Below are 144,179 nucleotides of genomic sequence, written 5' to 3' on the forward strand. Positions count from 1 at the left end.
GTAGCCTTCAAACCCGACCCGAACCCGAAAAAGTTTAAATTTTCAAGCCCGAACCCGTCGGGTTTGGGTACGGGTCGGTTTTCGGGGTTGAAAACCCGAGACCCGACCTTCTCTATTTCTGGACTAAAGTGCATCTGAGACGAGACTCGCGAAGACGGTCTTCTTTTTCTGTGATTGCTGAGTTTTTTTCTTATTCCACTTTGTGTTTATAACAATTATGCGCAAGCCGTTCAAACCTTCACATGAACCTCTCAGCAAAAAATGATTGAGTTTGCATCACATCGAATCATAAATAGCCGTTTGAGTGTAATTTCATGCCAGCAAACGTAGCAGACATTTGAAATAATTAATCTTTTGCTTAGATTTATCAGCAACTTTGGAAAAAACTGCTCCGCTGACTGAGGTTTTTAATAACAATTTACTTTGAACTACTTTGAATACTTTTCACTTTTTCAGCCATAAAAACGGTGGGCTGCATTTGACGTTTCGTGAGAGAGGAATCTGGGCTGCATATGACGTTGATATTTTTCCTCTTCGCGAGTCTCTCTCAGTAGTGCATGATGTAGATACAGCATGCAAGGTGTCAACTTTATAAAATGAACAGTCCTTAGTGAACATCTGAGAAAAAAAAACACTTGATAAACTTCTCAGAACTAGGGTAGGTGTACCAGTTATGGACATAGTGGTTCTTTATTTCGCCATGCGTGATTATTCAATTATTTTCTAATTTTTAATTATTTTGCGTGTTTAAGTAGTAGGATATAAATTATATTTTGGCGTTGAAACATTCAAAAAGTTTCAAAATATGAAAGTTTCCAAATTAAACCTACGGAATCTTAAAAGGCCCACGCCGAATAAATGAATGTTCATATTATCAAGCATACATGTAATGTATAGCATATTTCTAGCAACAGCACAGGCGTGGTTGCAATGTTGTTGTTTCACAGTCGTTACAACATGCGACTTGTTGCTTCTCTAACCAATCACGTGTTTAGATCTATCAAAGTTTATCGTTAGGTACCACTTGTTGGGTTGTTTTTGTTACTTCCCCCAATTACGAAATGTTGTTCAAAATGGTAACCATGGATACCGTTGCCACAAACATAGTAATTTGACAGAGTTTTAAACAAATGTTGAAAAATCGATAGCTCATCATTCGAAAGGAAGTTTTGTGAGACGGAATAGGAATTTGTGGCGAAAAATGCAGTTAAAATTCATGAAAACCGTAGTTGAAGCGCAAGTAAGCTATTTGAATTTATGTTCTGATAATGCTACAAAATAATGATCGTTTGATTTCGAACTAGGATTACCTGTACCGCGTGGCAGGGCTTGCTTGGTCGCCGAACAATCAAAAGCTAGCGGTGGCCACTGCCGATCGCATGATTTTGCTTTTCGACGAAAATGGCGATCGACGCGATAAGTTTTCCACTAAACCTGGTGATCCTAACGCTGGAAAAAGCTCGTATGTTATTCGAGGGATTGCATTCAGTCCGGATTCGAGTAGATTGGCTGTGGCACAGAGTGATAGTATCGTTTACGTTTACAAACTGGGCGAATCCTGGAATGAGAAGAAGGTCATTTGCAATAAATTTCCGCAGGGTTGCGCTGTTACCTGTATCACGTGGCTGTCAGGTGGAATGATCATTGCTGGGTTAGAGGACGGCAAGGTGCGATCTCTTCACTGTAAGAACAACAAATCTAAGACGCTCTATGGAGCGGAGAGCTTCGTGGTATCACTTGCTCCCAATGCTAGAGGCACTGGTCTGCTTTCTGGACATGATGACGGTTCAGTTATTAAATTCTACATTATTGAGGAGCCTGGAGAAACATCGGGAAGAATTCTACAGCATCCGGTAGCTCCAGTTTCGTTGGCCTGGCCTCAAAGTGGCATTCTGGTTGCAGGATGTGACAAAAAGATATGTTTCTATGATACCATTGGTAGATTGGCTCGAACTTTTGACTACACTAGAGATGATACGGAGCGCGAGTTCACGATAGCCGCTTCAAGTCCTAACGGGCAGGCTGTGGCGGTTGGAAGCTTCGACAGGATTCGTATTTTTACATGGAGTCCCCGACAGAATACTTGGACTGAATCGCTGTGCAAAAGTATTCCTAATTTGTACACGGTAACGGCAATTGCATGGAGGAAAGATGGTTCCCGCTTGACGGTGGGTTCACTATGCGGAGCTGTGTTGGCTTATGAATCAGTTTTGCGCCGAACGATCTGGCAGGACAAATTCGAGTTGACTTTCGTCGCTCCTAGCCAAGTTTTGTTGAAATCGCTTCATGAACCTTCGAATACCATGATCGTAGAATCTCAATTGGGTTTAGAGATCGACGATGTCCGTATCATGGGAAAGGATAATTATTTGGTTGGGCGTACTGAAGATTCACTGATTCTTTGTGATTTGATTCGTTCATTGACGAGCGAGATCCCTTGGATAGCAACCGGGCGACACGAGAGATTCTACTTCGAAAACCCTACGGTGGCGTTGATCTTTAATGCTGGTGAGCTTTCGTTGGTTGAATATGGAGAAAATTATATTCTTGGTTCTGTGCGTACAGAGTTCGTAAACCCTCATGTCATCTCAGTTCGACTAAATGAACGTGGAAATTCATCCAACAATAAGAAACTTGCATATTTGCTTGACATGAAGACGGTTTGTGTTGTGGACTTGATCTTACAGTCTACGATTACCCAAATTACACATGATTCTAAAATTGATTGGCTAGAACTGAGCGAAACTGGTCATAAATTGTTATTTAGAGACAAGAAAATGCGTCTTCTTTTGGTAGACATCATGAGCGGAAAGAAACAAACTCTTCTGGCGAAAGTTGCTTTTGTTCAATGGGTTCCTTCAAGTGACGTAGCCGTAGCACAAAGTGACTCCAATCTTGCGATATGGTACAACATTGACCTTCCAGAACATGTGACGATCCTTCCTGTCCGCGGGGATGTGTTCGACGTCATTCGAGAGGATGGAAAAACTGAAGTTCACACAAGAGAAGGGGCTTCCGAGCATGTCTACAATCTGGATGAAGGATTAGTTGAGTTTGGAACGGCCGTTAATGATAGTGATTTCGGTCGGGCTATCTTTTATTTGGAATCGTTGGGAGACAAACCTGCTGCCAAGGCAATGTGGCACAACTTGGCAAATATAGCACTTGCTCAGCAAAACTTACGGGTTGCCCAAAGGTGCTTCGCTGCCTTGGAAAACGCATCGAAGACGTTCTACATCGGGGAGATGATTAAGATTTCTGAAAAATATGAGGAAACAACTGGAAACCCAGGTATGAGTTGTCCGGAAGTAAGAGCTAGGATGGCCTTGCTTGGTGGAGATTTGAGGTAAGATGTGTAATTGCAATGAAAAACAATTATGGTTTTAATTCATAAAGGTATATTACAGATCGGCAGAACGTATCTACATCGAACAAGGTGACATTGAAGCGGCACTGGATATGTATAAGAAACTACGTAGATGGGATGATGCTATCAAATTAGCGGAACGCCGTGGGTATCATGGTTTAAATGAGCTAAAAGAGCAACAAATGGAATTTCTGCTGAATACGAGCCAAGAAGAGAAGGCAGGAGAAGTACTGGAAGAACGAGAAGAGAAAGATAAAGCAATGACGCTGTACATGAAGGCAAATAAGCCAGTGAAAGCAGCCAAGCTGGCTCTTAAAACGCCTCATCTTTTGTCCAATGAGAACATCGTGTCTAGAGTGTCTGCGTCATTGGTCAAGGCAGAGTTATACGAACTGGCAGCAGAACTTGCATACAGAACTGGACAACAAGCAAGTGCTATAGCTCTCTATAGAAAAGGAGGGGCCTATGCTCGTGCAATTGATCTCGCTCGCTTCACATCACCAGATGAAGTAACCAGCTTGGAAGAGGAATGGGGTGACTGGTTAGTTTCAAAACGACAGCTTGATGCTTCAATAAGCCATTACATAGAGGCAGGAAGCACGGTTAAAGCTCTGGAGGCAGCTGTTGGAGCCAAACAGTGGCGTAAAGCTGTCCAAATTGCAAAAGTTGTTGATGACCCGGAAGAAATACGAAAGTATGCCGTAGAGCTAGCTGAACATCTCTGCATGATTGGAGATGTGAAGACTGCTGAAGAACTGTTGATCAGAGCCGAGATGTACAAGGAAGCAATCAATCTTCTTAATAAACATGGTCAATGGGAAAAAGCTTTCGATATAGCAGAGAAGTATATCAACACCGACGATGTAAAAGATCTATTTATTGATTTGGCGAAAGGTTTGGAATCTGAAGGAAAATATCGCGATGCTGAGAAGGTCCTCTTGACTATCAACGAACCAGACATAGCAATAAACATGTACAAAGAACTGGAGTTATACGATTCCATGATTAGGTTGGTTGAAAGATACCATAAAAACTTATTGGAGCAAACTCATTCTTCGCTAGCTCGTCAGCTAGAAGGTAAGGGTCGATTCAAGAACGCTGAAGTGCACTTTCTGGCCGCTGGAGATTGGAAAGCAGCTGTTCACATGTACTGTAGTGCAAATAAGTGGGAAGAAGCTCATCGTGTAGCTAAACAGAAAGGTGGTGAAGGAGCTTCCAATCAGGTTGCTTTTATGTGGGCGAAATCGCTTCCGATTGAGGGAGCTGCACGTCTGCTTACCAAAATGAATCTCATAGATAATTCGATTTCCTACGCTTGTGAAGCTGGTCAGTTCGACTTCGCTTTGGATCTTTGTAAAGCTAGTGGAAAGCCAGCTGATGACGTGCATTACAAAATCGCCATGGCTCTAGAAGATGATGGAAAGTTTACAGAAGCAGAAGCGGAGTTTCTATTGGCTAACAAGCCCAAAGAAGCTATTATGATGCATACTCACGGCGGAGATTGGAAATCTGCACTTCGTGTAGCAGAAAAGTATCTTCCTGAAGCGGTCAAAGAAGTACTTCTCAGTCAGGCTGCCTCCGCTTTGGAATCGAGAAATTATCCGGAATTTGAAGCACTGATGATTAGAGCTGATAGGCCGGATTTGATTCTGGAACACTACAAAGAATACAACATGCTGAACGATGCACTGAGAATTGCTAAAGAATATATCCCATCTGCTTTAGCAGAAGTGCAAAAACTTTACAATAAAGCAAACCGTGGTAGTGCTTCTAACGATTCAAGATATCTACTTCAGAAGGCATCGGAGTATGCTAGGGCAGAGGAGTTCAAAAAAGCTACAGAATGTTTACTACAGATCAACGAAGGAAATGCCGATGATGCAACTGTAGGCAGAGCTATGCTACGTGCTGCAGAGATTTGTAATCAGTTCCTGGAAGGGCCTGATGCAGCAGAAATAGCGAGAGAGCTTGGTCCTCGGTTGATTGAAATCAATCAGATTGGACCTGCAGCGCAGTTGTATCTGGCTGCTGAGCTGCCTCGAGAAGCAGTCGACGTTTTCATCAAAACCGATAACTGGAACAAAGCTCGTCGGCTTGCGAAGGAAATAGATCCGCAGTTGGTGGCGTACGTTGAAGCTCAACAGAAGTCTAAGCTGAGAAATCAGGGCAACGTAGAACAATTGGCGGACATAGACATCATGGGAGCGTTAGATCTTCTTGCCGAGCAAGGACAATGGACGCGATGCATCGAAAAAGCCAAACAACACAGCGTTCCTGTTTTGCAAAAGTATTTGGCTCAGTACGCAGCTCAACTGATTCGTGATGGTGATTGCATCGCTGCACTCAATCTATATCTGGAGCATGGAGTTCCACCTGTTGCACAGAATTTCAACATCTATAACCGAATTGCTATGGAGTGCTTTGCATTACGTGAACCCGATGGCATCCAAATTTGGAAGAATCTACGCAATTTTCTTCTCAATTTGGTACAAGCTTTGCGTGGCTCAGACCAAGCAGAAGCAGATGTGGTCGACCGCTTTGAGCAGTTGCTGACGATATCGCACTATTATTGTACTCGAGCAGCATGTCGTCAAGCACCCGCTTTGCAGTCGATTGCTGTGAAAATCTCTGTAGCAATGCTTCGTCACACCGATATCATTCCATGCGACAAAGGATATTATGAGGCCGGAATGGATTTGCGTGGATTAGGACGTGAGTCTGAAGCTTTCGTAATTCTCAACCACTATCTGGACGTTTGTGAAGCGATCGAAGAAGGTTCTGGCAACCTGGTCGATCACTCTGACCTCTCGTGCACGGACTTTCCCAGTTCGGTCCCAATACCGGCTGAACTGCACTTGAAGAATGAGCTTAATTTACACGAGGAAATCCGTGAATGGGTTTTGGCTGTCAGTATGGACCAGAAGGTCGATCAGGTACTGCCGACCGATGATCGGAATCTGTTTGAGTCCAGTTTGGGAATTTCGGATCAGGCATGCTTGGTGAGCGGATATCCGGTAATGGGGCGCCAACCGGTCGTATTTCAACGAACTCATCGATTGGCCAACAGAGACGCCTGGAGTAAGCTGACAGTTGCAGCTAGAATGGCTCCTCAGACGGATATTCCCAATGTAATTGAGTTTATCGAAAAGTGGTGTGGCCCAGCTAACTTTCTATCGGGATAAAACAGAGTAAATTAGCATTGATCTTTGTTGCACTGTGACATTACAATTTTAGTCGTAATAAATGCACATATGACATCTTCAATTCTGTTTAGATTCTTTATGAGAAACTGCCCTATTTCCAAAACTTTAACTGAATATCACCCTTAATTGTCAATAGCAGTCTTCAGCACAAAACAACAATCAGCTGGCGATAGTTGTATTTTTCCTGGTATATGTATGTGCCAAGCATATTGTATCTGCTGCATATGTGTAACGTTTTCCGGCCCACAAAATGTGAACGACCAAAAGCATTCGAATCTTTCCTCAGTTGTCTTCTACCAGCTTTCCATTGTAGTCAGTTGTGTGGGTGGTGTTTTTTATGCTACTGCTCGGACAGGAAAATCAAAAGCGAGAAGCAAACAACAGTTCGTTTCCTCCACTCCGGTAGGGTAAAGGTCTTTCGAAACCGATACGATAATGTTCCATCTTTAGTTCTGCGTTACGCTTCTGAATTTATCCGATTTTGATCTTGTCAAGCATCCATGATCAAATTTTGAGTGATAATCAGGACCTAAGCTGTGTATAAGCTATTATATAATTATCTACCAAAATTCACTAAATAGGTTGGAAGACCATCAGGTCTGGTATTAAATGGTTCATGCTGTTGAATTGTTAGGTATGAAGAACAAATCTGGTTATTGGAGATGGTTTTAAACTGACGGAAATGTTAATCTAGAGAATGTAATGCTTATTTAGACAACTCTAGTATGAACCATTATTTGAATCGCTTCCATATGTTCTCGCCGGTCTGAGGAGACATTTATCAATTCAGCTTCGCCTTCAGGCCACTGGATATCCTAACATGAGGTGTCCAGGGGATGAGTGGAGTTGGGTGGTGACTGAGTCGGCTGCAACCCGCCGTCAGAAATTGTTGAGAAGAACAAAAAGGAAAAGTCGACGACAACAAAACATCGTGCTTGCTGCTGTAGCTTGCCAGGAAGGATATTTTAGTCTGGAGCAGGAGGCTGAAGCTCCGGAGATGCGGCGAAGCTTCAATGATGGGTGAAATGTACCTACATATCGTATTCAAGAGAGCGAGAGATGGAACGGCGCATGTCACCTGTTGCGAACGATGGCATGGAAGCTGTAAATCTGTGTCGAAATGGATGAACAGTTGGGGGAGATACCTAAGGTAAATGACCAAATTAAGTTCGCTCTTTGAATTGTTTTCGGAGAGTGAGTGGAGCAGACAGCGAGAGAATGTGTCTGGGATTTGATGAATTTCACTCGCAATCAGTACCTTACGGGAAACTCACAGTGTGAATAGCTTTATGATCAAATTATCAGTCATTAACAACATTACTATTAAACTTCCTTGGTTACTATGGAGGAGCGGAAGTAGATAATGAGAAATAAATGAGAAATGAGAGAGAATTCTTATCAATTCAAATTTGACATACATACATATTGACATGAATACATGCATGAATACTGCTCTATCCGCTCAGTAATGTACCTAGGAATCATAACGAAGATTGGTCTTGATAAATTTACTAAGGTGACTTGTTCTTAAATTGCGCGAGATTTGGCCGACATAACCCCCCAAGACGAAGAGAATAAAACGGCCTAAAATACGTAAGAGAAGACGGGGTAATATGCGTCCCTTGGGCAAAAAACTCAATTTCAATTGTGAATTTTGTCGAAAACGTTATTCTAATTGGGTTTACAGGGAAGTTGCATAAATAAGCTCACAATAGGTAGAAACCTGGGAGGGAGGCACAGATACTACACACGAAATATTAAACATTTTTTTTTTCAAACTGCAAGATAACTCCAACTTGCCGAAGATAATCAAAGCAGACTTGATGAAAATCGCTAATTTTCTCTTGTTGCGTTCATTCGATCTTTCCGGACAAATGTGGAAAAGAGCCATAGTTTTCTAATTACGCGAGGTAAAAATGGATAAATTATGGTAGTTATGATAGGCACATTCAACACAAAATAAATTGCACTCGCTCTGCGTGCGTGTGTACACACTGTGTAGTATACATGAGATGGATGGATGTGAGTTATGACAAGGGTCCGTGTGGTATGTGGGGATTTGAATTCTAAACTTGTAACCAACTGAGATATTGGGTCACCAAGTGGCTCGGTGGCTTAGTTGGTAAAGCGCTCGTCTAGCATACAAGAGTCCTGGGTTCGAATCCCAGCCAGGCACGTGAATATTTTTTCATAATTGGTTACTATCTGCTACTTTCTTAGGGTCGGAAGGACCCCTCTTAAAGCCTCGGACCACTGGTCAAGCCACGGTAATCGCACGAGGTGGGCAAACATGAGCCTCCTTAGAATAGATAGTTATTAGGGTCGATTTTCAAATGCATGAATCGCTGGAAGAGAAGCCATTACCAATGAGGACTTTCATCCCACTTACTCTTAATCACTCAGCAGGTATATTACAATGACCTCAATGGGGGAAACAAGCATGCATAAGATCAATATCTAAAGGATATTTCTATTGAATAGCATCTAGTCCATTTACAAATACATATTGAAGCTTTATTTGACTTGAATTGGGGGGTGGCGTATAGCATGGAATGATATAATGAAATATTTCAAGTACCGTAATCCGGGGTATCATTGATCAGCGGGGTAACATTGATCGGAATGACCCATCTCATAACAAGTTCGCATTATCATTTATTGATGGAAAATTTTCAAATCATGAATGGTGCTTCTCTTTCTTATATTCATCAGCTGATAAAAGTGAAGATTTTTGCGAAAATTGCGTTTACCTTATGCATACATTTGGCAACTTTTCGAAACAATGATTTCAATGGTTAAGGATGACACTACCAAACATTCGTGTCTCACATAAGTTCTGTAAATGATATGAGCAAGGAAAATGCGATTCTTACTAAAAACGGCATCGCCGAAAACGATTCCGTTGTCAAAACTTTTATAAGTATGTTAAATTAGGCAACATTACCGAATTACTGTTAAGAATGTAACTTTCCCTTAGGAAATTGCCTACTTTTAGGCGTATTCCGTGGTTCGAGATGTTTTTAATTTTGAAATAACTCAAAAAGTAAATGACTTGTAAGCATTTGGCCTTCATATTCGGCTTCAGGGGCCATGATTTTAGTATGTAACGACATTTTCAATATTACCGAAAGTTGTTTACATAGGTGATCAATGTTACCCCATATCAGCTAAATAAAAAAATCACTTAAAACATTTTTTTTAACATGCTTAAGCCATTCAAAAAACAAAATAAAGTATATAGTCACGAGCTATGGGCGGCAGTACTTGTTTTAAAAATATAAAATTTGCAACTATTGCATTTTCGAACCGAATATTTAAGAAATATTCAAAAAAATGATCAATGTTACCCCGGATTACGGTACCGTAATTTCGGGTGAAACTAATTACCTTTCACTGTTTTCCATGTCTGTTTTCTATGATGTTGCCAATTGCAAACAACTTAATGCAGGAAAACAAGTATGACGGGGAGCCTCATTGGTTTATATATTCAAATTTTCATACAGTTGTGATTTTAGTGCTGAAAATCGTTTCTAAAATAAAAAATCAAGGAATTCCATTTCGGGTGAAATTGATCACCTGTTTGACAATCATTGTTAGTTTTGACAATCATTGTTAGTTTTGAAAACAACTTAACTTATTTAATTTGGGCCTCATGAATCCAAATATGCTTGCCAAATTCTTACCAATGCAAAATTTATGAAAATAATAAACAATTAATTTTCAATAATACCACAAAAAACGCCTAAATGTAGGCAATTTCCGAAGGAATCTTCTGAAATCCATAAAAAATCAATTATTACAACAAAATGAACAAATTGGTACGAATTTTGATGATAAAATTCGTTTTGGGGATATATTTCCAGCATCCTTACCTTACAAATTTTCAAGTTTACACCATGTTCAAATCCTTGTTTAAAACTACAAGTTTATTGATGTCTGGCAATACCACACAAAACACGATTATGGAATTTTCTATTATTTTCATAGAAATAAACATTCCTTAACACAAAAAGCTTCACAACATGCAATTCGACAATAGTTAAGACGAACAAAGTTCATTTACATAGGTTGCATCGATTTCTGTGCTCTATTAGAGGGAAATAAAATCGTGTGACACAGTGATCAATTTCACCCTACTGATCAATTTCACCCAAATTTACGGTACTTGCGTTCAGTTTATTCATAAACCCTTCCAGCGCTATTGGGTTTTCGTTGCGGCCGAGGCGGTTCGGGAGCGGTTCTTTGGCGAGCACTTCACGGCGGCTCTTGAGTTATTGTAGATTGTGATTTTTTAATTAATTATTTAATTATTAATGTGTTGATAACGTTACATTTCTTTGAAGCCTCTCTTATCAGTCTTGCACAAATCGCGTTATTTTTGATCGACTTTGTTTTACAAAATTTGGTCTATGTCAGAAAGTGCGTATGATAAAATTCTGAAAAAATATATTTATCAGCGACGATATCATAATTGATCGGATTCTCTCTAATTCAAATTGAAATTTTAAACTTAAGCATGTAAATTTGTATAGGAACTAAAAATACAATTCCAGCCGTGGTCGGTTTGAAAATAGTTAAAATACTAATGCTTATATTTACGTAAAACATGAATGAATCAAAAATTAAGGTTGTCTATCCAAGAGAATAGGGATCAACCTTTCGTAGATCCGAAATGTATTTTTATTACTATTTAAAATGCCTGAAGAGCTATAACTTCGTGATGTTGTCTTATGTGGAGAGAAAAATACAAGATTTTTCGAATCTTATCATTTTTCAAGTGTTCTCTAACAAAGCCAAATAAAATTTCAAACAAAAACTTATATAAAGCATCTTTGATACAATGTACTTGAACTCATCACGGTGAAAGATTTTGCTAAAGAAACATATTTTACTAGTTATTTTTCAACAAAAACAAAATGTGAGGTCTGTACTCACCAGATAAGAAATGATATGCTAAAATCGAAATTTTCAATATAAACGATTATTAAATCACTACCGAAACATGTTGGACTTGCAAATCATCACACACTTTTCTTCACTCCTCCGGACCAATATTGTAAGAGAGCGTTTCTATTGTTCCCGTCCCTATTTATACCCTATTCCGTATCTCATATTCATGCATACCGCATCACAAAAGTTGGCAGTCACCGATGATGTTCATTGTTCGTTGTAGGTAGTTTTACTTTTTGTTATAACAGGCTGAGGGGTTGATGATTTTATAAAAATTTGAATTTAAATTTAATCCACCCAGATATTTTCAAAACGATTGCATGCAGTCACTTTGAGTCAGGTTTACTTTGACGTACATAAATTTCGTATCAATTTCTCTCTCCCAGGTTAAAGATGTATGTTGTACCTATATGGAAAATCTTACAAATTCATTTCCAATATTTATCTGGATCTTCCAGATTTTTTGTAAAATGAAGTCTCAAAAATCTAAAATATTCTAGACAAACGCTCACTAGTCCAATTGAACGACAAGGTGTTCAGCCAATTCGAAAGCATTCTCAATCAGTGTTGCCACATTTCGAATCTCATCTGTGTTTTAGGTTGGAAAAATCTTTTTTATCTTAAGTCATCCTCCAAAAATCTTGATAAAAATCTGCGATGCGCAAAATTCCATAATTTTAACTTTTTAAATCAAAAATAACATCTGCAAAAGTATTATGGCTGTTTTGGCATGTCAATCAATTTTAATTTGAACTTATTCTACTAACAGTAAGAAAAATAAGCATAATTGTTTATAAAATACTTAATAATTTGAAAAAAAATACACAAGGTAATTGCATTTCTTCTTTATATCTTCCACATTCGTGTTCCAAATGCGTGTAATATCCTAATATCTTAAAAATCTTTTTCATCTAAAATATCTGTGATCTGTGGTCACAGATATCTGTAGGCAAGAACAAGAAAAAATCTGTGTAATTACAGATAAATCTGTGTATGTGGCATCACTGTTCTCAATCGAGAGAACGTTTTTGACTGAAGGTTTGCGTTAAAGCGTAATTTATCGGACGCGGCGTACCGTGCTGATTCAAATTCTGGACAGCTTTAAATTCCGGATACTCAACTTTGCATGGGAAAAGTTTCATTTGAAATGTTTCAAAATTGAAAATTTACAATACTCAACTAGTTTTGACATTTTTCTAACGGCTGGTAGTGTTTAATTCGAGATTTTACTTTCCAAACTTTGCTTTTTACGAGCTGTCCGGAATTCGACTCAAAGCGCCCGGAATAAGAAAAAAAGTATGGTGGAGTCCAGAATAAGAATCATGGATAGGGCCCATATTAGACTGATGCAAGTTTTGAAGTTTCTGCTCCCATATGCTTAAACGATGTCAATTATGATAAAAATAATTTTCCCAAAATTTGAAGTGATTTGGAATAAATTTGGTAGTGCACACGCCATTTAAAGTTTATATGGAAATTGCTATGGATTACTACTTTTGTGTTTGGTCGCCTAACTGCTCGTAATAATAATCTATAGAAAAGTGAACATACTCTTCTCATGTGAATTCTTCCCAGCTATAACTTTGCCGAAGACCACATTTTGGTTAAACGTAAGGATAATTTGTTATCATTGATAACAAAGTCTAAATCATGCTGAGATGATCATTCAATCATCCAATCGAAAGAGAACTTACAAGTACTTGGAGTCCTCGAATGTTGGGTGCTTAGGACGATCTTTGGCGGTGTGCAGGAAAACGGTGTCTGACGGCGAAGGATGAACTAGGAGCTCGCCCAACTCTACGGTGAACCCAGTATCCAGAAGGTGGCCAAAGCTGGAAGGATACGATTGGCAGGGCATGTTGCAAGAATGCCGGACAGCAACCCTGCAAAGATGGTGTTCGCGTCGGATCCGGTTGGTACAAGAAGGCGTGGAGCGTAGCGAGCTAGGTGGGCGGATCAAGTGCGTATCGATTTGGAGAACCGAGGATGGAGAGATGCGGCCACGAACTGAGTACACCCGATTCTGTTTCTGCACGGATTTTTTTTCACGGCCGTGCAAAAAAAAAAGTTTCCATAATTTTTTTCCACCAAGACCTTATTTTTGCATGAAGCGTCAAGAAATGGTGTTACTTTTTTTACACGGTTTTTGAAATTATTAACTGAAAACTTATTTGCACGGTACGCATCCCCCGTGCAAAAACAGAATCGGGTGTATTGTGGCGTGAAATTGTTGATTCAGTGTTATCTGTTTAGATGCTAACTAAATAAATGGAACAGACACCTGGTGAGTTAGTTCTGAAATAAAAAAAATACCAAGTGGAAATCAGCAGTCCTGTGATCAACTTTGCAGAAGACAGTGTTCTTTCAAATCTCTTTATTTGCACTACAAGTACAGATTTATAGGACGCTGGGCGTTCGGGGTTTCTGTCCTATTTTTAGGATGCTGGGCGGATGTGGGTTAAGATCTTTCACAACTTTGTCAAATATACCAACAGATCTTTGATAGATCACTGGGCATCTGAATAATGCTAAAAATTTTATTACATTACATCTGCTTCTTCTTTTTTCTCGCGTAATGTCTTAACAGACCCTGCTTCTCTGCTTAGGGTTTATATGAGCACTTCCATAGTTATTAACTGAGAGCTTTCTTTGCCAAGTGACCATTTTTGCATGTGTATCGTTTGGCAAGTACGAGGATGCTCCTATGCCTAACAGTCGAGAAAATTTCAATCACGAAAAGATCACGATGGGGTTCGAACCAACGGCCCTCAGCTTGGTCTTGTTGAATAGCTGTGTGTTTACCGTTATGTAACACTACATAATAAAAAAAATTAAAATAACATTTAAATACACCTTTCGTTAGCACCCTCGACACTCCCGGGTTCCGGCGGTATCTCATCCCTACTGACACTCATGAAAACCTACCTTCCATACATTCGCACTTTCGATGTTACCCGCGCGAAGATGCTGTGGATACTCCTGGACCAAAAACCGTTTGCATTTCAGTTATCAGTCTAAGGTCGTGAGAGTCGGTCGAAAAGTAGCTTTTATCTAGTAGCAGATGCTGTCGGCCCGCATTCGACCCAATAGAGGAATACAGGTGTTGCTTCCATTTTAGTGGTAAAGCATTTCTGGTGTGATTAAGTGATTGGATGTAAGCATCCGTTCAATACGTGTCGTTGATCGCTGATAGGAAATCGGGAGCGGAAAATCAATTGATTCCGGGTTGGGCTGGGAAATACAAAGGGCAGCTGGCTCATCGAGATAACTCCTGGAAGGCAATGAAAGTGAAATTGTTATCAATGATGTTTGTTTTTATACATTTCCCAGGGGCAATCTTGAATGAAAAATTACCTGTTGAGTGATACAATCGGTCCAGTTCAAACAGGAAAGTGTTTTTCAAAAGCATCCTGAGTGGGCGAATCGCAAAAAGTGAAAATCGTTGAAGAGTGAAATTCGGAGGCCTAAGAGCCGACAACAATGAAGCAACAGTTTATTTTATGGCCCGGGAGCTCCATGAAGTGAGCAGTGCGAAGTGAAGAAGGGTGCAAAGTTCGTCGTCGTATGATGAGCCATGCTTCTCCATTGCTAGTAATAAGGGATAGTCTCGCAATTAGGAGAATAAAATAACATCTTTATTACACTGGTTACCTACCGAATGAGAATGGGAAAATGAGAAAAGAGCTTTCAGTAAGTGAAAGATAAAAGTGAACCACCATCTGACTGCTATGCGTTGACATGGCTGTTGGTGTGCCGAGAAGATAACTTGTGAGGCGTAGAAACCTAAGCTGAAAGCGAGGTGGTTTTGTTTTATTTCGGGGTTGATGCTTGATACATCTATCCACACAAAATCTTAGAAGAAGAGAGAACGGTGGTGCTGAGATCAAACAGCATATAGAGCACAAACGTGGGATGTACGAATGAAAATTAAAATGAGGTGTAATTACCGGCTGAGTCAGGAATAGATGTTCGGAATTGTCAAAAGGATTATCAACGGGGGAATGAGAAAACTATCATGTGTTCATAATTGAAATAAGAGGTAGGTAGCGGATTTAGCAGTATTTATTTAATTAATTTTTCAACAGAACAGAAAAGCAATATTTTATAATTACAGGTGATACGCAATATGATTGAGATAGGCAAAACATTTAGATTAAAAAAAATCAAATGCTCATATATTTTTGAAAAATTGATTACATTGTGCGGTGTGAAGTTGTAAAAATTGTAAACATCTAACAATTTACCGACAAACTAGATCCAATTGAAAACTGTATGCCAACGGAGGCATTAAGATAGGAAATCTTCCGAAATATGGTCAGTCATGTTTTCATTCTCAATCGTGTAATATCCATAACCATAGCCAGCTGGGCATTAAAGATAATGCTTTTGAGAAGTGAGTTGATTTCACCTGCTTATAAGAGAAAAAAATACGTTTTCAATTTACTTAACCTAACTTAACCTAAATATATAACGCATTAATCGTGATAATAGAAGATTGTAACGATTTTTGCCTGAAATTATTAATTATTTTATATGACATTTGTTCCAATGTTCCAACATTGGATATTCTATGTAACTCATTGGTGCTATACCAGGGAGGAAGCTTCAGAATCATTTTCAAAATTATATTTTGAATTCTCTGCAGAGCTTTCTTCCTGGTATTACAACAGCTAGTCCATATTGGTACAGCATACAACATGGCTGGCCTGAAAATTTGTTTGAATATCAACAGCTTGTTCTTAAGACAAAGTTTTGATTTTCTATTAATAAGGGGATAGAGACATTTTACATATTTATTACATTTGGCTTGAATGCCCTCAATGTGATTTTTGAAAGTTAAACTCTTATCTAGCATGAGCCCTAGATACTTAACTTCATCTGACCAATTTATTGGAACCCCTCTCATCGTGACAACATGCCTACTTGAAGGTTTCAAATAAAGAGCTTTTGGTTTATGTTGGAACATTATTAGTTGAGTTTTGGAAATCTTCCATTTTTGCGAGTATGAAGAAGAAATATCCAAACTTTTTTGCAATTGACTACAGATTAAACGCAGGCTTCGTCCTTTGGCGGAGAGGCCTGTGTCATCCGCAAACAAGGATTTTTGACATCCCTGAGGTAACTCAGGTAAGTCAGATGTGAAAATATTGTATAATATTGGTCCCAAAATGCTGACTTGAGGAACACCAGCTCTTACAGGAAGTCTTTCAGATCTGGAGTTCTGATAATTAACCTGAAGTGTACGATTTGACAGATAACTTTGAATTCATGCCAAACTTTGTCGAATGCTTTTTCTATGTCTAAAAGAGCAAGACCAGTAGAATAGCCTTCAGATTTGTAGGAACGGATCAAATTTGTTACACGTAAAAGTTGATGAGTGGTCGAATGTCCATGGTGAAATCCGAACTGTTCATTGACAAAAATTGAATTTTCGTTGATGTGGACAATAGAAATATTAGTAGTAGAACGCTAATGGCTTAGTTGTCACAAAACTGATTTCAATTTTTATCACCTTAAATTCTGGTTTTTCATTGTTTGTTCTATACCATAATGTTGTTTTGGTTCTTAAAATTAATCTGACACTTTGAGGCCCGGTACTCACGCTGTCAGTTCGTGGCAAACTAGATGTTGGTAATACGAACAGCAGCGACATTAGCATTCTTAGGTTAATGCTACTACTGGTCTACTATGTGGACCATCACTTTGTTCAAAATAATCTATTCAAAAAGTTTACTGATGGAGGAAAGCAAACTGATTGGACGATAGCTAGGAGCTTCTGCAGGATTTTTGTCTGGTTTTAATATTGGTACCAAAACCTTCCATTTGTCAGGAAAGTATGCTAATTTTAAACATTTGATATATCAACTTAGAAAGTAGAAGCATTAACCTTAGAATGCTAATGTCGCTACTGTTCGTGTTACCAACATCTTGTATGCCACGCGCTGACAGCCTGAGTACCGGGTCTCAAAGTGTCAAATAAATGTTCAAAACATAAAAAATCATCCTCTACTACATGGCACCGAATAAACAATGAAAAGCTACAGTTAATGGTAATTATAAATTCAATCAGTTTTGTGACAACAGCGCCATTAGCGTTCTACTTCTAATATTTCTATTACTAAGAATGATAAGCTACTTTCTGGAAGTTTCTTGATGAGGATGTAGAAAATTACATCATCGCCAGGAGCTTTCATATTTTTGATTTTTTTAATAATAGTTCTCACTTCTTCCAAATCAGTCACCCAGGAATTTTCGAAAATGTTCTATTGATTGAGAATATTTTCGAAGTCCTGAATAACTTGATTTTCAATTGAACTAGTAAGTCCTAAATTAAAAGTTGTGCGCGCTTTCAAACTGCATAGCAAGTTTTTTAGCTTTTTCGCAATTAATTACAGTTAACTCTCCCTTACTCGATATTCCGTATCTCGATATCGAGTTAGAGAACCATAGTAAAAGTTGGTTTTCATGGCTAACTCGATGGTCCCTTGGAACGCAGTTGCACTGCTTTTGTGTTCTGTAACTCGATACCTCCCTAACTCGATGGTCCCTTCAATATCGAGTAAGGGAGAGATGACTGTAGTTACTTATAAATGGTTTTTCTCTTTCAATGCCGCTTCTGAGGATTTTTCAAAATTTTAGATAATTTCCTAAAGGGCGTAGAGCCAGGGAGAGATTAAGAAATTTTGTTTTCAAAATTTTTGTTTCTTAATTGTGAAAAACGTTTCTTGATTTCTTTCTGCAAATCCTGCCATATAATTTTCTTAGCAGGATCGTGAGTGCGTTGAAATTGCCTTCCCTCACGTTTTTGAAATGGATCAAGAGTTCAACATCATCGTCTATAATAACGGATTCTAATTTTACTTCACATTTTGGAATTGCAATGCTCCTGGCTTCGACAATGCAATTCCATTGCAATGGAATTTGTTGAAATTTCAATATCAAGTTTTGTTTGTGAAGAAATGTTAACATCAAGATTGGAGCCAATATACGTTTCATATATATATTCCAGTCGGCTCGAAAATAATTAAAAGTGGAGCTGATAGGATTGAGAATCGCTTCATGGGATATTATAAATGTAACAGGGAAATTATCAGAATCAAAATCAGCATGAGTAACTAATCGGCTACAAAGATGACTTGAGTCGATTAAAACCAAATCAATCGTAGATGGATTTCTAGAAGAGGATAAACACGTAGGCGTATCAGGGTATTGAATTGAGAAATATCCTGAAGAGCACTCATCATATAAAATTCTGCCGTTGGTATAATTTTGTGAATTATTCCATGACCGATGTTTGGCATTAAAGTCACCAATGACAAAACATTTTGACTTATTGCGAGTCAATTTTCGCAAGTCAGTTTGGAGCAAATTAACTTGCTGTCCAGGCAGCTATGGAAGTATATTTACCAAGTTGTGTTTCAACTGAAACACCTAAAGTTTAAAATGACGAAAACAGTTGATGTTTTATACTAAGACAAGACAAGTCAGGTCAAAGTACAAAAACGAAACCAATTGCCTGTCAAAAAAGACCACTTCTCATTGTTCGTTTTGGATTGCAACAGGGCACTTTGTTGCTAGTCTGGCCGTGTTGCTAGTTCATAAATTAGAGTTTTGATCAATAGTTTCGAAATTTGTTATGAAATCATTCTGTTTCAAATTCATTTCTATTCCATGTTAAGTTTACCGCATGTGCTTCTACAATGCATAAATGAATTAAAAATACTTACTTCAAAGCAATATAATGGAAATGGTATAAATTTTCTCAAAAAGTAACGCCGTTTTATAAACCTGATTTTTTTAATAAGCTAGCATCCTCTATTGCACTGAATGAATGAAACGTGTAAGAAACAACCAAATCGTGAGCCTTGATATTTGAATTTATTCACAAGATTTGCTTTAAAAGGATTTTGGTTGCACTGGCTTTTGTATCGTCAAGGTCATCGACGGGGCAATCATAGTTGAGCTGTCGCGTCCTGTCCTAGGTTTTATACGCCTATGAATGATGATTGCAACTCCCCCACATGCCCCATCAAGTCGATCATTACGATAAACAAAAACGTAGGGTCTCTTTTGAGTTTAGAACCAGGTTTCAAATACGTTTCAGTAATAACTGCTATATGCACGTTATTAGCTGTAAGAAAATTAAACAGCTCGTCCTCTTTACCACTCAAGGGGCGATCATTCCAATTTAAAATATTTAAATTATTATTTGGATCCATTATAAAAACGTAACCCAATAACAATTTGATTAGTAAATTTTACACCAACTTGGACTGCTTTAGTCATAGTGGTGGTTTTGAACATTGCATCAATCATTAGATTCAATTGTTCAGTTAGAAAATTAAAATCAGAGGCAGACATATCACTTGAAGTGGCTACATTTGATGATTTTCCGTTAGAATTTTCGGTAGACGAAGAGGTGGAGTAGAAGTTTCCTGTGACGGTAGGGTTTTTCCATTTCATTTGAAACAATCAGAATGGGTACTTATAGTACGAACAGGGGAGGAGTTCAAATTACCTGCTACGATATCGGCAAAGGATTTTTCTTGGGTAGATACATTCGAAATTAAAATATTCGAACGCTACTAGTCGGATTAAAATTAGTTTGTGAATGAGCATGATTATAATCTTCCTGATGGGTATGATTCCTAATCAAGCGATCGTTATCTGAAAAATGAGCATTGTTCGATACTCTACCAGGCAAATTCCGGAAACGACCGTTATCGTAACGGATATTATCTTTCATATGCCTGGCACGAGCCTCAATGACTCTTTTGCGTGAAGGACAATTCCAAAAATTGGACTTATGATTAGCCCCACAATTAGAGCATATGAACTTGGTGGTATCTTCCTTCACTGGACAGACGTCCTTGGCGTGAGAAGAACCTCCGCAAATCATGCATTTAGCATCCATGCGACAATTTTTTGTACCATGACCCCACTTTTGACACCGACGGCACTGAGTGGGGTTCTGGTAATTTCCTCCAGGTTTCTGGAAATGTTCCCATGTCACACGGACATCAAACATAAGTCTTGCTTTTTCTAAAGCTTTAATATTATTTAGATCTTTTTTGTCAAAGTGAACTAAATAATATTCTTGAGAAAGCCCTTTCCGAACAATGCCAGATTAGGTTTTCTTTTTCAAAATGATTACTTGGACTGGGGAAAATCCAAGTAAATCATTTATTCCATTTTTGATCTCTTCAAGTGACTTATAGTCACTTGAGAGACCTTTCAAGACGACTTTGAACAAACGATTAGTTTTGTCGTCATAGGTAAAAAAATGTGATTCTTCTCTTCGAGATGTTTGAGAAGAAGTTCGCGATCTTTAAGAGTTTCTGGCAAAACGCGGCAGTCTCCTTTCTTTGCGATTTGGAAGGAAACCTTGATTCCCCTAATGTAGTTCAAGATCTCCTGCCTAAATCCCCCAAATTCGGAACAACTGACCACGATAGGCGGCACTCTTTGCTTCCTCACTTGAATCAAAGAGCCTGGGCTAGAGGCTGCTTCGATTTGGTGTTCGGAAAATTTGTCTAGAGCATCGAACTGATTGCTCATTTCGATACAATTATTCATTTCACCCTTGGAAGAAAGTTCGCATTCCGGGGAAACGTCCTTTCTTCCATTCTTGCCACGTTTAGTGACAGTTTTAAAACCCACTTTTTTGGAAGGAAGTTGTGAATTCAGAGATTTACCCTTCCTTTTGGTTGTTGTTGATACCATGTTAAGTTAATAAACGGAAGAAGACGTGACCTTCGAGAGGTTTTTTTTTCCAAAGACGGTGTCCAAGAAGGACTACCACCACTAGCTTTCGCCAACGGGTCCAACGAAAAATCGAAGGCACGGGTCCAAACAAGGATCGTAAAAAGACCAATAGTAGAAAAAATAGTACTGAAAAGTACTATTTCAGTAGTACTGAAAAGTACCGTTTTTCATTTTAGCACTGAAAAGTACTGTTTTATTGCATTAGGTAGTTTTTCAAAAACTTCCTAGAGCAGAAAGAATTCGCGTACGCACAGCACGAAGGTACGATGCGCACTCCAACTTAATAAGTTAGTTTGTCCATGTCTCTGTGATTATACGTCCAATTTAAACTTTCTGTGGCCCATTCGAAAGACAATGCGCTATTCTTACTTCTAGATGAGTTATAGTACTTCTAGAAACTTCAACTGATAACAGTTAAATGCGTTTCTCAAAATATCATTATGTTTTGTATTTTCATAAATTTGAAAATAGCTACAAGTAATGGTAATAAAAGCAATGCATACCGCAGGTGCTGCTGGTACATACAATTCAGTCACAAATGTATCATGCTTCAGTGGACCGGAAACGAACTAATTGAGATTCACACGCATGATGGAATCGCACTCAAAAACCATTAATATCGTCGGAAATGGATGGGTGGGCTTTTAATTGTACGGCAAGGTGTTACCGTTTTGCGCCATCCCAAACAAGCAACAATTTATGATAGCACTTCAGCAGATTGCGGCATTTTATGCCTGTGGGATTTTGCAATTGGACAAGAATTTTCCACTTCAAGCAAGATCATTTAAATATCAGAAACAAGCGATTCAGCCGGTTCCCGCTTGCCTGTCGTATTTTAATTGGCATCAACATGGTGGCATGTCCTGGGAATATGAAGCGAACGGAAGTTTCAGGGCTGGTAGCAGGTCTCTTTGTAGAGTTGGTCTCTATTTAAATGCAAGCTAAAGCTTCCATCTCCAAAGTCTCATTTCAAACCAAAATGGCCGTTAAAATCAATACTTTCCATCTCCTTGCTGGAATTATAATTCGAAATACCTAACCAGGGGTTTCTATTGGCATTACTTTGAAAGTTTTCCAAAATATTATTCAAGGATTTCCTCCAGATATTTTCCACCTATTCTTCTACTATTTTTTTCAGTAGTTAATCTAACAGAGCTTCCAAATGACCCTACAGGAGTTCCTCCAAAAACGACCAAAGCATTATTCCAGTTTTCAAAGATAATCGTTAATAGTTTTTCAAACAATCCTTATAAGTATTATACAAGGAGTTCACATGCTTCGTGAATTCATCTACGGTTTATCTTGGGAATCGTTCCATAATTCTTCGAAGAAATCTATTTATAACACTTTCAGGAATTCCTCAATAAATTGGACCAAAGATTTTTCAATGACAAACAGACGTTACACTGAAGAATTTTTCATCGAACATGCATTTAACGATCATTTACATATCATTCGATATGTTACAAATCACACTACCAAAGGCGCACGCATCCTTTTTCGAGTTTGACGTTTCACACTACCACCATCTGCAGTTCTTGTTGTATAATACAGTTTTTGCAATTTCTCATCGTAATAGGCTGTTTTCCATCACGCCAATCTGTCATGAAATGGCCTACTTTGCTGCACTGAATTATGCAGTATTGTAATAGTCATTACGCAACTGAAACCAGTGCTGATACCCTCATGTGGTCTTCTACGGTATTGTAAAAAATGTTGTACGTAACTCGTTGCAGAACTCGATTTTTACAGAACTTGTCGTAAATACTCGGCAAGCCTCGTAGGATAAATTTACGAATTTGCTGTAAAAATCATCATTCTGCAACTTGTTCCGTAAACTACTATTTTCGTGCAACATGCACACTAGATGATGATAGGCGAAGGTTTTTTAATGGAATTTGTTCTATGAGCTACGTCTGTTCGTCAGTGGATTTATCATTAAGTTTGTTCAGAATTTAATCTAGATTTTTTTTCCAAGATTTCCTCCATGAATTACCCCTTCAGTTCTTTCGAACAATTCTCTAATAAAATCTCCATGGATTTTTCAAAATTTCATTTGAGGTTTCACATCAGAAAAATACATACGACTGCAAATATTTTGAATATTTATACACAAGGTTTGTCAGAGTTTCTGTTCAATACGACAAAAATAAAAGTTGCGCGGATCATTTTTCGTGTTGTTTTGTTTACGTGTGAAGTGAACGGTCGTAACTTAAAACTCACGGTTTACAATATTAAAATGTTATATATTCCGAAAACTTACAGCTACTTGACGACGTCATTCCTATCCACCTCGAACATTTTTTTCGAAAAAATAATCTAGTGATCCAGATATTTTATGCTACGATAGAAATGACGTCATATGTTTACAATCAAATTTGATGTTTACACTGCCTTGTCTTGTTGATGCCGTGAAGGTAGCTTTTGTGTTGCAGCTCTTTCAATTGAGGTCGGTTGTCAAAAAATCTGGCAGTTGATTGAGGCTGTTTGAAATTTGTATTGTAAATAAATTGAACGTGTATAAATCTTCGAGCTGTTTCTACCCTATAAGTAGATGAAAAAACCGAATTTAGTGCTATACCATTTAATTCCACTAGAGTTTGTATCCTTTGTAAGCGTATTTCGACCTCAACTGTAAGGCCGTCTTCAGTGTCGTGTACTAGACTCGACTAGTCTGAACTCTTATCCAGAGTTGGAAAAATTTTTAAGATTCACACTATGGACCAATGCAAGAGTTCACTAATTTGACGTTTGAGCGGTGCCGAATTCACTAGTTTCCATGGTTACATAAATAACACGGCACCGCTAAAACTTCAAATAGTGAACTCGTGCATTGATCCATAGTAGCCAAGTAAAGCCAGTCACAGTCAGCGAAGCCAGTGAAATTCAAGCCTATCGCTGCTGTACTGCCCATATTTGCATGGTCGACGTAACCATCAGCACTATGTTCGTTGGGAAAATACGTTTTTGTGTCCCCAGCTGTATTCTTGAATATTTCCGCAATTTCGGTCGAATAATCAGTGCATTTGCTGAAGATTGAAATTGAAAAGACTGGAGGAGACTTTTTGAATAATTTCTTACTTTTGTAATCTGCAAACGCATACGTCGTTTTATGCGTCTAATCAGTGAGTTTGATGAACGATTATATGGATGAATTTGAACAATCTGCAAACCGGGTGTTTTTTTCGGATAAGTTGGTCTATGTGCTCATGTCAATCAGTGTTCCTCTTATAGTTCATATATTTCAGAACAAAAAATAAGCGCTGTTCGCATGCCAAACTAGTGTTTTATTATGTGAAGAATGCATATCTATGGAAAAATGCGTTTTGGTCATATTGGCGCTTACGACGTCTATGCAAATATGGGCAGTGCAGACAAACTGCCTTGAATGTAGCAAAACATCCGTTGCTAAGGGCAACCAAAAATTACTGTAGAAAAATGCTCTATTTCCCGCATGGACCGATTCACGAGTTCACTAATTTGACGTTTGAGCGGAGCCTAATTCACTCGTTACCATGGACACGTAAATAACACGGCACCGCTCAAACGTCAAATAGTAAACTCGTGCATCGGTCCATTTACAGCCTATAGTGACATCGCAGACAGACGTTCAAGTTAGACTCAGCCAGTTGTGTGAAAATATAGCCGCCACAAATCGCCAAGTGGCAATCAGCTAACAGATGGCGTTAGTGGCATATGCGTCCCGCCACCACCCCGATCACATTTTGTTGACAGCATGACATCCAACCGCTCCCACAACCGACGTGCTCAACGCTAAAAACTATGCACTTTTATTTGGCGCTGGGTGGGTGATGTTTCCTTTTGGATCTGATTTCTAATGTAAAAGTTAATTGAATCTATTGTTATTTTTACCACAAGTCGGCATTAAATTTACTCACAGATTCATGGTAGTATAATACCCTTGAATGTTTGTTACTCATGTAAAATAAATTGGCGTGAAAGCACGTGAAAGTATCACAATTGTGTGAATCATTTTTAAAGTGATTGTTTTGATATTTTTGTTCAGAGGGTGGTGGACTGAATGGTAAGCGAGAAGTTGAAGCCACGTGCTTTTACGAACTGTCACATTAATGTAGCAATTTGCTCCCTAGGTGACACCACGGTAGAATTTACACAGGAATTTTGAATATGTTTGTTCCTGCTTAAACGTCTGTCTGCGGTGACACTTTAGATTAAGAAAACTCATATACCGTTTTGACTGATATTCCGAACACTTAAGGCCAACAGTGACTTCAATGTATCTGATAGGCATAAATGAGATGAAATATGTGAAAATTTGAATTTCTTCGCAAAGTATAACTGTTATTTAGTTGTGGGGTGTGCCGATAAAAGTATACATTTAAACTTGTTTTGTATTGTTTGTATGTAAAAGTATTGAACAACATTTTGATTCAAATGCCTTGCACCGTTTTCATATTCCAAACAACTTGATTCAAATTCCGAGCAGAAGGAATAAATCGTATTAAAATGATTAACTTCGCAAATAAATTTTGTATGAGCTAGTTTTACTGATCATGAAATAGAGAATCACTCCCAAGGTATAAAATACATTTTAAGACGTTAAAACTGAATTGCAATTGACTGGCATTTCCTGGTAATTTTATGACATATTTCAGCAAAATATTTCAACCAAATCGCCATATAATACCGAGTGTTCGGAATAAGAGTCTGTTCGAAATTTGAGACAAAACGGTACCCAAAATAGGTTCACGCTTTTAAACTACTGTACATTCACAGATTCACGCTTTTAAACTACTGTACACTCTTAAAAATAAAGAAAATTAATGTGGACGTAATTCATGTTATGACTGAATGACACATGATGTAAGTGGTAGAACGACACAAAAACGTGTGCTTGAAGATGTATTGAACCAAAAATGTAATTTTACATGTGTAATGACACGAAAACGATGCCACTGTGAACGACATTCATCGAACCAGACACTTACGTATTACAAATTCGACACAAATTTACGTCATTTGGCTCGCTTCTTTTATGTGCATCCAAAAGACGTAGAATCGCATGATTTTTTGGGAGTTTGTAGTCAAGAAAGCCACGCGAGTTTCGCGTAGCCTACTACCAAAGACAAATTAAAGACCTCCATGTCCCTTGCAGTTGCACAAAATTGTATGGTTCATAAGGTAATCTAGAATGCCGTGAAAAGTGTACTGCGATCTGTCAAACTTGGGTACCTTTTGTACTACAGAGGGACCAAATGCAGTACTAGAAGTGGTACCCAATCTGAGCCCGAGTGTGACGGACCTGCTACTACTATTACCATTCCCTGCCCTGGTCATACAACAATATTGCCGTGGATTGCAAGTCAGTCCCATCTGCATTTTCGTCAAAATTGAGTTAAGTTCAGTTTTCAATATATCTTCTAAAACAGCTAGTCAAATTGTCCCATAATGGAAAGTAATCGCATACAGATTTTCGCATCGTAGAACACAAGACAGAATCGTGTTTTAATATATTGCTGTGTGCGTTTGAAATGCAAATATGAAATGCGGGAACACGAAATGCGGTAAGATTTTTCACAAGAAATACGATGTCAAAGATGGATTTTTCTTGCTAGGACGGCGGTGATTTATACAATCGTTGCTAGGTGTCCTTTGATTGTTTCGTGTTACCGCATTTGGAGGACATTCAGTCAGGATTTGCATCTCAATGCAAACAGCAATATTTCTCTGGGAAAGATATCGTAGTGAAAGGCAAATTGTGAAAGTTTCATAAAAATTTGAACATGTTCCAATTATCTGGAATTTTTTAAATATTCGTATGGAAAACTAGTTTGGTAACTTCACAGCCAAAGGGTAGATCACTCTTGTTCAATGCACATCAGATGTATTGCTGTGTGCGCTTGAAACAGGTCCGTCCCACTCGGGCTCAGATTAGGTACCACTTCTAGTACTGCCTTTGGTCCCTCGGTAGAGCAAAAGGGTTTATGGACAAAAGGTCGAAAGACAAAAGGTCGAAAGGACAAAAGGTCGAAAACGATTTGCATGGTGGAAAATTTTTCCTTCTTTGAAAAAAGATTTTCGACCTTTTGTCCCTACTTTTTTGTTCTTCGACCTTTTGTCCTTTCGACCTTTTGTCTTTCGACCTTTTGTCATAGATTCGGGCAAAAGGTACCCAAGTTTGACAGATCACAGTACACTTTGAACGGCATTCTAGATTACCTTATGAGCCATACAATTTTGGGCAACTGCAAGGGACATGGGGGTCTTTAATTTGTCTTTGTTTGCAATGCAAATATCAAATGCGGGAACACCAAATGCGGTAAGATTTTTCACAAGAAATGCGGTGTCAAAGATAGAATTTTCTTGCTAGGGTGGCGGTGATTTCTATAGTCGTTGCTAGGTGTCCTTCAATTGCTTTGTGTTACCGCATTTGGAGGACGTTTAGTCAAGATTTGCATCTCAAATGCAAACAGCAATACATTGAATTTCATCAAATGCATTTTTTGGACTTCTTCATCAACTTAGCCCTGACTACAATCGTATCGTGTTATAGAAACGCGTCATTGTCTGTTGTTAGAGTCTATCTCTATATTTCCCTAAGACATGTTTTCTAACTAATCAGAAACGTTATTTCTTTCAGCTTATTACGCGTTGCAAGAAAAATTTTGATACCTGGAAAATCCAGAGCTGATGATCTCTAAAATTTCCCACCAAAATTATCATAGTCACCGATGACTTTGGAGCTGATTATTGCGGTTTATTTTGTAGCCAATGTCACCGTGTATTCTATGAATTCGACGGATTTGGTTGAATCCATCGGTTTTCATATGAAATTTATCCTAAAATACTAAGCCATGCAAATGTCGCAGCTTCAGTAATCATGAATGAACTGCAGCACTACGCACTGCAGTTCATATGCTGTTAAATGCAGCTTAATCAAAATTTTAGTTGTGGTCTGTCTGCTGTAAGAAATGTCTAATTCCTGAATATAACTACCTACATGTGAAACACCTAAATGGACGCGTGGATAGAAACTCTGTTCATATAGGGAACCGTTGGGAATCGTTTTTAATAGGCATCAGTGACAATCCCACATAGTGCGGTTTCGAACTGAATTGATCTCGAACGTGGTTAATCCGAATAAATAGAGGTTCGTAATTTACGAGATCCAAGCATCTACGAACCATTCGTCTCCATCATAAGTTTGAATTTTGCAGAATTTTAGTCTAACAGCTTTCTACACTTCACCATCTGTTTTGCTATAGACTGTCAACGAGTCGGATCATGCTTAAAACTGCAATGCTTACTGTGGTTGATTTCCTCTGTGCGGGGATTGCTCGCTGCGCGTTATTTCCGCGAAGCAATCCAAATTTTTAAATTTCTCAAGCTTGTAAATTAACTAGAAAAGTTATATTTGATTCAATTGCAAAGCTAGCAAATATAAGAACGATCTACATTTGTGGTACCGTTTTGACTCATATTCCGAACACTTAAGGTCAACAGTGACTTCAAATGCATCTGATTGGCATAAATTGGCTTATATTTGTGTAAATTTTACTTTCTCCGCAAAGCCTAACTGTTAGCTGTTGGGTGTACCACTAATAATGTTGATTTAATTAATTTTAGTATTGTTTTAACGTAAAAGAATGGAACAACATTTTGATTCAAATGCCGAACACTGTGCTTATTCTGTCTCATATTCCGAACACCTTGATTCAAATTCCGAACAGCACGAATAAATCGTATTCAAATAAATAATTTCGCAGATAAATTTATCTGAGCTTGTTCTACTGGTCTCAAACTCGAGAATCATCACTACTCCTGCGGTAAAAAATATATTGAAAACTTTAAAATTGAATTGCAATTGACTGCCATTTTCTTATTATTTGGTGACATATTTCAGCGAAACATTTCAACCAAATCGCCATACAAAAACCGATTGTTCGGAATATGAGTCTGTTCGGAATTTGAGACAAAACGGTACATGCACAGCGGACAGGACGTTGATGGCCTGATAGAACCAAATAGTTATTCCCGTGCGGAAGTCACTAATGGAGCAGGTTGTAGGCAACAGTATTTACTGGTGGCGGACTGAATAAGCTCAACTCTGCTGACGACACATTTACTTCATCGGATGGATAGAACTTAGATAAAAAACAGCAAAATAATTATGTTATAAAACTTGTTTTATTTGCTTTAATGTTGGTTGTGGGCTTGTATGAAAAGATGAAAATTGACGTTGATCTAACTATATCACCTTTAAAGGGATATTTTCATCGAAGTCTTGCCTTGTACCCCCAACAATGATAACCTTTACTGCTGTTTGTAAACCACGGAACGGAGCTGATCCAAAACTCCAAAAGTATCCCAGACTCCAATCTTGTAAAAATTATCTATGTCCATGCTGGCTATGAACTGCTCTTAGGGCATATACCAATTCCACTCCATCCATTGTTGAGAAGCATTTAAAGCTGCTTCAAAAAACGAAACAACTATTCCCTGGATATTAATCTCCCTAGGTAGGGATAATTCGCAAAAACTTTATTTTTAATAATATACTTTGGGCCAACTTATGCGGATTATGCCAGGAAACAATTTTTTAACTTAGAAACGACGCCGTCATCGCTTTTGATACCGGGCATGCTTCTTCGTTGAGCTTCTCTACAGGCCACCTTTTTAATGAGACAGAATCCATACTCCAACCGGTGGCACGTCCAGTCGGTCGGTTTCCGAAGCTAAAATATATAAAAATGACTTTCCGGAGCAACGGTAATTATAATTGAGATATTCTAAGGAACTGAGACTGATGAGATCACAATGATACGGTGAAGCAGTGCATGATACTGTCATTCTTCCTCTCCAAAAATTTGCCAGTTTTAATATTTACGAAGAAATTTACAACTTTTTGCTCGTTACGTTTTGTAAAAGGAAGTTGGTTTTCTCAAGTTGGTCAAGAAAAAAATTCGAACTGACATTTTGAAAACAACAACAGAGAATAGTTGGAGCAAGGCATGAATTGCGCATTTTCAGAAATGTGCATTTAAATGATGGGATTGACTTGCGATTCACGGCAGAAAACTGCATACAACAATGCGAATAGTAATACCTGCAAGTCCCAGAAAATATTCATAGAAAAATGTCTGCTATAAAAAAATCTTATAAACACTCTTATCTTCTGATTCCTGTGGGGATTTGTTTTGTTTCCTCAATACCTGTTCTGTTGCTTCATTCAAGCCTAAGGTCTCTAAAGTTCCTATTTTAAAGGCTCTCAGTCGCTACCAGCCCTGAAGTGGTTAAACTTTTCCGTTTTCAACAAGCAGCATCTATTGGAATATTTATGAGCGATTGAGTGCTTTCTAGGTGCCCCATTTATCCACACAGATTGATACGGGTTAACGTTGCCAAACCAATCTAACACAACGTTTTGGTTCTACACTTTTTTTTCCACAGATTCAGCAACCATAGACTAGAGCTCCGCACTGTGGAGACAATATCCGTTTGGCTTTCATTTCCGGGGCCGGTTCGTTGGGGAAGTTTTCGCATGACACGCATCCGGTGGCGCCGGTACCATAGGATAGAGTACAGCAGTTCGGAATTGGCACGTGACTGGGTGGGCTATGCATGCCCGCGGAGGTTCACAATGGCAGAGTCGAAGAAAACCCTCCCTCGGGCCGTTGCGGCGTGCCCATCCTGCTTCCGGTGCGACTTGGAACGTGCAGGTCGTGCGAGGCAAGATGACGTCCCGATGCCTTTGGCACGCCTGTCGAGCTTTGGTCCTCGGCATCGTACTCATGCTGGTCGGCGGCGGAATGGCCACAGTCGGTAAGTTTTCATGCCACGTTGATGTATTTGGTTCATTAATCCTGTCTCGCTGGAACACTGAAGCTGGGTGAATGAATCATTAGAAACGGACGAAAACAAATGGGTGAAGGTGTCAATCAAGATAAATCGGGAAGCCTTTATATGAAAGGACCATTATATTGTTCAGTCATGACACAAAGAGCCAATCCCAAAGATGGAACAAATCAATAACTTTCACATCAGCTTTGAAAGGGTATTCCGTGAGAAGTAATTGGCAAACTTTGAAGGCCCTGAAACTGTCACCCACGAAAAAAAAAAATCACAAAATTGGCACCCACTTTTTGATGGATATAGTATTTAGACATCATCTCCAACAATTGTTGTCTTGAATTTTTAAAAATTTTATTCGATATTTGTTTCAATGTTCCAACAATGTTTCTACATTAGATATTCTATGTAACTCATTAGTACCATACAAGGGAGGAAGCTTCACAATAATTTACAAATATTTAATTTGAATCCTCTGCAGAGCTTTCTTCCTGGTATTACAACAGTTAGTTCATATTGGTTCAGCATGGCTGGCCTGAAAAATTGTTTGAATATCAAAAGTTTGTTCTTAAGACAAAGTTTAATAAATAAAGACATTTTAAATATTTGTTGCATTTGGCTTGAATGCCCTCAATGTGATTTTTGAAAGTAAAATTTTTATCTAGCATGGACCCCAGATACTTAACTTCATCTGACTAATTTATTGGAACCCCTCTCATCGTAACAACATGACTACTTGAAGGTTTCATATAAAGAGCTTTTGGTTTATGTGAGAATATTATCAGTTGAGTTTTGGAAGCATTAGTAGAAACCTTTCATTTCATGTATGAAGAAAAAATATCCAAACTCTTTTGCAATCTACTACAGATGACACGCAGGCTTCGTCTTTTGACGGAGAGGCCTATATCATCCGCAAACAAAGATTGTTGACATCCCTGAGGTAACTCAGGTAAGTCAGATGTGAAAATATTATATAATATTGATCCCAAAATACTATTATGAGGAACACCAGCTCTTACAGGAAGCCTTTCAGACCTGGAGTTCTGATAATTAACCTGAAGTGCACGATTTGACAGATAACTTCAAATTATTCTAACAATGTATGTTAAAAAAAAAAAAGTTTTTTTAAATTTTACAATCAAGCCTTCATGCCAAACACTGTCGAATGCTTTTTCTATGTCTAGAAGAGCAAGACCAGTAGAATAGCCTTCAGATTTGTTGGAACGAATCAAATTTGTTACACGTAAAAGTTGATGAGTGGTCGAATGTCCGAACTGTTCATTGGCAAAAATTGAATTTTCATTGATGACCATCATTCTGTTCAAAATAACCTTTTCAAAAAGTTTACTGATAGAGGAAACTTAACTGGTTGGACGATAAATAGCAAGTTTTAAATAAATGTAACTTTTTTTTCTAAAATACTTACAATGATTTGCTTCTTTACTGCATTGAAATTTATGTTTCACACAAATGAAAAATATTCTTTTGCTACAAATAAATATAACGATAATAGAGTTTTTTTTACTTAATAGTTATTTAGTGATAACTCAAACGACAGTTGACTACATAAAGATTTTTAAAGAAGCTAGAATCATCTATACTAGATGCCAGTAGACACGGTGACTCATCCACCAGTATTAGTCAGAACAGGGGAAAATTTCCGTGTGTTATGATTGCGCTGGAAGTTTAATATAAAAGGTTAATAAAATTGCAACAATTATTCATGTGTTGTTTGATTTGCTCTTCCTCAGGATATTATGCAAATAACTTCCCATCGCTTTCTGATGTCAAGAGCAATAGCACATCGACAATTCGTGTGAAGAACGAACATCGAGGACTACATTTAAACAACCTGTCTTACGTTGGGCCCATCGTCATGGGCGTCGGAGGTAAGTTCATTGCGATTAATTAATACAATTATATTCTCATTAAAGTCCAAATTCAAATCCAAGATATTTGAGTAAATAAGCATTTGCTTGACTCCTAGTTGACCCTTAACTGCAAAACAAACAAACTCTGAAGGGGAAAGTAAACAAAATTCGTTAACAGCGTAAGACTTTTTGGATTAAATTAAGCTATCGTTGCCTGATACTCCGTCTGTAGGTTGAGTACAACGGTGTCTTTAGCAACATCAGCAAGTGAGCTACTGCATCCCTAATTTAAACAGAAACTTTTACATCCAGTTAAACCATTAAACGAGCAACCCTTTATGTATTTATGCATCGCTCTCACGTGCGAACCATGTATGTTAGATAATATTCGAGAGAAAACTTTTAATACACAAAGCTTTCCTTTAAGCTTCAACTCCATCTTTTTTTGAATGTAAAATGTTCACTAGGGTGCGGCATATTTTTCAAAATCCCTCAAAACCAAAAAGTCATGAGCTTTTCTGAACTCAAATCACATAAAAAGAAGAACATAATAGTTTTAATCAAAAACATATTATTTAGAGGAGGCGCAAGCGACTTGAAGGTGAATTTTCCAGTTATTAAATATGACGTTTAATTAAGTCTTCATAACATGTTATTTTCTAGCCATTTTTTTTTAATATTTTAGCACCATTCTTTTCAAAATTAAATTTATAAAAATTTCGTAGAACATCAAATTTTTCTCGTATCTATAACAAGTCTTAGTTAAAAATGTTTTTTTCCGAAAAAAAATGTACTAAGGTACCGCGGGGCAAGTGGGAACGAAAACAAATTGTTCAATAAAATTTTCAAATGTCAATATTTTTCAAATCCAACAACACAATCACGTTTTGGCAACATGTTTGCTGGTGTGTGCATGAAACTAATCGAATAATTTCGAAATTGTGAAAACCTTGGAAGAAAGTTTTAGAATGAGCCAATGGACGCAGTTACATCGCTAAGCGGGGCAAGTGGGACACATCCAGTTTCATGCGTCAATCCACATCATAAAGTCAATCATTACATTAATAGGATTGATTAGTCATAGATTTTTGATTTTAAGTACATATTTGATGTACATAAGGGATCAACCATAAAATACGTTACGTTTTAGGAAGAAACCCTTTATTTAATAGTATGTCACCTCACATTTAATAATAACTGAAAATTCCTCAATAAAAGCGTAAAGAGGAATTAAACATGTTCAAAATATATCGTTAATAAGTTCTTTATTAAAATATAGCACATAAACAATCAATAATTGACGAAATTATAAATATGTTTTGTTATTATTTATATACATGGCAGAAAACCACCTTATGGGATGGAATTGTATTCCATCACTACTTAATTTGGTAGAAATAACAAATAAAGTTCAAATAACATAGAAAAGTAATCGTTCTCATGATGCATTTCAAATTTCAGCTGTGTGTTTGTTCAATTTTGAAGTCGTATTTCAAAAATAAAAAAAATAATTAAGAAAAAAAGAATAATAATACTTTTCTTCTCTCTCTTATGCAATTACGTAATTTGAGGTTGATCTTTTTTGATAAAAAAATATTTGTTTGAATGTTTTAGTGCTACTCTCTAGTAAAATGTATGAAACGTGTACGAAAAGTTTTGATTCTGGTTTTTGTTTTGATAGGTCCCACTTACCCCAGGTACAAATATATTTTGGGGTAAGATAGACCATCGAAAATTTCATATGAAATGAAAACAAAATACTGGTTTATCGTTCGCAGCTTGTAATAATACTAATAATTATAGCTTACTGATGGAAATTCGATTTAAAACACATTTATTTTTTGCGAGTCAGTGCAAGACGTCAAACGTGTCACAATTTGTCATGCAAGTTGAAAATGGCGCTGACCTGACAACTGTTACATGAACCACATGGTAATAAAAATAACAATATGTTTAGTACTATATACATTCCTTGTCAATGTATCTTCAACTTTCTAGAAGAATACCCTCATGAAAAACTTTTCCTAGTTGAGCTATGACGAAACGCCCCACTTACCCCGGATTCTCACTTGCCCCGAGGTACCTTAACTTTGCTATTCTACAAAAACTAAACAAAATATGGTTTTTCAAAAAAAAAAAAAAAAAAAAATACATATCTTCGAATTTTAAAAATTTTTTGTCGCAGGATATTTCATTTGTTCTATTTAATTGAAGTTAATAAAGCATTTTGCACGCTTAAAATTGAAAATTTTGATATTTTTCGTAAAAAAAATCAAGGTTTGGGTAGTTTTTGTGAAATACCTTAGTCAAACAATTTTTAATTCATGTGTTATAAAGTAAGTTAAAATCTTGATTATCAACAAAAGCATCTTAAACGATTTAGAATCGGTTGAGTATTTCAAGCGCGTGCTAGAATAGGGGCGTTAGTCGCATGATCGATTTCTCTTCATCGATCCTCTCTTTTTGAAATAATGTCACCTTTATGCAAGTTTGTCAATATTTTTTCCCCTCAGGACGCAAGATTGCATCGCTGCCAAGCGATCTGAAGTGTAAAAATGCTAACAAACTTGCATCTTGTCACCTTAATTCACAGAAGAGAGGATCGATGAAGAGAAATCGTCTTCTTATACTATTAATCGGACAATTGCTTCCGTAGAGCGTCCGTCTTGGAGATTGTAGCAAAACTTGTCGGGATCTTAATGGGTGATGTGGAGTGTAAAGGTTCATTTGTCCAAGCAATTCTGGGCTGTCAACCTCAGCGCAGAGAATTTTGGCGCCAAAAACAGCTTGGCCGATTCGTCGTCTCTTTTCCAAAGCTTCGATACCCAGTAAAGCACAGCGGTGTTCATACGGCGGTAGATGGAAAGGGTCCGACCAAGGCAAGCCGCGCAACGCACACCTGACGAATTTACGCAATACAGCTTCTATTCGAGATATCCAGATTGCTTCGTAAGGTGCTCATACAACAGAACCAAACTCGAGTATGGATAAAACCAATGAATAGGGTAACGGTCGTATTTTGGACCCCCTAAGGAAGTGATTTTAGTTTTTTGCTGTGCACTAACCAAGTTCAAGAACATGCCAACATGTAGAGAAAAAATTGCTCTACGAGATAAAGATCCCCATACGGTCATGTAGGATCCAAAAAACGTCGAAAATAATGGAATTGTGATGCACTGTTTTTCATTATTTTGGACACACCTTGTTTGACATTTTGGACCTTCAAAGTATATATTTTGGACCTCCGGTATTTATTATTGTTTGGCGACAAAGTCCACGACACTGGTTGTATAATATGCTTGCCCATAGTCTAATCAATCGATTGACAATAGAAAACCGAAGAAATTCTTCGCTTTTAGTTCAGAAATATGTAACAAGTTATTGTTTACATTTGGATCATTTCTGACGGCTTCAATTTCTGTTTGTAACGTGTTGTAACGGTTGCATGGATGCACCGATTAAATTAAAATAATTTCAGATAAAATCAACACATTTTTCATGTACAAACGTTTGATGCAAGTGCGGAATAGTCATATCTTTCCAAATGGTATGCAAATTGAGTTGGTCTTTCGATTTAATCTGGGAAATTACAAAATATATAGTGGTCCAAAATATATTGGTTACCCTAGTAGGAGGATCGCAGACACAGTGGGTCATAAAACTCATTGGCAATCTTGAAAATGAATCCAAGCTGGCGGTTGGCACGACCGATTATCGCCGAGAAGTACATTTTTTATGTCAGGCGGTTATTAAGAGCTATCCCTAAATCCTTGACTTGTTCCACTCGATTTAACGGTTCACTGTTGATCGTGTAGTTGTGTCGAATAGGGTTCTTTGATCGGCTGAAGGAGATTACTGAACATTTCGAAGCACTAACCATTAGAAAATTGAGTGCGCACCATTCGTAAAACAGATTCAGTTGCTCTTGTAGTTGTCGACAATCCTCAATACGACGAATGACAAGAAAGATTTTCAAATCGTCAGCGTTAAATAAGACACAGCAATTCGTCAGCGAAAGCGACGCGTCGTTGAAAAACAACACGAATAGCAGAGGTCCTAAGTTGCTCATTTGCGGTACACCACATTCTTAGCTTAGCTTAGCTTAGACTGACTACACATATCAATGGTTGCTATTCCGTGATTGACAGAGGTCAGTAAAAATGCACAAAGAATCAACTAGAAGATCGACTGGGATTGGCCATAATCTTCTTCAGTGTGCATAATTCAGTGCCTCTATTTATACATGGTCAATAACGGCGCCGGCCACGTCCTAGCAGTCAGGTAGGATTGGGGGAAGGAATGTTAGTGTGTAGCCTTTGTTATTTGGAGACCCTGTTTGCCTCTGCATCTCCACAAAGGTTACTGGGAGGGATGTTTGTTGATGGGGAGGATCGTTGGGTCACAGAATTCACTTTGATAAGCGATTAGACCACGATAAATAATTATTTGTGAGCTATAAATATGCTTATATGTAAATATAATATTTTCATTTGGTGTGAACAATATCTATGTAGAGAAAAATTATGCCGACACTTGAGGTGACGAACCTATCAAAGTTTGTTGAATAAAGTGAACCTTTCGCAAATCTACACTCGTAGTGTCGAACCATTCAAAGTTTTTTTTTTAATTACAAAACTAAAAGTAAAAGGAAAAAGGTGTTTTGAGAAAGAAAAAAATTGGACGTAAATAATATATGAATCAGAGTTTATGTCGACACTCACAGTGACGAACCTTTCATAGTTTGTTGAAAAATCATATTTACGTCTCACCGTTGTAACGATTAAAGGTGCAATCATACATATTTTATAGATTAGAAATAGTAGCATGAAACGAGCTCACCAATTGATCCGTCATCCTTGAGCAGCAACAATACACTTTCAGCTTCACTCGTTTGCTCGGCTATATAAAAACACACAGAGAAAATAGGCGCGCGACCCGAGAGGGAAAACAACTGACGACTGCTCGTGCTTTCTTGACGCACTGCCCAGGAGCAAGCGTCAAGGTCGAAAGATCAAAAAGAACTTATCGAACGCGGCACTTTTTCACTTTATTCGACCGATGCGCGACATGTTTGATCCTGCCCTCATCGCCGGCCCCCGCAGGAGCAAGCGTCAAGATCGAAGGATCAAACACAACTATGCGATCACGCCACTTTTTCACTTTCACTCGACCGATGCGCGACATGTTTGATCCTGCCCTCATCGCCGGCCCCCGCAGGAGCAAGCGTCAAGGTCGAAGGATCAAACACAACTCTCATTTGTGGTACACCACATTCTGGAGAGAAAGGTGTTGCGACAGCAAATCCAATCTTCACAATCATTTGACGACCAGTTAAATATGATTGCAACCATTCACAGATTCGTCACAGAGAATAGACATGGAGGCTCGAACAAAATTTCATCTGAACCATGTGTAAAGGTTCAAATCAACCATCAGCGCCGCCAACGCAGACAAGCCGACATACAAACTCGTTTCGACAACACGATGTCACTAGTAAACGTCAAAATGCATTAGCATACAAAGCAACGCTAGCGACAAGTGGCAATTTTTGATATCGACACTAGCGCCAAAGTGTAAAAAGCGGCAAATTTGTAGCGTTCTCAATCTGACGACAGCGCCACGTAACAGGAGCATAACGACACACTTTGAAATGACCAGTACAATGGTTTACACACGCTGACGAGAAAAGATGAACGTCTGTTCTCTGTGGATTCGTATCAATGCTCCTAGTTTGCTCAGCTTGGCCACCAAAATGTCATGATTTACCGTGTCAAACGCAGCTTTTATATCGGTGTACACTGTATATAATATCGACCTGAGCTCCTCCGTCCATTTTGGTAATGCAGAACGAGTTAGTCTGCACTGAGCGCTGAGGATAGAATCCATGTTGCGATGTGGAAATATAATGTTTGCATACCTCGATCATGACATTATGAACAACAAATTCAAAGCATTTAACCCGGCTGGAAGCGTTGTAATACCCCAATAGTTGTTTACATTAGTTTTACTTCCTTTTTTGAAAGACGGTAGGAAACTGTTGATTCATCGTTACGACTTTGTGACACAACAGACCAATCAACTTGTGAAAGCGCATTGTTGAGTGCATCGCAGTCAACTCTACTGAAATCGCGGTTGACATCAACCGAGTCTTCTGCAAAAGTAATGCATTCCGGTACTTTTATTGCTACGTCCAATACTGGATGGACAACATCAATGTTAACGATTGACTCTAGCGACTCATCAACTGAACTACAATTCATGATAATATCGTATGGTTTCGTATTATATTACGCTGCTTCAATCCATGGAAATCCAAGCCATCAAGGAGGACACGACTAGTGGGCGTTAAAGATGGGTGGTATGGGTCCGCAAAAACGTATTCGTTGTTTGCAGGGGTCCATACAATGCGTGGTTGATTAAAATCACCAAACAGTATGACTCCATCATTGATATTCATCACTTGATTAATTTCTAAGACAGCGTCTATGTGAAGTTGAATGCAATCGCATTCTACAGCTTGTTCAGGACGTACGTATGACACTCCTACGAAACCAGCGCCAAAGTTCGTTGTTATCTTAGCCCACAAGATTTTAACCGCTGTACTTGAGGCAGCTTAAACCATCGAAAAACCGAATTTGTTCGAAACAGCGATTAATACACCTCCACCACGTGTTCTATTACTGTTTGCCCGAGAACGATCGACTCTAAAAACACTGACATGACGACTATCGAATAGTTGACTAGAATATACGCTATCGTTCAACGTTTTCGTCAGCACGTAAACACCGTAGTTGAGACCCAACACAGCTACGGAGACATCGTCAATTTTCGTTTTTGGTCCACGCGTATTTTGGTAATAAAAACGAAGTCCATGTAAATCCCGAAATGAGGTAGTAGGTACTATCCAAATATCTCGTTGCACGTTGATTAGCACTGAAACACGGAAAAGCATCAGGCAAAGAATCGTTGATTGAACATGCATAGTTGCCTGTTTTTAGAGGCGGAACATTTAGAGAAAACTACTTTGAACTAAGTCTTGTTTTGATTTGATACCAATTTAAAAAACTTACAAACTTTTAATACATTTGAATTTAAAGATAATGATACTGAAAGATTAAAAATTTGTTGGAATATAACGAAGTTACGAAGACTTCACTGAACAGCCTATTTTATAACTTGAATATTCACCTTCAATTTGCTTGCGCAACGTCTAAATATTGGCACGGTAAATGGCTGGCATGGCGCACCATTGGTACCTCGTGTACCTGCAGTAATAAAATAGACCCCTTTGTGTGGTCAGCAAATCCTATCCCTACCTCCACTACGGGGTACGAGTAACCTTAGGGAAGATCGGGTAATCAACCTCGGTGGGAACTTTGGTCGTACGCCGACAAGGAAGGGGGTTTACTTTTGCTTTTGCTTCTGCAAACCTGGAGCGTCTGCAATCCATATTAGGAGCGGCTCACAACAGCGTGTGTTCCCCATATCAGGGTCGGCTGATCATCGTCCGAGTGCCAGAGAAGGACCCTTAGCTTAACTACGCACTATGACCCTCCGAAAATTTGGGGGGAATGGTCCTCCGGAAACCTAGGGGGTTGGTGTCAGGCCCTGCAAGCCAACTGTAAAAATACACCAACAGGAACGTCAACGAGAGAATACGGACCAGAACAATAGGCAAAGACCACAGCGTCGGAAATGGACTAGCGATTGGAAACTCGGTACGTGGAACTGCAAATCTCTCAACTTCATCGAAAGCACACGCATACTCTATTACGGTGCGAACGTTTAGAGGGTATCATACAATCTACCAGAGCTGCGACAACACACGTGACCTGGGAGCAGCTTTTACAGTGATGGGTGATATGTAAAGGCGCGTGATTGGGTGGTGGCCGATCAACGAAAGAATGGGCAAGTTGAGGATCAAAGGCCGGTTCTTTAACTTCAGCATCACAGACGTGCATAGTTCTCATTCCGGAAGCACTGATGATGAAAAGGACGCATTTTACGCGCAGCTCGAACTTGAGTACGACCGCTGCCCAAGCCACGACGTCAAGATAATTATTTGAACGCACAGATTGGCCAGGACGAGGAATTCAGACCTCGGTATGACCTAGAGCGGCTTAAGCAACCGGATGTCGCAGCGGCATACGCGCACCACCTCGAGGCTGCATTACCGGAAGAGGGTGAGCTGGATGAAGCCCCTCTTGAGGACTGCTCGAGAACAGTAAAAGCAGCCATCAACGATGCAGCTGAGAGCAACGTCGGGTACGTGGGACGGAGTCGACGGAACGATTGGTTCGACGAGGAATGTAGGCAGATTTTGGAGGAGAAGAACGCAGCACGGGCGGTCACGCTGCAGCAAGGGACCCAGCAGAACGTGGAGCGTTATAGACGGAAACGGCAACAGCAGACCCGCCTCTTTCGGGAGAAAAAACGCCGCCTGGAGGAGACGGAGTGCGAGGAGATGGAACAGCTGTGCCGGTCTCAAGAAACGCGTAAGTTCTATCAGAAGCTTAACGCATCCCGCAACGGCTTCATGCCGCGAGCCGAGATGTCCAGATGGGTTAGCGAGCGAGTTGGCTTGATCAGGTACAACAAGATCTGGAGAACGTAGGCCAAAATCGAAGTTGGACACAGCCAAGGACCGAGTAAATTGGAGTAGCATCGTTAACGAGGTTTTATCAAACTAATGTATGTAACACCAAGTAAATAAATACTAACCTCTTAATCTTAATATTTTTGGCTCATATTTTGTGGTTTGTCTTTTTATGTGATGCAGAAAAGTATACGATTTTTTCTGTTAACGAAGTTTCAAAAAGAAAGACGTACCTTAATATACAGTGACAAAATTTGATTGTTCTAAATAATGATACTTGAGTTTCAAATAGTTATTAGATTGATAATTGTGTATTTACACGCTTTAAAATGTGCCAGTTACTATGCACTTGAAACCACTCATCTCGAAAAACTTTCCATTTTCGTCTATCATGAGAAAGTTTTCATATTTCCGGTGGTTACATGACTGTGGCTCAAGATCCGAGTGCTAGCTATAATATCGTTTCTCCGAGCTGTGTATGTACTCTCAGTTCGGAGGGAGTGAATGACGTTATTTGGATTCCATGTTTGATTTGTATTCCTACGAGGATACGTGTCAACATTTTTTTTCCAATCAAATTCAAATTTGTTTTTGATTGCTTTTCCTCAACCATTGGAGGGTATGAGAAATGCTACTGAATTCTGATCATGCGAGAAACAACGCTCCCGTATTGTGATTACATATTCTTTTGTAGAAACACGATAATAGTAAATGAAAAAAATGCAATTTGTTTTTTCTAAAAACACTTCAGATAACTTTCCAATTATTGGCGTATTTTTCCTCTGTTGACAGGATTTATAGTAGTCGCATCCTGTGTGATGACGTTCGAGGCCCGCGATTCTGCTGCCAAAGTGGTTCCTGCGAGGTTCAAATTGAGTAGCAATAATCGCAACGCCAGCCGTAATACCGCTTCTCGACGTTCTACAAGTAAGTATCAATTGCCATCATCATTCTCATCGTTAGCAGTAGCAATCTGGAAAGCATCGTCACTTTCTAGTCAGTATGTAAAGAAATATCTATGAATCGATGTTACGAAAATCGTTTTTTTTTTTCAAATTAATAGATTTTATTAAATCGATGTTAGCACTTCTAATATTTTTACTTTTTATTTTTTAATAACAATGGTTCTAGTTTGAAATTCCTTTATTGTTATTCCTTCTTTTTCTTCTTAGCATTATGTCCTCACTGGGAAAGAGCCTGCTTCTCAGCTTAGTGTTCTTATGAACACTTCTATAGTTATTAAATGAGAGCTTTCTTTGCCAAGGTTGCCATTTCCGCATTCGTATAACGTGTGGCAGGTACGATGGTACTCTATGCCCAGGGAAGTCAAGGAAATTTCCATTACGAAAAGATCCTGGACCGACTGGGCATCGAACCCAGACACCTCCAGCAAGGCTTTGCTTTGTAGCCGCGGACTCTAACCACTCGGCTAAGAAAGGCCCCAAAAACTATCTCTCTATTATCCCGCATATTGAATTGGTATTAGCTGCCTAACAAAAGGAGTTAACTCACCGGATTAACACTATTCTTCTCTTAAAACTTGTGTCTACATCAGTTTTCCCCGGAGTTAAATGTTATCCATATGTAGCATCTGGCATTCCCAGAAAAGACAACAATTCCTATTCAACTGAGCTTCGCCACTCGCTCCAGACTGAACGACCCACCAAAGTGCACTCTGCAAGAGCAAACAGTGCTGAAAATTAATACATCCCTGGAGCTTTAGGCTGTTTTTTTTCATGCTTTGTGTTGAGCATAAGGGAAATTCGAATGAGAAATGACTTTCGACCGAGTTGAGCCTTCCATTTCGTTTTTCCAGTGCACGGCGTTTATTCCGAATAATAGTGAATAGAGTATCGCATCACAAGTGAATTTCAAAAAAGCGATGGTAAACCTATTATAATTTATAGCATTAGTAGGTAAGTAAAGTAAGGTGGGGCAAAAGTTCATCGTTAGTGTTATAATTAGTATTTTCAGAAAGAGGTTCCTGTTAAAAGTAACAAATGTCACACAGTGGACTTTCAACATAAAGGGCGAACACGAATTATTGCGACACCGAAAATGTCATGCCAATTTTCTTATAATGTTTAGAATCACACCAAAATTTTAGGGTAGTTTTATACATATGTTTATTTCAAAAATCAAAAGAAAAGTTAATCGGTGGAGCCTTGAGTGTAAAATTGAAGGCATTTTTGCTTGATGATCTCCATTTAAGTCTTTACAGTGTCATCCGGTGCCAGTTTCTCAGTTTTTTTTTTTCAATTTTCTTGACATGTCCTTCTCGTCTTTGACTGTCTTCCTGCTCTTCCGAAGTTCCCGCTTCCCTGTACTGCTCCACCGGGCGCAGCCCCGGACAGTTTGGCGGATTCGTGTCATTTGGAACAAAATGGACATAATTGGCCTCATACACATCAAGGACACTTTTAGAATAGTGGCATGATGCCAAATCTGGCCAAAATAGCGGAGCTTCTTCGTGCTGCTGCAAGAACGGCAAAAGGCGCTTATTGAGGCACTCAGATTTGTAGATCTCACCATTTACTGTGCCCTTTGTCACGAAAGGCTCACTCCTCAGTTCGCAAGAGCAGATGGCCTGCCAAATGAGATATTTGGAGACGAACTTTGACGTTTTCTTCTTCTTAAATTTGTCGTCCACATCGAACTTTCTCTTGCCGGTAAAAAACTTCAACCCCGTAATTTGCTTAAAATCGGATTTTATATACGTTTCGTCGTCCATCACACAGCAGTAATGTTTTGTCAGCATCTTCTCGTAAAGCTTCCGTGCCCGAGTTTTAGCCGTCGATTGTTGCCGCTCATCGCGGTTTAGGAAGTTTTGTACCTTGTATGTATGTAGTCCAGCTCTCTTCTTTGCATTCTGGACGTAGCTCTGTAGCATGCCGATCTTTTTAGCCAAATTACGGCTTGAGACGTTGGGATTTGTTTTAATCATTCACTTCACCTTTCCCTCCGTCTTTTTGTTGTCCGCTCTCGGTTTTCTTCCTGCTCCTTTGCCGTGGTCCAACGTCAACCGATCCTGGAACCGGTTCAACACTTTGGAGACGGTTGAATGGTGAATATTCGACTTGCGTTGGTTCACCTCCATATTCGTTGTATCGAAAAACAAGACTTTGAGTTTGACAGCATATAAACAATACATATCAATGAGAAAGTGTGCAAAATTTGGTTAATTTTTACCCAATGGTAGAAAAGTTATGCCCTGTTGAATGTGTCGCAATAATTTCGTGTTCGCCTATTGGTCGTTGAACAAACTTTTGACTCAATATTTCCTTCAGTCGATGCTTTTTTCAAATATCGACTCATGGAGGTTTGAGTGTAACATTTTATTTTCATTTTGTTGCTTGTTAAGGTGAATATAGAACGAAGCACCTCAAATTTTCAAGAGCACAAGACTTAAGAACCAAACAGCGCACCGCGTTAAAAATCTATCCCATTGGTCACCATCAGCAAGCAAGCAAGTTGATTGGTTTTCAAAGCGAACTGTTGTCGGATACTCTCGTCTTGTGCACTTGAAAATTCAAAGTTTGGCTTCGTTTTATAATCACCTTAAAAGAGCTCAACCGAAAATGATTTTTTTCACGACCAATTCCCCAAGATTAATCGATTTTCATGATATTTGGAGTAAAAAGTTCTTATTTGAAAAGCATGCGAACCATTAGTACATTTATTTTGAATTGAGATAGGAATCTTGAAAATAAATTTTTGCTCACCTTACTCTGTTTAAAAAAAATACGCTTTAACTTGCTTTCGAAAGTTTGTAAGCAACGCCGACATTCTCCGTGCCAAGTTTGCTCTCTATTATTAAGATATCGCAACCAATTGTATAACAAAGGGGGCCGGCCGTCCATTGACTACGTGGTCCAAAGTCCACGGCCCATACACATTTCAGTATATTCTTGCGGACAGAAGACCACGATGGGGTAGAGTGATGGGTGTGTTAGTCTAACAAAAAATGACCACGTGGCTTACGGACAGCCTCAAAGTAGAAACTTTCCCCACAGTCAACTTTTCCAAGTTACATTGCTTCCAACTATATGCAAGGTGATTGAGGTGGGAGACAGTGAACAGGTAACACTTTCTATGGTAAGAGATAGAAAGGTTGAATAGGACAATTTTCTAGAAGGAATTTCCTCCTTTAAATGAGAAACTTTTGCTGAATAAGTGCTTATCAACGAATTGGATGGACGACGATTTGATTTGCCCTGGAAGCGAGCTAGCTTAGGTTTGTCATTCTATTGGCTAGTTTAGTCGTTTAAGAAAACCCGATACCAATAACGAATTTCTGAAACGTTCATTGGCAAAGTTGAAGAACATATTCTGCCGGAAATAATTCCTGTAGCAGGAATTGATTGCGCACCACACCTTTGAATGTGTGCTAAAAATAAGATGGGATAATATTGGGAATTGAAAAATAATAGGATATGAATTTAACAATTCAATACTTCTCTTGCAATGTCTTAAAAATATTACATTGAACATTACTTTTATATTTCTGTTGAACATTACTTTTATAGTTCTGTTGAACATTACTTTTATATTTCTGTTGAAATTCTGTCATAATTTTATCAAAGAATAACTTTCCTGAGGATTTTTTAAAGAGTTTCTTAATTAAATGCGCCTAAGAATTCATTCAAACGTTAGTCGAGAGGTAATTCTGAGAAAGGTGTTATTTTAACGGTTCATATAGCGGTTCCTTCTTAGATTCTTTAACCCCTCTACCGGCACCAACCAAGAGCGTTACGTTGGCATGACAAATTTTAAACGTTTATAACTTTTTGCTGGCTTAACGAAATTCCTTGATTAGCACCTCAATCGAAAGACAAGACATCAAAGGTTCATGTCGTTTACTTACTGAATCCCACATACCTGTCCAAATAGTTTAATAACTGTTTTAAAAGAGAACGTTGATTTCAAGCAATAAATAGGGGTGCTAGAGAAAAGTTGACGTCATTTGCCTTCCAAAGCAGCACCATTTTGTTTCAACTCAAGAATAAAATAATCTCTTGAAACTTATTCGAGTTTTCAATGGTTAAAAATATGACTTACTATTGCACTGAATGGCAAGGCAAAAAGCGCAAGAGGCGGAGTCTGTTTGCAACATATTCAAGTTATATCGAAACTGCTTATTTGTTGCAAAATGCTTGAGAGAATAAAAAATGAAAACAAAAATATGAACGAGAATCAAACTTCCGACCTCAACATCACCAATCTTCTCCTCTACTCACTACTCCATCAGCTCTTCGAACAATTGCTTCGCCAATGCACTATAAAAGCAACCACAAAGCCCATTAATCAAAGCTTGTTGCTTATAACTTTATTGCATCCTTCGGAATACAAGTTCATTTCAGGCAAAATTAGACCACACCTGAAATAATCTAAACTTTTCGCAAAAACTTCCACGCAACACATGAGAAACGCCATTTAAACAAACAAATTGTTGCTAGACCATGGTTTCGTTGTAAGATGATACATAAGGTGCAACTCAACCACATTGCAACTGGATTGAAACAAATAAACTTCTAGCTGTCATACACGTTGTTTAGTGCAACTTTCTCGCAACTGGGATGAATCTTCTTGAGTTGTGGGTATGGGACGAAAATTGAATGCAAGTTGCGGATGCTTCAAATGAAAGTAATTTGAAACATTACATTAAAACCGGCATTTTTGGAGAAGTTTCAAGAGTTTGTTCGAAAAGTTGCTGAAAACATCTTGATAAACTTGACTTGATTGCTATTTGCAAAGGACGTTTGCAACAAATCATGTCGTTTCAAAAATGTTCAACGTCAAACAAGCAGTAAAATGCATATACATTGGAACGGAAATGAAATTTTATCAGCCTTGATATTGATATGCAACCGAACTAGAACTAGGTAAGTTACAGATGCTTTTATTGATACGCGATTGAAACCATTTTTGAAAAGCATCTCTTTGGAAGATGTTTCGTGTGCTACTTGGGTTTCACTCTCCGCTTGGATCGCATCTCAGCAGGCAACAGATCGGTTTGCTCTGACCGGGCGTGCTTCTCAGGCACAGGCATCCATAGCGAAGGACTCTCTCCGTTTGTCTTGCTTCGCTCAAACCAAACTGACCAGAGAAGTGTTTGATCCATTGAATCTGTTGCATGCTCCTTTGTGGGCGAGCGACGGAATTCGGATCGTGTCCGGATCGCATAGTAACCGCACTATCGGTATCGATCATCCGTGTTTATGTTCACGTATTCATTTCAAATTATATCTTTATCGTTTACCAAAACGGTATTGTAAGTTATAATAATGAGAGCACCAGTACTTACACATTGATGCTACTGATCCTGAGTAGCGTCTGTTGGTTCCCTGTGTAAGTACAGCTGTTCTGGCAATAACGGAGTAGCAACTGCGGGTCAATCATGCTCATGCTCATGCTCTTCGCTCAAATCAAACTGACCGTCGTCCGACCGAGAGAAGATGCCGTCCGAAGCCAAAGCCATGTCGCCGCCAAGATGAAGTAGAGGAAGCGGTCCCCAGAAGAATGAGATGGTTGTGGCTGCCATCTCAGCCCTAAACGAACGGAACGGGTCCTCCCTGCAGGTGATCGAGGAATACATTGGCGGAAACTACAACTGCGATGTCGGTTTGGCAAGAGTGAAGTGAAATCCCGGGAAACTGTGGCTGTGGCTGGCATCCAAGAAGGAGGAGGAGAAAAAGATGGCAGTTCCTAAGCAAATCCCCACCAAGTTTCAAAAACCGCCGCGATGAAGAAGACTTCGAAGAAGCCGCCACCGCAAACCTCATCGGGCGAGGAGGATTTCAATCAGTGCGCCGTCAAAATGTGCCCGTGTTACTCGAATTCAACAAGTCAATCGGCCTTTTTCAAAGCCAACAAATGTGTTCTAAAGTGTTATTTGTGCGATACACCCGATTCTGTTTTTGCACGGATTTTTTTACACGGCCGTGCAAAAAAAGTTTCCATACATTTTTTTCCACCAAAACCATATTTTTGCATGAAACGTCGAGAAACGGTATTATTTTTTTTGCACGGTTTTCGAAATTTTTAACTGAAAACTTTTTTTGCACGGTACGCATCCCCCGTGCAAAAACAGAATCGGGTGTATTTCCTAATGTGTACTTGCTATAATCTCTTAATTGATCGCGTTGAATTATACAATATCTGATTTATTGCGCATAATCAACAATACGGCAATTTGAGGATGTTTCCGAGTACGCCGCTGCAGTGCTGTCGGTATGCAATAACAGCATAATGCTCATCTTGTACATCCCTTGCCAAGACATCAATTTCATATAGGGTAAATTGGTACAATGCGCCCCAACCGGGCAATACGCCCCAACCGGGCAATACGCCCCAACCGGGCAATACGCCCCAATTCATTTTCAAGGGATTGAGGCTTCTTTAACACGTAAATATGATTACATATCTTAAATATCCGCAAAACAATGATGTTGCGCATATAAGATCTTAGGGAAATATTAATAACCAATAGAAAAACCAAAAATATCGAAAATCAGCTTTTTGGCGTAAAATTTTGGGTGCGATAGGCAAGCCTCGTTGTAAATGAAGCCCATTCTTTACTATTGTATTTATTACAAAAACTTTTACCGGAAGACGACTGCTAATGGACCCCTTTAAGCTTAGTAAGTGGTGGAATTCTCCTTCGAAACATTTCTACAATGCTACGGAACTTTTTCTACGGGAGGGGCATATTGCCCGGTTTGTTTTGAAACGTCAATATTTGGACCATTTACAGAAAACGTCTTTACTCTTTTTAGGAGCCACTTAGCAAGAGAAAGTTGCATGCAGAGCATGGCCAGCTAAGTAAATAAAACTTTGACACCAAAAACTATAGAAGTAATGCATTTGCCAATGCGATTGAGCAGTTTTTCCTTAGGGGGGTGGGGCGTATTATACCTGTTTACCCTAGCCCACGGCATAAAAATTAACAAATAAATATCAAGTTTGATTGTAAACATGTGACGTCACTCTTATCGTACCATATATCTTCCGGACCACTAGATCATTTTTTTCGCAAATTTGTTCGAGGTGGATAGGAATGACGTCGTCGTCTAGCTGTCAGTTTTTGAAATATATCACCTTCTTAATTTTATCCACCGTGCCCTAACCTATCTCCCAGATCAGAAAGCGAAGAATACGAAAAAAGGAGCATTACTATTCTAATGGTGGTAAGCTCCATCGAAGTTTATACGCCAATCGCGTATTATCCTCGATTTTACTATAGTAAAATCGAGGATAATACGCGATTGACGTATTAACTTCGATGGAGCTTACCATCATAAGAGTATAAAGCATACCTACTTCATTGAATTCGGATTCATTCCATTTTCGCTTTCGAGCTGGTACGAGCTCCGCCGAACCTGCTCAGCTACTTGTTACCTGTGCCACAGAGCTCTTGATCATCAAGCTGCTGCAAATCCAGCGTCCGGTTTGTGAAATCGCTCAAGATTTGTAGATTGACTCGCGCTTCCAGAATTGGCCCTGCAGGAATCGGTGCGCCAATGCAAGATTTGTACAAGATGACTGAAGAAAACCAGCCAAAGCTGCTCGTAGAAGCGTTCATCGTCTTCGCAATTCCTAATACACATTACTTGCCTACACACTAAGATTTTATTACCGAAGTCGGTAAAATTTTACTGGGTTTTTGAACAGCAGAGATAAGTCGGTAATAGTTTGTGAGTACCGAAAACTCAGCAAACTATGAAATATTGAGATGTCAAAAAACTACCGATAAAGTCAGTAACAATCTATCCAAAACGTTACTGTATTTTTCGGTAAAGTTATTTTTGTTTACTTTTATTACTGATTTTTTCAGTTTTTTTTTCAACAGCCCCTATCCCATTCGCATTTTCCCAAATTTGACCATATTTTTCTAAATTTCCACTATATTTCCATAATTCTCATATTCCGCCTCTGTCGACTGCTCGTGATTAGAATCTGGTGCCTTTGGTAACGCACCCACAAACTCAATTTTCACGACGCCTGGCATGTCGGAAGTTCGCTCAATTATGCAGCCTCCGACTAGTTGGATTGCCGCGAAGCTTAGAATGCGCAGTCATACAAGAAAAGATCTTTCCACCGGAATCGGAATGGCCTCTCGGAAGTATGTAATTGACGGCTTATAAAGATGTACCAACATGTTGGTGTTGCGTTATTTCTCAGGGAAGTTAATAAATCTGCACAATAACAGATGTGCTATCTTTTCAGCTTGTGTGATGCCGTGCGAGTTTATATGCGTTTCTGGTCCGTCGAAAGATTTTTGAATACTTACCGTGAGCAGCGATAGGGCTAGAATATTAATAAAATAGAATTTCCGTCTGTCCATTCCATGAAAATGATCAACAAGAGGCATTCTGTTGCAGAAACTTCTCACTAAAAGAATGTTTTCTCTTGACAGTTTGCCAATTTGGTTAGGTATTTGTTTTCGTTGCGTTTTAACGAAAACTCGGTAAAAAATATTTGATACTGGTAATTCAGTACCGTCAAACGGGGCTTCTTTTGACATTATTTTCACATTCTTCAACTTTAAGGATTTGTAGCTCGGTGAATAATGGATAGATTTCGATAATTCTTGCGCATATTTAAGTTGTATTTGTAAGTAATCAATGTGCAAAATATGAGGCAAATCCATCAATAAATAAAAAAGTTGCTTGAATAGCGAAAAAAATGTGTCCTTCAAGACAAAAAAGGGGCTACTTTGGACACTTTTAGAAATTAATACGTTTTGATAGTAAAATGATTTTTCATCATAAATTTCAAACTGATTCTATTGATTATCGTTCATTGTGATGTTTACGAATGTTTTTCAATGATATACATAATTTAGAAAATTGTAAAGCTTGAAAAAACTACACATACCTACACAATACTTTTCACAAAAACATGCTATTCATAATTTTTAGTTTGCATGATGATATGTCAACTTTATTTCCTTTTAAATGTCAGCTAATAAATAGCGACTAATGCTTGATTGTTCAAGTTGATGCAAACGAATTGTGTAACTACCAGGTAATGCGATGAATAATTAACTTTGTACAGAAATATTCGTTCTGATTCTTAATGTTATATGAACGATATGTAGAAGAATCTAATTTATTTCTGTAACTAAAAGTAATTTTTATTCCAAATACAATCCATGAAGTATAAGAATGATGATTCACAAGATCATAAACAATAAAAGTTTGCTTTTGTTAGATGCATTATGGCTCTTAATAGTTTTGAGATGGCGTAAGAGTAGTTTATTTTAGCAGTTGAAGGGTGCCATTGCTTTGTATAGCAGATTCATGTAAAATATGACTGAATGTTATTTTTTAAGGATTATGTTGTGAGTTTACTGTTTATACGAGTTGAAATATATATGTTTTACAATTATTTACTTTTCCTTATCCTTTGTTTATTTTTTATTGTGTTGTAAAATATAGAAACCTTTATAATTAATTATGAGTCGTAAAATTAAGACATTTGATCATTTATTTAACAAAAAACAACTTTCAACATAAATTTATTACAAGTTTCTTTGAATCATGACGATTTGATAGTTTTGTGATGTTCCCAACAACTTTCCACGATATGTGGAAAATTCATACAATGTTTACATAGCAAATGTTTTGTAGCTTGTGAATATTTGTTTGGACTTTTTTGATATATTTTCTTGTTTATCCTGTTATTGTTGATGTTGTTCCAAAAAATATTCACGCCTGATTGTTGAACATAAGTTGGTTAATAAAAGTGCTGAAGACACAAAATGGCTCAGATTAATATTTATGCTGGAAAAAAATCCAAAACGTGAGTGTCCAAAGTAGCCCCCGGAATCAAAAGTAGCCCCGTCTGACGGTACTTACATTTACTGACTTTTCACATTTTCTCAGTTATTTGTAATTTCACGGTGTTATCCGTGTTCAGTAAAAAATGTAATATATTACCGAAAATTCAGTATGTTTACCAAGAAATGCTGGAATCTCAGTATTTTTTGTGATTTACTGATCAAAACCGTAAAATAATTTACCGAACAGCGATATCGTTTTTAAGTGTGTATAATCTCTTAATTCTTGAAGTAGCATCATACAATATCTAATTTCTTATAAATAATTGACAGTTGCTAATAGGAGCCTTCCTTAGCCGAGTGGTTAAAGTCCGCGGTAAAGCAAAGCCATGCTTAAGGTGTCTTTTCGTAATTGGAATTTCCTTAACTTCCCTGGGCATAAAGTCTCATCGTACCTGGCACACAATGTACGACTGCGAAAATGGCAACTTTGGCAAAGAAAGCTCTCAGTTAATAACTGTGGAAGTGCTCATTGAACACTGAGCTGAGAAGCTGGCTCTGTCCCAGTGAGGACGTAATGGCTGGGACACCTCTTGGAACGGAGAGCTCCTCACTGTTCTTAAATTCACAAACCATTACATTTTGAATTATAACTTAAGGAAGGTTTCAATTTTGACAATTGACCTAAATTCAAGTTAAGCAAATCATTTTAATGAGAGTATGTGAAAAAATGAAGCAATTTGATGCAACCGTCTTTGAGTAATGAGCATTCATGTGTCTGGTACCACGCTGGCCAAATAAAGATCTTAAAAACTTCAAAACACATTATATCGTAATTTTCAGATATCTCCCAACATACTTAACCGATTTGTGTGATTTTTTACCTATATACGAATTTGTGCGTCTTTCCTAATGCTAATGTTAACACACTGGAGGATTAAAACTCCTGATCTTATCCTCTATAGATTCCTGAAAGGATACTTCAAAATACTTTGAAAACAAAATCCTGATGGAATTTTAAAACCAATTTCCGAGATTACTGTAATATCCTTTTTTAAAATGATTCAACAAATTCAAGAGTTAAAATTGACCTTTAAGGAACTGCTGTGAGATAATTATTAATTATATTATAAGATGTGATTTTTTTTTGCTCTATGCTTATGGAAGACTTTCTGCCAGGCCCCCTTGTAATTATTCCTGATGAATTTGCCCAGACGAAATCCTAGAAGCAAAGTAAGTAGAACTTATAAGAATATCTCTCGGAGTTATCTCTGGGCAAATGATTTGATGAGTTGTGATTGCATTGCATCGCATTTTTAGAAAAACGTTTAGGAGAGGAAATTTATAAAGGATTAAGAATTAAGAAGTAATTCAAAGCAAAATCCCAGAAGAATTACTGGGTGAAATAAATATAAACTATTTCTGACGGTTTCGATTTCAGTGTGTAACGTGTTGTAACGGTTACATGGATGAACCGATTAAAATAAAATATATTACATAAAATATATACATTTTCCATGCACAAACAATTGATGTAAATGTAAAACCGTCTTATCCAGGCATTGCAGAATTCACTCTCATTTGAACACGATCAAAGCAAGCGAGGAAAAACATCCCATCTGTTGCGGTCCATGATCGGCAATGCATCGCAAATTGTAATAAGTCTGATAAATAGGAGCAGTGAACGTGAGCTTCAAAGAGCGGGTGATGATAAAATCCATTTTTCTCGCTTGTTCACCGTTGGGGGGTAGGTGTTTCATCTTACTGGCACGATAAACAATCCCCGAACTTCCGACAGCAACAGGGTCCCCCAGATTTGGAGGATTTTGTTTTGAGGGGTTTTATCATACAGTGCTATCCCCCAATATGATCAAAGTTGTAGCAGTATACGATAAACAGTCTCTCATAATGTGCTGCATATTATTAGATACCTGAGAGATTCTCTCAATTTTCTAAGAATTCTATCCCTGGTCTTATTTATTATGCGAACTGAGAGAGCCTTTTAACTTAAACTGAGAAATTTGATACAAAATGGCCCAAAATACATAGAAGTTCAAAATATATTGATTACCCTACACACCAAAACCTTATTTGGATTTTGAAAGATTAGTTAAAAATTTAGAGTAACGCTGTTTTCAATTTTAAGCTAGATTTTTCTTTAGTACGGTTATATTTCATAAAATATTGGGATTTCCTCAATACAAACTTTGGACGAAATGTCTTCACATCAAAAGGCACAACTCTCGTGGCGGTATTCTCATTTTTTCATTGTTTTTTAGTGCAAACATTCTGAAAAAAAAAAACAAAAATTTTTACATGTTTTGGTCATTATTTATATACTTTTAATATTTTAACATGACTGTCTTTCACAATAATATGCTCTTAACCAACACAAGTAATTTTGCTGACATGTTGATAAGCCATAATCGATACTTTTTCTTGTTTTGGTCATATTAACACGTCAGTGTTCGTGCACAAAATTGACGAAATGGTGTTCGATAAAAGTCTGGTTTTAAGTTGGGACTTCATGAAATTCATGATGAGATTCAATCTTTGTAAAAAAAACTCAGTCTGTTTTGAATGCTGACGATGCTCCTAGACCACTATGCTGAAAATCAGGCTCTGTCTCACTGGGAATGGAGTGCCGATTAACAAGACCTCTCGGATTTTGGATAGGAAACTCGTTTCTGGAATTCATTCTGAATAGGGGACAAGATGGAATAAGATAGAAGCTCAAATGGATCTTTTTTATTGTATATATCTTCTGTTAGGGGTCGTCCATGAATTACGTTAAAGATTAAGGAAAGGGGGCTGAAATTGCTTATGCGTCATACAAATAATTTCAAATTTTCAGACAACAAATATTTGTTAAGAGAAGGGATGTTAAAAATTAACAAAATGGTCTTACGTAAAAAATAGACAGCCCCATTAGGCATCTTAGTTATCACAATGAAGACTGAGTACAAGATTCGTTGATATGGTAGAAATAAGTGATTAAATAAGGAATGGAAAATTTCCTTTATAATTTATACATCTCACACCCTGCTCTACCAGTCGTATTGATTTATCATCTCATTGGTTTAATTCTGTTGCCACAATAATTGATCATCATATCATATTGCATATATAATCCGGTATTACGTGCCAGCGCACTTCAATTAAACTGGATTAAAACAGCCATAAGCGTAATTATTTTCAATTACCTATGCTTCTCAAAAAGCCATTTTTATACTCTTGCGTATTTCCAGGTGTAGCAAATGGACCAACCCAAGTACCGTCGCAATCTGCCCGGTGGGAGCAACATCTGGGGGTATTCAGGACGTCCCCGGCAGTGGAGCAGGTTCCGGATCGAAAAGCACTGACGGCTGCTTTGGTTCACTTTTCCAGAGCACTGGGGTGAGTGTCGTTGGGGTTTGGTTGGGTTGGGAGGACATGTGTTCCAAAATGAGTTTTCGCAATGTTTCCCCGACAATTGAGTTGTCGAGTTCGAGCTGGGTAACACACCGGAGGCGTTGTTAAACAAGCTCCATTTGCTGAAGTGGAATTTGCATTTGTGTAAGTCAAACGAAATAACACATGGTGGTATTGTACTGATGGTATGTCTGTGACATTATCTCAGTTTCAGATGGAATAACACTAGGGCTTTGCGCCTTTTCTTCGTTCTTTTTTCCAGCTAACAAGTATACCATATGTTCGTAGCTGAAACTCCTTGACACAATTCATAGAAATTATTTGGTATTTTCCATTTCTTTTCATTTATGTGATGATGAGAGTACTTCATACAGGATGTTTTTTTCTTCTTCCTATCAGCACGTCTCAAATGGAATGGAACAAGCTTCTCAGCTTAATTTTCGATGAATACTTCCAGATATGAATTGAGAGCTTCCACTTTGAGGACAACCCAGTAAACACTAAATCGAATACGAGAGTACACAAGAGTACAAAACTGGAGGTGATATACGTAAAGTACGAAATTTATTTGCTTGGTGGAAACTCAACCTAATTTGTCATTTGTCTTTTTCCTATGATTTTTAACATTATGTTCCTTTTGGACATTTTGTTTTCATCTATTTTCCCTTTCATGGTTTTGTTTTACAATCATTTGTCTTAAAATTTTCTTTTGTTTTTGAGCCTCACTAAAATTCCCAAAAAAATGTTGCAGGGATTCTCTCGCAATTGCTCCACCAGTACAATCAGCAATACCTTCAGATCCGTTTAAAAATTTCTTCCTTTTATTTTCCCAGATTTTTTCATGGGAAGATACCTTGAAAACCACATTCATGACTGTTGTTTTCTGCTGTTTTTCAAAGATTTGGACTCTACTAGCATACTTTGATTTGAATGTTTCGTTTAATGTTACAATGATCATCAAGCCTGCTGAAGAATCTCGATAGCTGCGGTACAACTGGCAGCTACCGCAGAACGGAAAACTTTCAAAAGAATCGTAAAAAAATAAATTCGATCGTTTGTATAGTTACGTTTGACGCAATTTTCATAATTTTTATCTGTGTACCTCCTAAGAGTATTTGACAAGTTCTATTTGAACCAAAAAATCGAACTAGTTCCACATCGTTTGTAATGAATTTATTTTATAAATTTAACTTAAATTAAGCTAATTTATTATTTGCACTTTGAATTCTATATTCTCCACACTTGAAACGCACATTTCAATATCATGCTTGAAAATGTCAAAAGTGCATCATCATCATCAACATCACATGCTTGCGATATATGAAATGCTTTTGCTCTAATTCACACAGCAATCTCACGCCATAAGCATGCCTTCGTTGCGAACCGAGAATATCAACTTCTTCTATTTTCATCAAGGGCGTCTAACATCGTAGTCATCTTGTGTCCCCGTCACTGACTAGTAGTCAGTAGCTGTACCTTGCTTTGATTACATCAGATGGTGTTAACGATAAAAAATTAACTCCGCAGTACTTGCATTCTACGCTCGTCACAATTTTGAGCTACAGGGTACCAACATTGTATAAAATACTGGTTTTATTATAGTTAAACTGAAGTTTAAACTATAATTAATTTATAATTATAATTTTAATGATCCAATTTATCAAACATGCAGGATAGGACTTATTCGTTTATTTAGGATATAGGTTGGTTCATATTGTACGTCATAATTACGTTTAAATCTATTTTTCAACATGCCTGCTGTCTCCATACACAATTCTGTGATTCTTTCATATGACTAGATACAAAGCTTTTCTAAAGCTACAAAAAATAACTTCTGGGCATTGAATGCATTATACACTTTGTTGATAAGTATTCTTTAACGTATAAAGTTTGAATTCTGTGATGAATTAATTAATCGCCTTACAGTTATGTAATTTGCCTTGAATTATGCAATTTCAATAGCCTAGACTATCATAAACTAGACCTTCTATGAAAACACCAAACGTGCCTGTAGAGAGCCACTGGAAGAATGTTTTATACTTGGAGAATTTTTTTTGTTAGCAAGTTGCTGGACTCAAGCTGGTTTCGTAGTCCGTAAAAAACCCTATTCATTTCGCGGGAAACGTCGTTGTCACATGCCATAAGTGTTCCAAGGTGAACAAATTCTTCGACAACTTCAAACACATGCCTATCAAACAATTCCTCAGCACCTACACCACCAAGCCTACCTCTATTTCTTCTTGCAACCATGTACTTCGTTTTGGCAGAATCAATAGCCAGGCCAATTCTCACTGCCTCCCTCTTCGGAGAAACGAAGGCCTCTTGCCCTGGTCTGTGATCGATTCCAATAAGGTCGTTATCATCCGCAAAGCCAAGGAGCGACTGTGGAATGATAGTGGCGTTTCTCTGCACGCCAGATCTCCTAATAGCACTCTTGCGTGCAATGTTGAACAGTGGCATTAACGTCCTCACTGGGACAGAGCCTGCTCCGCAGCCTAGTGTTCTTATGAGCACTTCCACAGTTATTACTTGAGAACTTTCTTTGCCAAAGTTGCCATTTTCGCATTCGTATATCGTGTGGCTGGTACGATGATACTCTATGCCCAGGGAAGTCAAGGAAATTTCCATTACGAAAAGATCCTGGACCGACCGGGAATTGAACCCAAACACCTTCAGCATGGCTTTGCTGAGTAGCTGCGGACTCTAACCACTCGGCGGGGCCTTCCTTAGCTGAAATTGCCTGAAATCTGAACACTTAATTTCGAACCATACAGCGTAGCATGTATCAGCCCTATTAGTTTTGCAGGAAAACCATGTTTAGACATTATCCGCCACAATTAATTTCTTTTCACTGAATCGTACACCACCTTGAATCGATGGTGAGTCTGCAAGTTACTTACTTACTTATTTGGCTTTACATCAATTATCTTGATAAAGCCTCGCCAACAATATTTCGCCAATTCCCTCGGTTCATGGCCGCTTCTCTCCATCCTCGACTGTGACCCACGCTCTCCAGGTCCTGGTGTACCTGGTCAATCCACCTAGCTCGCTGCGCCCCACACCTTCTTGTTCCGACCGGATTCGTGGCGAACATCATCTTTACAGGGTTGTTGTCCGGCATTCTTGCAACATGCCCTGCCCAGCGTATCCTTCCAGCTTTAGCTACCTTCACGATACTGGGTTCGCCGTAGAGTTGAGCGAGCTCGTGGTTCATCCTTCGTCGCCACACGCCGTTCTCCTGCACGCCGCCGAAGATCGTCCTTAGCACTCGGCGTTCGAAAACCCCAAGAGCTTGCAAGTCCTCCTCGAGCATAGTCCACGCCTCATGGACTACCGGTCTTATGAGCGTTTTGTACATCGTGCATTTGGTGCGGGGGTGAATCTTTCTTGACCGCAGTTTCTTCTGGAGCCCATAGTAGGCACGACTTCCGCTGATGATGCGCCTTCGTATTTCCCGACTAACATTGTTGTCAGCCGTCAACAAGGATCCGAGGTAGACGAACTCGTCCACCACCTCGAAGGTATCCCCGTCTATCGTAACACTGCTTCCTAGGCGGGCCCTGTCGCGCTCAGTTCCGCCAACCAGCATGTACTTTGTTTTCGACGCATTCACCATTAGCCCGACTCTTGTTGCTTCGCGTTTCAGGCGGGTGAACAAATCTGCCACCGTTTCAAATTTTCTCCCAATAATATCCATGTCGTCCGCGAAGCAAACAAATTGTCCGGATCTCGTGAAAATCGTGCCTCGACTGTTAAGTCCGGCTCTCCGCATGACACCTTCAAGCGCAATATTGAACAACAGGCACGAAAGTCCGTCGCCCTGTCGTAGTCCCCGCCGAGACTCGAACGAACTGGAGTGTTCGCCCGAGATCTTCACGCAGTTTTGCACACCGTCCATCGTTGCTCTGATCAATCTTGTGAGCTTCCCGGGAAAGCTGTTCTCGTCCATGATTTTCCATAGCTCTATGCGGTCGATACTATCGTATGCCGCCTTGAAATCAATGAACAAATGGTGCGTAGGGACCTGGTACTCACGGCATTTTTGGAGGATTTGCCGCACGGAAAAGATCTGGTCCGTTGTCGAGCGGCCGTCGATGAAACCTGCTTGATAACATCCCACGAACTCGTTTGCTATAGGTGATAGACGACGGAAGAGAATCTGGGATAGCACTTTATAGGCGGCGTTTAGGATGGTGATTGCACGATAATTTTCACACTCCAGTTTGTCGCCCTTTTTGTAGATAGGGCATATAACGCCTTGCTTCCACTCCTCCGGTAGCTGTTCCGTTTCCCAGATTCTGACTATCAGCCGATGCAGACAAGTGGCCAACCTGTCCGGGCCCATCTTGATGAGTTCGGCTCCGATACCATCCTTGCCAGCGGCTTTGTTGTTCTTGAGCTGTTGAATGGCATCCTTAACTTCCCCCATCGTGGGAGCTGGTTGATTTCCGCTGTCCGCTATGCTGACGTAGCCGTCGCCTTCGCTGTCCTGACCTTCTGTGCCTGTGTTCTCTGCGCCATTCAGGTGTTCATCGAAGTGCTGCTTCCACCTTTCGATCACCTCGCGTCCGTCCGTCAAGATGCTCCCATCCTTATCCCGGCACATCTCAGCTCGCGGCACGAAGCCTTTGCGGGATGTGTTAAGCTTCTGATAGAACTTCCGCGAATTTGAGAACGGTACAGCAACTCCATCTCTTGGCATTCCACCTCTTCCAGGCGGCACTTTTTGTCCCGGAATAGGCGGGTTTGCTGTTTCCGCTTCAGTCTGTATCGTTCCACGTTTTGCCGCGTACCATGCTGCAGCATTGCAGCCCGCGCTGCATTCTTCTCCTCTAAAACCTCCTGGCACTCCTCGTCGAACCAATCGTTTCTTGAGCTCCGTTCCACATATCCGACAACGCTTTCGGCAGCGTCGTTAATGGCTGCTTTGAGTGTCCTCCAGCAGTCCTCAAGAGGGGCCCTATCGAGCTCGCCCTCATCCGGCAACGCTGCCTCAAGATGCTGCGCGTACGCATTGGCGACATCCGGTTGTTTCAGCCGCTCGAGATTGTACCGGGGCGGGCGTCGGTACCGTACATTGTTGATGACGGATAGTTTTGGGCGCAGTTTCACCATCACCAGGTAGTGGTCGGAGTCAATGTTGGCGCCACGATAGGTTCTGACGTCGGTTATGTCGGAGAAGTGCCGTCCATCGATCAAAACGTGGTCGATTTGCGATTCTGTCTGCTGAGGTGATCTCCAGGTGTACCGATACGGGAGGCTGTGCTGGAAATAGGTGCTACGAATGGCCATGTTCTTGGAGGCGGCAAAATCTATCAGTCGTAGGCCGTTCTCGTTCGTCAGCCGGTGGGCGCTGAACTTTCCAATCGTCGGTCTGAACTCCTCCTCCTGGCCAACCTGAGCGTTCAAATCTCCTATGATGATCTTGACGTCGTGGCTTGGGCAGCGGTCGTACTCGCGTTCGAGCTGCGCATAAAATGCGTCCTTGTCATCCATAGGAGAAGGTATCGACCGTGATTGTTTTATTTTATTTTGTTTTACGGCTATAGCGGTCATGCGACTCAAAGCTAAAGGGAGTCTATAGAAGCAAATGATGGAAACGAATAGGTGCATAGGCGTCGCAAGGGAGCGACAAGATTGAAAATTTTTAATTAGGTGGTGAAAATTGAGCAAGCCATTTTAAAGTCAGTAAGCATAAAAGCGTCCTGTATTTTGCCTAGCTTCTCTACTGGAAAAGGGTTGGCTCAAAGCTTTGAGCTTTGCTACCAACATCAGTGCTTCCGGAGTGTGGGCTATGCACGTTGATTATGCTGAAGTTAAAGAATCGGCCTTTGATTCTTAACTTGCACATTCGTTCATTGATCGGCCACCACCCGATCACGCGCCTTTGCATATCACCCATCACTATGAAAGCTGTTCCCAGCTCGCGTGTGTTGCCGCAGCTCTGGTAGATGGTATGATTACCTCTAAACGTTCGCACCAATACTCCTGTCCAGCACACCTCCTGCAGCGCTACGATGTCGAAACCGCGGGTCTTCAGTACATCGGAGAGTATGCGAGTACTTCCAATGAAGTTGAGAGATTTGCAATTCCACGTACCGAGTTTCCAATCGCAAGTCCATTTTCGTCGCTGTGGTCTTTGCCGATTGTTCCGGTCCGTATTCTCTCGTTGACGTTCCTGTGCTGATGTGTTTTTACGGTTGGCTTGCAGGGCCTGACACCTACCCCCTAGATTTCCGGAGGACCATTCCCCCTAAATTTTCGGAGGGCCATAGTGCGCAGTTTAGCTTAGAGTCCTTCTCTGGCACTCGGACGATGATCAGCCGCCCCTGACATGGGGAACAGACGCTGTTGTGAGCCGCTCCTAACGTGGAGTACAGACGCTCCAGATTTGCAAAAGCAAACCCCCCCTTCCCTGTCAGCATACGACCAAAGTTCCCACCAGGGGTTGGTTACCCGATCTTCCCCAAGGTTACTCGTACCCCGGCCAGTACCACGAGGAGGGATAGGAGTTGCTGGGCAAGAGGCTAAGGACCGCACAAAGGGGTCTATTTTATTCCTGCAGGTACGCGAGGTACCAATGGTACGCCATGCCCAGCCATTTACCGCGTCTGCAAGTTATACTCCCCGAATTTATCTAGGATCATTCGGAAGGTAAACATCTGGTCCGTTGTCGAGCGACCCTTACGAAAGCCAGTTTGGTATTCGTCGACAAAGAACTCCTCGAGTGGATCAACTGGTAAAGCTGCTTACTTCCGTGCTTAAGAAGCTCGACCAACATCTCTTCCTTCTCAGTAGCCTTACAGTTATTTAGCTCACTAATAGCATTCATAACCTCTCGGTGGGTCCACAGCTTGGTCGTCATAATCAATATTCGCTGGGACTGGTACTGGATTGTACCGTGCGCCATTGACCGTTGCATAAAATCTCCGTATATCATTCCAGTTCGTGCTGTCTTGAGCTTCGTGCTGCTTTTTATTTCTGCGGTGGATTCGTGTTTCTTCGGTTCAAGTTGCCCTGTACTACTCTCAGTTCTGTCGTGTACCGGCCACAAGCATACGGCTTCTTGCGACATTCTTCATGTCTGTCACTCTCTGGCACTCTTCACAAGTCATTTCGTCTTCGCTTTCACCAGTAGTGTGGGACAAAATTTAGATTCTCGCTCCAGTCCACTTTTTGGATTCCATTTAGGTCCCATAACAACTGTGCAAAATTTCAGCTCGATCGGAGAAACTATATTTTTACTATGGGAAAACTTACTTTTACAAAGAAAAATCTCCAGAAGTCGCCCATTGACCTCTATAAAAATTCTGAACACAGACCTCGATAGGTATTTTTTAGATGAAGAATATTGCCGAAGACCGCGAAACAATCCGACAATTGTGAAAAAATTTATTCAATGAAATCCTGTTCGCAAGGCGACGTTGATAAACACGTAAAGAAATAACAATAATAACAAAATCGGGCAAAATTTCTGAATAGCCTATGCTTAATAACTTTTTTCACAAGCATTTGCATCGTAGAAATACCTGTTAAGATCTGTGTTCAGAATTCAGGCGACCTCTGGCTATTTCTCTTTGCAAAAGTCAGTTTTTCCATAGTAAATCCCATACAAACTTTGAACGGCTGGCGCTAAAATATAGTTTCATGGATCGAGCTGAAATTTTGCACAGTTTTTATGGGACCTAAATACAATCCAAAAAGTGGACTGGAGCGAGAATCTAAATTTTTCAAATATCCGTGTCCCATGCTATTGACCAGTGCCAATCACTTGCTGCGCCGTTGTTGTCATTGTTTTTATTTCAATTTTAATTTTATGAATCTATAAAAATTTCAAACCAAGAAAATATTGCAACATAATATTAAATGTTTCAACCAAACGCGCATTGTTTGGAGCGCAAAATCAGTTGCGTAAACTGTATTCAGCCAAACCATGCTGAGGGTAACAGGTTTGAGTCCTGGTCCAATTTGGGATCTTTTCGTGTTGGAAAATTTTCTGACTTTTAAGTACAAACCAACATGTCTTATGCCTTGTTTGATAAAAGCCCGTTCACAAATTTTCTATCGCTCAAAGGGATGGATGGATGTTCTTAAATTGTTACAACTATGGAGTGGATCGAAAAGTAGACGCAAACATTTATATCAATCTCAAAAATGTTGAGTTTAGCCCACAAGCAATTTATTTAAAAAAAAGCCTTACAATGTATTTAAAACCATGTAGTGATGATGTTATGGGATTAACTATTATTAAACATGAAATAATAATTACCAAATTTAGCAAATTGGCCATATGTATGCTGAAAGAATTTGAAGGGAGTGAATGTGAAGTCATAAGAACACTGAGAATCAGGCTCGGTCCCAGTTGTAACATAACACCAGAAAGAAGAAATGGAGGAATTGGCGGAATAATTGATGCGGTATTCGCTAAAGCATAACATTCAATTAAATTTCCAAGAATCCATAAATTATAATTATACTAATTGAAATCAATCATGATAAATTTTGGAGCACAGCAAGAGTAATAAATTGCAAGAGATATTTCTGGAGGACTTTAACAAGAATTTTCTGGTCGGGTTTTATTACGAGTTCCTAAAAAATTTCTTGGAAAATCCCTGAATAAAATGTGCATAAATTCTTGGGGGAATCACTCTATGGCTGGGAGAATAAATGGAAAATTCTGAAGTACAAAAATTTTCTAAGAGTTATCAATGTGGAAATTACTGGAAATATTTACGCTGGTTTTCTTGAGCAAATACTGGAGGAATGATCGTATTAATAAATCTGTGAAAGAATTTTAATTTTTGTGAGAATTGGATTTTAAGATGTTTTGAGATTATTTCATTTTAGGATTCTTGGTTGAAAACCCGACTGAATCAAACAATCATTCAATTTTGAGCCTCGGAAGTATTTTATTTTTTTTGAAAACTATGAAAAAAGTCCTGAACGTGGACAGCAAGGCACTGAGGAACTGCAAATATTATTAAAGAGTTCGTTCGAAAAATTTGTTTCCTAATGAGCGTAATTATATATTTTCCTTGTTTACTGATTTCTCGTGGTTCAGATGTGCAAAAAATCGGAAAAAATACTGTTGTGCTTTTCCATTTTGAAATACCCTAGGTACCCCAACAAATTTGGACCATAATCCAAAACCATCATCAAATTCTAAATTATAAATGCATGAATCAAAAATATTATTCATTTGCGATTTTTTCCAAAAAACATTCATCAAAATCAATCGAATGTAGGTACCCAGTACCTACAAGAAAGGTTGAGATCAATGCCTTGTGGGATTTTGTATCCGATGCTTGTAATAGTGATAAATGTTGAACAACCAGAAAAAAGTTCTTTTTTTTTAATTGGGGACCATGCAGATATTATGTCACGCCATAAGAGAGGGAGGCGCGAATGAACCTAGCTTGATTTTTTCTATATATAATAATGTACGCATCTTCCTCGATTAAGGTGAAAATGAATCAAAGCCATACCTTAAAATACCAAGGGCACAACTCTAAATAACCAGTGGTTTGTCGTGCATAGCTGTAATCCATTTATATCGCGAATTCGGTTAGACGTGAGTATATCATGAATCGCATCACCAACCATAGGTGACTCCCAGATCCTAACCTTATCCCACTAACCCAATATCCTTTCCGTGACAACTGTGGAGATGCAGAAGATTCTTCGGTCTTAAGTAACAATGGTTGTCTATTTCACATACCTTTCGTTCCCCAATGGCCATAAGGATATGGCCGGCATCATTATTGACTTTTGATCAATCACGGAGTAGCAACTACGAATTGTTCGGTTATATGTGCTCATGCTCATGCTCACACTCAACATTGAGGACTCTTGCCTCGCGAGAATATTGCGCTGCTATGTCGTTTTTGTTCGAAATTAAGCTCGAAATTTCGCAAAATTCCGTTCTGTTCCGTTTGTTTTCAATTTTCAAAAATTCCGCTTGTGGAATTTCGCGGAATTTCGTTTCGAAGCGTGTTTGACGAAATCATTCGGTATTTCACATAACCTTACAACAGGCACGTGGTCTATTTGGGCAGGCATCGACACTCGGTGATGAGTTTCCGGATATTCTTGCGAGCGAAGTAGGTACTGCTGATTGCCATCTCTCTAGTAGCAGTGAAGGTTATAAGACGCAGGCCATTATCATTGGTAACGGAATGGAGGATTTACGTTCCAAAGGCGGGTCGGAAGAAGTCTTCTTTACCGATCTGCGCATTTGCGTCGCCGATGGCTATCTTGACATCTTCTTTTGGACACTCTACGTAGGTCTTATCTAGGCTCTCATTGTAGTCACCCTTTAAGCCATCCGGCTTATCGTACGTTGGCGCATATATGCTGAAAAGGCTGTAGATGTAGAACTTGCCCTTAATTCTCAACACACAGATACTGTTGCTTCCCGGTTTCCACCAAATAACTCGCCTAATCTGCTTCCCAATCACTACGAAACCAACTCCACGTTCAGCTCTGTCGCCGCCGCTGTAATAGATGTGGTACTTGATTGAAGTGTTCGCGATAGGATCTACCGCTCGGATATCCGGTTCTCTGGTTTTCAGCCAGCGTATTTCCTGAGTAGCTGCCACGTCCACGCCGACATTCCGCAGTTCACGAGCTAGGAGCTCAACACGTGCGGGTTAATTCAAAGTTCTCATGTTCCAAAATCCGACTTTCCAATCATTGTCCTTTATTCGTTGGCAGGTGTGTTGCCGTAAAATCAATCAGTATGCTCTAGTCTAGAATGGAGCACCGAGGAGGCGGTGCTGATACGATACAGCATTGTCCGTTGGTTCTGTACATGTTGACCACGGTCGTAGCTACCACGACCATCTACCTTTATCAGGGGTTTGGACCTGTAGCTCTGGTTCTCAATAGCTTCAAGTTCTTTCGGATATGTTATTATGGTTAGCCGTTACTCGCTAGCGTTGGGTGAGATACTATTGATTCATTTTAGCTCACATATTTCAACTGGTTTACAATAAATATAAAAAAAAAATATCTTGAACTTTAAATCATCGAAATATTAATCCAAACGTGGGAAGAGTTCTCGCTAGATATCCACCATTTAATCGTGAACACCCTCTAACTTGCACCGTCTTAACATCCCGCATTTTGTAACGGGACGCTTAGATTCGCTTCATATTCTACATGGCGCCGAAGAAGCTGTGCAGTCTGCCGCAATATTGAGCTGAGCGTAGCTAGTTGTTTCAAATACAATGTATGCAGGGGAAGGGGTGGTAAAATTAACACCTTAAGGAAATCATCTTGTTTCTGATAGAAAAACGAGGAATTTGTGTAGCTCTATCGCACAACATCAAAAATAGGATTCAATTTAAAGCAGTGACATGGATTCAGATTAAAAAATCTAAATTTTCACATATTTTCATCGCTATCAAAAAGCGATGCAAATGTTCATTTTACCTGCACTATGTGGGTAAAATGAACAGCAGATGGTGGTAAAATGAACACCAGGCAAAAAACATGAGCAAAACAAATATTTCTGAAAATTTTCATTGTCCCACCGAAAATACATCCATTAATGATTGTAACTCATTCAAAAAGAATGCTATAGGCATCAGATTTGACATCATATCATAACGATATTCACCTCACTGAAAAACCTCAAGTCTTCCGAGCTAAAAGTTACGTCAGTTCTAATTTGCAAACGTGGTTTTCTAAAATATTAGTTTTCTTTGATATTTTCACTTCAATTGACCTACATATCAACCCGAACACTCAGCTTTATGCTCTAAATCGTCTGTGTATGATAAAAATTAATCGAAATTTGTTTTTTCTCGGTAAAAGGCACGGTGTTCATTTTACCACCCCTGTTCATTTTACCACCACTTCCCCTAAATTAGATACTTTATTTGTGCAAAAAAGGGAGCGGGCAAAAACCGTTCTATAATCCAGAAATTAAATTAACGTTTCTGTAGTAATTCATTTCATAAAATGAAATTACATTGTTTGTTCTATATATTCTCCAACACTTGTTATTTCGCCTGGCATTATTTTACTAAGTGTAGTGGAATTCGGGATAAATGTGCCATAGGGGAAAGTAGATCACACCCAACTTTTACATTAACGAGATGCTGTTAATCTTTCAATTTAACAATGTATTTCCTTGTATTTCTAAATACAATGTGCAAAAAATATTAAAGTTTATCAATTTTTTAACTTATTTTTTTCGATTTCTGTATAAACATCCAAATATCAGTGGATTTTTGTAACATTGACTGTTTTCCAACGATATGGCATATGATTAATTAAAAATAGATGTTTAATGTATGGTGCAACTGTTCAAATGTGTAAGATGTTGTGGCACATGAACAAATTTTTTTTTGTCTATATTAGTGTTTGGTAAGAATTCCATTATGTCATGTTGGATTTTATGTAAATGGTCGTTTCACTAATTGATTGATTATTTAATATTTCCTTGTCGAGTATAACAATGATATGTAGTGACTTAATGATATAGCGTGTTTAATTAAAAACTGAAATATTATTGTGTAGTTTACTCATTACTAGTGAAATTTTATATTTATTCAGTTTTCAATTAAATATTTAGGAACAACTAACTATTATTATATCCGTTGCGACCTGTCTAGACTAACGTTTACTACCTGAACAGATCCCAACCGTTAAAATTGCAGCACCTTAAGACAATTTTTAACCTGATCCCTTTTCCCCCTTCTCAACGGCAGGCCACCGCATACGTGACCAAGCGTGCCGTGTCACGACGCTCATGCAGATTTATTGCATGAATTAACCCAAATTGTCCCCAATACTACCGTGCCACGCAAGTTCGTCCCTGTCATGTTTGCTTTCGTCAGCTCAAACTTTACATCCCACTCACATCACTAATGGCTTAGTCCGGGTACCCTATTATCAGGATCGTAGATAAGCACTCTAAATTCTTCACTTCAAAAATGACACCATTAATCAAGTTGTGACTATCTGACTGGATGTGTAATGTTCTTGGGAGTTGTCACCGTCTCACCTTCAAAGTTTTGACAAAAGGGATCGTTAGCGTGCGTGAAGCACGTTCACACGGTCCTCCAGATGTGACTGAAAGTCGTTCATGGTTAGGGTGAAATAGTCAGTAAGGGACTTCGTGGTGATTGTCCATATCTTTTGTTGTAAATGTGAAATTTGATTATTCACATAGTTTGTGCCAAAGATACTGAAACAAAACTCATACAGTTAGAACGAAACATGTAAATTTCTGAGACATATAATGCACATAATTGGAGCGTGGAATATCATGGATGTTTACATGATATGTCATGTACACTTCTATTATTTGTCATGTAATCCATCAGGATCCTGTGAGATTACATGACATATAACACTTATTTACCTGATTTCATACTTAAATTTACATGACGTAATGTAAACATGGCAGAAATGAAGTTTACATGACGTGTAATCTTCATTATTTTTAACAGTGCAATTAAAAAAATAAAAGAAAAATAAAATTACGAATACCAAAATGTGTTTTTTAAGACGTATAGTCAATTTTAACGCCGTCATCTTTAATGCCTGCTTGTAAAAACCTGTTAATGGGATGATAATAAAATTAAACACCGTAAAATGGGGTGTTAAGGACTCGTGGGGTTTTAAGGGATTGAACTTCACAATCAAGTTCGACAAATCACAGAAACCTAGAAAGTCGATATGTAAGTCATCTGAAATGCTCGATTTGTTGGTTGGTTGGTTTGACTTTATTAACGAGATTTTTAGCCCTGGGCTAGTTCATCTCGGGACCAACGGCTTTACTTCCCTTCCGAAGGAAGTCGTCACTATAACTTTTTACGTCATAAGTGACTATGTTGGGGATGGGATTCGATCCCAGGTCCTCGGCGTGAGACTCGATTTGTTCAGAGGATTGTGAACTGCATTATGTAATAGGAGCTGTCTATTAATATGAAGTATTGTGGTTTCTAGAAATTGAAAACCTTTCAAAACATTTTTGCGTTGCGTTGCGTTGCGTGGTAACGGAGTATTTCGTAGATTGCATACTGAAAACTGTCATGTTAGAAACTCTACAACACTTAGTCCAATTGCTCATAGAAAACTATTTTGGATCAAATAGTTATCCAATCGGAAGTCAGAGATGCAAAGACATGATAATTTCCATTGCCGGCCACGCCCATCTTCTCCGTTACGAGGAAAGGAAAGGAAAATGATGATATGACACCTACTTGAAGAGAGGCCAGCGACTCACCGACGCCCTCATAGATGTCAAGGAGTTGTATGATGGGAAGGCAAATGGTCTAGGATTCACTATATGCGAGTGATGCGACCGGATTGAAATTTAGTGTATGTGTAGTTTAGTTTACTTTTTGTAGTTGAGTGTAAGTGTGAGTGAAATATTTTCATCATCGTTGGGAGTGACGTTGCTAAGAAAGTTAAAGTCACTCCATGCGTGTTCGTCTTCCAGGGATGAGACACAGGTATTTCCACCTTGTGCCCTAGCTAAGAAGCTTTGGTTTGAGCGCCATTACTCGCTCTCTGAAACGAGAAGATTAAATGACTCAACCCCATGCTACAGAAATAGCCCAGAATTAGTAATAGCGGTTAAATCGGAACAAACTCATAAAATTCGTCCATTTATCGAAACGCCAAGTAAAAACACGTTTCTTCAAAAACTTTAATATCAATCTGTTGGGAATTTGAATCGACATCCTCTGAATGGTTTCATATCTGAATTTGGTTTGAAATAATTTCTGCGTAGCACAATAATCATCATCGAAGGCGGCTTTCATACTTAACACAGCTTTTCAAAACTCATTATCAGAAAGCATAAAATTAAAAATGATGAAAATCTCACAACCGTATGCTTTTTATCTTATGTTGTCAAAGTTACACTTACTCCAATCGAAAAAAAAAAACTATTCGGGTGGCGTAAAACTAACGGAATCATGCAAAAATCTAGCACGCCACAAGCCATATTTAAAATCTTCGCAAATAAAAAATATCACTTAAATCACTACACAATCAGCCAGTTTTATTGCAGCTGTTTATCACTGTACAAAGCACTACAACCCGGATTACGTTGCACCTGTGAATATCGGTGGATTCGGGAACAACGAGAGCACAATAAATTTGAAGGTGGCATAGCGCCATCAGCCGAATCTATTTTTCTCCGTCCGAAACGCGGAACCGAAGTAAACGTGACAGGAAATTCAAAACGCAGCCGCCCGCGCGCATGGCTTGCTGCGATCTGAAAACCTTTCAAAACATTTTTGTTCAAATTTTATGGTCTGAATACATTTATCTACAAAACCATGAAATATATTTGAGTAAAATTCGCGAGTGAGGTGCAAGATAAAGAAATCTAATTGAGATCATAGTACAGACAAAAACTTCTTAAAATTATGTCTGGGTTTCGATTTTTAGAAACTTTTATGAAAAAAGTCTCGTTTTGAAAATAAGTGGGGTGTTAAGGAATTATCTATTATAACTTTTCTAAGTAACTAGACTCATTAAATTTATGCCGTAATATATTTCAATATAGTTTTGAGTTGTTCCGTAAAGTTGAACTGCAACGTAAAGTTGAGGGATCTATTTAGTAAGTCACTAAATATCACTAAAATTGACTTATTTCAAAATTTGGTAAAATTGGAAGGAAAATGTAGATAAAAACTGATTAATGTGAATATGGATTTTTCATGATGCTATTTTCAAAAGTTGTTCACATTGGTGAAAAGTTTGCATATAAGAATGATTATCTTATTTGAGATACTTTTGGAGCTATTATTTCTTTTAAGCATTACCTAGGTCCTAGATAAACAATTATAATACATATAAGGTTGTTTCCGAGCTCTTTTTGAAAAATATATAGTGTGCGGTATAGTGTGAGCGATTTCCGCTCTAAATTGGAAATTTTTTGTTAGGATTTTTCTCGATCATGCCACTGGGTGTTACATGCAAATCCGTTATTTGGTGCAGAGTTGCTCGCTGTCACTATCAACGCCTCAGATTTGCTGATTTGTACAGGCCGACTGCGATACAATTCGGATCATTGTAAATCACATCAACATCATGCTGTCTACTCAATCTCCAGTGCATTGATGGCGATAGACTATGGATATCAGTGATGGGTTAAGTTTAGCCTAAAATTAGGCAAATAAAATGGCAATTTATTAGTATGACTTTTTTTGACAGTGCTGCAAACAGATTGAAATTACGTGTTGGTCACTGAAAAACCTTAAAAGCATGGATAATTACCACGTGATCACTCATTCTGCAGTGATTACGATCTAGATTGCTATGTCGCATCAATGCTGTTGGATGTCAAATCAAAGTAATATTGACAATATTGATAGCTCGCAAGTGATATTGATAGTTTTAGAGCATCAGCCATCAGCTGATACTTTTTATATTAAGGATCTCTGAATTTGGTGTGGTGCTTTATTTAAAAGGCAAATTGGACACTTACCCTATTCACACTTAAAGCTTATTGAACTTATCCTTCTTTTGACAAATCATGACAAGATTGCTCTGCACTGTTCTAGGATAGGGGCGATCCATTAATTACGTAAGACAATTTTGGCGGTTTTTAGACCCCCCCTCCCCCCATAGTAAGATTTTTTGTATGAAAATTAAAAATTATTTGTATGATACGTAAGAAATCTCAAACCCCCCCTCCCCCCATAAACCCTTACCTAATTAATGGACGACCCCATACGAATACTGCATATAAGTATAAAAATCTTTTCAATACAATTGTGCGATGCACTGATAGCTTGCTTGAAAATAGAATCAATAGGAATGTGAGATTTAGCAGTTAGGAATAGCGTTTTCAGGAGTTCCAACTTGAATTATATTGAAGTAATATGATTTTTACATTGAACAAGACCTTTAGAGTTGAAGGGACACATCAACGATGTTGACCAAAATATTTTTTTTTTTTGCTGTTGGCAAAACATAGTTTTATATACAAAGCTCAAATTCCTTAACGCCCCATTTTGCATTTTCGCCAAAAATCACACATTTTTATGATTATCTCAGAAATCTGACATACGATCGTCTTCATTGTAATTGGCTTTTGATATACACGCCGGGAGAATGGTAGGACTGTATTTTGTTCAAATATTGGCATATTAGAAGTTGTTCGAATTTTAAGTAGGTTTTTTTTTCATCCCTTAACACCCCATTTTACGGCACATTTGTAGAAATGTAAGAATACGTCTGTTGAACAAAAGAAGGGGGATGTCCTCATATCGGTTAACTTACCCTACTAAGAAAATATTCTTACGTGTTTATTGTGCTCCTTTTGCTTGTCAGCAAAGCCAACATAAAGTGTCGTTGGGTGGTCTCGTTTGGTTCAATAGTCGTTACTTTGCGAGACAGATCTCTCGATAAAGCGCTAATTGTTTTCGCAGACGTTTGTCATACATCCTCTTCCCCCCGTTTGAAGTGGATGTGACTGCTGGTGAAAATATACACAAGTAAAATTATACACAAGTGGAAATATACACAATAAATTTTGGATGAGAGCAAAGTTTGATTCGCAACTAATGTTGTATAGACCCATAGTTTTCCCTATCAATTAAATTCGCGGGCCTTGTGACCATGCGGTTAGTGTCGCTAGTGTCAAAATGGGTCCATAGCTACAAAATTCCTTGGCAAACAACCATATAGTATTTTATGCTAATTGAATACATTTGCATCATCTTTTTACCCTAGATTGGCTTGGTTTCCTAATCCTATCAAAATTTGCTCATTTCAGAACCCCAAAAGCATCGCATCCAAGCTGTGAAAGTCGGCGGGTTTCCCGCAGTGGCTCCGTACCAAATTTATCCGTCGACAAGTTGCCCGTCCCGTCGGTCTCAGGCTCCCCGGCAGGTGTCCGGTCAACCGTTAAACACCACCGTGGATCACGTGTCAGCAGCATGGTGCATCGGTCCACCCGGGAAACAAACAGCAGTTTGCTGCATCCCGCCATGCAGCACTATCATCGACATGCACTGTCCGTTGATGAACCGGAACCATTCCCCAAGTAAATCCAGTCACAATAGTTACACAATAGGGTGTCCCAGAAAAAAAGTATATTATTCGAAAAGACATGGTTCTCAACCTTACAATGAAGGGTTTGCTTGTTTATAGCATTTTTGTAGAACTAATTAAATTTCCTCCAGATTCGTTTACAGCTTCCACCAGTGATTTTTTTAAAAAGACCATTTTTTATGTTAGTTATCATATTTTGACATATTTTTATTTTTCTATTAAGCTAACGTTCACTTTATTTTAGGAAGTTGATTTATTTTACAAAAAAAAAACTATAAATAAGTACATCTATCATTATTCAGGGTTGGACATTACGTTTTGAACATTGATTTTTTGCGAGACACCCTATTGCACAATTAAAAGAATACTGTTTCCGCATTCATTTGTTTCTCTCCATTCCTGCTTGATCCAGAAACCTGAACCAAACGGGATCACATGGTTCGATGCACTATGGACATCCAACTGACATGCCAATGGTGCACAAAATGCGTGACCGAAACAAGCGCTCGGATACCGCCCGGAAGCATGTCCTGTCACGGCAGACAAAGATAGAGAAGGATGAACCGGCCTCCAGCCCCAAGCATAATCCCTTCGTCAACAGTCGACGCTCTTCAACCATTTCGAATGCCTCATCCAAGCTGAATAAGAGCAGCAGCAGACGTGCCTCAACTATTTCCAAAACACCCAGCGTCGATTCGAGGGGAGCGGCCTCGACGGTGGAAGTCAATAGCCCGGAGCGGTCATTGCTGGCGATGACACCGCGAAAGGCAAATACCATGGCGCAGATGTCCACCCCGTCCGTGGAGAAGGAGTGCCGGTGAGTGTTGCTGATGTATATAACATTTGTTTAAATCAATGAACGGGAAAAATATTCTCATAGTTCCCAGACATAGGCATTTGCTACATTTGATAACAATTAGTTTTTTTATAGCTTTGCCAGCACTAATAAAAGTGTTCTTTGAAAGACTGCACTACGATAACACCGCGAAACATTTATTTCTCATGTACCAAAATACCGCTTTTTACTTAGGGGCCTATTTTGTAAATCGAACAGATTCATGTGACTCATCTGTATTCATTGTCGATCAAAGCAAGCATGCATATTTCAGATGTCACCCGTTGACTCCCATAGTAATCCAGTCATATAGTGACAACTGTCGAAAAACTCGAGTGACAGAGCTGAGTCGAGCGAATTTTTCGGTCGACAGTGACTCCAGTCGAGTCATTTTGATCGACTCGACTTATAAAATAGACCTCTTAATTTAGTTAAAAATTATTTCATGAATGAAGTTCGTTTCATAATGACTATTATGCAACGCTTTTTCATTTCGTAGTTAAACAACGATTTTCAGAAGTTGTAAAATAATGGTGAATGCATCGCGATATCATTTCTGATAATCACAAGAGCTCTTCTACGAAATTGCAAAAAATGTTGTAAATAACTCGTTTCAGAATCAGCAAACCACGTAAAATCATCATTCCGCCACTTGTTGCGTAAACTACTACCTATATTCATGGTTTTATTTAAAATATTTAGGCATATGTAAACTTTAGAATAGTATCTTATCTTATAAAATTAAAAATTTGACATTATTTTTATTAGCTTTATTAGGTAGATTTTCAGCCCGTTGCTGGTTAACATAAAATGTACGCAGGTAGTTTGAAAACAAAATTATTTTAAAGAAATATTCATATTTTTATGAAGAATCTAATTTTCAAATTAGCAACATGTGCAAGCCACAAAGTGCCCGGTTGCAATTCAACTGAGCTATGTAAAAACCACGACCAGTGAGAAGTGGTCTTTTTTTGGCAGGCAATTCGTGATCTAACGTAAAGCTAAAATGCGAAGGTGGCGCTGTTTTAGAATGGTGATCAGTTTATCCCAGTCGAAGCTGCTAGCGATGAATTTTGAAGAAAAATCACCACTATCATTTTACCGATAACATTTTGACAATTGAAAGCATATATTTGTTTGTATTTGAATATTTGTTTGTATTTGAAAAACTTAGCAAACTAACCTCACTTTTGATTGCCAATCGGTTGAGCTGGTAGGTCTTGTTGATTTGACCCATAATAGTATTTTGAATTAATTATTCATGATCTGTTATCCTCGACCTTTCCGTTGTATTCAAATATTTCTCAGAAAAAAACTTAATCGTACTGATAAATGATGTTGAAATTTTCTATACACCTCTACAATTATAATTTTGTCAGAAGTTCTTAGCATTCATAAGTAACTTTAGAGTAGAGTGGGCAAAATTTAGAGTGATGCAAGAGCTTCTCTTTAAGATTTCTAGCTCAATTCAAAACAAAACTTATAGATGTCATCGTGGTTCGAATCCCAATAGAATACTTTCACTCGATTGTACCCCGTTTGGCATAAAGCCGTTTGGCATAAGGTCGTTTGGCATAAAGCCGTTTGGCATAATGGTCGTTTGGCATAATGGCCGTTTGGCATAATGATTGAGTTAGAATGAATATCGGCATTTTCGAAGCTTTTACCGAGATCAACACCACTGAGCCCATAGCAAAAAGAACATAAAGTATCGTTGAGTTGTTTTACAGGTTCTTAAGTAACTATTATTCTAGCAGCACATTTTGCAAAAATTGCGAAATATATAAATGATAAACATTTAGCTTGACTAAATAATATAATTTAAAACAGTATAAATATAAGGAACAGACAATTTTTAGAAGAAGGCAAAATTTATGATTAAATCAATAGAAGATTGGACGCCAAAAACTATTGCGGCATAGTAATACGAAAAAACATCAAAAATTGCGTTCAGAATCATAGCTCTTGTCCTACTTTTCCCCGAATGTCGTTTCTCTGAATGTCGGTTCCTCGAATGCCAGTTCCTAGAATGACTCGTTTCCTCGAAAAGTGATGCAGTTTAAATAGGTGCTATAATAGTCTTTAGTGGCTGGAAAGTGAACGAGCAAGAACGATAAGCAATCAAAAGAAGCTGGTATTCTGTCATTCTTGGCTATACACATGTTGGCAAAAATATTGATGACGGTAAAACTCGAAAGAATCGCCAATTAAATAAAGAAGGGTGCATATCAGATGGTCAGTTCGCTCACGACCCTGAAATGTTTAAAGTTACGAGAAGTATGAGTGCCACAAACTTTTCGGGGAAGTGGACTTTTTGTTGAAGCGGGATTTTCGGGGAACTGGTATTCGGAATACTGGCGTTCGGGGTAATGACATTCGGGGAACCGACATTACGGGAAAAGTAGCACAACCCATCAAAGTAACTGCAGTAATCGATTTATCTTTTCGCTGATATCTTGAGCAGATCAATGTTGTCAATTGCTGCCATTTTGCCAGTTGGAAGCAACAATATATTCAAAAAATAAAGAAATCTTAAAAGAACAGCCTATGTATAAAAGAAGGTGAAATTTGTTTCAATTTCAAATGAACAGTTTTTATGCCTATAATTGGTTACATATGTTTGTAGAATAAAGTGACATTTTGTATCAATTATTGTCAATTATTGACTCTTAAGGGGGGTCTGTAGGCTTGAGGTTACGCTTTCGCTTCATAAGCGGAAGGTCATGGGTTCGATTCCCAGCCCTTCCACAAAAAACCCGTCTAGCCACCAGAAGACGCCTCACGGAGGACCGTGCTTTAAGGAGCACATCCATCCTCCGTCAGTATCAGATGATGACTGAGACAAACTGACCCTCTTCGCAGGCAGTTAGCCTCACTAATAGCAGAGCTCTCTCCTACCTGCTCAGTGTCAGAGTAAAAGAGTAGGAGAGAGTGAAACTGGATGTAAATATAGATAAGTTGAAAATGATTGTACCCCGTTTGGCATAAAGTCGTTTGGCATAAAGTCGTTTGGCATAAAGCCTTTTGGCATAAAGTCGTTTGGCATAATGGTTGTTTGGCATAATGGCCGTTTGGCATAATGGTCATTTGGCATAATGGCCGTTTGGCATAATGATTGAATTAAAATAATTATCGGCATTTTTTAGCTTTTTCCGAGATCAACACCACCGAGCCCATAGCAAAATATGTTGGTAGGTTCTAAGCAAGCGTGGTGTTCGTTCAGAGATTTTCCAAGCTAAAATTTCAAAAACTGTTGTGACATTAGAGAGCATAACTATAAAAAACTCGTGACGGGTTCCTACATCTCAGAACATAGAGTATCTTTGAGCTTCTTGCGATATACATATCTGAAAACAGTAGATTGGCAAAGAAAGTTCGCAGTTATTCATCAAAACAACGCTCATAGAATATTTTGCTGCAGATCGAGCTCTGTCCCAGTTTGGACGTAACACTCGATTAAAATTACTTGATAAAAGAATGGATTTTTTTTGCAAAATATCAAAAGCTCTAATTTAAAGATCTATCAATACGACTTAATGCAAAAATAGCCTCTATACGAGAGCAGATTATTTTTCGTTTAAAATGTTTAAGGCTCTAACGCAAAAAAAATCTTTCCACAGCATAGCTCAACACATCTGTACATGAAATTCGTCAGTGTACCGGGCGTTAACGATTCGGTGGGGATAAAAAGTAAAACGCGCGCAATTTCACCTATTTCCCGTTTATTTGCCACGATCGATTTGTGTGGTATCAACCGGTGGCGGTTAAATCTCAACTGCCTGATTATTATGTGTGCATGCCTATTGCTGTTTTGTTGTTCCGTTTTGTTCTTTTGTGTTGTGTTTTTGGGGATCGTGTGTTTCCAGTACTTGTGTGTGATTCATAAAAATTCATTGTTAAATTACGTATCAAACATACCGGCCGCCTGAATTTTTAGTATTGATCTACCTGTGTGTCTACTTCAAATTGCAATAACATTTTCCTTCTTTACTAATTCAATGTTCTAATTTTCTTCTTTTATGCCGCTACGATCTTGTCTCTCTGCCTCAACTCAATGTTTGTCTGATTTCTTTGTATATACCTCTCATACGATCTACTGATGTCACTTCCACGATGTCAATTCAACCTTCCCAGCTCCTTAGCATTCGTTGGTATCCTTCAATTCTCTTCAGAGTGTGTCTCTTCCTCGTTGTCTTGTCTCGCCACGTATTTCTGTCCCGTCCTCGTTGCCTTGTCTCGCTGCCTCTTCCTGCCTCTACCACGTTGTCTTGACTCGCCACGTTGTACTGTCTCTACCTCGTTGTCTGATTCTTCACCTTTTCTGTCTCTACTACGTTGTTTGTCTCACCAACTCGTCCTTCTCCTTGTTCTTCTTGTGAAAGGCGTTGTTCGAACGAATGTCCAGCAGTGTTGTCGTCCTCCTCTCCATTGGGCACAGTGATCTGATAGATTCGAAGTGCAGTTAGGTATCGTCAATGTGAAATTGTGAATATTGAAACAAATACTTAACTGTGCCCGGAGCGGAAGCCCCGGGAGAATGAACAAAGCCTTTTTGCTGGATCCGCCGTCAACCTATTGCTGTTGCTCCGACCATTCTGCATTTCGCGCCGGCCGCCGTGGATTGTTGTGGAGTTGAGAAGAATGTGGTAGAATTCTAGCATAACCCTGCAGAAAACTAATCATCTCGGTGTACTTGGGGAATTCTTGATCGACGCTTGCATCCGGTGAAAGTTCCTGCTTCAAATCTATTTCATTCAGATGTCGATCCCATTCACGTCTGGTACTATCATCGAGGCGCGTATACAAATGGTACACTAGTGTAGAGCTCCATTGCTCCGTTGGCTCACCTAGCCGTTTGAGGTTTGCCAATTGTTCATCAAAGCTGTCGACAACATGAAGGAGCTCATCGCTGCTTTCGCTCTGCATTGGCAATGTGCAATATAGGGACTCCAAATGGCAAAAAATAAGCTGCCGTTTACTATCGTACCGCTGCTGCAATAGTTTCCAAGCCATGTTGAATCCATCTTCACTCACTTCAATATGGTTCACAAGCCTGGCTGCTTCTCCGTGTACCAACCCTTTCAAGTACTGCATTTTCTGCACACCTTGAATTTCGCACCGATTTAGAACACCGGCCACAAAACTGTCTCTGAACGACACCCAATGTTCCGCGTGACCATCAAACTCCATCAGCCGCAGCTCTGGATACCGTAAGTGGAATACCGACGAAGATGGCACAACAACTCCGGCTACGGTTGCTATCGTACTTGAAGCTGAATTTTGTTTGGGAAGCTTGGACAATAAAACTGCTTTCAAAGCGTAGTATTGTGATTCGAATGAGAATCGTTCCTTTTGTAGCGAAATCGGACATTTCTCGGTGGACATCGCTTCAAGCTGAGCTGAGACATCGAAAAACAAGTTGAAGTGATCATCAAGCTTGTCCAATCGCGCTTTGACCTGTCCAAGATGCTCATCAGGTTTGAATTTTTTGAGGAAAACTTCCAACAACGACATCGACTCCAACAAATTTGCGATCTTCTGCTGCAGTTTCGCAACGGTGTATGCAGACTCGTTATCACTCATCACCGACCGTACGCTTGGATTGGCGAAACACAAAGCACTTGACGGTTGGCGCCTTCTATCCACTGCAGCGTCTCAGGGCAAGGATTTCACGAATTTTGTTGCACTACCGCGACGATTCTTGTTGCACTAAATCCGGCTCGAAGGACCATTAAATGTACATGAAATTCGTCAGTGTACCGGGCGTTAACGATTCGGTGGGGATAAAAAGTAAAACGCGCGCAATTTCACCTATTTCCCGTTTATTTGCCACGATCGATTTGTGTGGTATCAACCGGTGGCGGTTAAATCTCAACTGCCTGATTGTTATGTGTGCATGCCTATTGCTGTTTTGTTGTTCCGTTTTGTTCTTTTGTGTTGTGTTTTTGTGGATCGTGTGTTTCCAGTACTTGTGTGTGATTCATAAAAATTCATTGTTAAATTACGTATCAAACAACATCTATAAAAGCAAATATTTGTGGCAAAACTTTTCTACGATTCACTATAAATTCCAATTTTGGAAGTGTACATCAAAAATATCGTCTATCATCGAGAGAAGGGAAAATTTGTGACTGAAATAATATCTTTCCCAGCATATCTCGAAAGGAGATCACGCGTTTGCCCCAAAAAAGTTTCTAAAGTAATTATAATTCTAACAACACATCTGGCAAGAATTGATAAAACAGCAAAATATAAAAATCGTTAACATTTAGCTTTACTAAATAATTAAATTTAAAACAGTATAAATATAAAGAACAGCCTATTTTTAAAAGAACGCAAAATTTATAATTAAACCAATAGAAGAATGGACGCCAAAAAATATTGCGGCGTAATAAAACGAAAAGACATAAAAAAGTGTGCTACTTTTCCTCGAATGTCATTTCCCCGAATGACTGGTTTCCCCGAAAAGGGGTTACGATAAAGAACGATGAACAGTCAAAAGAAGGAAGTATTATGTCATTCTCGGCTACACACATGTTGGCAAAAATGCTGAGGACGGTGAAACTCGAAAGAACCGCCAATTAAATAAAGAAGGGTGAATATTAGATGGTCAATTCGTTCACCACCCTGAAATGTATAAAGTTACGACAATTATGAGTGCTAAAAACTTTTCGGGGAAGTGGGCTAGTCGGGGAAACGGGATATTCGGGAAACTGGCATTCAGGGAACTGGTGTTCGGGGAAACGACATTCGGGGAAAAGTAGCACAACCCATCGAAGTAACAGCAGTAATCGATTTCCGTTTTCGCTGCTAATTTGAGCAGAGCAATGTTATCGATTGCCGCCCTTTTGTCAGTTGGAAACAAAAAAAAAAAACACTTAAAAAATATAGCTCCAAAGAACAGCCTATGTATAAAAGAAGGAGACATTAGTGCAAAAATTTGTTCCAATAGCGAAGCTCAGAAGAAGAATAAATATTTGAAAGAAAAAAATAAAATTCTATTGGAAATAACTTTCCTAATATGCTTAAATTTGTTCAAGAGCAAATTATTATTAAATAAAGCGTCATTTTGTATCAGTTGGCTCCAAAACAAGCCTGATGTCATCAGAAAGAGTCAATAGAAACGTAAAAACGAAACATTGAGAAATTCTTGGTTTCAGACTCATTATGCCAAACGACTATTATGCCAAACGACCATTATGCCAAACGACCATTATGCCAAACGACTTTATGCCAAATGACCATTATGCCAAACGACTTTATGCCAAACGGCTTTATGCCAAACGACTTTATGCCAAATGATCTACCACCGTTGAAAATAGATCTGTATCGATAAAGAAGCTACAGATCAACTGAGTCCGGCACAGTAGTGGCCGCAAGCACGGAGTGCCTATAAAAAAATATATATATTGACTTCAAAACAAGCCCGAATCTCATCTTAAGAAATTCTTGGTTTCAGACTCATTATGCCAAACGACTATTATGCCAAACGACTATTATGCCAAACGACCATTATGCCAAACACCCGTTATGCCAAACGACTTTATGCCAAATGACCATTATGCCAAACGACTTTATGCCAAACGGCTTTATGCCAAACGACTTTATGCCAAATGACCTACCACCCTTTCACTCCAAATATCATAAAAATCGATTGAGATTTGGTCATGGCTGTTCCATTACGAAATCGTCATCTGCTCACGCATCTCATCAACGTGATCAATTTGATGCTAAACCCATTCAACAATAGCCAAATCTATAGAAAACAAACACCCGATCAAAGCAAGCAAGTAATTCGGCTGTGTAATCTCATCCAAGCAGCGCTACAGAACATCCATTCAATTGTTTCTTATCTCTTTATCCACGCCCAACGCCTATCCAACAGCCAGGTCGTATTCAACACAACGCATTAGGCATCGTAAGCTAACCATCCAGCGCACTGCCTGCTTTGCTCGGGCCTTTCACTCAAAGCAGTGCGCAAAGCAATAGCATTCATCTTCGTTCTTTGGTTCGCCTATAAAAGGCAGCAAACTCATGTGTAGAATAAGTGTATAGCAATAGTCATCTCCCTGAGCAGGCGCGCTGCCAGTTCGGGGAGCAATAAATCAATCAGTTAAATTCAAATCTGTGCTGTTCTGTTTCGTCGCCGTCCTGGAGTCAATCGAGTCCACTAATCTCCCAATGGCTATTTGTTGTTCTTCGTCATAAATATTGTAATTTATGGTCAAACTTTCGTTGTATGGAATTAAATAAAAATAAAATCTTCTTCAATATTTTATGTAAGGGCGTTTCTAGGCATATCATAAGGATGCTTTGAGGCGTATTAGTTTTTGCATAAATGCTTGTAAACAATTTTTGGCCCATAGTGGGGCAAAAGCAGGGGGGGTTCACGCAACGAGGTTCGCCTACCGTTCATGTTTTGTGGGTGTATTTGTTTGGCTCACAACGCTGCTAGGCATCCCGTTGTTTGAGTGTTGAAATGCATCGGCATTTGCTGTCTGGCATGTCCTGCGTTTCGACCTGTGCTGTTTGGGTCGGCCCGCGTGAGAGATGATGCTGTTTGGGACGGCCCGCCCGAGAGATGATTGTTAGGCGAGCTTTGTTTGTAGTTGACAGCCGTACACCCACCCTGGGCAAAAGTTCGAATCGACCCATGTATAAACTCCCGGAACAATTTGCAAATTGCCTAAAATCCACATAGTATCTTCAAATTTAGCGAAATTCACCTGATCGTGCGAAAAATGTCACTAACATTTTACATTTTCACTTAGTTTGGCGAAAAAATGCTATTTTAAGGTATATTACAATTATCCCTGTTTGGGATAATTTTTGGATGAACATTTAGTGTGTATTTTTCGACAAACATAAGTTTACGGCTGCCTATCATAAAAGCATTGATATTTTGTGTTTTAGCCAACGAACTTTCGCCCTTATAACTAAAAATACAGTCGACTGTCCACAACTCGATGGATTTTTCGGTCCCTTCAAATTCCCATACATCGTGGTCTCCATATGTCGATATTTCTATAACTCGATATCTCCATTAGTCGATGCCACGTGAGAGAAAAATTTCCCTCCATAACTCGATATCCATTTCAAAATCCTTCTTATATGGGGAATCTTGGACTAATTCTTGTTTGGAAGTGAATAAATACTTGCAAGATGTAATAAATGTTCAAAAACATTAAAATAAAAAAAATCTAAGTAAAAGAATGGGATTTTTCGAACATTTCAAAAAAAGTTATCGAATAATTGTTTGTAAAATGATATCAACTAAATATAAATGCTTTCTTACAGAAGTAATCATATATGTATTGGAAATACAGAAATTTGTTTCTTCGATTTCGGGATTTTTTCCGTTGGTATATTCTATAACTCGATAATTCTATAAGTCGATGGTCCCTTAAATATCGAGTTATGGAGAGTCGACTGTAAATAATAAAATAATTTGACACCAGTTTGTTCGGACAAATTATAGCCGATATGTTAAAAGTTCAAAGTATGATATTTATTTTGTTTCATCTGCTATTGTTTTTCTGTAAGCTTTGATTATACCACCAAGGTCGAACTTTTCCCCACCTTACTTTAAATAGTTTCAACATAATATTATAATTCCAAATGGCTAGAGTGTCCATCCCGGGACAAAAATCCCGGGAGTTGAGCCACTTCGATTCAAGAAGTGTGGGTTTGATTCCCGCTCAAGGCCGGAAAACTTTTTGTGAGGAATGTTTTCCGACTGTAGGGGGAGATCCCCCAGTGCCGGACAGCACCCAATACCGGACAAAGTCGAAAAATTGAGAAATCATGGTCCAATCAAGATGGTGTATAAGAAGAAAAGAAAGCTATTATGGAGACTAATGTTAACGTAGAAAAACACATCCTTGAAATATGCATGCCTTTTTAAAAAAGTAGAAAAGTTTGAAAATCTTAAAAAATTTGACGTATCGCCTTAATTTTGAGCCTATTTAGTAAATATTTTGATTATGAAAAAATACTTTGGATCACGCAAGCATGATCGAACATAATCCTAATTTGATAGTATGACTGTATTTTGTACCAAAATTGAACTAAATATAGACAAATTACAATTTTGGTTAAGCGACTCCTGTCTCCCAGTTTCGGACAGCTTGATTTGTTATATGATGTCTTTGTAATTATTGCACCAGTGTCTCAAAATACATTAATTTTTCATGTATTCCGTCGATCATGGTATCAAACATGCAATAAAATGAAGAAGAATGAACATTCAGAACAACATTGTAAAATGTGCTATTTTTTCATCATATATGAAAGAGGTTTTTGATGGACATCTTGCAAACCAAGAAAATCTCAAATTGTTCTTGTAAATGTTGCAAATGCATTGAATTAACAATTTTATACTATTTCTATAGTAAACACATTCGATGATGTTCAAATTTACAGAATACGAGGCATTTCCAGATCGTGTCCGGTATTGGGTGCCACCTTTCAAGATCGATCAATTTGGTACTAAAATATATCATCAAAATGCAATGTCAAAATTCATATTTATAATTTCAAATTTATTTTTGTACACTTTAAAAATGATAATATTTATCATAAATGGGTAACACGAGCACAAAAAACCAATATTTTTAGAATTATGAATTTAGTGGCTTAAGTGTCCGGTACTGGGGGATCTCCCCCTACCACTGGGCGTAGCATGCTAGTCTGTTGTCTAGTGTGGATACCCGAGGAGGAAAGAATAACTCGCCAATAACTTATGCATACCATATTTTGGTATCATACAATAATTAGGTATTGTTCAGTTATCAATACCTCATTTTGGTATTATAATGGTATTTGAAAAAAATGTTTAAAACAATTAAAAATACTTCATTTTGGTATTCGACAGCTATTGAGGACTGCTGGAGGTATTGAACTAGTATTGAAAAATTTCACTTTTATATGAAAATCCATCAAGTATTATTTAGGTATTATAATACCTGATCTAAGTATCAACTTGGTATTTGTAGAATATGCAGAAGGTATTATTTTACCTCTTATGCAGGGCTCATTCATACCTCATTCAGGTTGTAAGTATTGGAAATTATCTGGTATGGAATACCTCAATTTGGTATTCAGTAGTTATTTTCTTCTGCTCGGGTAGGCATTGCAATTTATCTCATCTCTCGATCTTTTGAGCAAGATACGGATCGAATTACAAGATACTATCTTAGAGCTCTTTGATCAATTTTTGGCCTTGACCTTTGAGTCACTTGATTCAAGATGAAATCTTCTCATCTGAGCAATCCTTGCATGAGCTAAGCATAACAGAAAGATTAAAAATAGAGTGTCCATTTCCCGGCCGTTTTGCTTGTCCCGGGACTCGGAATACCGGGATTTGTCAGATTTTCGATGAAACTAGTATTTTTGTTGAAATGAAAGTAAAATTTCAATAATTTTATGTTATTCAAATGAAATATATAGAGAAAAAATAAGTTTAGAAGTTAAATACAGCATGTAGTGTTTTATATATTATTTTCTTTTTATTCTGATGAAGTAAGCAAAAACATTTAAAAATTAACGTCGACTAATCACGGCTTTGCTGGTGATTTTTTTTTCAATTTTCTATAATATAAATGAAAACAGGGTGAACATTCGAGTCATAATATTAAACAATTTTCTTCCGAAAATCGAAAAGCCATCAACACTTTGAAGAACAAACGAAAAATTTTAAGATCATTGGGGGCATTGTAGTGCATCATGCTAAAAACAAGTTAATTACTGAATAATATTGACAGATGGTAAGATTACTTTCAAATTAGCTTTTTCAACATAGGCTTATCGAAAAGGCTTTGTTGAAGAGGAACGAAAATAGCCTTTACAATTACCTAGACAAATAAAAATATGTTTGACTTATTTGGTTATTTGGTCTCTACATGATATTAATATACAATTTATTTATTTCCCTTAATAGTTCTCTTCTACTTTATTGAATAAAGCTTAAGTGTGAGGGAAAATGTTACTGTTTTGAAATAAAATTTAGTGATTTTCATCAAAATTTACGTCCATTCCTGGAATCACGAGATTCCATTCCCGGGAAACGGAAAATCCCGAAATTCTCCAAATCCTGGGATTTTTTGTCCCGGGATGGACACTCTAATTAGAAACTGTCCAGTTGTCACGTCCGGGTACCGTTTCGACGCATATTCCGAACACTAGGCTAAGGCTAACAACAAAGACAGTGACTTCAAAGGCATCTTAAAGGCATAAATTAGCTGATATTTGTGAAAATCTCAATTTATTCTCAAAGTCTAACTGTTAGCTGTTAGGTGTGCCGAAAATAATGTTGATTTGATCGATTTTAGTGTTGTTCTAACGTAAAAGCAAAGAATTCCATTTTGATTCAAATGTCGAACACTCTGTTAATTCTGTCTCATATTCCGAACACCTTGATTCAAATGGATCATTGAAGGTAGTTTTTGTCATTGCTCACCGCATCAAAACAAAGGCGCCACTGTATATGGGATTCAACATTATGACAGCATTGTTGTTTTGTGAAACACACAAGGCTATGGTGGCGCTATCTATGCTTTCCATAGCGGCCGTTTTGGTTATTTTAATGATCCATTCTGAACAGCTTTCAAATGAGTAATTTCGCAAATAAATTTATCTGAGCTAGTTTCATTCGTGTGGAACCAAAGAATCATCACTACTTCTCAAGTATAAAATAGATTGGAATACGTTTAAAATGAATTGCTATGGACTGCCATTTCCTTGCAGTTTAAAGACATATTTAAGTGAAACATTTCAACCACGACGCCATGACAAAACCGAGTGTTCGGAATATGAGCTTGTTCGGAGTTTGAGACAAAACGGTATTCTCTGACTCAACAGAAATGAAAATAATGTGTTAGATATATATCAGCGGAAGCTAAAAGAAGTGAGTAGCTGATTCGTACCTTGAACAAATTTATTTTTTTGTTTTATATATTTATAGGTTGGAAACATTAAATTGCGGCTACGCCCATAACACAGCGTAACAAAAACGACATTTTTGCGTGTCTCAAGGATCAAATTATGTGTCTCTAGTAGATTTGGGGTTGATGAATCTGGTACCATTCTCAGAAATGTTCCAGCACGTCTCAATTTTTAGCTACAGGTCGCCAAAGTTGCATAAAACACTGGTTTTATTAATGTTTACATGAAATTTAAAGTACAATTTATCAAACTTTTTTGTAATCTAATCCTCCAATCATGCAAAATAGAACTTGAACTTTCATTTCAGACATAATTTGATTGAAATAACGCGATTAAATTTCGATTAAACCGATTTTTTCAACATGCTTGCAGTCTCCATACAAAATTCTTCGTTTCTTCTATATGGCAAAATACAACAATTCTCTAAACCATTAAAAAATAACTTTTCCGCATCGAAAGTATTACAAACTTTGATGATAAGTATTTTTATACACATAAAGTTTGAATTCTGTGGCAAATTCAGCCAATATATTACCTAACAAGCTGGCAAACTTGTATGCAAGTTGGCTGAAATAGTCATTTTTTGCATTTTCAACAGCCAATATCTCAAAAACTAGACGTGCTATGATATTCCTGAAAACGGCAATGGATTCAGCAACTCTTAATAATGTGAATAGCGGTATTTTGGTGCTGGAGACAAAAACGTGTTCCGCAGTGTAATGTGTTTGTAATTTCTGTCTTATGACATGAAGGCCACGAACGCAACTCAGAATGAAATAATGGAGCACTTAAGCAGAAACTCTTCATTTAATCAATCACTCGGAGATGAACCAGCCAAGGGCTGAAAATCTCCCTAATAAAGATAACTAACTAACTAATCAATCATAAAAAATGAAGCAAATAAAATAGAATGACCTCGGATTATTATATATTATAGTTAAATAGTGTCCAAATAAAATGATATTACAAATGTCTTTATTGACATTTATAATAGAATGATACTTTAATTACTTTAGCTCAATATTTGTACCTTAAGAGATATAATTTTCCATAAATCACGCCATAATTCATAAAAACTAACATTCAATTTCGTGAAAAACATGTTGAAACAATGTAGAAACAATTCCGACATTGTGAAACACCAGTGCTCATTGAAATTGAATATTAACAATAAGAATATAATAAACTATGTATTGCTTCTCGAGGAAGATCCATTGCCATGGTTAATCAGTTTCCACACTATTTTGCATCAATTTTTTATTTGTAAACTCAGCAGTTCATCAAAAGGATATAACTTATTCAGCACACATATTGCAGGGGAGATGAATGAAAATGCTTAATTGCTCATCTTGTAAGATTTACTAACATCATACGTCTCGCCGTGTGAAATCAATGTAAAATAGCCATGATAGTATAGCAGTTTATTCAAAACAAATAAGACATTTGCCATGTTACCAAACAAGCGTCAAGATCATCATCAGATAGAGAGATGAAATCATATCAGAGCGCTTTTGGATTGCTGATAATATCCTTCCTCCATCCAAAGATGATCGAAGTGATCAGATTAGATTGTAATAGGGGAAGGGGTGGTAAAATGAACACCTTAAGGAAATCATCTTGTTTCTGATAGAAAAACGAGAAATTTGTATAGTTCTATCGCACAACATCAAAAATAGGGATGTAATCTATAGCAGCGACATGGATTCAGACTAAGATAGCTAAATTTTCACACATTTTCATCTCTATCAAAGAGCGATGCAAATGTTCATTTTACCTGCACTATGTGGGTAAAATGAACAGCGATTGGTGGCAAAACGAACACCATGCAAAAAACGTGAACAAAACAAATATTTCTGAAAATTTTCATTGCCCCACCGAAAATACATCCATTAATGATTGTAACCAATTCAAGAAAAATTCTAAAGGTATCAGATTTGACATCATATCATAACGGTATACACCTCACTGAAAAACCTCAAGTTGTCCGAGCTAAAAGTTACGTCAGTTCTAATTTTCAAACTTGGTTTTCTAAAATCATAGTTTCCGTTGATATTTTCACTTCAATTGACCTACGTATCAACTTGAACACTCAGATTTATGCAGAGATTTACAAAGCACTCGCACTTATGGAAAACCTCGTAAGGAACTGTCATCGTGTACGTGAAAAAAAAGCAAAAAATATATCTCTCCTTGTTTTTCTCACAGAAAACCGAGGAAAACAGCAGCACCTTCGTAGTCCCGAATTTGTTTTTTCTCGGTAAAAGGCACGGTGTTCATTTTACCACCCCTGTTCATTTTACCACCACTTCCCCTACCTGAGTGTGGTGCTTTCTACAAAGAGCAAATCGTCCACTGGAAGCATTAACGTGTGGGTGTCTTTTAGTTTGTTGGTTTTTTTTTTTTTTTTTTTTCTAAGGCACTCTGTGCTCGTGGCCACTACTGTGCCGGAATCAGGTGATCTGTAGCTTCTTTACCGATACAGATTTATTTTTAACTTATCTATATTTACATCAACTTTCACTCTCTCCTACTCTTTTACTCTCACACCGAGCAGGTAGGAGAGAGCTCTGTTGTTAGTGAGGCTAGCTGCCTACGAAGAGGGTCAGTTTGTCTCAGTCACCATCTGATACTGACGGAGGATGGATGTGCTACCCAAAGCACGGTCCTCCGTGAGGCGTCTTCTGGTGGCTGGACGGGTTTTTTGTGGAGGGGCTGGGAATCGAACCCATGACCTACCGCTTATGAAACGAAAGCGTAACCTCAAGGCTATAGACCCCCCTATAGGGTGTCTTTTAGTTGTCCTAGGTGGGATGTAACGCAAAAATGCAGACGAAGATTTTCATGTTCCTGATTTTTTGTATCGAAACGAATTTGCAGCACCATTTTTTTCTGAGTTGACCGACCTTGACGCTTGCTCCTACGGGAGAGCGTGATGTGTGCAGGATCAAACATGTCGCGCGTCGGTCGAGTATTGTGAAAAAGTGCCGCGTTCGATTAGTTCTTTTTGATCCTTAGACCTTGACGCTTGCTCCTGGGCAGTGCATCTAGAAAGCCCGAGCAGTCGTCAGTTTTTTTCCCTCTCGGGTCGCGCACCTATTTTTTCTGAGTGCTTTTATATAGCCGAGCAAACGAGTGAAGCTGAAAGTGGTTTGTGGCTGCTCAATCAAGGATGACCAATGGCCAATTGGTGAGCTTGTTTCATGCTACTATTTCTAATCTATAAAATATGTATGACTGCACATTTAATCGTTACAACGGTGGGACGTAAATATGATTTTTCAACAAATTATGAATGGTTCGTCTTACGTTCAAGTTAATCCATTATTTTTTTCAAACAACTATTTCTTTTTACCTTTATTTTTGTAATAAAAAAAAAACTTTGAATTGTTCGACACTTCAAGTGTAGACTTGCGAAAGATTCACTTTATTCAACAAACTTTGGATGGTTCGCCACTGTAAGTGTCGGCATAAGAATAAGAGTGTTCTATGATGTTCCAGCCAATCAAGTTTTTTTTTATTTCTTTTCAAATAAGTAAAATATAATAACACATGTTTTCGTCCTGACAGCTGTAGGAATGTTACATTTAGGTATTTGTTCAAAAAACTTTGAATGGTTCGTCACCTCAAGTGTCGGCATAATTTTCCTCTACATAGAAAATGTTCATATCAAATGAAAATATTATATTTATATATAAGCATGTTTATGTCTCACAAATAATTCTTTAACATGGTCTAATCGTTTATCAAAGTGAATCCTGTGACCCAACGATCCTCCCCATTAACAAACATCCCTCCCAGTAAGCTTTGTGGAGATGCAGAGGCAAACACGGTCTCCAAGTAGCAAAGGTTACACACTAACATTCCTTCCCCCAATCCCACCAATTGACCCTGTATAAATAGAGGCACTGAATTATACACACTGAAGAAGATTATGGCCAATCCCAGCCGAACTTCTAGTTGATTCTTTGTGCATTTTCACTGACTCCGGTCAATCACGGAATAGCAACCATTATTGATATGTGTAGTAAGTCTAAGCTAAGCTAAGCGAAAAGAATTTGCAGCACCATTTTTTTTCTAGTGTTTGAATAACAGACAAATTTCATTTGAACTAAATATAACGATTGGTATAATTATCTCTGATAATCAATTACTGAAACGTTAATTACACAAGGTATTTGCTTATTTCTAAACTAATCACATTTATTGGTACAATAGACACATGGAAATAATGGTTTGTGTGTCAGTTACCCATTCTACACTGCATGTTCGGTAGCAATTCGTTCAATGTGCTACTGATTTCGTATTCCATTATCCGAAAGCACACATTGCATCTAGTTTCTGCACTTTCGATTGCGTCATGTGTTAACGATGCTGTTTGTTCTTACACAGAAAAAAAATCCTTGTTGCACATCACTCATCTTGTGAACATTGCAAAGAATGATCTTCAAGAAATTGTTGTTTACTAGGTAAAATAATGAACCGAGTTATTTTTTCTATTTATTTTAATTATCTTATTTTGTGTTTTTGCCGTATAAAACCAATACTAGCAATCGCGTTGATGTTAAATGTCCTACTTCTAAATCAAGTTTCTGAACACCCCTCCTTTAGTAAATTGCCCACTACGGAAGCATCAGCATGAGTTAACCATTTTAATATTCATCAATTACCCAGTTGAAATCTGTCATCTGTAGTGCTTCCACTTCTGGAAAGTGCGAGCAAACGGAAAGCACGTTCTTATGCACCGCTCTCGGGCAACCGGAAGAAACAGGCACTTGGCTTATTCCAAGCTTCTCCATCTTCTATTGTTTATTTCATACGTAGCTATCTGGCACAGGCTGAAGTAAGCAAACAGTTGCAAATCACCGTCCCTCGTAGTCTGTGGTAGGAAAATAAGTGATGTGTATGTGACTGACGTTAGCCAAAATGGAAATCCACTTTCTTGAGTGCTTACTCGAGGGAACGGAACAAGTACACATATCTGCTTTCATGCCCGGAGATGGTCAAATGAAGTTATCATATGTGTGTCCTGTAGAACTGTGGTAATCCACTATCTACTGTTCAACTTATCATTCGTGTGCAAATGAAGCCCACAGCTTGAATGCGTATTCTATAGATTAATCCATGCAATATTCTGCTACTGATGATATATTGCTGTGTTATGTGAAGGTGAAATTTCTTCCATCTACAATAAGGATGTTATTTTTAAATGCATGAGTAGCTATTTTCTGTACTAAATGGCTATCATGAAGTCATGTATGTTGAAGATTAGTCTATTGAATGCAGGGAGACGTACCGAATTTTTGGCCTTTTTGATTCGCTTTCACAGAGCTCTCAAAGTAGCACAGTAGCCATTGATTAACAAATCCTAATTAAATTGAATTGGTACAATTGAATAATTTATGATTGAGTTAATCGTATCATTTATCTCACTGAACATCAAAACAAGTCACCTTATCGTCAAACTATTGATTAAAAAACAACTAGTTATGGATTTTCGATCAAAATTATTTAAGTCATTTTCAATAATTCAGCTTTGTAATAGCTTTTGTTCAAACACCTGCTCCAAATGAAACCACTAGCATAACTTGCTGTTTAAAATGTGCGCCGCAAATCTAAGTTCAGATGCTTTGAATGTTCTGGGATCATTAAAAAAAAGAAAAATAGGATTCTTGTCAAATAAAGGCAAGATTCACAGCTGTCTGCTGCGAGAGGACTCCCGGGGTACCTACTTCGTAATAAATATGTTTGGGTTTCTTGGAGTTTCTTTCTTTTTCTCACAGAAGGGAAAAAAATCCATCATTCATCCCATATGTACATCTAAATTCAAAAGTTTTCAAATCCCACGGCACTGGAGACCGTATTTGGTTCTGTGTTCTAGATATACCTTTCTAAAAACATAAAAATATCATTCTTCCTGTCATTATTATTACTTCATTAGATTTATTATATTATATCAATACTAGAGAAAAAAATTCACATTGTAATCTCACTGTGCAAGATAATTACCAGGGCCGCATTCACGAATGTGAGACAGAAATATTATTGTTTGCTGTAGAATGGGCTAAGAGCTAATATTCAATGAACTAGTTTTAAACTCCTATAAAATCATAAGAAATATCTTTGGTTTAGAAGTAAACCAAAGCTTTTGGATATTGATTACTACCCTTATTATAAATAATATAACAATTCCGTAAACATATAGTTTGCTTTGGATACGAGTAACTGACACTGAAGAAGACTGCAAGTGGTAGTCGAAATACGCGTATCTGTCAAAGATAAGCATTTAGGAGCGGAATTAAAAGGTACACAGTACTCCATCTACTTTTAGGTTTCTCTATTTGAGATTCTGCTCAGAGGATTCGAACATTCATTAAAGAGTTTGTGTTGTATATTGTGTCTGAAATTTTTGCGAAAATAGATTGAAAACTATTGTACTGCCCATAACTGTATTTTGGAAAATTCGCCAAAAGTAGGTATTAAGTAAATGGAATACCAAGTGTGCATTATATGGCATTAGGTGAAGAAACTAAAATTTCCAAAGATTACCAACAATTCAAAAGTATTTATTTGAGGCTGAAATTTTGTACAGCTAATATCGCTTATTCTGATAGAAATTCCATTGATTCTACATTGAGAGGTGAACCCGCCTAAGGCTGAAAGCCTCTATAATAAGGAAAATCAAATGATTCTACATTGTATATGAGCCTCTGTGATTTCAATGTGACTGTTATGCGGATACAATTACCACTGTGATAAAACGATCTGCTATTTTTTTCAAATGTTCAAGAAGAATGTTACCGATTAAAGTGAGTTGATCGAAAATGTTTATCATTTGATGACTATCCAAGGTATTAACTCGAAATCGACAAAAAAGTCGAATGGGAAAAATGTGCAGTTATGGATAGTGTACGTGTTCACAGTAATTTTAAATCTGATTGATGACTTTCACGGTGTATTTTTGTTGTTGACGAGTTCACGTCTGCTGTTCACGGATACGAGAACGGATTTTTTTCTGTGTATAATTATTCATAGGCGTATAAAACAGGCCATAGATATCAACCATATATAAATACACAATGTTCTTTGTAGCCTGCTCTTCCCGGGCGATAAGTGAATATCGCCCTCTATCAGTTGTGACAACTATAAAAATGTACACGAGGCCCCAAATCAACCCAAGTTTGACTTATTTTTGACGCAATTCGGCTCTTCCGTGTGATATCCCAAATTTGGGTCAACTGACATATAGCTATCATTAGGTAGTTTTCGTTTGACAACAGCGAAAAAAACAACTCAGTGCAAAAACAAATCTACCCAGCGTTGTCTTTTGAAGTCTCCCTAGTAGGTAAAAGTAACTTAAAGTTGGGTAAACTTGAAAGCATCCAAATTTGTCTTATTCCATTGAGCTTCAATGCAGGGTCAGTGCGTCTCTCTCTCTGTTTTTTACAACATTGCTGATGCAAAATAACCCAACCGTAGGTAAAAAATAAATGCAGTTTACCCAAATTTGAGTTTGAAGAACTTATTTTTGTGTAGTCTGATTCCTCCGTGTAGATCATTGCTTTGTTTAATGTTTGTTATGATTTGTTTATCCATTTTGTATATCGTTAAATCAGCCAATAATATGTCAAAAAATTTAACCACATTCAATATTAGATGGTTTTGGAAGGAGAGCAAACATTGAAAGGCATCCTGTAAGCTTCCAAGCATGCAATCAGTTATTTTATTGCAACGCTTGTTCGATTACGGATTATAAACATTAAACAAAATTTCGCTTTATAATTACACTCTCGCGATTCGATTTATCCGAAAATGAATAAACAAATCAAGATGTTGACTACGCTAGAACTCGTCCCTTGCCATGGGGCTGGTATAAAACATCAAACATAAATTAAATCCGTTTTTCTTATTTAAAAAAAAAAACAAACATTTTTAAAATAAAAATTCCCAGTCGAACCCTGTTTTAATGTTTCTTTGGAAATCATCTAAAATTGGAAAGATAACAAAAACCAATTCCGGCATTGAATGTGGAAAACAAATAATTATTAACTAGTTGCGCACAAGCTCATAAACTTGTAAAAGAGTTTGAAAGCGCGCACAAATTAACTTTAAGATACACTAGCCCATTTGAAAATCAAATTAGGCAGGATTTCGAAAACATTCGCAATTAAGGCTAAGTAGCCCGTCATTCGTTTTGGCAACAATGATGACTTTTCAGCTTGCATTTCAAAGTGATAAAACTCAGCCTTGATAGTTTATATTGACTTGAAAAAGTACCACTTTACGCGCTAACATGCATAAAGTATGCTGATACTTCTTCAGCTGTGTCAGTGCAAAACCAACTGATTTTTTATTTGATTCGAAATCGTGAGATGAATTAGCAGCAATCATCAACGACGCGTACAAATTTCAATGACGGCCTACTTCGCCTTAAGGGAACGTTTTCGAAATTTCCTGGGGAACTGGTTTGGAGGAATTATAAAAAAAAAATAAAATAAAACATGAAAGCACAACATAACAGAAAACTTATTTTGATAAATAAGCTCTGAATTTGATGTGGGACAGAGTCTGTGGAATTTATCTTAAATGTGATCGAACCCACATCTACAACAATTGTTTCAATTGGAAACCAACCAGCTAACGGCTAAAAGTCTTGATAATAAATAATGTCTTGACGGTGTATAGATAACATATACATTTTTCTTTCCTTAATTTCCATCCACAAGTGTCGTTTTAAAATCATTTCAGTAAAAACGCATGTTGGCACAAAGCACATATTACGTGTAATCAAATAAGATATATTTTTGCCACTAAAATATGTCAGCATTAATCTCTAGTTTGCTATTAAGTTAAAAAATTTAATGTAAGAAGTATGCTGTTTCCACCCCTAAATTTTCCAAGCGGTGTTTAGTTAGAAATACTTTGCCGAGACAAATTTCATACATGCTTTATCATTTTCTTTACTGATAGGAAACAGTAATAACCCTGTAAAAAACTGTAATAACTTTCGACCAAAGAAATGAATTCCTACAACCCCACCCTACATAGGTTGTATTACAAAGATACGTCATCATCAAGCATGAGGTGAAACTTTCCATGACACTAATGATGGCTTTCGTTTTTGCGGTTAGTCACCTTGGTTTCCTTTTACATTTTTGCCACTTCCTATGGGGGTGGTTCACGAAAGGCAAATCTGTTGCTCACCATTCTAACCGAGGAAACATGAAGTCACGATTACAAAAAAAAAGTTTTGCGTTTCACACGCATCACCACAAAGATGGGTGCCTTGAGTCAATGTGAATGGATAGATGGGTTAAAGAATGTGATATTCTCGTAATAAAGGACGTCATTTATTGAGTTAACGCAACCGAGTCGCCGACCTCTTCATATTCAAATCAGCTTTAGCAACAGTGAATAATTCATCTGGTCAGTTCCAATATGGATATTTTTGGGTTATCAAAATAGAACGGTATTCAGAATTTTGTTTATTTTGCATTCAAACTGAACTGCTTAGTACTTCTGTCACCAAGTACCGAGCAATCGTCCTTAAGAGTTTGGCCATAGATTGGTCAGAGCTCTGGGTAGTCTTTTTTACTCCTGTTTAGTAGAATGGAATTTGTATATATGATGTGAGCATAGTGGTAACGGAGGTAACGGAGCAATTTTGGCAAAGAAAGCTCTCAGTTAATAACTGTGGAAATGCTCATAAGAACACTAAGCTGAGAAGCAGGCTTTGTCCCAGTGAGGATGTAATGCTATGAAAAAGAAGAAGCAGAAGATAGTGGTAACGTCGGCGACTAAAAAGTGAAGCCATGTTGGAGGTTTTTGGGTCCTGGACTTCCCTCACAGAAAGAAAAATGTATATCGGCTGACGGACGTAATTTTTTTCTACGTACATAGCGGACTTTGGGGCAAGTGTGCCACCCCTGATTTTTATAAAAACTACAGAATATATTTTCTCTTTGAGCTGAACAATATGTTCCCCTATAGTTTATAATACAATGATCAAAGTATGATGAAAATTCCTCTTTTTCTCACGTTGTTACATCACCTTTTGTAACAACATCCAAATTTTTGAGTATAATAATGAGATTTCGTTGTTTCTAAATAGCATGGTAAATTGTGAATTAATAACTGATTTTTCTAACGTATTCTACTGCCGTGAATTGCAAGTCAGTCCCATCTGTAAAAAGTAGGCATTGAGAAAATGGGCCGTGAAGTTTCCAAACTCCTTTTTCATACGAATGTTCAGAAAATTCCTTAGGATTGGAACATGATTGAATCTTGATGAAACTTTCATAATTTGCTTTTCACTACGATATGTTTCCGAGAAAAAATATGAAGTTGTTAAAAAACACGGTTCATTTTTGTGTTACACGGTGTGGAAATTCGTAGTGGGACTGATATGCGATTCATTATGGGACAATATGACTTGCTGTTTTTCCTATTTTTTCCGAACAAATCATGTTATCTCATTAGTGCAGCTGAAAGAGCATTGGAAGATATGTTGAAAACTGAGCTCAACTCAATTTTGACGAAAATGCAGATGGGTCTGACTTTCGATTCACGGCAGTCTACATTGTGAAACTTTTCAAATGAGGAAATTATTGTAACATTTGAACGAAAAAGTATTTAGTTTTACATATGAAATTCAATTTGGTTGAAATCCATACTTATTGGGGCAAATGTGCCACCTATTTGGTATACGAAAATTGTTAGAGTGAAATTTATAAAAATGTAAAGATCATCAGCAAAATCATAAAAATAAACCAAAACTAGGCACCAGTAGTGGTTTTGGTGTATAGTAGAGGAATAGCTAACATTTTTGCTCTCAAAGTAATTTTTCTCCAAATATTCAAAAATAACGTGTTTTTGACGTGTTAAGTGCTGTTTTACTTGTCTATGTCAAGATTTTAGCGTTATTTAGTGCTGATCTAGTTCATTATTATACATATTCCAGTACAGTACACGTAGAATTACATGCGATGTTCATTCGGTGGCCGTCTTGCCCCATAGTGTTGAAAAGTAGGTTATTTTGAATGGTATTTGAGAAGCTTCAAAATCAATACTTTTTAAAGATATACTTTTTTAAATAGTATAGTGCTTATGAACAGATGTGAAACTAACATCATGAGGCTAAATTGTTGGGTTTTTTAAGCTTAAGACAGAGTTAGAGAACTTTTTGCAAAGCATCCTCAAAGCAAACCCTAGAATCTTCTGGAAACACGTCAATTTAGTAACGTCTTCACCAATGAACACGTCGATCCAGACATTGTTAATGATGCAATTAGAGATGTTCCCCGGCTTTCCACCTTCGTGCAGCAAAACATAATCACTGACGATATGGTTGCATCAGCAAGCAAGGAATTGAAATCGTCCACAGGATCCGGTCCGGATGGCATTCCTTCTCTTGTTTTCAAACGTTGTGCAGAAACTATTGCAGCCCCGCTAGCAAGGGTTTTTAACCTATCCCTGGCTTCTGGTGTGTTTCCGAATTGCTGGAAACAGTCGTACGTTTTTCCAGTTTTCAAAAAAGGTAGCAAACAGTTAGTTTCCAACTATCGTGGAATAGCTGCGCTGAGCGCTACTTCGAAGCTGTTCGAGGTCATTATTCTGCAAAAATTGGTCCAAAGCTATGCACATTACATATCGCCTGATCAACACGGATTCATGCCCAAACGTTCGACGACAACTAACCTGGCTTGCTTCACTTCGTTCATTTTACGCCTAATGGAGGCTGGTCAACAAGTCGACGCCATTTACACGGATCTCTCCGCTGCATTTGACAAGATGAACCATCAAATCGCAGTGGCCAAGTTTGATAAGCTTGGTATGGAAAATAGCATGCTTCTATGGCTCCAATCGTACCTAACCGGTCGGAATATGTCCGTCAAAATTGGAGATCACGTTTCGTCACCCTTTAGAATCTGGTCCGGAGTTTCTCAGGGTAGTCACCTCGGTCCGTTTCTTTTCCTGTTATACATGAACGATGTTAATTTCAAGCTTAAGTGCCTGAAGCTTTCATACGCCGATGACTTGAAGCTGTATTGGACGATAAAGCAACCGGAAGACGCAGTTTTTCTACAACATGAGTTGGAAGCCTTCGCTGAATGGTGTCAAATAAATCGAATGTCGTTGAACGTGTCAAAATGTTCCGTTATATCATTCAGCCGCAAACATGAACCTTTCAATTTCGGATATTTTCAAGCGGCACGCAACTTGAGCGCGTATCAACAGTTAAAGACTTGGGCATTCTCCTGGACTCAAAAATGGCATTCAAAGACCACGTTGCATATGCTGTGTCCAAAGCTTCATCTCAACTGGGATTCCTGTTCTGGTGTGCCAAAAAGTTTCGGGATGCGTACTGCCTAAAGGCTTTATTCTGTTCGATAGTGCGCCCTGCTCTGGAATATTCGTCAATAATCTGGTCTCCGTACTATCAGAATGGAATCAAACGTGTTGAGGCTATTCAACGCAAATTCGTCCGCTTTGCTCTACGCCACCTCAGATGGAGAGATCCGCTTAACCTGCCCAGCTATGGTAGCCGATGTCAGCTAATCAAATTGGAGTCACTGGTGTCGAGACGCAACGTAGCCAAAGCCTGCTTTGTTGGAGATCTCCTGCAAGGAAACATCGACTGCTACTCTCTGCTCAGCTGCTTGGACATCAAAGTACGACGCCGCAATCTACGAACTCATTCGTTCATCAACATACCTTCTGCCAGAACAAACTACGGTTTACAGGAACCAATGCGTAGCATGTCCCGAGTATTCAATATGTGTTATCATGTTTTTGATTTTAATGTGTCGCGCGAAACAAATAAGTCTAGTTACCGTAGAGTTTTGTGCTAATTTTTGTAATCTTAGTTTGAATATTTTAGTGTTTGTATTTTGTTTAAGAAACAAGGGTCATTGGGGTAATGTTTTACCTGTTGACTAATAAATAAATAAATAAATAAATAAATAAATAAACAATTTGCTTAAGGTGGCACACTTGCCCCAAATTCCACTAAGCGCCAACTTGTGACGTAGTTGTGCGGCAAGACCTTCCAGAAACGAACAATTGCAATAAAAATCGATGCAATTCATCCAAATATTCAATTTTTATGTGAAAAAAGCAAATGGAACACATTGCATTTTGTTCGGTTTTGGAGAGCTTTGAAACCACCCCCTCCCAAATCCCACTCAAACTTTTACATACTCTTTGTTTATTTTTCAAACAGGTTCTATCGATCACTAAATCCCTATTTATTGATATAATTGTCGTCTGCTGGTTTTGCACGTTTAAGAGATTGTCATTGTCATTACTATATTTTTTGCTATGCTTGGCATAAAATGGAGTCTATGCCGGTTATGAACCCTTTGCGTATTATGGACCCCCTACAGAAAAACATAAAATTAACACTCAAAGCAACCTTATTCCTATGATAATATACCGGGGTAACTTTGATTGCATTGTTAGTCAGCAGTTTCAGCCAAAATATTTGGTTTGAGGCGCATAAATACAGATTTTTGAACAGTTTCGTAAATTACAGCACACAAGTGGGTCCATAATTAGCATTTATAGGTGGGTCCATAATAGGCACGTCGGCAGCGAGCTGGATTACATGGGAATCAAATGGAGGGTCCATAATAGGAAACGTCAAATATGTAACCATTCCCCGGGAGGGTCCATAATAGGCATTCGGACAATAGTTTTCTATATGTATGTGTCGCTTAAAAAATCGATCGATTTCGTATGTTTCATAGGCGTACTATGAAGTAAAGACGTTGAACTTGCTGTTAGACTCCGCACAACGTATATCCGTCATCGAAGTTTCACAATTCTCTAGTTTCACCATCGTTAGATCGTTTTTGAAGAAATTTTCAGGAAACAAAAAACACAAATAAGTCAAAGTTTTGATGCATGCATAAAAATGTTGAATTCAGATATGGTTCCGGTCTTAGGTCAAAATTTGTTGGGTAATTATGGTGGAAATTTTGGAAGAAATGCAAAAAAAAACTAATCAAAAACTTTCAAAATAGGGAGACTTACGACTTCGGCACCATTCGAATATTATCGGCAACCAAATTTCAAACGCCTAATACACAGTATTTTTCTATCAAAACACACCAATGAAAATATTCAGATGATTCTTTGCTCTGTCAGCTTCCCGCTGACGAGATTTGCGAGACGGAACAAACAATTTTGCCACAGATGTCATCAATTTAAATGAACACGTCTCAAAATGCGACTGATTTGGAGCTGCCGAACAGATTCGCCTGCAGCGCTTATGGGAAAGTTGCCGAAGAGATTGAGGCTGCCGACAATAGTCACACTGAAAAGAGATGTTTGCAGCGTTGTAGAAACGTTCCCAGAAAAAAAAAATAACAAGTCTGTCGGTGTGAATCGATAGAGGATTGAGCAACGCATGAATGTAAACACACAAACACGTAAGTTGGCTGCTGATGTCCGAGAAAATTACAAAAGAAGCGCAACATTGGCTTAGACTGCCGAGAATACGTAAGTTCCCCTATCATGGACTGATAAATTTCGACGCCCGTAAACTCACGGTTTTTCACCTAGAAGTGATTCAATATTATGTCATTAATTTTAAAGTGGTTCTGATCATTTTCTGACAAACGATGACAGGTTTCAATAGGGCTCAAAATGACCAATATTGGAACTTCTTCTGCCGTTTTCACTCATAAATGAATTGATATCATCTCATATTCTTCCTTTTTTCTCTGGCGTTACGTCCCAACCACATCAGAGCATGATTCTCAGCTTGGTATTTCATTAGCACTTTTACTTTACTGACCTGAGAACTTTTTTTGTAAATTGATCATTTTTTGCATTTGTATGCAATAGTCTCTAAACTGAAATAGGTGAAAGATTCTGCCAATGGATCGACTTTACAAACGGGTTTTCAAAAATATTACTTTTACCACATGATTTTTATTTCGAAATATCCTAGGTACCCCAACGAATACCCAAATCCGAAACAGCTACTGATTTCTAAATTTACAATGCATGCATCAAAACTATAACTCATTTGTTTTTTTTTTTTTTTTGGAAAACTTTATCGAAACACGATTGAACGATGGTGGAGATTATCATTTTGAAAGCTCGATGTCGGCAATCAGTACTGTTAAGGTTCAAGACGCGAGTGAAGTGTAGTGAGAAGAACGGGATAGCAAAATTTATGTTTTGCAGTGTACAAAAAATGCGAGGAAATGGCTTGACAGCATGTTTTATACATGCGAAGTAAAAAATCTAATATTCAAAGTTAAATCTCATGCCTCTTTTCCTAATACCTACATCGCATTCATAAACTTTTTTTGTATTTTCCACAGGAGCCAACTATCAATTTGCTCCGAGCCAACAAATGCTGCTCGCAATCTGTCCTGTCAATCGAGCTTAGAACCGTGTGTCCCTGAGGAGGACAGCCCCGAGCAGGAAGAACCATCGCAAAGTTTAGATAGGTCGCCTATCTCTCACGGGCATCAACAGGTCAGCGGTAACGCCCTAACTGGCAAATCCTCTCTGCCGGCAAAGGAAGGATCTCAATCAGCCCAACTAGTTCGACCGGACTCATTAGTTCTGGTGGGCAGAACCGCAACCACTGACGACGGTCAGCAACACCCACCGAACGAGAAGGCCAATCGCTTTCTCTACCGTAGCAATTCGACGAAAAGCTTCCGCAAACCGAAACCGAAAATCAAAAGCAAAAAACTAAGCAACGAATTTGATCAGATATATGTGATTAGCAGCAGTAGCGGGGGAGGACTTGAGCACGGGAGCATAGAGGGGGGAATTGCTCCGGTCGGCTCGGCCAGCACCGGAAGTACTCGTTATCCTAATTTCCATCATACACGTGATGATGACTACTACGACTCGATTGAAGTGATACACGAAAGACGCAGTAAGAACTTCAGTAAATTCAATAGTGTTTGTGGAGACGAGACGCATTCAGTGCGGAGTCAGGATGGTGAAGAAAGTCTTGAGCCATCCGGCTGTCATCAGGATAGAGAAAATTTTCTCCCTGTAGGAGAAAGCTTAGGTTTGAACAAATTTAGTGTAGTGGCCGACATTTCACCTGCCATGGCCAATCACGAGGCAAGTCCGGAGAAGCATTTAGCAGAACAGACTACGAAAATGACTGCCATTGTGGGTGGTGATGGTCTTGAAGGTTGTGCTTTTGGCTCTACCGATGCAGACGACGATGACGAGGAAGACAACGATGGGAAACAAACCGCAGATCACAATGGCTCTATTCAACGGTATGATACGGTTATCTATAATGCAGGCGCCGGTAGTGTTGAAAGTGAAGAAAATGTTGTGACACCGGTGAACGACGTTGATGACGGTGGGCGAAAGATTGCCGCTGCTGAGGTCAGAGATGTGGACCAGGGGGTGGGTATTAGCTTGAGTGAAACACGTGATGCAGCATACAGTGATGCTGATAAAAGCGAAGTACATGGTTCGCAGGACGAGAAGCATCATCAGTAGACCTGACTTGGTCGAAGATGACGGTAATAACGTGCTTTTAACCAGTAAACGTGTGCATGATAGAGTGAACGAGTTGAATATAAGTATGTGCGAAAAAGGACGTAGAAGATTGTTTGTTTATTTAGATCTTGGCAGATTATGACGTTCACGTGTCACCTTTGCCTGGTTTAATTGCATGATTTCTTTCTATTCAATTGAGTTACTGAGGGAAGGATCATAACTAATATATGGTAGATTGCATATTGATTTTTTTTGAATTTTGGACCGCTCTAACATAGGATTTAACTTTTGTCTTTACTGAAGCCTTCATTATTTAGATCACTTTTTTTAAATTAACTTAAACAATATTATAGCTAAACTTTGTTTTAGATTTTATTTAACAGCTTTTTTTCAATTACTTTAAAGCGTCACATTATCATTGCAACGAACTTATTATGTACAGCATTTGAAATCGGAAGGATTCCTCTATTCAGTGGTAAAAATGCCATCCAAACACATATAGGGTAGGTGAATCAATTATGGACATAATGGGGCTCTATTTCGACATACGTAATAATTTTATTATTTTCAAATTCATAATCATTTCGTGTGTTGATGTAGTTTGACATCAAATGTATCAATGTTAAAACAATCAAAAGTATTCAAAATGTGAAAGTTTTCGAGAATTCACATATGGCCAAATAGAGAACCACTGAAAATGTTATGGCTGGCACACTTTCCCTACATTTACAAACACAGAACAATTATACTATTTCAAAAAATTCCAAATATTAGGTATTTTTTTCGCGAAAAAAACACGTAATGGCTTTTTTTTTAGATTCCATACAATTTGTATAGAATGAAAAATTTCTGAGACAAATTTAAAGTCGATTTTCTCAAAGCTGGGTTTTGTCACTTTGCTGCTAACCATCGCAACGAAAATTCAAATGCAGAATCTATTCTAAATCTATTGACTGATCATAAGAAAAAAAAAACAAGGATGGTTGAAAGGATGAAACCTGACCATAACTCTCCTAGTTTTCAAATATTCAATCAATGCTCCTTTGCTGCTTTTCCGTCCGCATACTATCATAAATCGAGAAATCTCTGCTCCACTTTCGTTTGCCATTGAATGGTTCAAGCATCCAAGTAGAAAATATCTTTAGCCCAAGTTAAGCGGATTGAGCCATGTGTGACCGCAGCAGCATCCAGAAGCATGTGGATTCAACAAAAATTGCAGATACCATACTATACCATACCATCGTGTACCTTGGACGGCAATCAAAACTACAAATCTTGCACTCAACGAGCTCGAAAGTGGGCGATCGAAAAAAAATGGCAGAATCGAATCCTGAATCGGATCAGTGGGTGGGAACGACCAACGAGGTCTGTCCCTTTTTTCTGCTGCCCACTGGTAGAGAGATTACATTTGGTCAAGTAGTTTTGTGTGTACAGATTGGTACTTTGAGTGTCATACTGGTGAGATTTTGTAGGATTTGGTGGCGTGATTTTTTTATGTTCATATAAGTATCGAATTCAATTATTGTTGAGTCCTTGCAGATGGTACTAATAAAAAAAAACAAGAAAGAGTCAAACTCCGTCAATTTGAAGCAGTACGGATTGAGCTGATATGGGGTAACATTGATCACCTATGTAAACAACGTAATATTGAAAATGTCGTTCTTTACTTAAATCATTGCCCCTGAAGCCGAATTTGAAGACCAAATTCATACATGTTACCCCACTGATCAATGTTAGTCCGCTGATCAATGTTACCTCGAATTACGGTACTATGAATTTTCTAGGTATATGAAACAGCAGTTTTTTTTTGCAAAACTAAGTTCAATCGTGAAATTTTGATAACTTTTTTTAATTGATCAGGCAAATCTCGATAAATTTAAATATAATGTGTGGATTTTGGGCAGTTCGCAGATTTTTACGCAAGAACTTCTCCCCCACTATGTGCAAAAATTGGTTTCCAAACATTTATACAAAAAATAATTCAGCTCAAATATCCTTATTCCATATTCCATATTCCATATTTTTTATATTTGTCAATTCATCTGACTATGTGTCTTAATGAACAATTAATGTAAAAAAAATATAATCAACTATTTGAAACGCATATTGAAGACATATACAACGAATAACTTAATTCTAACACTTTAAAAATGCGTCAAACAAATATCAAATATCTTCCCGTTCTTCCTCGCGTAACACTCGTTCAATCCGTTGTCGAAATGTAGAAGTTGCCAAGCCGAAATCGAAGAGGTGATAGTGCTCGTTGAAGCGTGCTGCCATGTATCGAATAGGGTCATGTAATCCGTAATTAACTGTCCGAGCAGGGAGATGTAGGAAACTTCTTGTACGGAGTGGCCGTTCTGGTGCATATACTAACAGATTGGCAAGAATTTCCGGTGAATCAATTTCGCCTACCAAAACTTTAGCTACAAACACTGATTGAGCTGTAGACCTTCTGCTCTCAAGTGTGTCAATACCCAACAGTTGACAACGATGTTCATATGGTGGCAGACTTGTGGGGTCTCTCCACGGCAGATGCCGAAGGGCATAGCGCACAAATTTTCTTTGTACAGTCTCCAGTCGCATTATCCAAACCCTTTGGTATGGGCACCAGATGACGGATCCAAACTCTATGATGGAACGCACAAGGGAACAGTACAACGCTTTGAGACAGGTTGGGTCACGGAATTCATCCGCAATTTTGAATATAAATCCGAGCTGCCTATTAGCTTTGGCGATAGTGTCCAGATAATGGGGCTTAAAAGTTAGAGCTGAATCTAGCGTGATACCTAGGTCTCGAATAGTATCTACACGATGTAGTGGCAGATCATCAATGGTATAGTTGAATATAATTGGCTTTTGCTTGCGGTGAAAACTGATCACGTTGCATTTCTGAACACTTATGGTGACGAAGTTCCTATCGCACCATTCGCAAAAAACGTTGATTAGATGTTGTAGCACCAGACAATCGTTCTCGCATCGAACAACTACAACAATTTTGATGTCGTCAGCAAACAGAATTCTGCATCCAGTAGGAAGAGCGAATCCAATGTCGTTGAGAAAGATGGAGAACAACAGCGGCCCTAGGTTGCTGCCTTGGGGAACTCCCGAGGTGTTTGTAAAGTAGCCCGAATTTGCTGAACCTAGCTTTACACAAAGCTTCCGGTGCGTTAGGTATGACTGGAACCAGTGAACCAAATCCGACGATACGCCAAGTTTGCCTAATTTAGCAAGTAGTATGGAGTGGTCGACGCGATCAAACGCTGCTTTGAGGTCGGTGTAAATAACGTCCACTTGTACTCCTGCTTCCATATTCTGCAGACACAGTGATACGAAAGGAGCGAGGTTAGTTGAGATCGATCTTCGGGGGTAGAAACCATGTTGGTCAGGTAAAATGTAGTTTTTACAACAGGAGAGTAGGACATCGTTGACAATTATCTCAAAAACCTTGGAACAGGCGCAGAGTGATGTGATGCCTCGATAGTTTTCCGCATTCTTCTTATCTCCTTTCTTGAATACCGGAAACATGTAAGAATACTTCCACCGCTCTGGAAACAATCTTTGGAGCAAAGAGGCGTTGAACAGCTTCGTCAAAGGCAGAATAAGTTCGGTAGAGCATTTTTTCAAGATGCTTGGTGGGATACCATCTGGGCCACTTTCGTTTGAATGCTTTAGCTTACGAATCGCTGATTCAACCATATCCGGAGTGACAGAAAACATGCTGAGATTGAACGCATCCCTTGGTGTATCACTGAGCGCCGTATCTATTTGTGATTCAGCGGCAGTAGAGTCGTTGAACACGTTTTTGAAACGTTCTGCTAGAAGATTGCTTTTATCAACCACTGATGCAGCGAATTTGTCGCCGAAATAAATTTCGCTAGGGAGACCATCCTCTTTCTTTTTAGTTTTCACAAATGACCAAAACGATTTTGGGTTCCTGCGAAGTTTATCCTGCATGCGATTAGTGTAGCCGTTGTACAAGAAACGATTGTAGCTGCGGTATTCATTGCTTGCAAGAACAAAAGATTGCTTGGTTAACGGGTTTTTGTTTTCAAGGTACTTCCGTAGTGCGATACGCCTAGCAACGCGTTTACATAAAAAAGGTTTTTATTTTTATTTTGTTTCGTAAAATGAATGTTTGACCGAATATTATTGCTGTGTGCGTTTGAAATGCAAATATCAAATGCGGGAACACCAAATGCGGTAAGATTTTTCTCAGGAAATGCGATGTCAAAGATAGATTTTTCTTGCTAGGTCGGCCTTGATTTATACAATCGTTGCTAGGTGTCCTTTGATTATTTTGTGTTTCCGCATTTGAAGGACGTTTAGTCAAGATTTGCATCTCAAATGCGAACAGCAATATAAATTTTACGTCTTCCAACGACAAAGAGCCATAACTATTCCAAAATTTTATTCGGGATTCATAATATTTGGGGCCTTCCTTAGCCGAGTGTTTAGAGTCCGCGACTACAAAGCCATGCTGAAGGTGTCTGGCCTCGATTCCCGATCAATCAAGGAACTTTTCGTAATGGAAATTTCCTTCACTTCGCTGGACATAGATTATCATCGTATCTGCCACACGATATACGAATGCGAAAATGGCAATTTTGGCAAAGAATGCTCCCAATTAATAACTGTGGAAGTGCTTATTGAACACTGCTGACGCTGAGAAGCAGGCTCTGTCCCAGTGGGGACGTAATGCCTATACGAAGAAGAATACTTGGAGTGCAAGTTATGTATTTTATTTATTTATTTTGTTTTACATCAATCAGCTTGATGAAACCTCGCCAACAATATATCGCCAATTCACTCGGTTCATGGCCGCCTCTCTCCATCCTCGACTGCGACGCACGCTCTACAGGTCCTAGTGCACCTGGCCAATCCACCTAGCTCGCTGCGCCCCACGCCTTTATCTCCGATCGGATTAGTAGCGAATACCATCCTTACAGGGCTGTTGTCCGGCATTCTTGCAACATGCCCTGCCCAGCGTATCCTTCCAGCTTTAGCGAGCGAGCTCGTGGTTCATCCTTCGCCACCACACGCTGTTCTGCTGCACGCCGCCGAAGATCGTCCTTTGCACTCGGCGTTAGAAAATCCCAAGAGCTTGCAAGTCCTCCTCGAGCATAGTCCACGTCTCATGCCCGTAGAGGACTACCGGTCTTATGAGCGTTTTGTACATCGTGCATTTGGGGCGGGGGTGAATCTTTCTTGACCGCAGTATCTTCTGGAGCCCATAGTAGGCACGACTTCCACTGATGATGCGCCTTCGTATTTCCCGACTAACATTGTTGTCAGCCGTCAGCAAGGATCCGAGGTAGACGAACTTGTCCAGCACCTCGAAGGTTTTTTTAATAGAATTTTGGCACTTCTAGCAAAGCTTCAAAGCAACATTCACCTAACCTGGCTATCTGGGGAGCACATGAGGTTTAGGCTCTGTGGTTCTCACTTAATGGTCTATTACGGTCTATTACTCAACGGTCTACTGCGGATGCACGTGAGTGCGGTAACAGAGAAAAAAGGGGAAAACAAATCTGTACCACGTCGCTTTTCTTTGGCTTGGGCTACAAGTCCGATAACCCCCGGGAACTACCTCATGGTATTACTTCAGGAGGCAGAGGGCTTGTTGATGCCTCTACGCCTTTTCACCACCTCTTGCTTCATTCGATCTGGCTGCAATTTGTCTCTTCAACGTCACTCACATTTTAGGGCCGACCACACGCCTGGGCCATGTGAGACTTTTTTGATGGATGCTACTGTGTTTTGTTGGTGCGCTTGACTCCATTTTTCTGCTCGTCATGCTCTACGGGCGGACCAGTTGGATGCCGAGGTCGGTCTTGCGATTCCGGCTGAGGGGTGACTTCAAAATGCTTCGATTGCCTAATTTAATTACTATTCATGTGGTGGAAGCGTTCAATACGATTGGTCGTACTGTCGATCTGCGCGTAAAATGCATCCTTGTCATCATCAGTGCTTCCGGACGTCTCCGGACGTAGAGTGCAAGTCTCTCACTTGAATAGCATTCAAACCATCGTTTTACAGCTCTCCTGCAGAAATAAAATAAGTTATCGAAATTCTTTTTTTCACAATGTTGTGTATATTCATAATAAATTTAACTGAGGGGTCGTCCACGAGGTCATTAATGGGGGCAGGGGGTCTGGCTAATGACCACGGTCCATACAAATTTTCAAAATTTTGTATGGACAAATGACCACGAGGGGGAAGGGGACGTCTGAAATTACAAAATAATGTCCACGGGGTTAATGGACAGCCTCTAAGTGGAATAAGATTTGGAAAAAATTGATAATGAAACAATGAGAGCACAAAATTCTCCGCAAAAAGGGGCTTACAAAATCGTGTCAGTACTGTATTGGCTCTCTTGATATCAGAAACCATGGATCTAGATTTCACTAAAAATAGTCTCAGTTCTTAAGGCTCGATATCAAGATAGCCTATAAACCATAATATAAATTATGAAACAGATATTTATGAAACAATGTGCAAAATTAAGATTTGCTTAGCCAAGTTGCCAAACTGGAAGAATACGTCGATTGCTGAAAAACTCATGATTTGGAAGAAGTTGCATACTTAGCTTGAGGAAAACACTTAATGCAACTTTTTTTTTGCAATTTCGAAAATTTTTGCTATAGTTGCAGCATCTATTTTATCATCACTCAGAATCAGAATCCATCACCTGAGTCGAATTCCGATCGTCCAACGACTGAAAGGTACTTCGTTATGAAACAGTGCTGAAAAGTAGTACTTAACAGTACTGTTTTTTTTTTGGTGGGAAAAATTAGCCCATATTTTGTTGATTCTTCTGATAAAAAGTAGGCTGATACTCTTTTAACCTTCTGTCTGTGCAAAAAAAAACATTCATTGTCTGCGTTTTGGGGTCGAATTGACCCTTAACTCAAATCGCAATAACTTCGCTAAATTTAAACGGATTTCCGATTTTTCTGCAGTTTTGGAAAGAAAATTACTGCAGAAATATAAAATCTTTTGCTAACAAAAAAAAAAATTAAAATAAAAATAGAAATAAAACAATTTTTTTTTTTTTAAATTTTTGGTCATTTTTAGGTAATCTCTCACATATAATTCTATATAACTTAATACTTTCTTTAGTGAAGACTTGCAACAGGGAAAGGTCTAATATATTACAAATAAGACAATTTGGAATTTCACCGCATAATGGCGCTAGTTAGAAAACGTGGTTTAATGATTCCTCTACAAGGTGTTCAATAAGTTCGAATTCACTTTAAAATTGAAATATAAGATATTTTTTCCTAAGTCAATTTATATTGAAGCAATGTTAATTAAGAACCTTGAGGGCATATTAGCTGGGAGCATCCCCCCTTTAAGCTTTATGACTAGCTTGAGATGTTTCTCAAAAGAATCACACGCGGCACCGTCCTGGTCCATCGGCATCTCGTCACAGATCTTGGAAATGAGCTTCTTAAATTGGTCCATAGTGCTCACTTAATGTTTGCTCTGCTTGGCCAGCATGTACGACCACACATAAAAGTCCAGGGATTTAGGTCCGGGGAGTTAGGAGGCCACAAAGTCTTATCGAGAAAATCTGTCAAATTTTCTCGACACTACGCTTGGACAAATCGATCATGAATCAAAGATAACTTTTAAAAATGAACTGACAGTTATATTGAGCTGTTCGGTAATCCAATCCGCATGGTTATTAAATTAATTAACTCATTACGCGTGGTAAAGATGGACAAATTATGGGTGAAATTATGAAAAAAAAAAATCCACGTGCTCGGCTGGGATTTGAACCCAGGACTCTTGTATGCTTGACGAGCGCTTTACCAACTAAGCTACCGAGCCACTTGGTGACCCAATAACTGAGTTGGTTACAAGTTTAGAATTCAAATCGCCGCCACACACCGTTCTCCTGCACACCGCCGAAGATCGTCCTAAGCACCCGACGTTCGAAGACTCCAAGTGCTTGCAGGTCCTCCTCGAGCATCGTCCACGTTTCATGCCCGTAGAGGACTACCGGCCTTATAAGCGTTTTGTACATGGTACATTTGGTGCGGGCGTGAATCTTTTTTGACCGCAGCTTGTTCTGGAGGCCATAGTAGGCCCGACTTCCACTGATGATGCGTCTCCGTATTTCACGGCTAACGTTATTGTCAGCCGTCAGCAAGGATCCAAGGTAGACGAACTCGTCGACCACCTCGAACGTATCCCCGTCTATCGTAACACTGCTACCTAGGCGAGCCCTGTCGCGCTCGGCCCCACCAGCTAGCATGTACTTTGTCTTGGCCGCATTCACCACCAGTCCAACTTTTGCTGCCTCGCGTTTCAGGCGGGTGTACAGGTCTGCCACCTTTTCAAATGTTCGGCCGACGATGTCCATATCATCCGCGAAGCAAACAAATTGACTGGATCTCGTAAAAATCGTACCCCGGCTGTTAAGCCCGGCTCTCCGCATAACACCTTCTAGCGCAATATTGAACAACAGGCACGAAAGTCCATCACCTTGTCGTAGTCCCCGGTGGGATCCATCCTGAAACCTTCACACAATTTTGCACACCTTCCATCGTCGCTCTTATCAGTCTCGTGAGCTTCCCGGGAAAGCTGTTCTTGTCCATGATTTTCCATAGCTCTACGCGGTCGATACTGTCGTATGCCGCCTTGAAATCGATGAAAAGGTGATGCGTTGGGACCTGGTATTCACGACATTTTTGGAGGATTTGCCGTACAGTAAAGATCTGGTCCGTTGTCGATCGGCCGTCAACGAAGCCGGCTTGATAACTTCCCACGAACTCGTTTACTACGGGTGACAAACGACGGAAGATGATCTGGGATAAAAAAGTTCTCACAGTCTAACTTGTCGCCTTTCTTGTAGATGGGGCAGATTACCCCTTCCTTCCACTCCTCCGGTAGCTGTTCTGTTTCCCAGATTGTGCCTATCAGCCGGTGCAGACAAATGGCCAGCCTTTCCGGACCATCTTTATGAGTTCAGCTCCGATACCATCCTTACCAGCAGCTTTATTGTTCTTGAGCTGGTGAATGGCATCCTTAACCTCCCTCAAAGTGGGGGCTGGTTGCCCAGACAACCAGAAATCGCATGAAAGTTCACGTTATAACTCGTTTATTCATACTATTTACATCAAACCCGCAAAACACCGTGGATAAACTCGTCAAATTGATGAGTTTCCTCGCATAAAACACTTTTTTCTGAGTTCATTTGTACATTCTGTTTCGTCCCGTACATTCGTACATACTAAGTCGAATCAATTCGTAGCAGCTGTCAAATCAACATTTGTTATCATAAGTTAAGTCGCAAAAGATAACAGGTTAGTTCGGGAGAATATTTATACACTCGCATTGTATGTCATTAATCATCACATAATATATGCACGCATATCGCCTCCACTTTTGTACGTAGAAGGCCTTTTCGGGACATCTTATAAGTGAAATTTTGCACATACAAAGCCTCCAGGTGATTTCGTTATGCGTACATTTTGGTTGTCTGGGTGGTTTCCATCTTCCGCAGTACTGACGAAGGCATTTCCTCCGTTGTCCCGTCCTTCATTGCCTGTGCTCTCAGCACCATTCAGGTGCTCGTCGAAGTGCTGCTTCCACCTTTCGATCACCTCACGCTCGTCCGTCAGAATGCTCCCATCCTTATCCCTGCACATCTCGGCTCGCGGCACGAAGCCGTTGCGGGATGCGTTGAGCTTCTGATAGAACCTACGCGTTTCCTGAGACCGGCACAGCTGTTCCATCTCCTCGCACTCCGTCTCCTCCAGGCGGCGTTTTTTCTCCCGAAAGAGGCGGGTCTGCTGTTGCCGTTTCTGTTTATAGCGTTCCACGTTCTGCCGGGTCCCTTGCTGCAGCATGACCGCCCGCGCTGCATTCTTCTCCTTCAAAACCTCCTGGCACTCCTCGTCGAACCAATCGTTCCGTCGACTCCGTCCCACGTACCCGACGTTGCTCTCAGCTGCATCGTTGATGGCTGCTTTTACTGTTCTCCAGCAGTCCTCAAGAGGGGCTTCGTCCAGCTCACCCTCATCCGGTAATGCAGCCTCGAGTTGCTGCGCGTATGCCGCTGCGACATCCGGTTGCTTGAGCCGCTCTAGGTCATACCGGGGCGGCCGTCGGTACCGTACGTTGTTAACGACGAGAAGTTTTGGGCGCAGTTTGACCATCACCAGATAGTGGTCAGAGTCGATGTTAGCGCCACGATAGGTCCTGACGTCGATTATGTCGGAGAAGTGCCGACCATCAATCAGAACGTGGTCGATTTGCGATTCTGTCTGCTGTGGTAATCTCCAGGTGTATCGGTACGGAAGGCTGTGCTGGAAGTAGGTGCTACGAATGGCCATATTCTTGGAGGCGGCAAAATCAATTAGTCGTAGGCCGTTTTCGTTCGTCAGCCGGTGGGCGCTGAACTTTCCAATCGTCGGTCTGAATTCCTCCTCCTGGCCAACCTGAGCGTTTAGATCTCCTATGATGATTTTGACGTCGTGGCTTGGGCAAAAGTCGTACTCGCGTTCAAGCTGCGCGTAAAAAGCGTCTTTATGATCATCAGTGCTTCCGGAGTGAGGGCTGTGCACGTTTATTATGCTGAAGTTGAAGAACCGGCCTTTGATCCTCAACTTGCACATTCTCTCATTGATCGGCCACCACCCGATCACGCGCCTCTGCATATCACCCATCACTATAAAAGCTGTTCCCAGCTCATGTGTATTGCCGCAGCTCTGGTAGATGGTATGGTTACCTCTAAACGTTCGCACCATTGATCCCTTCCAACACACTTCCTGCAACGCTACGATGCCGAATCCACGGTCCTTCAGCACGTCGGCGAGTATGCGTGTGCTCCCGATGAAGTTGAGAGATTTACAGTTCCACGTACCGAGCTTCCAATCGCTAGTCTCTTTACGTCGCTGTGGTCTTCGCCGATTGTCCCGGTTCGTATTCTCTCGTTGATTATTCGTTGCTTGATTTTTTTACGGCTGGCTTGCAGGGCCTGACACCAACCCCCTAGATTTCCGGAGGACCATTCCCCCTAAATGTTCGGAGGACCATAGTGCGCAGTTTAGCTTAGAGTCCTTCTCTGGCACTCGGACGATGATCAGCCGCCCCTGACATGGGGAACAGACGCTGTTGTGAGCCGCTCCTAACATGGAGTACAGACGCTCAAGGTTTGCAGAAGCAAAAGCAAAAGCAAAAAGTTGAATGCAAACATTTATTATGTAAAATGAGGCAGTTTCTAAAGGCAGTTTCCTTTAGTTATTTACGATTCTCCATCAACACAAAAATATGCTGTACGTGATGGAAAATCATCATGGTTTAGAATAATTGCATTTTTTTTATTAAATCATCAAAACGTATTTATTTTGACAAAAAAATCTATTTATTGAAAATTGCTTAAAAGTTGTTCTCATAATAACTTTTGTATTAAAAATTTCTGCATCATGAAACTTTGTCCGTAACATCTGTTTCCTATCAAAATTCTACTATGAAAATTTCAAAATATTAGACATGGGTTTTTTTTGGGTAATTTTAAATTAAAGTTTTATTTGTGAGTGTTCCATCATGATACATAAAACATATCAGTGTACATTTTCCTCTTGTAGTTCAAATGGTTCAGCACTTTCTCTATCAAACATTTTTTTCTAAAATTAACCACTCAGGAACTAGACATTTTCAAAAATAAATGCGAGCAAAAATTCAAAGGCCATTCTCAAAAGTTATTATTGATTCAAAATGATTGATTTGTGGAAAAACACTTATTCTATCATGACGAAAACATGTGCAAAATGTAATGCAATTCAAAGAAGGTAGATTTATGTGACTGACTGATTTGACATGGAATTCGTCTAAAGAAACCTCCGAATGAAATTGAAGTGATATCGTTGCAATGATTTCCCGTTATATTCTCAACGAAATTAATGCATCAATGTATGGATGAATCTCTGGTAAATCACCTGTAAGAATGGCTAGAAGCAGCTTAAGGAAAAAATCTGAAAGGTTGGAAAGTTCATTGCGAAACAAAATCCTGGGGGAACTTACAAACATTTTGTATATCTTCTGAAGAAATTTTTGGCGTTTGAATGAATTACGGGAAAAGTTTATCGAGTTTTTTGATGTTAAGTCCCTAGGAAAATCATTGCAGTTACACAATTATTTCAGGATTTCTGTTAGACTACAGGGAGGTATTTTTGGTATATTTTAAGAAGAACCACAGAGGATTCATGAAATTCATATGAACACGGGTTGTTATTTAAGGACCGATTAATTGATTCCAACTTTGTAAATTATGATTACATTAGATTTCGAGAGATAAGTACCACCCTAATGTCAATTATCAACATCTGGTCATACATGCAATTCTAAAAACCCGTATTTCATAAATTTTCACCGGTTTTTGAGAAATCAAAAATCACTATTTTGATTCTTAAATGGTGTCTGACAATAAATGTTGGTTTCTGACTTCTTCTCTATGTCTGCCGTTATATATTTGATTCCTCTTGTTCCACCAATAAATCAATGATCTTCACAAAATCCGTGTTTTAAGTTATTTATGACAAAAGTGTTTAAGTTATTTATGACAAAAGGTAGAAAAAATAAAGGTTGAAAGGACAGAAGGTCGAAAGACAAAATGTTGAAGGGACAAAAGGTCAGAGAACAAAAAAAAGAGACATAAGGCCGAAAATCTTTTTGTAAAGAAGAAAAAAAATTCCACCAAGAAAACCATTTTCGACCTTTTGTCTTTCGACCTTTTGTCTTTCGACCTTTTGTCCATAAATTGTTTTCAGCACATCCATGCTGTTAAGTTAGTCTAGATATTATAATTATTTACGACGTCTTTTGCATCCTCGTCGTCCATGAAGATGTTAGTGACTGTCGCGATTATCTTCTAAAACATTTTTAAATAACGGATTTTCAACAAACATTCTGCCTAAGATTTGAGTAAGGACAATTGTATGAATGAGTTATTAGACGTGCATGCGAGTGAAATCAAATTGAAGCAAAGAGTAAGTTAAAGTAAGTAATGTCTGCAGCTGCAGCTCTAGTAGCGATATGAAAAATGTAATCTAAAATTAAAAGTGCTCAAACCGAAGGCTGGAAAACAAAACTCGACAAAGTATAACTAAACATAATAATTATAGTAGGCGATAATGACAAACAAAACTTTTGAACAGTTATACAACTCAAATCACGTGTCCCTTGTAGTTCACACCATTCATCATTCATTCATCCATTGCAGCGAAAGTGTTTACCGATGTAGTATTATTCCTAGTCTCCCGACCGATGCCTGAGAAATTGTTGATTATCAGTAGTAATCGATAGTTTGTTCGTAGAAAGTAGCTGCGTCGAAAAAGTCAGATTAATGAATGAAAGCCGTAAACGTTAGCAGTATTGTGCATGATTAAAAATCATTGATGAAAAGTAGAAGTTTTTTCCTACAGGTAAAGCGTTAGTGTAATAGTGTGTATTATTTGTTGTGAAGCGTATGAAAGTCTGTGTTATGAACATTCTTTCGTTGTTCTCAATTGTTCAAAAATAGATTCATATTATTTCTATCATTTGTATCACTCTCTATCGTAGTTGCTGGGTAGTAACATATACTAATTCAAAAAAACATCTGTTCTTGAGCGGCTCTAATATTAGGACCAATTTTTGTTCGACCGATTTCAGTTTTAGATTTTTTTTTTCTGAGAAATATACACAATTCGTACCTGGTACGTCTCACACCTATTCGATCAATATTAGTTGAAATTTGAAAATTACCTCATGAATTATTTATTTTTAAGAGACAATTTCTGTTTAAATTATTATATTTGCACAAATACTCGAAAGATGCTTATTTATTTATTACTTTTAAGCTACCCCGCCTAATGCCTAGTTACTGTTCAAAACTTTGAAGAACGTGAAAGCCGCTTGTTGGCTGCATATCGTTAGTATTTATACATTATAAATGTTTACAATTATATGACTGTTATGTAGAAATGAGTCCTAACAGTAGACAGAGAGCTCCACATGTTTGTACTGTAAACAAACGCGCAACGTCTTATACACGGAATTTAGTAGTCTTTGTACAATTGTTTCTATTGTTGTCGGCAACGTGAAACGAAAGACGATATTAAATGGTGCACCTCTATATGTGTACGGCTATGAGTCCAAGGATATTGACAAAATTATGCAATAAATGTCTTTTTGATGTAAATTGAGTGTGTTTTTCATTGTATTCTATATCACAATTCATCAACCTTAGCTGCAGTATACTCTATACGTCCAAACCGCTTGGCAGCGATGCACCTTCATTTACAGAAGAGAGAATCGATGAAGAGAAATCGATTATATTATTATTTATTTACGCCTTTATTCTAGCATACGTTTGGTTAATTCATTAATTTTGTTCTACATCAATTGACTTGATAAAACTTCGCCAACAATACCCGACCAGTGGATTACAACAGAGTTGTAACAGAATTTGTTACTCAGTTAGCACGTTTTTTTTTCTAACAAAATATGATATAATTTTGGTTAATTAGTAGTTGAATCAACAAATATAACACAATTTCTTGTTCACTAAACAAAATATTTTATAATTTATGCAAAAACATAACTCATTATGTTTCAAATAAAACTCTGTCCACTAAACAAAATTGAAACAAAATATTTTATAATTTCAACAAAAACATAACTCATTATGTTTCAAATAAAACAGACATGTTACTCATTTTGTTATTTTCCATACCTGAATTATAACAAAATTAGTTATATTCTTCATATGACTAAAAACGCACATGTATTAGAAATTTCTCTCAGATTTTCTATTACAAATTTTGTTTTAATTATTTAATTGAACAAATTTTAAACAGCCTTTGTTAGTATAACTATTTTTTTAATAATATTATAATTTCCTCCATTTATTCAAAGTACATCTAACAAGAATGAAACGAAATTTGTTATTTGAAACAAATCTTGATATAATTTTGATAAATGTTGTTGTAAACCACTGGTCGGGTACTTCGCCAATTCACTCGATTAATGGCCGCCCCTCCCCCTTCCATCCTTGCCTCCTCACGCTCTCCAGGTCCTTGTGAATCTGGCAAATCCACTTAGCTCGCTGCGCCCCATGCCTTCTTGTCCTGACCAGATTCGAAGCGAACACCATCTTTACAGGGCTATTGTGCGGCATTCTTGAAACATGCCCTTCCCAGCGTATCTTTCCAGTTTAGGCCACCTTCAAGAAAAAGGGTTCACCGTACAGTTAGGTGAGCTCGTGATTCATTATTCGCTGCCACTCACCGTTTCCATGCACGCCACCGAAAATCGTCCTAGGCACCCGGCGTTCAAAAACTCCAAGAGCTTACAAGTTTTCCTCGAGTATAATCCACGTTCCATGCCCGAGAGACTTATCGTTATTATGAAGCTTGATTTGGGATTGAAAGTGATAATTCCAAATCTAGATTTTTAAACATGGCGACTACAATTTTACACGAAATTTTCTTATTTTTACTGTAAATCACTTCAGAATGGCTACCACAAATTACGCTCACAAATTTTTTTAGGAATTTTCAAGGTTGCTTTAAAAATTTGGCATCAAACAAAGAGTTTTGAAAAATTCTTCAAAAATATTGAGTAACCGATTTTTGAAATTCTGTCATGTTGTTGTATACAAGTCTTTCATGTTGAAGGAATTCCTAGAAAATATTATGGGGAAATTTCTTCTTTTTTAAAATACATTGCTCTTTCCGCATGAACTTGTTCATTTTTGTGTATCTTTTATGCATTTTTCTTTGGCAAATTGTTTCGGAAGTTCTTTATGGAAATTAATTCTCAGATATCTCATTCAAAAATTTGAAAAAGTTACAAATGTTGAAGGTAGTATTTAGAGATTAAAGTAGTGTTTCAATATATCTCACAGAGATTTCATATAATCTGATAAATTTTGGAATTTCTTGAATCAAATGCGTAGAAAATCTCATTAAAATGTGTTATGAAATTTTCATAGGAACTTTTTATAATTGAATGGGCGATTTGATTAATCTCCGGTGACAATAATATAAATATCTTAAATTTTATTTATGCAGGTATGAAGGAACGCAGTAACAAAAGTAAGATATTGTTTGATTATAAATAAATATGATTATAATTTTTTTATGTGTATTTCAAATATTTTATGAACTACATAACAAGGGCAGATTACTACATACAATCTCTTAGTATCAGAATTTGATTTAAATGAACTTTACTGAGGTTCCTTGGAGAATCGCTTGAATAGTTCTTGAATGAATGCGGGAACGATTTCATAAATTAATACTCAAACCAGTTTTAATAAGAACCTTTCAGTTAGTATCTTTGAGAAAATTGTACGGAAAATCCAAAAGTAATCATTGTATGTATGAGATAAAAGACAAATTAAATAAAATTTCGTGCTGCCCTCTTCAAAGGAGAGAGAGAGGAGAATGCCCTCCATAGCTATATGTTTCATGTCAAATTTCAAAACAATTATACAAAAAAGGTAGGAAGTGTGAAAAATGAAAATCCGTGAATGGACATGCGTATCAATATCTGGAGCAGTTTAAAATTAGAGAATGCTTTCTGCAATCTTAAAACGTTCAGAAAAAAGGACACATCTTATAGAATCTTATAAGAATACCTGTAGAGTTTATTTATGGGTTATCGTTGAAATCATTTCTGTTCTGGCAGCACGGGTTCAGATGTTGTGCAGAATCCAATCGAGCATGGGACGCACAGCGGGGACTGATAGGAGAACAATAGCTATTGTTGAAATTGCGAAAGTGAAATCACGATCGTAGACTTTATTGAAAGTGTCGAATATTATTTGCTATCTTATAATTCTATTCCTCTGAAATTCTAGTTGTTTACGGCATTTTTAACTTGTCGACTATATTTGCTATCATTGTGAACTAATTAACTAAAGTATATCGGTAAGAATTCTTTGAAAACGTCACGAGTCATTATCATGAGTCCCTATATATTACACTAGGTTTGTAATCTACAGATACGGAAATTACGCAATACATACTAAACCGGTTTAAATCGCTCCAATCTTATCACCAATTTAGTGGCGAAGGCTATGAGTACTGTTCTACTTACGATTATAATAATTAAGTGAATTGTTCTTTAAAATAGGGATTAGAAGCCACAGCGGGTAGAGCTCTAAGCTAGTAGGCAATACCAAATGTAAGGGAAAAAGACTTTCTTTAAACGGATTTAAATAAAATTACGATTTTTTCAGCTTTGAGCTGCGCCAAACTAACGCTGCTGTGTGGTTTTTTCCTGCCCTAACAATTTTTAAAATTAATGAAAAGGATTTCTGAGAGATTTTTTGCTAACAAATATAGAGATTCTCTCCTTAAATTTTGTTCATTTTCTTCACATTAAAAACTTTCACAATTGAATCCATTTCAAAACACATTTTTTTCATGCTTGTAAGTTTAAGCAAGAGAAATGTTCCCCTAAATTCGTAGAAAATACAAGAAAATGCAGAAGAAAAAAAAACTGTACGAAGTTTGTACATTACCGTCATTACTAGTATGTATGTCTGGTCTGTTAAAATCAATTCCAAAGTAAGCCGAGATATTGCAGTTATAATTTCCTTTTAAAGATGGCCTGATTTGTTTTTTTTTTATAAGCTTCGACTGAGGTGATGTTATTGAAAGAATGTTGGCTAGGTATGGTTTTCTCTTGTCAAGATGGCTTTGCTAAACTCTAGAATATCATACGGAATTATTGGTATCGATTGTCTGACCGGTTTCAAACCGTCGTGATGGGGACAATCTCCTACCTAGTGAGCGGTCTGAAATTCGAAGTCCTATGTTAAGATTTTCCACCATTACGTAACCGTTGTGATTTAATCCTAGAAAAAAGTCCCAAACGAACTGAAACCTCGCGAAAAATAAAAACTAGCGATTTAAATTCCCTAAAGACTGCTTAGCCAATATTGTTTCAATTACCTGTTTTGTGCCACTGAACATGAGAGCAATAAATTTTACTTAAATTATTAGGAGATAGCTTTTCAAAATATATTGCACATATTTCACATATATGCAAATGGACAGATGGAAGATATAGATCGCCTAAATTGAAAGGAGAGCATTCCGTAATAAACGTTCAATCATTAATCGCACATATCACATATTCAACTTACGTTGTGCACAATTTCATTTGAATATATTGTTAATAATCTGACCTACTACATGCAAACACGTAGCGCGTCGTTCCCATGTCACTGGCAATGTCAACATTTAACCTAGAAACGATAAATCACCGTCACGCACAAGGTATATCTGAATGCCGGCACTATTGTGTAATGTGAAAATAGGATGTATGGCGAGATTGTGAACGATTGTGGTCGCCTATATAAATCTCGATAACCAATCAAGAAACCATTATTTTGCCACATGGAAGTTCTTGTTGAACTGTCTCTAAGTAAGACAAGGGATAACTATTCTGAAGTTGTGTGTGTTCTATTGTTCGAAAGATATATAGTATACTGGCCGACATAAAGTGTCCATCTGGCTAGACTGAATAACATCCCGGATCTAAGCATTTTTGTAAAATATCAAAAAATCCTTTTAAAGCCGTTTTCAGCATTTGGAAAGAAAAGAGAAACATTTTTAATCGATATCAAAAGAATCAAAATAATTTGAAAGGACACAATTTTAATTTTTTTTTTGAAAAACAAGTTGTTTAGGATTTTGGAAGCATTCTTCTTCAAAAGACGGAACTTTTATATCCGGAATTGGTAGATGCAAAGTGCTCCAATCTTTTTTTTTTTTTTTTTTTTTTTTTTTTTTTTTTTTTTTTTTTTTTTTTTTTTTTTTTAATTTTCTTTATTAGTATCATTCCAAACATTACATTCATTTCTTATATCTAGGTGTTCTGTGTTATTTGACAACACTATCATCCTAATTTGGTAAACCAAATTTAAGATTTAATTAACATTTTGTTAACAACATATTACATTTCATTTGCCGTAGCAGTTCAGTTTTTTTACAGGTGAGTTGATTTCACCTGCTTATAAGAGAAAAAAAAACGTTTTTAATATACTTAACCTAACTTAACCTAAACATATAACGCATTAATCGTGGCAATAGAAGATTGTAACGATTTTTGCCTGAAATTATTATTGATTGTATATGACATTTGTTCCAATGTTTCAACATTGGATATTCTATGTAACTCATTGGTACTATACCAGGGAGGAAGCCTCAGAATCATTTTCAAAATTTTATTTTGAATTCTCTGCAGAGCTTTCTTCCTGGTATTACAACAGCTAGTCCATATTGGTACAGCATACAACATGGCTGGCCTGAAAATTTGTTTGAATATCAACAGCTTGTTCTTAAGACAAAGTTTTGATTTTCTATTAATAAGGGGATAGAGACATTTTACATATTTATTACATTTGGCTTGAATGCCCTCAATGTGATTTTTGAAAGTTAAATTCTTATCTAGCATGAGCCCTAGATACTTAACTTCATCTGACCAATTTATTGGAACCCCTCTCATCGTGACAACATGTCTACTTGAAGGTTTCAAATAAAGAGCTTTTGGTTTATGTGGGAATATTATTAGTTGAGTTTTGGAAGCATTAGGAGAAATCTTCCATTTTTGCAAGTATGAAGAAAAAATATCCAAACTTTTTTGCAATCGACTACAGATGACACGCAGGCTTCGTCCTTTGGCGGAGAGGCCTGTGTCATCCGCAAACAAAGATTTTTGACATCCCTGAGGTAGCTCAGGTAAGTCAGATGTGAAAATATTGTATAATATTGGTCCCAAAATGCTGCCTTGAGGAACACCAGCTCTTACAGGAAGTCTTTCAGATCTGGAGTTCTGATAATTAACCTGAAGTGTACGATTTGACAGATAACTTTGAATTATTCTAACAATGTATGTTGGAAAATTAAAGTTTTTTAATTTTACAATCAAACCTTCATGCCAAACACTGTCGAATGCTTTTTCTATGTCTAGAAGAGCAAGACCAGTAGAATAGCCTTCAGATTTGTTGGAACGGATCAAATTTGTTACACGTAAAAGTTGATGAGTGGTCGAATGTCCATGGCGGAATCCGAACTGTTCATTGGCAAAAATTGAATTTTCGTTGATGTGGGCCATCATTCTGTTCAAAATAACCTTTTCAAAAAGTTTACTGATGGAGGAAAGCAAACTGATTGGACGATAGCTAGAAGCTTCTGCAGGGTTTTTGTCTGGTTTTAAAATTGGAACAACCTTAGCATTTTTCCATTTGTCAGGAAAATATGCTAATTGAAAACATTTGTTAAATATATCAACTAAAAATGATAAGCTACTTTCTGGAAGTTTCTTGATGAGAATGTAGAAAATTCCATCATCGCCAGGAGCTTTCATGTTTTTGAATTTTTTAATAATAGTTCTCACTTCTTCCAAATCAGTCTCCCAGGCATTTTCGAAAACGTTCTCTTGATTGAGAATATTTTCGAACTCCTGAGTAACTTCATTTTCAATTGGACTAGTAAGTCCTAAATTAAAATTGTGCGCACTTTCAAACTGCATAGCAAGTTTTTGAGCTTTTTCGCAATTAGTTAGTAATAATTTGTTTTCCTCTTTAAATGCCGGTATTGGCTTCTGAGGTTTTTTCAAGATTTTCGATAATTTCCAAAAGGGCTTAGAGCCAGGGTCCAATTGAGAAATTTTATTTTCAAAATTTTTGTTTCTTAATTGAGCAAAACGTTTCTTGATTTCTTTCTGCAAATCCTGCCATATAATTTTCATAACAGGATCGCGAGTGCGTTGAAATTGCCTTCTCCTCACGTTTTTAAGACGGATCAAGAGTTTAAGATCATCGTCTATAATCACGGATTCAAATTTTACTTCACATTTTGGAATTGCAATGCTCCGGGCTTCAACAATGGAATTTGTTAAAGTTTCAAGAGCATTGTCAATATCAAGTTTAGTTTCTAAAGAAATGTTAACATCAAGATTGGAGTCAACATACGTTTTATATATATTCCAGTCGGCTCGTAAATAATTGAAAGTGGAGCTGATAGGATTGAGAATCGCTTCTTGGGATATTTGAAATGTAACAGGGACATGATCAGAATCAAAATCAGCATGAGTAATCATTTGGCTACAAAGATGACTAGAGTCGGTTAAGACCAAATCAATCGTAGATGGATTTCTAGAAGAGGAAAAACATGTGGGGCTATCAGGGTATTGAATTGAGAAATATCCTGAAGAGCACTCATCAAATAAAATTCTGCCGTTGGAATTACTTTGAGAATTATTCCATGACCGATGTTTGGCATTAAAGTCACCAATGACACAAAATTTTGACTTATTGCGAGTCAATTCACGCAAGTCAGTTTGGAGCAAATTAACTTGCTGCCCAGAGCATTGAAAAGGCAAATAGGCAGCTATGAAAGTATATTTACCAAACTGTGTTTCAACAGAAACACCTAAAGTTTCAAAAACTTTAGTTTCAAATGATGAAAACAGTTGATGTTTTATACGCCTATGAATGATGATTGCAACTCCCCCACATGCCCCATCAAGTCGATCATTACGATAAACAAAAAAGTTAGGATCTCTTTTGAGTTTAGATCCAGGTTTTAAATACGTTTCGGTAATAACTGCTATATGCACGTTATTAACCGTAAGAAAATTAAACAGCTCGTCCTCTTTACCATTCAGAGAACGAGCATTCCAATTTAAAATATTTAAATTATTATTTGGATCCATTAGAAAAACGTAATCCAATAACAATTTGATTTGTAAATTTTACACCTACTTGGACTGCTTCAGTCATAGTGGTGGCTTTGAACATTGCATCAATCATTAGATTCAATTGTTCAGTTAGAAAATTAAAATCAGAGGCAGACATGTCATGTGATTTCCCATTGGAATTTTCGGTAGACGAAGATGCGGAGTTACCTGTGGCGGTAGGGCTTTTTCCATTTGATTTGAAACAAGTAGAATGGGTACCCATGGATCGAACAGGGGAGGAGTTCGAATTTCCTGCTACGATATCGGCAAAGGATTTACCGTGGGTAGATACATTCGAAATTGAAAGATTCGAACGGCTACCCGACGGATTAAAATTAGTTTGTGAATGAGCATGATTATGATCTTCCTGATGGGTATGATTCATGATCAAGCGATCGTTAACTGAAAAATGAGCATTGTTCGATACTCTACCAGGCAAATTTCGGAAACGACCGTTATCGTAACGGATATTATCTTTCATCTGCCTGGCACGAGCCTCAATGACCCTTTTGTGTGAAGGACAATTCCAAAAATTGGACTTATGGTTAGCCCCGCAATTACAGCATATGAATTTGGTGGTATCTTCCTTCACTGGACAGACGTCTTTGGCGTGAGAAGAACCTCCGCAAATCATGCATTTAGCATCCATGCGACAATTTTTTGTACCATGACCCCACTTTTGGCACCGACGGCACTGAGTGGGGTTCTGGTAATTTCCTCCAGGTTTCTGGAAATGTTCCCATGTCACACGGACATCAAACAAAAGTTTTGCTTTTTCTAAAGCTTTAATATTATTTAGTTCTTTTTTGTTAAAGTGAACTAAATAAAATTCTTGAGAAAGCCCTTTCCGAATAATGCCAGATTGGGTTCTCTTTTTCATAATGATTACTTGGACTGGGGAAAATCCAAGTATATCATTTATTCCATTTTTGATCTCTTCAGGTGATTTATAGTCACTTGAGAGACCTTTCAAAACAACTTTGAACAAACGTTCAGTTTTGTCGTCATAAGTAAAAAATTTGTGCTTCTTCTCTTCAAGATGTTTGAGAAGAAGCTCACGATCTTTAAGAGTTTCCGGCAAAACGCGACAGTCTCCTTTCTTTGCGATTTGGAAGGAAACCTTGATTCCCCTAATAGAGTTCAAGATCTCCTGCCTAAATCCCCCAAATTCGGAACAACTGACCACGATAGGCGGCACTCTTTGCTTCCTCACTTGAATCAAAGAGCCTGGGCTAGAGGCTGCTTCGATTTGGTGTTCGGAAAATTTGTCTAGAGCATCGAACTGATTGCTCATTTCGATACAATTATTCATTTCACCCTTGGAAGAAAGTTCGCATTCCGGGGAAACGTCCTTTCTTCCATTCTTGCCACGTGTAGTGACAGTTTTAAAACCCACTTTTTTGGAAGGAAGTAGTGAATTCAGAGATTCACCCTTCCTTTTGTTAGTTGTTGATACCATGTTTAATTAATAAACGAAAGAAGACGTGACCTTCGAAAGGTTTTTTCCCAAGACGGTGTCCAAGAAGGATTACCACCGCTAGCTTTCGCCAACGGGTCCAACGAAAAATCGAAGGCACGGGTCCAAACAAGGATCGTAAAGGGATCAATAGTAGAAAAAATAGTACTGAAAAGTACTGTTTTAGTAGCACTGAAAAGTACCGTTTTTAATTTTAGCACTGAAAAGTACTGTTTTTGTAGCACTGAAAAGTACTGTTTTATTGCTTTAGGTAGTTTTTAAGAAAACTTCCAAGAGCAGAGAGAATTCGTGTACGCACAGCACGAAAGTACGATGCGCACTGAAGTGCTCCAATCTGCTTTTTAGTTTCTCTTATTCATAAATTGTTTACGTTTTACAGATTTTTTTTTCCTTCATAATTAATTTCTTGTATTCAAAACAATGATTCTTTGTAATTTAAATAAAACTTTGAATGGTTCGACACTGTAAGTGTTGGCATAAGCATATTCTGGAAGCCAGTCGAGTTTTTATTTCTTTTCATATCAGTGGAATATTATGGTAAAACATGCTTTCGTCCTGGCAGTTGTAGGAATGTTGTGTTTAGCTTTTTGTTCAATTAGCTTTGAATGGTTCGTCACTTGAAGTGTGGACATTATTTTTTCTTCTACTTTATAATTTTCCATATGAATTGAAATATTATATATTTGAAATCATGTTTATATCTCACCAATAATTTTATATCATGTTCTACCCAGACAACCAAAATGTACGTATAACGAAATCACCTGGAGGCTTTGTATGTGCAAAATTTCACTTATAAGATGTCGCGAAAAGGCTTTCTACGTACAAAAGTGGAGGCGATATGCGTGCATATATTATGTGATGAATAATAACATACAATGCGAGTGTTTAAATATTCCATCGAACTAATCTGTGATCTTATGCGACTTAACTTATGATAACAAATGTTGATTTGACAGCTGCTACGAATTGATTCGACTTACTTTGTACGAGTGTACGAGGCGAAACAAAATGTGCAAATGAACTCAGAAAAAAAGTGTTTTATGCGAGGAATCTCATCAATTTGACGAGTTTATCCACGGTGTTTTGCGAGTTTGATATAATTAGTATGAATAAACGAATTATAACGTGAACTTTCATGCGATTTCTGGTTGTCTGGGTAATCGCTTATCAAAGTGAATCCTGTGACCCAACGATCCTTCCCATTATCAAACATCCCTCCCAGTGACCTTTGTGGAGATGCAGAGGTAAACACGGTCTCCAAATAGCAAATGTTACACGCTAACATTCCTTCCCCCGATCCCACCTGACTGCAAGGACGTGGTCAGCGCCGTTATTGACCCTGTATAAATAGAGGCACTGAATTACGCACACTGAAGAAGATTATGACCAATCCCAGTCGAACTTCTAGTTGATTCTTTGTGCATCTTCACTGACTTCAGTCAATCACGGAATAGCAATTATTGATATGTGTAGTCAGTCTATGTTAAGCTAAGCTAAGCTAAGCTAAGCTAAACTCACGTATATAAAGATGACAAAAAAAAAACTTTCAATTAATCAAGAAAGCGAGTTAATCTTCTTGTTTATTAGATATTCGATTATTCTTTGTTTTTATGCCAAAGCTGCACTCCCCTTTGGAACGCACTTCGTGTTTGGCGCCTGGAAACTAAGAGCAACCTGTAAGTTCCTTCTCCTTCGCGTGCAACCATCTGCTTCTGTGTGTACTTACTTACAGACTTTAAGATTATCGATCGACACGGTGCTGGGTGGAGCGCAATGAAAATGCGTCCAGTGGATTTAGCACGGATCTTACGAAGCATTGGCTCCTTATGGCACAGGAGGTTAAAATGATTGCATACACAATCAACCGGAACGATTATAGCAATTCTGGCTGTAAAGCGAGATCTTACGGGGTAATAAGGTTACACGCTCCCCGTCTGCCGTGGCAATCAAGATAAAGCGGAGGGTAAACGAATATTTGCACGTGCCTAGTCCAGGAGGTCAAACATTAGTAGGATTGTTGATTCTGGGAAAACGTGAGTCAATTTGTTGCGTTTGTATTTATAAACACCCTCAAAGAATGCAACGGTTGGAATGATTTACTTAACATTAATTGTTAAAAGTATAGCAAATACAAACATCTGTTTGATTTTGATTTATAATTCGTAAATTTGAATTATTTTTGCATAATACCATCTCTATCTTTCTGTTTCAGCAACGTCAAATCGCCTGAAGCATAGTTACACTTGCTGTCTGGCATCGACAGTTATTGTTCTTTCAGCGACAAACTAAAATTTGCATCGGGAATACCTATCATTTCAACGTCACTCGAGTGACATGGTGATAGACATTGCGTCCTTTTAAAAATATTGAAACATACAAATACAGGGTGGAACTTTTGTTAGAGCGTATGATTTCTGTATATATGTATATAGCTGCATTCCATTGTACGCAAATTCTACTGCGAATCACGGTACATCTGGAACATTGTATTCATCCTCCATCATACCGAGAGGAAACATGTTTTCTCCATGATGATGACAACAAATGGTGACAGTACGCTTGGATAGATGGATACTGTTTCATGCCGGAATGCTTTGCATATACATGTTCATCACCGCAAAGTGATGACAATCATTAGCGTACGTCTAAGTTGGGACTGCCTAGTAGGGTGTTCTACAAAATGCAACAAATAGAAAAGGTTTGAAATCTCACATACTTTTGATATCGCCCTAAAAGCCATTGGTAACTGAGAATGTAGCTTGTTGATACCTTGCAAAGGAATGGATTTTAACGCTATTCAACTATGCTACGATGAAGAGAAGATCCTTTTCTATCTCCTAGTGATGATAGTTTTCATACTGGTCCATTCATTTCCTTAGAAACAAGGAGCTACGCACTCGGTTACCAATGGCTTTTAGGGCGAGATCTCATGTTATGCGAGAAATCTCTAAACAATTATGTTGTTAAAAACAGTGTTAAAAGAATATTTTTTTTCTCAATAATGGAAAAAATAGAAACATGCCTTAAATTCAATGCATACAGGAAGGTCTAAACAAAATATACATACAGTGTAAGACAAATCATTTGCCACCTTTTCGATTTTCCATTTCACGCTTTTCTGAATAACGAAATCATAAAAGTTGAATAAGCATCGGATTTTTTTTAGCAAGACATTAGTATTCGGCTCATTCTTTCATAATTAGAAGTTTTCAAAATATTATATCGATGATATTTTACATTTTTTTTTGCAAATTTTAGCTAAAATCTATTGAAACCCCTATACCACATTTTTAGACACTGCTTATGTAAATGTATGGAAAAAATATCACTGGCAGAATACCTAAAAGTGATTATAAAACGAAGCCAAACTTTGAATTTTCAAGTCCACAAGACGAGAGAATCTGATAATAGTTCGCGTTGAAAACCAATCAAAATGCTTGCTTGCTTGTGGTTACCAATGGGATAGATTTTCAACGCGGAGCGCTGTTTGGTTCTCAAGTCTTGTCCTCTTGAAAATTTGAGGTGTGGCTTCGTTCTATAATCACCTTAAAACATTCCGATTATGAAAATATGGATAAACTACTGTTCTCTAGCGTGAAAAACCGATGTGCATTCAACTATTATAATCTACAGTATGGTCCATTAAAAATGCGAAAATTGTCATAAAATGTTTTATGGTAGTTTTTAATAAGGAAAATGTGAACGAAACAAAAATGTAATTTATTATTGGTATTGTTTGATCGGTTTTTCGCCTTGGACATGATTTTTATCAGTTTCTTTCACTTTTCTTGAGAGGAATTGGAAGCATACCTTCAAATTTTATTATGCTGTCATCGAGTTCAAAACTTCTAGAACATCAATGATGGGGTGAGGTTCTTCACTGGCCTTGTCTCCAGCATTCACCCATATTAAATGATAGAATGGGTTCATACCTGGGTCATTGGAGACTTAAACATATTTTCGAAAAAAAAAAAAAAAATACTCATGTTGGAGAGCCGTGGTTGAACCTTCATATAAGTGTGATAAGCGGCTCTGTTTTGCTCAAAACCTATGAGCTTGTATAGATTTAAGTTGTCTCTAACCGAAGGAACAAATTCATTCCTAAAAAAAACTGTTTAAAACCTCTGTGTTTATTTATTATTAAACTTTAACAGAAAATAAAGGCATATCAAACCCATAAGACGCAAATGCACTCAAAAATAAGACTGGCATAATATTTTATGATGACCATGAAAAACACGTTCTCTAAGAATTCCTCCATCCTCTGAAATCAAACAAACTAATATTTTCAACAATAAAGTATGATTTCTGAAGGTGGAAAGTTTATTACCAGAATATACGACAATCAAACGCTGTTTATAACTTTGAGCCGACAAAACCAGGGTAGACAATCGTTACCGGCAAATGGCAGTTGGCAACGAAACTAAAAGAAGCATTGTCACTCAACCAGCGTCGGATGACGATTTGCCGCAGAGATCCGATCACATAGGCTCGGCGTAATGACGAACAATTACGCAAAGAAAGAATTTGCGGGCGAATCTTCGTTAGGGAGCACTGAGCCGACTAAATATATGAATCGTGTCTTCGACAGATCAAGAGCATTTTTTGAAAAAATAAAACAAACATAAAACACGTCTGGAATCGAACAAACGACCTCTGAATCACCAAATCTACGCGCATACCAACAGAGCTATTGCAAAATCATGAAGAGAGCGGGTTCACTTGCCAATACAAGCAATTATGTGATGGCATTCGTTGGTAGGTGCGAAGCAAGCGAATTTACATAGTCGTGCATTCTTTCGTCGATGACGAGACGACAACCTGCCAGAGTTATTATACTGGATGACGATGTCTTTTTTTATTTCGTCACCGCACAGTGACGAATCTGACTTGTCAGTGAAACCCGTCGAGAAATCATCAAAATTCTTCCTATAATAATTTTAAACAATCATTGATATACTTTATAGCAGAAACACTGGAGAAATACCTGTAGTTATCTCCAGGCTTGATATAAACTCCTCTGTGATGCACAGACGAGGAGATTTTGCCGTTTTTCTGAGGAGTAAAAACTGAACTCAAAATGTTCAACATAGATCCTCAAGCGATTCGAGGATTTTTTTCTGGTACCCTCATTCTTGTTGCGATGCTCACCTTCTCTCACGCTTCAAAAGAACTCTTGAGTACTCTTAGAAACCGTCCGAACAAGGCAGTCCTCGGGGAGTTGTGATTTCACTCTGTTTTGATGGAATTTTACTCTGTTGTGTTGTGTGCTGCATCTTGCTCGCACATTTTTCGTTGCCTCTCTGCTAAGCATTTTTTCGCTCCCTCGCAAAGAGGCAAAGGCAGCACGCTGCTCTTGTGTATATAACCGAACTCTGATGATGTTGAGAAGTATTATCAAGCCAGGTTATCTCTAATGGATTGGTTTTGAGATAAGTCTGATACAAAAATTATTTTTCTTCTATTTCACCATATCTTTCAAGAATCCAAAAATTTTGATGGAGGGAAAATTAAGATAAATGGTTCTGGTTAACCCTATCAGGAAAATCACGTTTTCAAAGCCAAAGAAACTCATGGACAATCTAAAACCTGAAAACACAGCTTTTTTCATCATTGTTTAAAAGAGAAAAATAAAAATAAAATTCCCAGACAACAAGAATGTACATATAACGAATTTGCGTTATGCGATGCTTATATGAGCAAATTTTCACGTATAAGATGTTGCGAAAAGGCTTTATACGTACAAAAGTGGAGGCGATATACGTGCATATTTTATATGATGAAAACTAGCATGCAATGCGATTGTGTAGATTTTATTGCGAACTAAGCTATCCTCTTATGCGACTTAACGTATGATAACAAAGTTGATTTGACAGCTGCTACGGATTGATCCGACTTACTTCGTATATGTATACGGGACAGAAGGAAAAGTACATAACCCATAAAAAAGCGTTTTATGCGAGGAAACTCGTCGCTCAAACGATTTCGCACACCAAGTTATGTGGGTGTGATGCAATTTGTAAAAATAAACGACTTTGTTCGTAAACTGTTATGCGACTTCTGGTTGTCTGTAAGATAATACAGCTCATAAAAAGGAACATAGTTTATAAAAAAAGAAAAAAAAAAACGTCACAATGGGTGGGTTGATTGGTTGGTCATAAATGACTATTTTCGGTGTTATGAAATTTGACTATGAACGAATGACAATCATATCTTGCGATTGTTGTCATGGTCATTATTATTAGTCTAAAATTCATATTCGCAGTGTGCAATCAATGTGTTACTCGATGCTAAAGGTGTTAATTTTGGTGAGTATTTGACATGTTTGGTAATATTTCTCTTACACAATTGCGTTAATTCTAAAGGAGGTAAATCTTCGATATAAATATTAGTACTTACATATAATGCAAATGATTACCTTGAAGACACCAATCAAGAGTCAAGTTAAGAATTAATCCCAAGTAACCGTTAAGCATTTAAAATAGCAATCATGATGCATAATATACGCCTTTAAAGCAAGGCATTTAATGCTCATTGAACATATAGCTGCTTATAGTGCAGCCCCAAGGCAGGATTTGAAATATAAGGCTGTCCGAATGATACACCTTCAGAAACATTTCTTTTCGCTGTCAAAATAAGCGTAACGCCTGGATTAAGAGCAAAACAAAAACAAAAAATTCTCAACTCGCTTACTCTTTCACCCACCCGCTGCTGAGTGATTCCAAGCAACAGCCCCAAAATTTGGTAAATTTTTTAATTCATATTTTTCTATTGAGCTGAAACTTTGCGCAGTTTTCCAGTTCCATCTAAATCGCCATTTTCCGATATCAAATCTTCAAGTTGAGTCACGACTAATTTTTCAAAAGGGTGTATGTGAAAATGGTTCAAAAATATTCAAAAAGTTGCACAGCAAAAACGGTTCGTTCGATTGTTAGACAACTAAAGAAACAAAGTTAGACAACTAAATAAAGATTCCAAAAAAAAATACACACAGTAAAAAAATTTTTTTTTTTTGCATTAAAAAAACATAATTTTTGACACAAAAACTCAAATATCTCAAAACTCTATCGGAATACCAACGTAATTTTTTGAGGGAAAACGGTCCATTATATTAGCTATCTACCATAAAAATTTGGTGATGGTAAACCAATAAACAAAAAAGGTATGACATTTCAAACATGTCACAATTTTCACATTTAGTAGAAAAATATTTTTTTTTCGGTGTAAATTATTACGGGAACCGCAGTTTGTTGCTGATTTTATTGTTAAGGGCCTTGCGTGAATTAAACAAGTCGTTTTCATGTATTCATTAGTATTATGTATATTATATGTATAAATATTATGTATATGTATAAATATTATATGTATATGTATATATGCATAAATTAAAATGAATTAACAGATTACACGAAAATAATTTTTTTACCAGGATATTTTTTTTAGAGTATGATCGATGAGTTTCTAAATGTTATATATAAACTTTAAAAGTTTTGGATTTGGGTATGCGTTATGAGATCATGAAAACATTTTATTAATACTTATTTATTTATTTATTGTTATTCAATTTTTTTACAATATCGAACACTTTTGCATCATTATCAGTACAGTTCGAGTATAGTTTTGCTTTAATTTTATTTTCTGACAATGGAATGAAACAGTGAAATTTTTGGGTTCCTTGGATCGTTTTCGCGTTATTATATTGCTCGCTGTGCTCTGATGCCGTTAATTCGTACTCTTCAGTAGTAGTAAAACAAAATGATAATTTTGTTAAATCTTCTTCTTTTCTGATTTGAAGAGGTTTCTTCGTACAGCTTCGTTGATTTCACGGTATTTTTCTCGGGATAATTGACGTAACCAATCTTCGTCCATTTAATCGGAGTCACTTTTATTCCAGCTATCCCTTCGTTGAAGCGTTCGATGTTGACCTTCTGGATGCACTCATCTTCTGATTGATTTGTTGAAACAGATGTCGCTGATGGTACCGTGGCAAGACTATCTGCACTTGGTACTTCTGGTAACTCCTCAGTTGTTGTCGGTGCATCTAGTAATTCCTCAGTTGTTGTTGTTTTCGAACTTCCTGCAACCTGATCCACCGATGATGTACAGATTGCCCGTTTGTCAACGTTTAAACGGCAGGACGTACAAATGCGTAAATTTGTATTCAATGTAGACATTGGAGCATAACCAGCCGCTTTCAGTTTATCTATGGTGCTTTCGGTGAGATTTCGTAGCTCTTTCGAACACTTTTTTTCTGCAAACGGCCTGCAACAGTTGAGAAAGCGACTACTCATGTTGCTCGTTAGATTTTAATAAACAAAATCACTTTTAAGTTTTTACTGACTAGTTTGGTGTCGTTTGCTTGACTGAAGAAAAATTTTACAATTAAATCTTTTATAACCATAGTGGTAGTATATTTTTAGCTTTTTCGTGAGTATGTTCATGGTATGTACCTATCATGTTTTTGATGTTGTTGATGTTACTCGCTTTCTCTCCAATATGATTAACAAAGTCTATTCTCTACCAAGGCGGGTCTATACCCAGGTGTAATCAGATTTTAACTTTGTGGAGAAAACCAGCGCCGAGAAAACCGACCTGCTTTACGTATACTAGATCACCTGGGTATAGACCCGCCTTGTTCTCTACGAGGTAAACTTTTTGCAGGTAAACTAGTCGTATACCTGTATAGAAAACTTTTTTTGTAGCTTTTGTCTTCAATATTAGATTTCTTATAGGTTTCTTTTTTTTAACACCGCTAGCGCATGACGGCTCACCATAGTAGCATGTCCGAAAGAACTTGAAACTATTGAGAACCAGAGCTACAGGTCCAAAGCCCTGATAAAGGTGGATGGTTGTGATGGCTATGACCGTGGTCATCATGTAAAGAACAAGCGGACGATGCTGTATCGTGTCAGCATCGAGGAGGCAGCCCCTCTAGCACGATGTAGGTAGCGCAACCCTGGTTAGGTGGCCTATCGAAGACTCTTCACCAACCAAGAAAGGCAAAAGTAGAGCAAACGGATTGATTTTACGGCAACAGACCCGGCAACGAATAAAGGACAACGATTGGAAAGTTGGATCTTGGAACGTGAGAACTTTGAATGAACCCGCGCGTGTTGGGCTCCTTGCTCGTGAACTGCGGAATGTCGGCGTGAACGTGGCAGCTATCCAGGAAATACGCTGGCCGAGAACCGGAGAACGCGAATTCCGAGCGGTGGACCCCATCGCCAACACTTCATTCAAGTACCACATCTACTACAGCGGTGGCGACAGAGCAGAACGTGGAGTTGGCTTCATAGTGATTGGGAAGCAGATGAAGCGAATTATTCGGTGGAAACCGGTAAGCGACCGAATCTGTGTGTTGAGAATGAGGGGCAAGTTCTTCAACTACAGCCTGATTAGCATATATGCGCCAACGAACGATAAGCCCGATGACATGAAGGATGAGTTCTATGAGAGCCTGGATAAGGCCTACGGAGAGTGCCCAAAACAAGACGTCAAGATAGTCATTGGCGACGCAAATGCGCAGATCGGGAAAGAAGATTTCTTCCGACCCGTTATTGGAACGGAAAGCCTTCATTCCGTTACCAATGATAATGGCCTGCGGCTAGTAACCTTCGCTGCTGCTAGAGGGATGGCAATCAGCAGTACCTACTTCGCACGAAAGAATATCCGCAAACACACCTGGCGACACCCGAGTGGCGATGCCTGCTCCCAAATAGACCACGTGCTGGTTTATGGGCGACATTTCTCAGATGTCATTGATGTCAGGACCTTCCGAGGCCCTAATATCGACTCGGATCATTATCTCGTTGTAGCTAAAATTCGGGCGCGGTTATCCAGCGTCACGAGTTCCGCAACGCACAGAACGCTACGCTTCAATATACAACGCTTGTCGACTGATGGGGTAGCTGCGCAGTACCGTCAGCAACTAGACGAGAAGTTGGGAAGAGTCAACGTTGCTGGGGACGTCGACAGCCTGTGGGACCCTATCCACGAAGCTGTGACAACAACGGCGCGGGAAGTGATCGGCACTGGTCAACGACGAAGACGGAACGACTGGTTCGATGAAGAGTGCCAGAGGGTGACAGACATGAAGAATGTTGCCAGAAGCCGTATGCTTGTGGCCGGTACCCGACAGAACAGAGAGCGGTACAGGGCAGCGAGAGCCGAAGAAAAGCGAATCCACCGCAGAAAGAAAAGGCAGCACGAAGAAAGTGTGGTAGCTGACGCACAAGAAAGCATGAACCGAAATGATATGCGGAGATTTTATGCAACGGTCAATGGTGCGCGGCACAACACCGTACCAGTGCCCGCCATGTGCAATGACCGAGAAGGGAATTTGCTGACCGATAAAACGGCGGTGGCTGCCAGGTGGAAGGAGCACTTCCAGCAATTGTTGAACGGTGATAATGGAAATGTAGCGAGGAACAGGATGAACATAGATGATGACGATCAAGCTGTAGACCCACCGACCATAGGAGAGGTTAAAAAGGCTATCAGCGAGCTGAAGAACTGTAAGGCTGCTGGGAAGGACGAGATCCCGGTCGAGCTTCTCAAGCACGGAAGCGAGCAGCTTTACCAGTCGATCCACCGAGTACTTCTGAAGGTATGGGAGGACGAAGAATTGCCCACCGGCTGGTTGGATGGCCTCATCCGCCCTATCTACAAGAAAGGGCACAGACTGGAGTGTGCCAATTACAGAGGAATTACCCTGCTGAATTCGGCGTACAAAATTCTGTCGCGCATCCTGTTTAGCAGACTGAGACCGCTCGAGGAGTCCTTCGTCGGCGAATACCAAGCTGGTTTTCGTGAGGGCCGTTCGACAACGGACCAGATGTTTAGCTTGCGAATGATCCTAGACAAATTCCGGGAGTATAACTTGCAGACTCACCATCTGTTTATTGATTTCAAGGCGGCGTACGACTCAGTGAAAAGAAATGAGCTTTGGCAGATAATGTCTGAAAATGGTTTTCCGGCGAAACTAATTAGGCTGATACGTGCTACGCTGGATGGTTGGAAATCAAGTGTTCGGATCGCAGACGAGGTGTCAACCTCGTTCGTGACGTTAGACGGATTGAAGCAGGGAGACGCACTTTCGAATTTACTGTTCAACATTGCACTTGAGGGTGCCATTAGGAGATCTGGCGTGCAAAGAAATGGCACTATTATCACAAGGTCGCACATGCTCCTTGGCTTTGCGGACGATATAGACCTGATTGGAATCGATCGCAGGTCAGTGGAAGAGGCCTTCGTGCCTCTGAAGAGGGAGACAGCGAGGATAGGCCTGACCATCAATTCTACCAAGACGAAGTACATGGTTGCAGGTAGAGATAGAGTCAGGCATGGTGGTGTAAGTGCTGAGGTAGTGTTTGATGGGGATGTGTTTGAAGTTGTTGAAGAATTTGTTTACCTTGGAACACTTGTGACATGTGACAACGACGTTTCCCGCGAAGTGAAAAGACGTGTTGCGGCTGCGAATAGGGCCTTTTACGGACTACGTAACCAGCTTAGGTCCCGCAGCTTGCAAACCGAAACTAAATTCGCCCTGTATAAAACATTGATTCTTCCGGTGGCTCTCTACGGGCACGAAGCGTGGACGTTGAAAGAGTCAGACCGGAAAGCTCTCGGTGTTTTCGAGCGTAAAGTGCTGCGGACAATACTCGGTGGGAAACTCGAAAATGGTGTGTGGCGCAGACGCATGAATCACGAGTTGTATCAAGTGTACAAAGATGCGAATATTATCAATCGTGTAAAATACGGCAGACTTCAGTGGGCTGGTCACTTAGTGCGAATGTCGGAAGAAAGAATTGCGAGAATAATATTCAGCAGGGAACCAGGTAGAGGCCAGCGGCTTCGGGGAAGACCACGAATACGCTGGCTGTACGCAGTGGAAGAGGACCTGGCGACCCTAAACGTTCGGGGCAACTGGAGAAGTTTCGCCCAAGACCGACGAAGATGGAGCTCTACAATACGCCCGGCAATGGCGTGATGCTACGCTGTAGCCATCAAGGTATCAAGGTAGGTATAGGTTTCTTTTATCAAAAGGTTTCAACACTAGAGAGAGAAATTTTCTTCATCATCGCAATTTTTTTGCTTCCGTAGCATTAAAGAGATTCAATCTTATAACCCGGTGATTTACCAACCGTGAATCCGTGATGTTCCTCAGTGCTCCAGGATGTGCCACAGAAAGTTCGATAGTAAGCGTTGATTTAATGACCTATTGAAGGTACAAAAGAGTGGATAATGGAAGCCAAACATTTAAAAGAAAGCTTTGATTTGACGTCTGTAAAATTGCTTTATTGGTATTTTATTGACAAGAGGAACTTTGTTCCAAAAGTTGAAGAAAAATTTCCCCAAATAGAATGGGAAAATGTTTGGGAAAACATTAATTCGTGTTACATATCATTAGAGGATAAATCCAGGCTTTACTATTTTGTTAACGACTTAATTCCCAATAAGGAAAATTTATTCAATTACGGTATTGGCCGTCTTCAAAATCCGAACTGCGAAACGTGTTTAAGAGTCGATAATAACACACATCGCATCATGGAATGCTCTACTGGTGCACAGCAAGTCTGGGAATGGACAATAGAAGTTCTAAGAAACCATCTCAAAATCAAATTCAAAAACGCGGAAAATATTTTATCGTGGAAGATAAATCCCAAAAATAGTAGACAAAAAATGGCCTTGTTTATTGTGTGTAGGGCAATTAGTTTTAATCTGTATAAGGAAGGGGGTTTGTACAGTTTTAAAAAGCAACTACGAGAGATGCGTTGGAACCATAGAGTTGCTTTTAAGCAACATTTCGGAAAGTTTTGTAACGTGTGCTAGTTTAAATAAATGTGTAAACATAATTATGTATAAGTTACACTATGTTATGGATAAAAATCTCTGTATATTCTTAACTTTAATGAAATAAACAATTAAAAAAAAAAGGTTCGTTCCTAAATCGGTTTCATTGGTGCTGCCTTATGAAGAAAGTGCATTGAAATAAATGAACAGTGAGTTCCATCAAAACAAGCCATTTATCATTGATAGGCATTCGCAGTTCGTATTATTATAAATGTTTCGATATAAACTGAATGGATCACAGAGGGACGTTTTTCTGCCTCGTAATTCTCATGTAATTCATAACTTGCAACTACAAGTTTCGAGACCTGCTGGCTGAATTCGGAAGCAAGATTTATCTGTGCTAGCTGGAATCTCAAGAATATTGATTTGATTGATCAAGAAGAAAATCATAAGGTCAAAATTTAATCACTTTCCAGATTGCAGATGTCTGTTTAGGATTTTAGGTGATAAAAACATTTATTTTTATTTTTCATTATCGTACGCAAGTTGACAGTTTCTTACGATGTTCTCCACAAGAACGAGTGCGGTTCAAAATCTCTTCACACCAGCTTTGTTTGTAGGAGAGAGACAGAACTCGTTGTAACACATCACCTCTACTCTTCTGTCCTTACGTTAGTATGGCAAGAAAAAAGCATTTTGGTTGCTTCTTACCAAAAACGACCTATGCAGTTGAAATGCTCATGACCAGCCGAGAGATTTTAAACAGCAGTTCTTCTGCTTTTTCAAGGCAGTCAAGCATTCAAGATGCGATAATAAGACAATAAGCAGTTTCAATGCTGCAAACAATCCACTGCATGACTAATTTAAATGCATAGTGGTTACCTGGGATGTTATGATAGATGACATTATCTTCAACAATAATTTTCTGGTAGTGTGACAACCATGTTCTTGACGTTATGTTTCCATTCCGAGTCTGCTCATGAATTTAATGTTTTTTGCCTTTCCTGCAAACAATTTTCGATGTTTTTCAATTATTTTTGATCAGTCGTTATAAAAGTTTTTCTTAAAGCAAATATTTGGAATTTGTCGAGTTTGGAAAATTAAATTTGATTAGGTATTTATTTCGAATACAGCAGTCAAGTTCAAATTTAAGATAGCACAGTATTCAGCATTAAGCTTGGCACTCATCCAGGATCAAAATAATATTCGCAATTTTATTGCATAGAGCTCCTATAACTTATCTGATTACCAAGTATTCCACAAATTAATTCAACAGCAAGCCGAAACAAAAATTTGCGATGGAAAAATTTAAATGTACAGTTTACTAACTATCGAAACAGCAAGAATCCAAATAACAGTGTTTTAATGGAAGAAGGTGATTTTCCAAGCAGCCTTTTCCTCCAGTCATTAAATTGACCGTATAAAGTATAAATAATGGCCTTTGATTCAAAGAAGGAAAATTGTTTGGTAGAAATCTTAAGGGTTATTAGTTATTGAATTAGTATGTCTCGAAAGAGCAGCTTGGTTATAAAAGAAAAAAAAATCGAATTTAAACGTTAGCAGCACTAACTCCAATAATTTTGTAGACATTATAACTATGAAGAACAGCCTTCAATTTAAAGAAATGATAATTCCTGATGAAAAATTTGCTAGGTATACGTGTACAATCAAACTCAAAGATGAGCAGCAGGTCGTGTACAGCGTCGTTCTTATTTTTGGCATTACGCTCCTACACAAATTCTTTGCTCAGGGTTCTAGGAGCACTTCCACAGCTATTAACCAAAAGTTTGCTTTGCCAAACTGTCCATCTTGGATTCTCCTTTGTACAAGATACACGGTTATGCTTCATGACCAAGGAAGTGAAGAAAACAAAATGATCCTGGATTGACTAGGAAACGAACTAAGATACCTTCAGCATGGCTTTGTTCTATGGTAGCTGAAGTTGGCAGAAAACTGATAAAGGCCCTCTACAACATTGTCATGCTGATCATTCAATCGAGTTTTGTCACAGGACTCACTTCAAAATTATCAAAAAAGTCAGCACACTTTTCATATAAACAATTTAAATTTTTAGTTTGGAAATTATGCCTATCGTTTATTATGGCAAGCGTCCAGTATGCCAAACATCCATTTTGCCAAACGTCAATTTTGCCTATCGGATTTATGCCTAATTTCCTTATGCCTAACGTATTTATGCCTAACGTCATGCATCCCCCTTCATTCTGCATACATTTTCACTCTCCATGTCTCAAATCATCCTTATCTCGATGTGATTTTCATTTCCAATTTTCTCTCCGTATGTCGATATGCTCATTACCAAAGGTTACTAGACTAGATTTTAGGGATTCGAAACAATTTGCGAAGGCGAAATGACGTCTGTTTGTTTTTAATTTTCCTGGTAACGGAGTGGTTTTAAACTTTAAAAAATTGTTCTATGTCTCGATATCTCCCTATCTCGATAATCCCTTCGATATCGAGATGTGGAGTGTAGACTGTACAATAGTTCGGTTTTGTAGCACTCTAATGGTGAGACGCTCATTCCACGCCACTCTAGGATTTCAAGGCGAGAAAGATGAATGGGCAAGTCTTGGTTTCAATAAGGCGAGATGAGGCTCTTGTTCACTAGACCTTCGAATAATTTATATCATGGTCAGTATGATAACCTTGTCTTTTCTAATACATCCGTCATATTATAATCAAACCAGTCATCCATAGATAAGCTATGATTTACGAAGCTGTGAAGCAATTCAAGAATGTCGCAGATATGTTGGCTCTATTCTTTTCATTGTCAAACAAACGTTCCGAAAAACGTTCTAACAAAAAAATCTTTTTTCATTATATATAATATCAATTGAGATACGAAAGTGTAATACAATTGTTTGATGTTTAGAAAAATAATCATTCAAACAAGCCTTAAAACTTTATTTTTCATCATTATATAACCCAATTGCAAAATCAATCAAATTGCTACCCAACGGGTATACGTAATCCGTGTACCGTAATCCGGGGTAACATTGATCAGTTTTCAGGATATTTCTTAAATATTTCATTTGAAAATGCAAATGTTGCAAGTTTAACATTTTTAAAACAAGTACTGCCACCAATAGCTCGTGACTATATACTGTATTTTGTTTCTTGAAAGATTTAAGCATGTTTAAAAAAATGTTTTAGGCAATTTTTTTATTTAGCTGATATGGGGTAACATTGATCACTATTGTAAACAACGCTCGGTAATATTGAAAATGTCGTTACTTTCTTAAATCATGGCTTCTGAAGCCAAATATGATGGCCAAATGCTTACAAGTCATTTACTTTTTGAGTTATTTTAAAATTAAAAACACCTCGAACCGCGGAATACGCCTAAAGGTAGGCAATTTCCTAAGGAAATTTTACATTCCTAACAGTAATTCGTTAATGTTGCCTAATTAAACATTCTTTCGAAAATTTTGACAACGGAATCGTTTTTGGCGATGCCATTTTAATTTCCCTTGCTCATATCGTTTGCACAACTTACGTGACACATGAATCTTGGGTAGTGTCATCCTTAACCATTGAAATCGTTGTTTCAAAAAGTTGTTACACTTACGTATGAAGTAAATGCAATTTTCGTGAGCATCTTAATTTTCATTAGCTCATGAATATAAAAAGGAGAAGCTCAATTCATGCTCTGAAAATATTGCATCAATAAATGATGACACGAACTTTTTACGAGATGAGTCATTCCGATCAATGTTACCCCGCTGATCAATGATACCGTTAATTTGGGTGAAATTGATCAGTAGGGTGAAATTGATCACTGTGTCATTCGATTTTATTTCTTCCTAATAGAGCACAAATATCAATGTAACCTGCGGTGAATGAACATTGTTTGTCGTAAGTATGTCCAAATTGTGTGTTGTGAAGTTTTTTGCGTTCAAAAATGTTCATTTCTATGAAAATAATGTAAAATTTCAAAATCATATACGGTGCAGTATTGACAAACATCAATAAGCTTCTGATTCTAGACAAGGATTTGGACATGGTATTATACTGAAAGTTTGTGTGGATACTTAAGAAATATCCCCAAACTAGATTCCATAACCAAAACTCGC

At 38.4% G+C, this 144,179-nt stretch overlaps 2 protein-coding genes across 3 annotated transcripts; both read left to right on the forward strand.

Moving 5' to 3' along the window:
• Window positions 1-1,128: 1,128 nt before the first annotated feature.
• On the forward strand, window positions 1,129-6,631 carry LOC5566090 (intraflagellar transport protein 172 homolog). The gene is made up of 3 exons (XM_001650408.2): window positions 1,129-1,240; window positions 1,305-3,346; window positions 3,408-6,631. The coding sequence occupies exons 1-3, from the start codon at window positions 1,202-1,204 to the stop codon at window positions 6,547-6,549; spliced, it is 5,223 nt and encodes a 1,740-aa protein (XP_001650458.2). The 5' UTR covers window positions 1,129-1,201; the 3' UTR covers window positions 6,550-6,631.
• A 7,835-nt stretch (window positions 6,632-14,466) lies between these two features.
• LOC5566034 lies at window positions 14,467-104,628 on the forward strand. 2 transcript variants are annotated; one of them, XM_021843166.1, is made up of 9 exons: window positions 14,467-14,620; window positions 14,851-15,559; window positions 30,718-31,089; window positions 32,868-33,005; window positions 42,376-42,510; window positions 55,612-55,759; window positions 73,524-73,793; window positions 74,214-74,618; window positions 102,911-104,628. In XM_021843166.1, the coding sequence occupies exons 3-9, from the start codon at window positions 30,885-30,887 to the stop codon at window positions 104,064-104,066; spliced, it is 2,457 nt and encodes an 818-aa protein (XP_021698858.1). In that variant the 5' UTR covers window positions 14,467-14,620; window positions 14,851-15,559; window positions 30,718-30,884; the 3' UTR covers window positions 104,067-104,628. The 2 variants fall into 2 exon arrangements, with proteins under 2 accessions (XP_021698858.1, XP_021698857.1); XM_021843165.1 differs by having other exon boundaries at window positions 14,467-15,559.
• Window positions 104,629-144,179: the final 39,551 nt, after the last annotated feature.

Source organism: Aedes aegypti, chromosome 2, assembly GCF_002204515.2.
Source record: "Aedes aegypti strain LVP_AGWG chromosome 2, AaegL5.0 Primary Assembly, whole genome shotgun sequence".
In the NCBI taxonomy this organism is placed as follows: domain Eukaryota; kingdom Metazoa; phylum Arthropoda; class Insecta; order Diptera; family Culicidae; genus Aedes; species Aedes aegypti.

Coding starts and splice junctions, on each gene's coding strand:
- LOC5566090 (XM_001650408.2), top strand. CDS start 1,202: ATGCAGTTAAAATTCATGAAAACCGTAGTTGAAGCGCAA. Junction 1,241..1,304: donor AAACCGTAGTTGAAGCGCAA/GTAAGCTATTTG, acceptor ATTTCGAACTAG/GATTACCTGTACCGCGTGGC. Junction 3,347..3,407: donor TTGCTTGGTGGAGATTTGAG/GTAAGATGTGTA, acceptor GGTATATTACAG/ATCGGCAGAACGTATCTACA.
- LOC5566034 (XM_021843165.1), top strand. CDS start 30,885: ATGCATGCCCGCGGAGGTTCACAATGGCAGAGTCGAAGAAAACCCTCC. Junction 31,090..32,867: donor CGGCGGAATGGCCACAGTCG/GTAAGTTTTCAT, acceptor GCTCTTCCTCAG/GATATTATGCAAATAACTTC. Junction 73,794..74,213: donor GAACCGGAACCATTCCCCAA/GTAAATCCAGTC, acceptor TGCTTGATCCAG/AAACCTGAACCAAACGGGAT.